The sequence below is a fragment of the Abrus precatorius genome, unplaced genomic scaffold (genome assembly GCF_003935025.1).
Source record: "Abrus precatorius isolate BTA unplaced genomic scaffold, Abrus_2018 Scaffold8, whole genome shotgun sequence".
NCBI classification, from domain to species: domain Eukaryota; kingdom Viridiplantae; phylum Streptophyta; class Magnoliopsida; order Fabales; family Fabaceae; genus Abrus; species Abrus precatorius.
In genome coordinates, this window is record NW_020874428.1 from 38,987,529 (window position 1) to 39,131,707 (window position 144,179).

At 31.6% G+C, this 144,179-nt stretch overlaps 7 protein-coding genes across 14 annotated transcripts; 3 read left to right on the forward strand and 4 right to left on the reverse strand.

The window, feature by feature from the left end:
- Nucleotides 1-235: 235 nt before the first annotated feature.
- Nucleotides 236-3,974, reverse strand: LOC113846668 (WPP domain-interacting protein 2-like). Its single transcript, XM_027475184.1, has 3 exons — nucleotides 3,817-3,974; nucleotides 2,543-3,596; nucleotides 236-1,289 (listed from the first exon to the last, which is right to left on the reverse strand). Exons 2-3 carry the CDS (start codon nucleotides 3,567-3,569, stop codon nucleotides 538-540), a joined length of 1,779 nt encoding a protein of 592 aa, XP_027330985.1. The 5' UTR covers nucleotides 3,570-3,596; nucleotides 3,817-3,974; the 3' UTR covers nucleotides 236-537.
- Nucleotides 3,975-7,905: 3,931 nt separating this feature from the next.
- LOC113847480 (molybdopterin synthase sulfur carrier subunit) lies at nucleotides 7,906-10,410 on the reverse strand. Its single transcript, XM_027476621.1, has 2 exons — nucleotides 10,325-10,410; nucleotides 7,906-8,537 (listed from the first exon to the last, which is right to left on the reverse strand). Exon 2 carries the CDS (start codon nucleotides 8,531-8,533, stop codon nucleotides 8,222-8,224), a length of 312 nt encoding a protein of 103 aa, XP_027332422.1. The 5' UTR covers nucleotides 8,534-8,537; nucleotides 10,325-10,410; the 3' UTR covers nucleotides 7,906-8,221.
- A 3,839-nt stretch (nucleotides 10,411-14,249) lies between these two features.
- LOC113874863 lies at nucleotides 14,250-17,246 on the forward strand. Its single transcript, XM_027513076.1, has one exon. It carries the CDS (start codon nucleotides 14,250-14,252, stop codon nucleotides 17,244-17,246), a length of 2,997 nt encoding a protein of 998 aa, XP_027368877.1.
- A 2,412-nt stretch (nucleotides 17,247-19,658) lies between these two features.
- On the reverse strand, nucleotides 19,659-35,699 carry LOC113846774 (uncharacterized protein At4g26450). 5 transcript variants are annotated; one of them, XR_003501723.1, is made up of 5 exons: nucleotides 33,454-35,660; nucleotides 33,097-33,286; nucleotides 32,869-32,917; nucleotides 32,546-32,666; nucleotides 28,715-28,717 (listed from the first exon to the last, which is right to left on the reverse strand). XR_003501723.1 is itself a non-coding variant. In XM_027475399.1 (4 exons), exons 1-4 carry the CDS (start codon nucleotides 35,310-35,312, stop codon nucleotides 20,664-20,666), a joined length of 2,154 nt encoding a protein of 717 aa, XP_027331200.1. In that variant the 5' UTR covers nucleotides 35,313-35,699; the 3' UTR covers nucleotides 19,659-20,663. The 5 variants fall into 5 exon arrangements, 4 of the variants coding, with proteins under 4 accessions (XP_027331200.1, XP_027331198.1, XP_027331201.1 ...); XM_027475399.1 differs by lacking the exons at nucleotides 28,715-28,717; nucleotides 32,546-32,666 and adding an exon at nucleotides 19,659-20,719 and having other exon boundaries at nucleotides 33,454-35,699; XM_027475397.1 differs by lacking the exons at nucleotides 28,715-28,717; nucleotides 32,546-32,666 and adding an exon at nucleotides 20,032-20,719 and having other exon boundaries at nucleotides 33,073-33,286; nucleotides 33,454-35,699.
- A 29,849-nt stretch (nucleotides 35,700-65,548) lies between these two features.
- Nucleotides 65,549-84,791, forward strand: LOC113846334 (chloride channel protein CLC-f). 4 transcript variants are annotated; one of them, XM_027474455.1, is made up of 9 exons: nucleotides 65,549-66,210; nucleotides 67,707-68,109; nucleotides 72,421-72,615; nucleotides 80,384-80,838; nucleotides 80,937-81,041; nucleotides 81,954-82,187; nucleotides 82,332-82,544; nucleotides 82,950-83,185; nucleotides 84,267-84,791. In XM_027474455.1, exons 1-9 carry the CDS (start codon nucleotides 65,860-65,862, stop codon nucleotides 84,346-84,348), a joined length of 2,274 nt encoding a protein of 757 aa, XP_027330256.1. In that variant the 5' UTR covers nucleotides 65,549-65,859; the 3' UTR covers nucleotides 84,349-84,791. The 4 variants fall into 4 exon arrangements, 2 of the variants coding, with proteins under 2 accessions (XP_027330256.1, XP_027330257.1); XR_003501666.1 differs by having other exon boundaries at nucleotides 65,594-66,210; nucleotides 82,332-82,548; nucleotides 84,267-84,665; XR_003501667.1 differs by having other exon boundaries at nucleotides 65,594-66,210; nucleotides 67,707-67,965; nucleotides 82,332-82,548; nucleotides 84,267-84,665.
- A 14,766-nt stretch (nucleotides 84,792-99,557) lies between these two features.
- On the forward strand, nucleotides 99,558-102,992 carry LOC113874864 (UDP-glycosyltransferase 88F3-like). Its single transcript, XM_027513077.1, has 2 exons — nucleotides 99,558-100,901; nucleotides 102,325-102,992. Exons 1-2 carry the CDS (start codon nucleotides 100,139-100,141, stop codon nucleotides 102,990-102,992), a joined length of 1,431 nt encoding a protein of 476 aa, XP_027368878.1. The 5' UTR covers nucleotides 99,558-100,138.
- A 1,139-nt stretch (nucleotides 102,993-104,131) lies between these two features.
- On the reverse strand, nucleotides 104,132-108,838 carry LOC113848532 (probable WRKY transcription factor 2). The gene is made up of 6 exons (XM_027478110.1): nucleotides 108,584-108,838; nucleotides 107,602-108,108; nucleotides 106,481-106,669; nucleotides 105,340-106,217; nucleotides 105,109-105,267; nucleotides 104,132-105,002 (listed from the first exon to the last, which is right to left on the reverse strand). Exons 2-6 carry the CDS (start codon nucleotides 108,058-108,060, stop codon nucleotides 104,438-104,440), a joined length of 2,250 nt encoding a protein of 749 aa, XP_027333911.1. The 5' UTR covers nucleotides 108,061-108,108; nucleotides 108,584-108,838; the 3' UTR covers nucleotides 104,132-104,437.
- Between the last annotated feature and the right edge of the window lie 35,341 nt (nucleotides 108,839-144,179).

Here is a 144,179-nt window from a genome sequence, read left to right on the forward strand (position 1 = left end):
AAAGTTATCATAATTTTAAAAAGAAAATAACCTCGTTTCCCAAGAAATGGAACAGTGGTTTTCCAGCATATAAATCCAAGGAAATGTGGACCATAAAATCCAACAAAACACACCATAAACTACCACCTTTGGTAAAACCAAAACTGATGCAATCATTTAGCTTGCACCTCTAACGAGACACAGTCAACCCTAAGAAGATTTGTGTTGGGAAAGCCCTCAAAACCATTGTTTAAGTAAAAAGCTAGGTTTTTATATAACAGGCAAGATAAACCCTAAGTACTTAAGTTCATATCTAAAACACCAAGTATTTTAAAACAGGCAAGACAAACACACATAAAAGAGCAACAACAACTGTTTTGCGAAGCCCAAATTACAAGGGGCTGTGCACAAAATTATATTAAAACAAAGAGAGCAAATGCACGCTCTCCCCCTACTCAGAGAAAGAAGGGTCAATTTGATATAACAACGAAATTTTACATTCAAAGATCAGCAAAGAAACTTTTGAGAATGCACAAAATGAACCTATTTTTGCAGACTTTATGTAGGTACAACCATTCCAGAATTGAGAGATAACTGTGACACGAAAAGCCAAAAGAACAAGATTAAAAACATGAACTGTATGAAAAGATAAAATGTCACCTTACATACTCTTTTCTGCAGCACAAAAGACTCCTCAACTACTAAACTATCATCACAATGTTTTTCCAACTCTTCTGCTTTGCTCTTCAGCACTGAGGCCTTACTCCCTGCATCTACAAGCTTGCTGAGAACCTGCTCTTGACTTTCAGACAATTTCCCTTGTTCCTCCAACAATGTCCGTTGGAAAACTGCCCCAGCCTTCAAGTTCTGCATTACCTTTGAGATGGCTAGGTATTCAACCTCAGCTTCAATCTTTAGCCTAAAAAGGCCCTCAAGCTCAGACTCAACCCTGTTACATTTTTCCTCCGATAAACCTATGGTGCCAGCAGATTCTTCTGCAGGAAACTTACTACAACTCAGGGATGTTTCAAGTTCAGCAATCCTGGAATCCTTCAGAGCAAGCACACCCTGTAATTCCTCCAACTTGCTTTCCAGAATATTTACATTTTGTGTCAAGCTCAATACCTGAGGATCCAAGGAACTTGAAGCAGTTTGTTTAATTTCTTCTGCACCAGACTGACCAGATAAGTTTGACTTATTTAGTCCAAGATCAAAATTAGTAATACCAGCAGATGCACTGATGCATTTTGCTGAGTCATCATCATCTGGTGAAATAGCTTCAACCCCAATCTCCCTGAATTTCTGGACTTCTGCAAGTGTACAAGTAGATTGGTTATCAATAATGGCACAAGCCTTATTTGATTCTTCAATAGAAGGCCAATTTACAGAAAAGAAGGAACTTCAGCATGCCAATAACAATTAAAAGCCAAAAATAGATCTGGTTTCTCAATAGTATGCAAATAAACTACTTTCAGCATCAAAAACAAAATCTAAATAACATTACTGTATGCAGGAAGATTAGCACAATCAACTCAATATAAAATATAAAACAAGTCACCCAACGAGTTCTTAGCCACAGATTATATTTTATAATTTCAGGTCCCATTCATTTAGCTATCTAAGTTCTTGCATTTCTCAATAAAAATGATATCCAATTGAAGATATATTCAATAATCTTCATAAAGAGATAATGAAATTCATTAAAAACACACCAAATACATTAACTATGATAGGCTAAAACTCGAGACACTTAAGCATAAGACAGCCCACCCTCAGGAAAAGGTCAATGCCAGCACGTATTGATATTTGGTCAAGGCAGTGAATGATATTAAAAATAAATAAATTTAGCCTGGTCAGGTGGACCTCTTCAATTAAATACAATCTCCACAGCAATTACACATCTATCTTAAACATTTACAACTAATAGGAAGGAACCAAATCAGTAAAAGAGAAAAAGAACATAAATTTTATATTGATTGACTGAATTTCCCAGGTTATTCGAGAGAACCTGGACTCTCCCTTGCAATATATTTGATTTTGGTCCTTACATTTTTTTTTTTTCTACATCTTTAAAAATTATTAGTTTTTGTTTCTCTCACTAATGTGGCTTTATGAAAAAGCTACACGTTGCAGCATCTAAGTCAATCACATCATTATTTTTAACAGTGACTAGAGACCAAAATCAATAATTTTTTAAATTGTAAGTATTAAAACAAAAGAAGAAAAAATTATAGGTACGAAAATCAAATTTCAGAGTATTTTGAGGGACTAAAAATATATTTAACTCAATAAAAAATCATAAGGTTTAAACAGTTACAGGGTTAAAACCAGACCAATATAGATTAGGTAAGTTCATGCATTAGTGTCTTCCATGTTAGCAGCTTTACCACACTTAAACTGAATCTTGGAGCAGAATCCAAAGGTCAAGAAACTATTAATAAGGTGATATATGCAACATAAATTTTCTTTAAACCAACAAATATACTAATCCCAGTAGCAATTTGGCATGCTGAATAAAGATTTACACAGAAATCACACTTATCAAAGAGTAGAAAGGACAAACCTTCTTCAAGTGCTTCCTGGACAGCCTGGAGGCTACTAACAGATTCAATTAATGGATCTTCAATGGCTGAAGATTGGTTGTTCACACTTTTTTCTTCTGTAACTTCCCAAGACAAATTTGTAGCTAAATTCTCTTGTAGATCTTCATCTTCAACAACATTTTCGTTGTCATAACTAGCTTCAGCTCCCTCAGTGAAATGTTCATTAGTGTGACTGTGAGCTTCACCACTGTTACCTCTGTCACAGACATTTGGCCTACTGCTATGTTTTCCATTACTAGTAACTGTAAAGACACCTTGCTTAAAGTTGGAGCTTCTTGAATCAGATTCCAGACTAGAAAAAGAATTTTCCTTCTCAATTTTGACTCTTTCACCTCCTCCAGGTTTCTTGCTGCTTTCAGTCCGACCCTTTGCCTGTTGAACCCGTTGAGTCGAGTTAGGCAAATGCTTTGAATTCACATTCCTACTCCGGCTTTTATCATGCCTTAACTTGGGCTCACTAGCAGCCGTAGAAGACTTGCTACTCCGATCCTCACTATTCTCAGAATCAGTCCCAACGACAAAACCAGATCCAAGTGCATATCTAGAATCCGAACTTGAACCGTGGATCAGTAAGCCATCAGAAAACATTACGCTCCCAAACATATTCGAAGATCCATCACTTTTCTCCTTAACATCACGCAGAAAAGGTTGGTTATCATTCATATTGGCATTGCCAGACAACCCCCTCTTCAACACTTTACTAGAATCAATACTCGAACTCGGATCCTTAACAACATTCCTCCTAATTCTCTTCCATTTCTTCAACCCAAACCCCTTTGTCGGTGTCCCTTTGGAATTCACACCTTCCCCACTACCCACCTCAACAACCGTTCCCTTTTCATCTGATTTCAACGTGTTGGCATCTGAATTTCCCTCGAAACCTAACCCAATTTTCTCGTTACCATAAGAACCATCATCCCTAGTCCCGTTTTCATTTCCATCATGATCCACTTCGTTCTCTTCCACGGATTCACTTCCCAAATCCATGATCACTTTCAATCCTTATCGCTAAATCTGGGCACAGAGATTAAAAATCAAACCAACTTTAAGTGCATGAAAATTAATTGCGGTCGAAGCAACAAATCAAATGAGAATCCATTAACTTCAAAAAAGGGACTCAAAAATATTTAAAATATAAAAATTAAAAAACGGTTATTTTTGGGAAACAAACGAATAAACGAACAATTAAAAAAAAAAGTAATGAGAAAGAGGATCTGTGATTTAGAGTAATTACCTTCATAAATGAAGCCCTTGCATTGGACATGGAAACCCTAAAATTTTGGATTTTGATGGATTTGCAGCTTTATAGGCGCAGAAGGGATCAAGCGAAGCGAATGGACATTGCAATTAACAAATATTTATATCCATATCATTACAATTACATTCAATTATTAATTTTCGTTCACTGAAATAGCCCAACACGTACTATCCTTTCCCCGTTTACTAAAACAAATATAATAAATAATAATTCATTAAAATTTTACAAAATATTTTATTAATTTTTTAAATGTAACCAAAATATACCAGTTAAATTCCTTGTCAAATAAATAAATTACCTGTATTTATTTGTTTGTAAACATTAAATAAGTTAAATATTATAAGAACTAATTAAAAAATACAAAAAGTTACACGTTATTTATTCATGTCTTTACACGTAATTTATCATAAATATGGAAAGATCTTTTGTCATTAAATTTAATTAAGAAGAGCCTTTTTTTTTATAAAGTAGTGAGTTTTGTTTTACATTCCTGTTAAGAGAGATAAATATATTTAATATTTAATTATTACTTTAAATAAAATCTTTATATATACACACATGAGAAGATATTTATTTTACACTTTTTTTTTTACATTATTAATAACTTAATATGTAATATTATTTTAATTAATTTTGTCAAAATTTATTAAAATTAAATAATGATAAATTTCTTTCATCTTTGCACGACTTCTTTTTTTATCAACTATGATTTTATACTTTAGAAGTATGCATTACATTAATTTATATATATATATATATATATATATATATATATATTTTTAAGTAGTATTAAATTAATCTAAATTATTTTTGTAGATATGATATACAAATTTTGATTTAATAATTAATTTTAGCATTAAATTACTTATTAATAAAAATATTTAATTAATTATAATTTTAGGATATCTCTTACTTTTATTTGTCTAAATAATATTATATATAGAAATTAAATATTTTTTAATACAATAAATTATAATTTTGTTAAATATTCATTATAATTGATCTAATCTTCATTAGTATATCATATTTTATTAATTTTATAATCTTTCAAAATTTTAAACTTTTAGGTATTTCAAGAACCCTAATTTTAATCATTAATTTTACTACTTCTCTCTCAAAAAGTGACATATGTGTGTTACTCTATTTTACTTTACTCAAATACGATTTATTTGTATTTTTTACTTGAACATGATTTTGCATTTAAGTGAATTTTGTCTCACTTAAATAAAAATGTGTAATATTTGTATAAGTAAAAAAAACTTTACTTAAATGAGAAAAAATTAACTTAATAATGTGTGCAGCTTACCTAAGAAAAATAGAAAAAAAACTTAAAATTATCTTGTTTTAGCACGTCTAAGCGAGAATAACTAATTTTAAATGAATTTGAAAAAAAAAATTAATAATTTGAATCTTATAATTTGTTCAATCTAAACATGATCACTCTAAACACATGAGGTTAGAAGTAAGACAATGTTTGTTATTTTGTAATAAATTATAATTATAATTTTTTTTTATTTTTAACACATAAAACTCATTAATAAAATGGAATAAATTATTTATCTAAAATGTTTCTTTATGTTTTAATGACATATTCAAAGTTTTTCAATTTTGCATGTTTTTTTTTATAATAATTACATTTTTTGTATTATTTACTTAAGTGAATAAAGTTAACTTAAGTAAATCTCAATTTGCTACATTTTAGTCAAGTTGACTTAAAAATTAATTATATTTGCTTAAACAGATTAATTTTTGTTTAAGTAAATGATAGGATCTCTACCTATTATTTTTTATTTCAAATTCACTTAAGATTAATTAAATTTATCTAACCTGACTGAAAATGAATATGAGTTTGTTTAAGCAAATTATAAGATTTAAAATCAACAATTTTTTATCCTAAATTTACTTAAAATTAATTAATTTTACTTGAATAACGCTTAACATAATATCATTTAAGTGAAAAAAAATCGCTTAAGTGAAATAATCTTAAACTTTCTTCTACACACAAATTTGACATATTGTCAAATAATTTTTTTATTTAAGTAAAATTAATTTTCATTTAAGTAAATATTGGGCATTTTTGTTTAAACGAAAACAACTATACGATCATGTTCGTATCAAAACTAAGAGGATTAATATCCACTTTACTCTCCCTCTAACTTCTGCTTTGCTTTTGCACTACCTCTCTACTCAGCCTCCCTTCATCTGCTCTACTCTACCCTTTTCTTCGTTTATCTCTGTGCTCCTCTGCCTCCCTTCATCTTTCGCTTCATGCTTTGTTCAAAACCCTCACAAACCAAATTTACACTTGCAACAACAATGCCACTGCATCACACTTACAAGGGATGAAACCAACACGAGATCTATATTCCTAGTAGCTGCAGCATCATCACCAACATCAATTTAGTTGTATTTGTGCCCGAATTCGACCAAACTTGTTGGATGCACAACTCTAAATATATGTACATTATACAAGTTACTAGACTATATTTTTATATAAAATAATGAGTTAGGTTTTGCATTCTTAAGAGAGACAATTATATTTTAAATAAAATTATCTTTATTTATATGTATACTTTATTTCTTAAAAATTTATTTATCAAAAAAATTATTTTAGTGATTTTTTTTGTGAATTAATATTTTATTGATTAATTAATTGCTGATTTGATGAAAAGTTAAAACAACGACAATTGGGAACGTGGGCCACATGGGAATGGTGGCCCACTGTCACATCATATCATGTGAAGCAGTGTATCTGGATCACAGATTCGTGATGTGCGTACTACATAATGTATTTCCATTAAAAAATTACTGCGATATTCAAAGAAGCATATTTTAAATAGTATATTTAAATTACATATTTTAATTCAATACATAAAATTTAATTTTAAAAATAATTAACTGATAGAAAAGAGAAATTTTTTACTGCAAAATATGTAAAAAGTTGAATTTTAAAAAATATTAGCATAAAAAATATGAAAGTGATTATGTAAGTTTTTTTTTTTTAATTCTAACGATAAAAATTATATGTTTTAAAAAGATATATAATAAAAAAAATTATTTTATATTAACAAAAGTTGGTTTGAGTGGCAAGCGGCTCAATATTACTTAAATAAAGTCTTGAATTCGAGTCTTTATATATGTAAAAAAAATTTCAATAATAAAATCATCTATTATATTCAGATACGCAACTCAAGTTGAATTCAGATTAAATCAAATGAGAAATTGAAAAAAAATTACTTTATTATTATGAATAATAAATATATTTTATTAAGAGTTAAGATTACAATTTTTTTTATAAAATTCAAAATTAATTAATTCAATAGTTAGTTCAGAGATTATTATTAAGTAGATCAATCTTATAAATTTTTATAAAAAAATATGTATTTTATTGAATATTTTATTTTAATGGATAATAGATTTTTAAAATATAAGTAAATATTAATTTTGAATAACATATATATAAATGTCTAAATTATATAAATTTTGATATATATAATCAATAAAATAATATAAGATAATTAATCAATTAATATTTTATAAAAATTATTAAGTGACGTAAGTGTTTGAAGTTTGACATTTAGTATCAACAAATTTCATTCTTTTATTAATTAAGATAAATAAATAAATTTATCTAAAATATTACCAAGTGTCAAATTTATTGTAGTATTTGTTCTCATTTATTAAAAATTTACTCTTATATGATGTATTGAATTTTGTAAATGCAATGAATAAATCTATCTATCTAGAATCTAACATGCACTAGAAGACTTGTGATTCAGTTCCCATTTTGTGTGGGGCCAATTTGGATATTATTTCTATCTTGGTTTTGCCACCCTCTATTCCTAAAAAACACCTTCCCTTCTAAAAATCATTACCATCACTTGTAAAATTATAATTTGTCCATTTCAGACAAGAGAACTTCCATTAAAAAAATCAGAGGGGAAAAAAAACAAAGAGCACATAGGCCGTAATGCTAAAATGAAGTGCTGCAGACAGTGGCAAATGAAAATTTTTCATTCACTAGAACAAAGAAAACTTCAGGTGTTCATTTAAAATAAATCCAGCATTAAAATGACTACATTTATTAAAATTCATAAATTACAATCATTCTCAGTGGTAGGGTAATTTCAGAGAGCTGGAGTTCTCAAAGGGTTCAACAAATTTTATTTTATTTTTTCAATTAACCTCAGGATGGAACATTTTATTAAAAACCTCAAGAGATCTCAACCTGCATGGTGAGAAAGGTTAACCTTTTGAGAAATTCACATAATAAAATTACCCTAAATGATACATAAACTGAACAGTATTTATTTAAATTGACAATTTTTTCAGAATAGTCGCAATAGAACAGAAGTAGTACTCTGCAGTAATATTAAGCTGTTCAACCACCACTTATTGGAGGTATAATGGCCAACTCATCTGTGTCTTTAACAATGGCTGACTCAGTTGTGTACTCCTCATTCAAAGCCAAAACCATGCACCCTCGTATTTCTTCCAAACTTGGAAAGTTGGTAAGAAGTTTTTTCAAACAGTCATGAGTAGTACTTCCAGATGACACCTCCAATGGCATCTCACTCAGGCCAGTAAGATCACGGGCTCTAGCAAAAAACAATACTTTTATCTTCACCATTGAACTTTCTTTCTTGCTGTGGCTGGCATCTGCATCCCAAATCTCTGTCTCTCCCTCCATCATAACCCTTCATACGATAAGTTGTTAAAGAGTAGAGACAAACCAGTGCATACAAGATCTGTTCCTACAAACTTACGAAAATTCAATCTCACTACATAAATCCATGTATAGAGCTTTTTCGCTGATAAATCTAAATCAGTTGAAAGAATTCAATCAAAATCGTCTCTGGCTGCTAAAGATATTAAAATGAAAAGATCCAAGTAGTCAAACTGAAAAAAATACATACAATGGATACTTCAGCAAGTGTCACAACAGTTGTTCGGGTATGTATTCGGAAAGATAGTAGATTCAGTGCTCTATCTATAGCGAAAGATAGAAACTTACACACTAAAATGGTTACCATCTAGTTACTGGTGCAAACAGTTAATTATTTCAGCAATATTTAATTCATTCCATAAAAGGAAACAAAGTACATGTATGATAGTGAAAAGCTCAACTTAGGAGTGAAAGTAAAACAGTTGTTCAGAGTCCAGAATAAGAGTTTTCAGAACTTTATTTTATTAGCAAACTGGTGTAAAATGGAGTGTAATGGAATAGCATTAAAGGGCAATCAAGTGTATGAGGTTCGACCTAGTGGAGTCTTGCAGGGTAAATATACGCAACCTTACCTCCATAAGGGGAGAGGCTAATTCTAGAATTTAAAGCCGTGACCTCTAGGCCACAGAGCAACAACCTTATTGTGGCATCAAGGCTCACCCTCTATAAAATGGAATGGAATTAAAATGTGAAGTTCGTATGGTTAAAACCATTATATGTTTAGCTTCCCAACAAGCCATATGGTGCATGATTTTCAACTCCCTAGCCCAAGCTAAGCATCAAACACTAAATGCTCTCAAACAGTTACAATGTGCAGGATTATACTCTAAAGAAAAACCTAGTAATGAATGGGAGAAGATCAGAAAAGTTTAAGAATGAAAATCCTATTTGTTAGGTTTTCAGAGAAATAAATATAATGGTGGGGCGTAAGAGTAAAACGAGTGCTGCCAAAAACAGTGGTTATGACAAAAATCCCGTAACTATTGGTAAAGAACTAAAAACATGGGATTTTCACAGCTGAAGGCCTTTTCTAACATAGAAAAGATCCCAAATCTGACATCCAGAGTCCCCTTAACGTAGCAAACACAGTAAAGTGTACCACGAAAAACAGAACACAGCATGCGAGTTTGACAAAATTATGCGCAAAATTAGAAACAACCTCACATTTTTATGTTGTTGAAAACCAGTTGTCTTGATGCTTAAGACAAACAACTCTCGATGCATAAAAATTCTCAGTCATGCAACTCAAGAACACTAATCAAAGCTCTCATAGTGAGATCCACAAAATCAATGTATAAAAGCCCCAAACATCTACCACTTCACACTCAACTTGCACTTTAACCCTAACCAACAATCAATCAAGAAATCCTAAAGTACCGTTTACATGTAATCATCCCCATATTCAGCTTCAATGAACTAAACACGATCAGATCCAAGCAAAACAAGCATAGAAATAGTATAACAACATTGACTGAACAAATTTCCCTCTCAGAAACATCAAATTTTAAGAACCAAATCAAAATTTTCTTCTGAGGCAGAAACAGAAACGGGAATTACCATTTATCAAACACCTTAAAGCAGTGCCTTTAACCCTACTCTCATAATAACAGTTATTTAGACCAAAATTTTCACAAATACAATCGTTTAAACGAAGCCCATTAACTAGAAAAATGTAGAATTGAGGAAAAACTGAACAAAGGTTTCAATCCGCAAGTGATCGTGCAAAATTTAATTTGCAACAAAAGATTTGAGACTTACAGTGATAGATTCCAGATGGAAGTGAAATTTTGGGTTTTAGTATTGCGAGAGTGAACTGAAAAGGTGCTAGGAATGATGTGTGTTTCAACTGTGATGGATAAGAATCAAATTGGGTGCTTTTCCCCCTGGTCAGCACAATTTCTTGCAAATTTAGAAAATTGGGGCAACTTTTATACACCAATATAAATGAAATTTTAAAGTTTTTAGTTATACGGAGAAAGCTGTATTACTCCTATATGATTTTTTAAAAAATTTAAAAGTAAAAAGTGTATTTGTAATATATGATTATATTTTTATAATAAATTTTTAAAAAAAATCATAAGTCAACACTCTTATGTTTAACTTTTATTTTTCTGATAAATCAAAAGTCATGTGAAAAATATGACTTTTCTAGATTCAATATTTATTTTTTTATAAAATAAAATAGTTAGAATTCAACTTTTTTTTATAAAATAAATAGTATATGGACAGTACAGTTTTCTTATAACATTTAATTTTAATATTTTATAAAATAAAATAATTGAAAATTAAATTAAACAATTAGATAGATCAACTACAAATAAGTTATTTATAGTGTAAAATAATCTATATATTAAATTGTTAAAAATAAATTAAAAATATTTAATACATTATATTTTTAAAAAAATAATTACGGTATTTTAAATTTTTTTTCTATTAAAAGAGAAATTATATTATTGTATTAATTGCAAAAGAGTTGGAAAGGGTAAAGTTTAAAAAGGGTAAATATGTAAAACAAAAGCATTCATGTGTGAGGCTCATTGATATCCAACTACAAGTGTAGCATGTGTTATGTTGCATGCAGTTCTGCTGCTACAATCACTTAACATACACCTATTTTAGTGTGTGATGTTCAATCCACTTTTTCTGTTGTGTTGTTGTATTGAGCTTTTCTGTTTTCATTTTGTACTTTTCAAATAATGTTGAATCGACCAAGTTTAATAATTAAATTTAACTTAATATTATTTTCATAAATAATTCTTAAAATTAAATTGTTGCATTTCATTTGCAAACATTAATTATTCTTTAACATTCAAATGGTAAGAATTTATTTTAAATGATATGGTTGAATTTAAGTAATTAATAATAATAAAATTTTAATAAAAAATATTTATTATATTTTTATATATTCAATATAGTGTAATAAATACTTTTTTATTATTATTTTTACGTGGTTAACCTCATCTCTAAAAAAAATTATTCAAAGTGACTGCTTTAATTTAAATTTTCAAATGCAATTTTTTAAGAAAACATATTCCTCTAAGATATATTTGAATTATTTTTTTAATTTAATTCAAATTAATTTTGTCAATTTTCACATAAAAATAATTTTAGTTTAAATAGTTGTAAAATAAATTATTTAACTAACATGTGTCTTGAGACATATATCGTTAACAATTCCCATAATTATATTATTATTTAATTATTAAAATTTTTACTACTCTTGTAATCCCTACTTTCTTGGTTAAAATTATTTGTGTTACTATTGTTGCCATTATAATTGATATTATTATCAAGTTATTCTTATTATTACTAACATAGTTACAATTGTAATTATATTTATTATTATTATTATTATTATTATTATTATTATTATTATTATTTTTAATAATTATAAAATTATTGTTATTATTATTGATATTAATATAATTTTTAATTATATTTTTTATTATTGACTAAAATTTATTAAAAATAAAAAAACTAATAAAAAAACAAGTTTCACATAAATTTTATAATTTTTAATAAATTTTAGTTAATAATTAAAAATGTATTAAAAAATTTTATTACTAGCTTTCTATATCTAAATTTTTATCGTCATTCTTATGTTAAATAAGTTTAATTTAAAAAAAAAAATTGTATTTTAAATTAAAATTTAATGTCAAAGTTTAAAAACTAAAATACATAAGAATTTATTATAAATTAGTTTTGTAATTTTCATTGTGTGTTAAACGGGTGTTAAAAGTTTTATAAAACATGAAAATGTATTATTTGAAAACACGTAAATCTAAACTGACTTATTAGTGTGTGGTCCATGTGGGACTAGTCTTTGGTTCAATTTCCGGTGCAAATAGTTTAAAATTGTGTCAGAAGAGATGCCCTTCCCAACTATTGTACGAAGTAAGAACCAAATAGTTTAAAATAAGAGTTTTGATTATTTTTAATTTTTTATTTTTATTATATTATTATAAAAAATATTTATCTCAATTTAAACATTTAATAATGATAATTTTTTGTTAAAAAATTATTTATTACATAAAAATAAAAACATTTTAATTCTAAATAAAAAACTTATTATTAATAATCTGAATTATAAAATTATTTACACTTACATATGTTTGTATTAAATTAAAAATATTTTTACTTATCATTACCTATAGGTTTAATTAAATTATTTTTATTAACTTATTAATGAGAAGAGTGCATAGTTATATGAATATTTAAATTCATTAATTTATTAAAATATTTATATAAATAAAAGAATAATTTTTTTATATTAATAAAAATTTAAAAAAATTTATATTTAATTTAAATTTTTATTTAACTTACATTTAACGGTCAGTAAAATATTAAATTATAATTCATTATATATAAGTTAAATAAAAAAAATAAAAATTTTGTATGAATTTTTAAACTTATACTATCTATCTCATATATATATATATATATATATATATAACTAGTAAAAAAATATAAAAAATATAAAAAAATGAGAGATAAATAAAAAATTACAAACTGAGTATAAATAAATAAAAAATAGAATCATAAATAGTTTGTTTTCATAATAAATAGCCTAAAGTACATTAAGTATGATTAATAGTTAATAAATAATATTCATCTCATTGTAAGCAGTAAAATAAAATGATGCCAAGTTCTCACTCGATTAATTAGGATCTTTTAAATTTTTTAAATATACGTATATGAATATATAATAAAATTTATATAATTTTATTTTAATTACTGACCAATCTTTGGTCCTTGTGCTATTGCCAACTTTGACTGAAAGATTTTCCAGTTACACTAGCTGAGAGAATGGAAAGCCAAGCACATAAGACAAAAAGAAAAGTGCACTGTAGTCTATTAAACTATTAATTTTGAAATACTAATGCTTGCTTTTCTTTTTCTTCGTTTTGGTAGAGGTACCATTCTTGTATTTAAGTGTTTATTTAATATTATATGTTCAATTCAAACTTTGGAGAACCAACCCCCACGTTAGATTCCCTGCAGAACTATATGGGAGAGAGAGAGAGTCCATTTTTTTATTCCTCTCTCTCAAAGGGTACCCTGCAGTTGAAGTTGAAGCAGATATAGAGATTAGAAGGGCTTTTACATTTTTGTTTTTCTTGCACCTTTCAGCCTAATATGGTAGAACAACGAGGTAATTTCAATGGTTTCAGAACAGAAGTATTAGTTCAGGTTGGCCTAGTTATGTGAGAGTTACATTTCTGATTTCTAACACTTAGTAGTAGCATGAGAAAAACTGGAAGCTGAAACTCATCTCACAACATTCACATTCAATCACACACTCTAGATGCTTCATAACTACACCACATAAGTACTGGTACTAGTGCATTTGGTGAAGTACAGTATATAGCTTCAGATACTAAAAGCCAAGTGATGAGTCTGTGCACCACATGCATGCTTCTTTGTGTCTGAGCTTTTAACTAAACATGGTCAGAGCCACACACATTATTCAGGTCTGTTGTTTCCTAGCAGCAAATAATGGTTCTTTGGAAGACCTACCTATGTTGTGTATGACCCACATAGACAATAGAGAAGAAGGCCATTGCTAATTATTGAGAAACAAATGGTGTAGAGTAACACATAATGTGTTCCTATAGTGAGATCTAGCCTAAAGGCCACTAGCACTGCACTTGTTAGCCATCATCTTTGAAGGGTTCTTTTATTCATGGACACTGAAAGAGAGGACAACAACCAGGGTATCAATGGAACACACAATGCAATCTCTACTGGCACACTGAAAAAAATTAAGATTGCCAGCAAGAGCAAACAAGGTGAGGAGAGTTTAGACAACTCAAACTTGCCTTCACCGAACATAAAGAACTCTATAGAATCATCACCTTATGGTTCTCCTCTTGTGTCTCCCCCTTCTTCAGCATTTGTTTCAGCACTGCAGTCTCCATATATATCTCCAAGGGCCATAATCCTAAACCCCCCTAATGGATCTTCTTTAGAAAATCAACCACCACTACCAACAACAGCAACAACAGCAACAACAACAACAACAACAACAACCCATTCTTCCACCCCAGAAGATGTTCCAAGCAGTTCCTACACTCCACCTTCTGATCAATATGAGTTCTCTGATGACACTGCTGATACAAGGCTCAAATTTGTGACATGTGTGCCTGAAGCAGCTCCTCCGCGCATCTCATTCTCATTTCCAGTCCCTAGAATTTCCTTTGCAAAAGGTCCTGTGTCTCCTGCATCCAATGCCAAACTCAGAAGCTGTGATGTTTACATTGGATTCCATGGCCAGAACCCGAACCTGGTGCGCTTCTGCAAGTGGCTTAAGTCTGAGCTTGAGCTTCAAGGTATTGATTGCATGCTCGCTGATAGAGCAAAGTATTCAGATAGTCAAAGCCATGAGATTGCTGATACAGTCATTTGCTCGGTGGCATTTGGATTGGTGGTTGTCACAAGTTCCAGCTTCCTCAACCATCTAAGCATGGAGGAGGTGAGATTCTTTGCACAAAAGAAGAACTTGATCCCTCTCTTATTTGACACAGGACCTGCTGAGACTATGGCTCTTCTTAACTGCAACTCAATTGACAAAGAATGTAAAGAGGCAATTGATGGACTAATGAAGTGCAATGAATTCAACCTAGAGGCTAATGATGGTAATTGGAGAAGTTGCATAGCAAAAGCTGCTGGTATTTTAAGAGCAAGACTTGGAAGGAAGACTGGGGAGCTGAAGGATAATATGCAAGAATTTGAGAGTTTACCTTTTCCAAGGAACACATGTTTTGTTGGAAGAGAGAAGGAGATTATGGAGATTGAAGGTCTTTTCTTTGGACGTGGGAATTGTATGGAACAACAAGTACAAGATCATTGTAGGCCATTCATCAAAGGAGAAGCCAGTGGCAGTGGACAATCTGAAGGCCTTGCAGATGAGGAAAGTGAACCTGTGATGGGCCGGTGTGGAAGGTATATTAGTCTAGAGATGGGAAGGAGCAAAGAACCAACTTTAGAGGCTTGGGTTGAACCAGTCATAGGAAACAATTCTTTGAAGAGGTTGAAGAATAAGAAGTCAAAGAGTGGAAACTATAGAAGCATGTGTAGCAGTGTGATTTGCATTAATGGGATTTCTGGGATTGGGAAGTCTGAGCTGGCACTGGAATTTGCTCACAGATATCACCAGAGGTACAAAATGGTCTTGTGGGTTGGTGGTGAAGCTAGGTATCTCAGGCAGAACTTATTGAACATGTCTCTCAATTTGGGAGTGGATGTTGGTGCTGATTCTGAGATGGAAAGGGGCCGGATACGGAGCTTTGAGGAGCAAGAATTTGAAGCATTCAAGAGGATCAAGAGGGAACTGTTTGGTGAGACACCTTACTTGCTGATAATTGATAATCTTGAGACTGAAGTGGAATGGTGGGAAGGGAAGGATCTATATGACTTGATACCAAGAAACACAGGAGGGACACATGTGATTATTACTACTAAGTTGTCCAAAGTAATGAACTATGATACTATTCAGCTTCCACCATTGCCATTACCTGATGCAATGATTCTGATAAGAGGAAGAAAAAGGAAAGAGTATCCAGCAGATGAGATAGATGTCCTTGAAAAATTCAATGAGAAACTTGGAAGGTTGAGCTTTGGTTTGTGGATGATTGGTTCATTGTTGTCTGAACTTGCAATTGGTCCTTCAGCTCTCTTTGAGGCCATAAACCAGATGTCACTTAAAGAAGATTCAAACTCTTGCTATATGAGCATTGCAGAAGAGCAATGGTGCAAGAGCAATCCTTTCCTCATGAAGACCCTCCTCTTCTGTTTGGAAACTTTGGAGAAAACTAAAGCTAAAGGGAACCTCCTGGCCATAAGAATGCTTCTTGTCAATGGTTGGTTTTCCCCTGCTCCCATTTCAGCCAGTTTATTAGTCAATGCAGCAAAGAGTATCCCTATGGTTGAAAACCGTCTCAAGAAGTGGTCCAAATGTCTGAGCCTAACATCTAGTTGTTTATCATCGCCAACATGGAAAAATGAAGAAGATTCAGCACTACTTCTTGTGAAGATGGGACTGGCTCGAAGGGCGAATCAACATGATGGATGTTGGCTTCATTTCCATCCTATAACACAAGCATTTGCTAAAAGAAAAGGTGGCTTGCAATATGCCAAGGCAGCAATTCAAGGAGTGAGAAAAATGGGCAGCCATGTGAACTCAGATCATTTGTGGGCATCAGCTTTCCTTGTGTTTGGGTTCAAATCTGAGCCACCACTAATGCAGCTGAAGGCAATTGACATGGTTTTGTACATCAAAAGAACTGCTCTCCCCCTAGCAATTCAAGCCTTCACCACTTTCTCAAGATGCAACTCAGCTTTGGAACTCTTAAAGGTGTGCACCAATGCATTGGAGGAAGTTGAGAAGTCCTTTGTCTCTCAAATCCAAGATTGGTCCAATGACTCAATTTGTTGGAAAAGAAGGTTGCAAAGAAGCCAAAAAGTGGATGAATATGTGTGGCAGGATGTAACATTGTTGAAGGCAACTCTACTAGAGACTAGAGCAAAGTTGCTAGCAAGAGGAGGGCTTCTAGACAGTGCCAAGGAACTGTGCAGAACATGCATCAGCATCAGAACTGTGATGCTTGGCCATAACCATGCCCTGACCTTGGCTGCTCAAGACACATTGGCAAGGTTGGTGAGAATGAGGAGTAAGATATGAGTATGTTTGTTTTGTGTCTTCTCCATCACAGTTAAACTACATAAAAGACAACAACTGTAGTGAAGGTGTAAATGTTAGGGTGGTAATGAACTAATGTTCCTTGCTTGCATCATCAACAAAAAGCATTACTGTGGCAATAATGTACTGCTTGTTAATGGCCTTTACTGTATGTTTGTGAAAATGATACTGTCAAATGAAGATCTACTAGTTACCTTCAGATATTGTTATAGCTTTTTTCGTTTTGCACTCAAATGCATATGAATCTATTGGTTGTAGCTTCTGCACGTTTACAAATTTTCTAATGTGTTTTTAAACACATTAGTCTTTGATTGAGTTTATGTTATTCTACTACAGTAATTAATCAATAAAAATTTCATTAATTCAATTTAGCTGAAGTATTGACATAACTACCAACTTTGTGTGGACATATCTACTATTTTTTAATTGCTCATCGGTTAAGGATTTTGAATGAAAATCTTTAAGATAAGGAATATTAGATGGACACAGTTTTTATTAATGACATATCATAATTGATTATGAGATTCACTAATTAAATTTAATTAAAATTATATTATTTTTGCTCTCCAACGTGATCGTATGATGTTATGCAATAACATGAGAGAATTCAAATCCGAAGATAAGTGGTAAACAAAATTATGTATACTGTAATTACATTTCCTCATTGTCTTTCATTTTCTTAATACAGCAAATATTAACTCTTTTTTTTTTCTTTCCTGGGACTGTGTCTTGCACCAAAGTTCTTTTGTTGGTTTGAGGCTTGTCATTTTTTTTTTCTTGTTCGTTGTGCATGAGCTAAAGTGAATACTTTGGACAAAACTTGAGCAATAGAATGAAACAAAATTAGATATGTAAATAAGGTGTATCCTACAGCAGGAGCGTATGACTTAAATGAGACATAGGTCAGATTATATCCTACAACAGGAGCATATGTCGACGCGGGTCAACTCTCAATAATCCATTAATTCTTTGAAGTGATTGAGTTTTTAAATTTTCATTTTTAAATAAAATTTTAAAACAATGTGTTAAGTTAAGATGGAGTTGAGTTTATTTTAACATAATTTTGAAGTGCTTTTGACTATACTTTTAAGATAAAAAAAAACTTAAGTTTTTAGTTTAGATATAAAAATAAATTGTTCAATTCTTTATATCTTAAAAGATTCATAATTTATTAACCTTCTCATTATCATTATTATTACTATTATCATAACCAACATTTATTATTGTCATAGTTATCACTACTAATGTCATTGGTGTTACTAATATGTTGCAATTACAATCATCTAATCATTATCTTTTTTATTATTATCACAATAATATAATTAAGGTTGTAGTTGTCACTACTATCATAATCATTATCATTTTTACCAACACTTTAAGATTATTATTATTATTATCATCATTATTATTAACAAAAGTTCATTATTACTTTCACTATCACTTTTATCACATGTATAAATAAAAAAAGGTAGGGAGAGATTAATATAAATTGAATTCAATATTTAATGTAAAAATTTGAAAACTAAAATCTACCAAAAAATATTAACATAAAATTATATTGAATTTTAAATTTTAAACTAATAATCATATTGAACAAGGCCTACATAAGTCAAGTTAAATCTTTTTAAAAATTATTCAAGGAAAAAAAAATCAAGCTTTAAGTCATTAAAAAAGTTTCTTAGACTTATTAGACTAACTTATCGAAAAAAATATAAATAATATAATAATTATTCTATTATTTTTTATTATACTCTTTTAAGATTATATATTTATTACTTTACTTACAGACTTAAATATACTAATAGACATATAGGTTTAATCCATTTACTTATTTAGAAATAGCTTTTAGGCTTATTTATAAACTTTACTATAAAAATAACTTGAAATAGACCTTCAAGCCATGTCAGATTTTTAAAAATAGCGTATATAAGATTAAAAAGGTTTGAGTCAAACCTTAAAATTTTAAAAATAGATCAGGTTTAGACTTTATAAACCCTAATTTAACTTAGCCTTGCCTATTTTTACTCTTAAACGAAAGAAATCCCACAAAGAATAAGAATAGTAGAGATTATTAATTTTCTTTAAAAAACAATTTTCTAAATTATAGATTATAAGTCATGGATGTTGATAGGATTGTGCGAAATGCTTGTAATAAATCGCTTCTACAAAATAAGTGAAGTATGGGCCCACATTATGATTTTCATTATATTACAACATAATTAATTCATTATATTATATTAATAAAATATTTTTCGGTGTCCTTTCACAAATTAGAAGAAATTCGTCGCCTTATATTTCTATCAGAGATAGATTGGTGCAAGCAAACCCTTTATGCCGCTACTTCCAAACATATTTCCATAATTTACCTTTCCATCCATCGAATCCCAAAAATTCAGAAAGCTACTGCATTACGTCATCGTAATAATGTTGCAACCTTACATGTTGACGTTTTATACAAATATCTAAATATGGATAGGGAACTAGAAACCTATAGTTCAAACAAAACACAGTTTTAAACGGTTTGAAGTTTAACAATTTGTTTCAGCATTGATTTTCAAAGCACCATAATACAAATTTCACAACTGCCTTATAAAAATTTAAGTAGACAACTTAGGCTTTACCAAAAAAATAAGAAACACCAAAAACAAGTTTTTGAGTATAAAGTTAAACAAATTAATTTGAATAAACTGCCTTAAACAAAATAGATGAGACCTTACAAAATAAACTAAATTTATTTTTTCTTTTTAATTCATTTTATTTTTTTTCCATATAAACATTTATTGACCAAGACTAAAATCCAATTTAAATAAACTTTTCAATAAGTACTTATAAAAGTAAAAAATTAAATAATAATAGAAAATAAACTCTTCTCATAACATATAAATTAACTTATATTTCTAATTTTTAAAAGCTACTCTCATTTATCTTGTCAAAAACTTAGAGGTAATACTTTTATCTTATGAAAAAAATTGAATTCATTGTTTATATTATTTTTCTTCTCTTTCAAATACTTACCCACAAGTTCACCCAGTCTAACTCTTAAGACTGAGGTTTTCAGTGAAGATCTCAACTACAATGCAAATTCAAAGCCATTCTGTCAAATAATGGCCAACCGCACAAGCGAACGAGTTACAATGGGATATTTTACAATTTTGTATCTTTCGACACAATTCTCCTCCAACAACTCTGGTAGTGATGTAGAGGCTTTAAAAAGAGATTACAGAATATTAGACAGGATAGAATTAAGCGTACATAATTCCTCTAACAGGAGACAACTTCTAAAATTGAAAAAAAAAAGCAGCATTTCACTTTTGTATAAAGCTAGTGACTAACAGAGGACCATACTAGTACCAAGCATACTACTACATGATGTCTCCTGAGAGGATTTGTGGCAACATATCAGAAGTGTTTCTGATAATCCTGTGATGGCGGTTGCTCCCATGGCCGCAAAAAGCCTACACAAAAATGCAATTAGTGTAGGAACATAGGAAATCTGTGAAACCCATATTTTATATCATTGTTTTATTATTCTACAAGCTCACAATTACATCACACAAAGGTTGCAATGTAATCAATTATGCTTCAACTCTGGGTTCTGATCATGCTGTAAGCAGCAATCCTAGATTCATACATCCACACACATCTACTCAGTTTTAATGCACCCAGATACCCCCACCTCCCTCACAGAGAATAGGCAGCAGAGATGTTTATATGATCCGCTTCTTATACAAAGTCTAAACATCCTTCCCAGTATAACTGTCGAAGTTATAAGGAAAAGAGAAAGAGAGAGAACGAGAATTCTCAGAATATTGTATGAGATTGATATTTTGATGTGTTAATGTCATACAAATTGCTTAGTTAATGGTTCTATATATTAGCAACTAGGTAAAGTACTAGTACAAGGTCAAGCATACTAATACTATAGAATTTCTAACCCTATGCTACTCAGCTACAAGTTAGCAATTAGGTTAAGTACTACCAGTAAAATGTCAAGCATAGTAATAAAATTTTTAACCCTAATCAAACAAGGAAACAACTCCTACAATTGCTCCTTAATTAGAGGAATAATTAACCCCACTCCCTCCCCCACCACCACAAATAGAGACACCCATAAGTCGTGCAGAAAACTCCCTTCTTTGAAAGTTGAAACCATAGTAGTCAATTCCTGATAGTGGGCAGAGCAGCCGACTTAAAAAATGCTATTGTATTCAATTTTTAAATATTCTTAATATAAATTAAGTCGCATGCAAATTTGGAACAAAACAAAGAAGGAAATAAATGATAAATGGTGAAGAAAAATAGAAAACAGAGTGTTCAGTCACCAAAAAATATTTGGATCACGTCAAAAACTTTGTCAAAGATAAAGGAGACAACCAAAAAACATCTGGTGAGTTGGAAGCTTCATCAAAGATGAAGATGACCAAAAACGTTTGGATCATGTCAAAACACGTCGCTAAAGATGAAGAAGACGATCAGAGATGAAAAAGATGAAAGAAGTTAGTTAAAAATGGTGACTCTTGATGTTGCACTAGGAGAAGCAAGAGAAACACAAAGGTTGGAAATTTAAGGGCTTGCCGGAGGAGAAGATATGAAAGTAAAAGGGGGCAAAATTCTATGATTGCCCCCCCCACCCCCCCTAAAAGTCTCCCAATGTTCAAAAAGGGAGGGGTAAAATAGAGATTTGACCTAGGAAATGAAATAGTAGCCGTGATTTGCCCTATTTGTGGCCACGATTCATAGCGCGACACCGCTACTTTGAAACGCCACATGATGACATCTTCATAGTGGCAACCTGCTGCTCCTTTGGACGCTATTGGCTACTATGGTTGAAACGCACCAATATAACTCCTATAACTCTCCAAATTATGCGTATTGATTCCCTATAAGGGGTTTTGGGGCACATGCAAGTAATGGTCAACAGGCACTAGTATGTACATTGTTAGTTCAAGGAATCATATTGGTGAGTTTTAAGGCAACTGGATTTTCTACACATGAACCATAATTAGAGGGTGTTTCTTTAATTTTAGCCTTAGTTCTAAAATGAAGACACTCTTAACATTCATAGTAAACCAAGTGTTTGTCTGGATTGGAATGTTTTTGGTAATTATATGAAAAAGGCTTAAAAAACACTATTCCCTATTGTCTGGTAAATTTAAAAAAATCACCCTATAAACTTTTAACTAATTTTTTTTACTAAAGAAAAAGCTTATTCAAGATAAGCAAAATTTTGGAGTTCATGATTAAAAGCTATCAGCTAATTTTCTAGTTAACTTTTCTTTTTCCATTTTATCATTAATAATTGTTTATTTTAAATACAAAACTAACTATTGCACAAACTTCATACCTATTTTTGTAATTAAAAGTGAATATTTTATACAATCCAAACAAATCTAGATTATTTTAAAATAACTTCTCATCTAACATATCCAAACATAAAACTTATTATATATAATCAATTATTGTAATAATTATCCCAATAATTGATTATAAATACAATCAAATATTAAGATAATCTATACTTTCAGCTTATCCAAATACACACACTAAAGCACACTATGCATGAAGCTTATTACAAATATATACATGAAATAATCCTAAAAAGATCGAGGCTTCATTAACCACACATGTTCCTCCTTTTCTTTCTTTTGTTTTTTTTCCCCTTTTGAGACCAAAACAAAGTCTCAACAGCAAAGCATTCAATGCTTCAACACATGCTATCATCATGTTGCCACATAAAAGTGAGCTAGTTTTAAATAACTCCATTTGTAAAACCAAGCACTTGGGTAAGTCCTTATTCTACATATAGAAGTCCTTTTGTTGGTGCTTCTTTTAAATATACGAGGATGATAATCACAATGTCCCAATGGTTGTCACATTGGGAAAAAACTGACTGTACAGCAAAGAAGATATCTGGACGTTTGATAGTGAGGTAGTTCAAATGCCCAACAAGTCTCCCATCCCACTTAGGGTTTAGCAATGGCTCCTCTTTCATGGCTAGAAGCTTTGGCATTTGGATCCATGCATGTGTATGCAGGTCAGCAGTTAGTCATTTCAGCATCCTCCAGGACATCTAGTCCATATTTTCTGTATGCGATTGCAACCAGTAATACTGAACCACTTCAATACCCAGAATCATGGGAAAAAAAAGTACTTCTCAGCTGGCAGATATCCTCCTTTCCACTATCTTAGATGACATTATAATTTATGACTACTACTATATTGTCCACATTGGCAACCAAATATATCCCTTGGCATTGTGATGAATGACAGTAGAAAATAGTGATCTTCCTCACTATAAACCATCCCAAACTGCTAACTATATCAAATCACCCAAACCAAGACACCAAAGACCATTTCAAAAACATAAAGAGAATAATGCACGCAGTGAACAAATCCAAACACCTTATAGTTATCATATAAACCTCTCTAGCAAGCTCACTGCTCACCTTGAAGAAATACATTTACAAATCCATGTCAGCCATAAAGAGAATATATGGACAAAAGCAATTTTAACCATAGGTTAGAAGGCGTCACTATAATCCAACCCATACAACTACGTCTAGTAATTAACAATCAACCTTGCTTTGTGCCAATCAATCTAGACCAAAGTAGTTAAAATCAGGATTTTACCTTGAATCATAAATGGGAGTAAGAATTGTAAACATATAGTAGGATTTATAAATTCATATTTTTAAGAAACTTGAGCCTAACTCACTTGCAAAAGTTAACCCATAGGAGGAGGACTACCCTATCCCTTATAAGGAATATACTGACTCTATTCCTAATCAAAGTGGAACAACTTAACACACCTCTTTCATGACTAAGACTGGACATCTGCATGGGTGGAATCCAACAAGACTGAATAAGCTCTAATATCATGTTAAGAAACTTGGACTTAACTCACTCCTAAAAACTAGCTCATAAATCACTAGCAACACTTCAATAAACCAGTACTCATAAATCATAATCCATATTCCACAAGAATGTCATGCACAAGCCATAAAAATGTAAAACTCAGAAATCAGAAACAGAGTACTGAGTAGAACAGAAAAGATGTGTGGATGATAAGGACAGCAGCACTAGACATAAACTCAGAGCAGTCATAGTGGATCACATCTCAGACAGCCACACTCAAACTCAGCAATTGCACACTGCTGGGTTAGTCGAAGACCAGGCATTCTGGTTCAAGAACTGCTAAACGTCATAGTAGTCAACCCTGAATAGCAGTGCGGAGCAGCTGATCCCAAAAACGCTATAGCAGGATAGCAGATATTGGATAGCGGGATGATTGCTATTCTGAAGTCATCGGAAAATGTGCAGGTTCTCCAAAAGTTTTGTCGGAAATAAAGATGACCAGAAAATGTCTAGGTCATGTCGAAAGCTTCGTTGGAGTTGAAGAAGACAACTAAACATCAAGATAATTGGTCACGTCGAAAGCTTCACTGGAGATGAAGATGACCAAAGAACATCTCTATCGCGTCAGAAGCCTCTTCAAAGATGAAGGAAACTAGAAGCAAGAGGATTCTGAAGAATGAAGGAGAACTAAGAGACTGTCCCCCTTAAAAATCACCCACCGTTCAAAATGGAGAGTAAAGTCAGGATTTGAGTGCAGATGAAATAGCGGCCATGATGGCCGCAATTTTCCCTATTTTTTGGCTGCAATTCGCAGCACAACAACCGCTACCCTTAAATGTGACATGATGACGTCTTCATAGTGGCACCTCGCCATTCAGGCGTGATAGGAGCCACTATTGACTACTATGTTTAGAGGTTGACAATGGTGTTATGGTTCAAAGTTGCTAGGGGCAGATTGAGTTTGATCAAGAAGAGAACACAAAGAGGAGTCACTGCATTAAGGCTCAAAGAAAGAGGCTTTTTAAGGGATTTTCAGAATCGAAATGAAATTGTGAATTCCCAAAATATAAGGGATTTTATGATTCAAATTAGGATTTTAACTACATGATCTGGACACTTGACCAACTTTAATTGCACATAAACAGAAACAACCAAATGTACTTTTGGCAAAAGATAAAAGAAACAGTCACCGAGTACCACTAGTATGCAAATCTTTCATCCAATCCATGATTGTTTTCACAATCCATGATGGCATAAAGTCTTATTTGTAATCTTTGGAATGGCAGTAAAGGATGAAAAGATGTACCAGAAGTATAGTAGGGTGAAGATGGAAATGGTGACACACAAAAATACATGCAATGCAGACGGGGAAAGGAGAAAATAATTTTTTTTGAAGGGAAACAAAAAGAATGGGGCCATAGATAGGATTGTGCAAAGTAAAGGCATTGGCAAAAGAGAATCAGCAAGCATTTCAAGAGGTCTGGTTCAAGAGGTCTAGCAAAAGGATTAGGATGTTAGCAACAGACTCTGTAAAAGAACCAATCACGTGAACATTTAGAACCCCATACACAAGAGACTGAAACAACAATAACAATAGCCTTATTCCAATAGATGAAATCAGCTTTATGGATTACATGACACATCATTGGACTTGATAAAAAATCAAATGCTTATAGATATTATTCATCATGAGATTTCTTTTAATAAATTCCTTTGAACTTCATGACCTCCTTCTACCCTGCATCATAAGGTTAAAAACCATACAATTTATTTCTCTCACCGATGTCCAATGACCTTTTTTTGCATATGTCCAAACCACCTTAAATTTATTGTCATCTTCACCTCAATAGGTACTGTCACACCAATATCTTCTCATATATAATCATTTCATATCTTGTTCTTTCTAGTGTAACAACAAATCCATCTTAATGTTCTCATTGCCCCTACTACTATTTTATCGTATTATCCCTTTAAAGCCTGACAATTCATTACCATAAAAAAAAGTTAGTTCTACAATAGTTCGATAAAACTTCCTCTTAAGTTTAGTAGGTACTTTGCAGTCACAAATAACTTCTAATCAAAGAGGAATGCATGGTAGAAAAAGACAAAAAGAAAGAGGATCCTTCTCAAAGAAGGAAACATATGCAAAAGTAACAATTTATGTCAAGAAAAACATCAATATCCTTTTCGTAGCCAAGAGTATCCCAAGATGATGCGTTTGGAGAGTTGGCTCAATTTTCATCATGCCTGAAGTCAAGAGCAAGAACAAAGCATGTGCGAGGTGCAAGTAAATCCACAAGGAGGAAGAAAATATAGATTGAGTGAAGAGAAGGGATAATTTAGTTTAGTAAAACATATAGAGCAAGCAATTAAGTAACGTATGATAAGAACTATATAACCACAAGGACATTATTGTGAAGGAATAAAATGTGAATTCTTTTAAATACACTATTTACAGTCAACAATGCCATTTAGCTAATGGCTGTGATCACATGAAGATTGGTGAAACATGACTTATGCAGAATGAAGTAGTAAACAAAGCAGAAAATTATTCTCAGACCATACCAAACAAATAAAAAATAGGTAACATCGGTTACATGGATCATACGATACCATTGAATTCGGTCAAAAACCAAATTTTCAGAGATATTATAAATCAAAAGTGTTCTTTTGATTAATCAAAAACATAAAAAATATATAGAAGTACAAAATTTATTGTGAAGTTTAAAAATGATTAAAATATAGGAAGCACCTCAAATATTTTTCCTTATGAGTTACCATTATGAAGACAAGGTGTAATGAGAATAATCATCAATGAATATCACAAAATTCTGAAATTTCAATATAGAAGCAACTCAATTAGAACTGCAAACATTAAAGCAAAACAGTTCAAAGGGGAAAGCAGCCTAACAATTAAGACAGTTTGAACATGTTGAATTTCTGTGGCAGTTTTCCAATTAACCAAAAACAACAGTGATGATTGTATGGTAGTCAAAATCACGTGCTCGCATGATGATTCTACAACCTGGAACACCATGCTATGCTGGCTTGCCAGATCAGAGTTTTATTGGATCGTGTAGAATTGTCCTGCAAGATTGTAGGATTGCTAGAAGTATGCTATTGGGCCATGTCCATTTTGACCCATTTTTGTGTTTTGACCCATGACCCGTTTTCTGACCCAGTTGCTTTGAGAAGGGCAAGAACTCTTAATTACACCTACCCATCACGAAAAAGATGCACTTGTGCTTTTGCTGCAAGCCCAAATCTTGTGCACCCACCCTGTTCTGTCGTTCACACAGAGCCTGAAACTGTGTTGTGCACTCCTTCATGTTTTTGTTCTTCTGTTGTTGCGGTTGTGTGCATTTTGTTCTGTGACTCTGCTGCAGCTGCCACTCTCTTCTGCAGTGCTTGTGTACTTTTTTCTATTTGTTTTGTTGCTCTGTGTGGTGCCTGTGCTATGCACCCTGTTCTGTTGTCAACTGCTATTGTTGTAATCCTTGTTTAGCTGTTGTGTTGTTTTATTTATCACCTTGTTAAATATAGATTATGAATTTATGTTTAAGTTTCATTAATGTCTTTCTTTTTTGTTATTTATGCTTATATGAATTATTTCAACATACATATATATTATGTGTGAGCATTGCCGGTTTTGGGTGGGTTTGGACACAAAAGTGCTAAACTGCAGCTAACTGACATCATAAAATTATGGACTGATTCCACCCATTTTAAAACTCGGATTACTCAGGTTTCAGTAAAACCGGGTTAGATGAGTTTTGGATGGGTAATTACGGGTATTGAACAATCACAAATGCACACCTTTTCATCGTGTTCAAAACAAGTAGATGCCTGGAACAATCAAACAAAAACACGCTTAAATCTACACCAAAATCTTTTGGTTCTTAGATGAAAATATGGGAGACAAGAAAGATGTCATCAAACAAGCACAAATAGAAGGAGAGGGATAGTGTTCTTAACACGAGAGTGTGAGATCTTTCTACACAAACTAAGACCAGCAAAAATGCAGATAGAAGAGGACAAAAAGAACAAACACAATATTTTGAAGATTGAGAGAAGTGCAGTAGTCATAATGTTCAAGGATTGAGAGAGATTAGAGAAGGGAAGAGAGAAAATAGGAAAAATGTAGCAAAGGGATGAAGAAGAAAGTAAAGATATGTGCAGCAGTACAGTGCAAGAGTGAATGAAGAGAGATGTGAAGATTGAAGGATAGGGATTTTCTTTCAAATCTTAATGGATTGGGCAGCGTAGGTCACTAGTATTATGAGCATTCTGTCCACAAACTAAACACTTTGGTTGGGTTGGGTACGGTTTCATAAGTCAATTAACAAATCTTAAATCCGAAACTGCCTCACCCTACCCATCCCAAAACGAAAAAATTCACTTAATTTATCAAGACCTGATCTATTCTATCTGTTGCACTGTTTTGAGCTTTCAATTTACATGGGTTGGGTCAGTCCAACAATTTGTGTTTTGATCACACGATTATACAATCTTTGACCTCCTCATGATTCTACATAGAATCTCAATTTTGACTACCATGGACAAGTGTGACCAAACCTGTTGACAGAATTGATGACTGCCTACATATCCATTAGCTACTATTCCCTACATGATTACTTTGGTTCCATAACTACTACAGGTAAAAATTGATTAATCAGCAAAAAGATGCACAAAATCAGGCACAGGAGAAGAAGAGACGTGTAACAAAAGGGGAAATCCTACATAAAGGTAAATGGCAGGATAGGCCAAATTTTAATGCTGAATTGGAAGTTTTGCTCATGAGAGAAGCATAAATAGCTTGTATTTTTTATCATGAGCTCTGATACTGTGTCACTGTCAACAGTAACAAGTAACAGCTCAGCAAGGTTTTTTACCCCAACAGCCTAAATTTAGCCCAAGTAAATAGACATAACAAGTCTGAATGACCAAGTTAAAGCATCAAGTATCATTAGCATAAAAGGTATTACTTTCCCCCGTAACTCATAACAAGTTTGATATGGGCAAAACATTGGGTTCAGCTTGAGATAATCCATAATAGGCCATGTAACTAATCATGAATTCTCTACCAAGAAGGATGATCACCAGCAAGAACATCAACAACTGTCTTTGCTTAGATATTCAGAGTACCCCACTCCTTCAAACCATAACTGAACACATGCTAATATAGGTGAGTTGGGTCAAGACTCGAGATTAACTTTATAACACTCTTCTAACCTTAATTTCTTGCACACCTTGTATTTCACCAACAAGATTCTTTATCCTTAGGCTATTCATTCATTAACAATCTCTTTTGCTACCTTCCTAATATCTTCAGCCATATGTCCCACATATTTGAACCTCATTGGGCTTCGCAACACCATTCCTCCAAAACTCTACATTGAAAGTTCCTATCTTGGCTTTCCTCCTTATTTGCTTTTTAATTCCTACATCTATGACCTAACTTTGTTGGGTAATCAAGCTCTGCCCAGGTATGGCTTCACAATCCATTCATAGTTTTCTGCCTGATTTCCTTATAAATACGAAACCAATTTGAGAGCATCCCAGCCCATTTTTGTGAGTGATAATGATAGAAATTGGACAAGAATATGAATGAAAGAGTATATTATTATTGAAGAACCCCAATCATGATCATGCTCCAATGCGGTGCAACACCAAGAATAGGAAGAATGTACAAAAATAAAATGGATTCACGGAATATTCGAGTGATCCAGGCCTCTCCCAAGTCCCTACTACAGTTCTGAATTCTTTTCCCTCTGGTTTACATCCCAGTTTATAAGTAATTCATAACAAATTCTATTATTATTCTGTTACTAGTTTCCCTCCCCAAATTAATACTAACTAAATACAGATTCTGTTATTCTGTCACTGCATATTAAGGCTTTTGTTACCCTAATTCTTTTCCTCCTACTTTAGACTGTCGTTATTGGAGGATGTCTATCAGATAAGATGCCCAACCCTCTCTTCCTAAACCAAGTGTTAGCTACTATATAGTCATAAACTGAATGAAAAATCCAGGATACGTTTATTTCTCGTAGATGGGAAAGAATTTCTCTTTTGTCCTACGAGAAAAGGAGGTAGCAGAAGTTGTCATTTGATAGTATAATGCAGCTTTATACAAAGGTAGAAGTATCGACTGGACCAAAAAAGACAAGATGACCAGGTCTGGACAGAATGTGACACAAAATTGTGTCATTCACACACCAACGTTGCGTGGTTGGGTAGGCTGGTTGGTCAAGGAGAAATATCTGAATGGTGGAGTCAATCACACTTCAATGGATAAAGGGCTGCAAGCGTGTGAGCTATATTTCACTACCAAAAATGCATAATTGGAGGAAAACACATCCAAGCAGGACCACTGGAAGGAACAAAGAAAAGCAAACAGGGTTTATCACCCCACCCGCATCTCCTAATAAAATGTAGGAAGATAAAGGGATCATAGAGAGAGAATCCATATATGGAAGTGTCTATGATAGCACACCATTAATAAAGCAAGTATATGTTAAAAGAATTAAAAGAGGGGTAGGGGGTCAGAACCCAACTAAATAAATTAGTTAGAGTTGGTTGGTAAAAGATTGTATATAAAAAGAAATATGACAAGATAGAAGGGGCAAGGAGGATGATCATTGTAAGGTTGGGGAGAGTCCAGGGTCTCTCAAATACCCTGTAAACAGTCTGTAACATCTGTCTGTTTCAGATGTCATAGAGATTGGAAAAGCAAAGCAAGCGTTTGATAGTCTCACAAAGCACAGAAAAGGAAAAAGGGGACAAATAAATGAAACAATGCCCAACCCTCTCTTCCTAAACCAAGTGTTAGCTACTATATAGTCATAAACTGAATGAAAAATCCAGGATACGTTTATTTCTCGTAGATGGGAAAGAATTTCTCTTTTGTCCTACGAGAAAAGGAGGTAGCAGAAGTTGTCATTTGATAGTATAATGCAGCTTTATACAAAGGTAGAAGTATCGACTGGACCAAAAAAGACAAGATGACCAGGTCTGGACAGAATGTGACACAAAATTGTGTCATTCACACACCAACGTTGCGTGGTTGGGTAGGCTGGTTGGTCAAGGAGAAATATCTGAATGGTGGAGTCAATCACACTTCAATGGATAAAGGGCTGCAAGCGTGTGAGCTATATTTCACTACCAAAAATGCATAATTGGAGGAAAACACATCCAAGCAGGACCACTGGAAGGAACAAAGAAAAGCAAACAGGGTTTATCACCCCACCCGCATCTCCTAATAAAATGTAGGAAGATAAAGGGATCATAGAGAGAGAATCCATATATGGAAGTGTCTATGATAGCACACCATTAATAAAGCAAGTATATGTTAAAAGAATTAAAAGAGGGGTAGGGGGTCAGAACCCAACTAAATAAATTAATTAGAGTTGGTTGGTAAAAGATTGTATATAAAAAGAAATATGACAAGATAGAAGGGGCAAGGAGGATGATCATTGTAAGGTTGGGGAGAGTCCAGGGTCTCTCAAATACCCTGTAAACAGTCTGTAACATCTGTCTGTTTCAGATGTCATAGAGATTGGAAAAGCAAAGCAAGCGTTTGATAGTCTCACAAAGCACAGAAAAGGAAAAAGGGGACAAATAAATGAAACAATGCCCAACCCTCTCTTCCTAAACCAAGTGTTAGCTACTATATAGTCATAAACTGAATGAAAAATCCAGGATACGTTTATTTCTCGTAGATGGGAAAGAATTTCTCTTTTGTCCTACGAGAAAAGGAGGTAGCAGAAGTTGTCATTTGATAGTATAATGCAGCTTTATACAAAGGTAGAAGTATCGACTGGACCAAAAAAGACAAGATGACCAGGTCTGGACAGAATGTGACACAAAATTGTGTCATTCACACACCAACGTTGCGTGGTTGGGTAGGCTGGTTGGTCAAGGAGAAATATCTGAATGGTGGAGTCAATCACACTTCAATGGATAAAGGGCTGCAAGCGTGTGAGCTATATTTCACTACCAAAAATGCATAATTGGAGGAAAACACATCCAAGCAGGACCACTGGAAGGAACAAAGAAAAGCAAACAGGGTTTATCACCCCACCCGCATCTCCTAATAAAATGTAGGAAGATAAAGGGATCATAGAGAGAGAATCCATATATGGAAGTGTCTATGATAGCACACCATTAATAAAGCAAGTATATGTTAAAAGAATTAAAAGAGGGGTAGGGGGTCAGAACCCAACTAAATAAATTAGTTAGAGTTGGTTGGTAAAAGATTGTATATAAAAAGAAATATGACAAGATAGAAGGGGCAAGGAGGATGATCATTGTAAGGTTGGGGAGAGTCCAGGGTCTCTCAAATACCCTGTAAACAGTCTGTAACATCTGTCTGTTTCAGATGTCATAGAGATTGGAAAAGCAAAGCAAGCGTTTGATAGTCTCACAAAGCACAGAAAAGGAAAAAGGGGACAAATAAATGAAACAATGCCATTTTGAACTTTTTTCAGGACCAAAAGCTAACTCAGGTGTGAAATCAAAAGTCTATCTGAGTTTGACCGACTTCACCTGAGTTTAGATGTGAGTTGGCACAATTACTAAACCTGAACTCGTAAACTTGTTTACGAGTTTACCTTAAAAGTCAACTACATTATTTGTGAAGTAACCTCCCCAATCTCACCCATAACTGAATCATTAAATATCAACTAACATGGATTGCAGGTATTTTTAACATATAAGAAAAGAAACCATTAAGAAAAATTGGGCATACTTAATTCTTCGAGTGACATATATATGGAATCATCCTCAGCAAGTGTCCCCTGAAACAAAAGAATGAAATTATGAGAAAATAAATTATGATTACTAATAAATATCTTAACAGGATAAAGAACCATTTCATTGTAGATTAAAACAACATGGAGCAAGCATCATGTCAGCAAAGGTAATATTAAAATGACAAGTATCAAAATATTACTTGATTTGAAGATAGCATTGATACCGTTCCATTGTGAAGGTTCATTTCATTGTGCACAGAATTTATGTTGCCGGGTACAGAAGAGCAGTTGGGGAAATCTGGCCCAAGCAACTCTGATATCATAAGCCCATATCCATCCTGGACATCATGCATGTCAGCAGCATTTTGAGCATGGTTGGAAAAACCTTCAAGGCCGGGGAACATAGTCTCCGTCCTATTATTTTAAAGACAATATATTAGTAAGAGAGCTGCAAGGTAAATGAAAAACATACTTTCTAAACAAGATCGATTAGGTCCTAACAAACACTAAACTTGAGAGATGGGAAGATAAAGTTTAACAAAACTGATAGAAAACAGGGAGCAAAAGTAGGAAAAGCATACTTTCTATCTATATTGTCCATTGGTTTTTCTTCTTGAATGGAATCATTTTCTAAATCAATTACTTCAATCTCTTTGCCACCTGCTGTATGAGTACTGAATTTGCCCGATACACTAGCATGACTCATGGTCAGATCTATATCAATTGGTACAGCTTTCTTTGTTTCAGAAACAGCAGGAGGAAAAATAAGAACTGGATGATCAACATGGTTCTCATGCACTTCAGATGCTTCAATGAGATTCAAATCACAAGTTCTAAATGAACTGGGCAATGATGGCTTCTCCTCTGAACATTGAAGAAAGGGTCTATCTCCACCTTCTGTGAACTGAGAACTGCTCATTAGGCTGCCCTGATCAGAAGTCAAAGTCACTTTGTCGATATGTGAAATTTCATCTTCACCTGGGCTCTCTTTCACTTCAATTGGTTCACTATGAAGAAAGTAGTCCCCGGTCTTAGGGACAAGGGAAGGCAGCCATTCTCTCAGTCTCTTGTTGTCCTCCCTCACATCATCATCTTCTGCAACACGTTTTTCACCCCGTTCCTCAGCCAAGGAACTGCAACTTCCATATTCCGATAATGCTGCACTAGCCTCTTGGTGCTTGTTATCATGCATATAACCTCCATCCTGACTAGATTGAGATCCAATAGACTGGACTTCCTCAGCTTTACATGCAGTATCTAATTCTTTCACATTCTCAGCAGCATGGATAGGCTCTACCTCGGCAATGTCCGGGTCAAGATGTACTATATCATAAGTTTTATCAACTAGTAAATCACCTGAGGAGGATTCTTTAACCGACTCATTTTCAGCCAAGACTTCAGGTTCTGGAAGATCCCCAATATCACGCGTACTTGCATCTCCATTGCTCCCAAGAACACGAGCCTTCAAATTCTTACGCACAAGCGAAGAGCGCATCCTTGTAGGCAACTTAACAAACTTGCATGACGAAAGCAAATCAATGACAGCCCCACCAGAGCTACTATTGTCCTGATCACTTGACTGAGCAGACAAATTCTTTGATACACTCAATTTCTCATCGTTATCATCATTGCCGTCGCCATCCTTCACCTCCTTAACTCCAGCACTCGCATTGTCCAAATCATTGGAACTCTTGGCAAATTCCATGTCCATGTCACACACATCCTTCCCTGCAGCCCCAAAAGCACTTTGTTTCAAGTCCACCAATTCACCGGACACCCTGTCCGTATCCATCTCGGTGGCATTCAAACCATCACCATCCTCGCTCCTCGGCACAAACTCATTCGAATTCAGCTTCTGCGAAACATCATCAACAACATCACCACTTCCACCAACTTGCTGGTGCTGCAGATCCTCATCTTGCTGTCTAACACTGACACCACCACCACCTCCGTCATCGTCGTCCTTCATCTCCGGCGTACCTCTAAATCGATCTCGATCAGACCACGACCCATTCCTTCTATAATCTCTACCCCAATCCAATCCATTATTCCTACTGAAACTCCCTCTTCTCCTTCCTTTCTGTCCAAACTCATCAAACCCCAATTTCCTCCTCCCAGACGGCCCCCCTTCCACCGCATTCCCGAGGCGCGCGAGCGCCGAGGTGCGGCCGCCCTCTGCCGGAATCTCCCCGGCACCAACGTGCTTCTTGAAACCGCCATTGTGATTGTTCCACTTCAACGAGAGAACGTTGGGCGGCAGCAGCCCCTGCGAGACCAAATACTCAGCGGCGAGGCGGCCGGCTTCGATGAAAATATCACCGCCGCCAACGCCACCACCACCGCCACCTCTACGGCCGAGATGGCCTCTCCCGAAACCGACATCACGGTGTCGATATTCGGAAGGGTAAAACCCTCTGGGACTGCGTTGTCGAGGGTGCATATGCTTTCCTTTTCGATTGATGAAACGAATCGTTTGAATTTCTAAGGCATAGAAGAAACAACGATGGATTAAGGGAAGAAAAGGTTGTTAGAAAGGGATCTAAGGGTTTTGGAGAAGTGGCAGTGAGAGGAGCAAAGTGTAGAATTAGGTGAAGGCGAAGGTGCTGTATGACAAACACAGGATTAGAGCATTGATATGCGTTTGTTGCAGCATAGCATTAATAAATGGGATCAATCAAACTGAATTGAATTGAACTGAAACTGAATTCAATAGAATAGAATACAAAGTCGTCTCGTCTTCTTCATTCCTCTCCACCACTACCCACATGCTCTCCTTTTCTTTCTTCGTTTGGGTTTGCCCAATGCCCTAGTCAATTTTATTGTTCCTGCGTTAATTAGTTACACGCTTTTATATATACCAAACCACGCTTTGTTAATTTTAGGCGTAATCAACCTATAATATGGATTATTTATTTTTTCATATTTTTAAAAACATATTAAATTTTTTTATCACATTCACATTTATTTTGTCTATGTTCAGCAGAAATTTATTTTTTAATTAAGTTTAGTATTTAACATAAATAAAGACAAAATTATGCTACGTGCATCTCATGAATTTCTTTTACTGACCCAACAAAACTCATAAAATTGTATCAATATAGTTACGTTATATGTCATATTTATCTCAACTTACGAAATTAGTTTAAAAAATATATATATAATTCTTAATTATCCAGAATTGTTTAAATTGTTAACAGTCACAATTTTTTTTTTTACATATAGCACATGAAACTCACGAAATAATCAATACAATTTCATACTTTTATTTTTATTCTATACAAAATTTAATTAAAAGATTAAAAAAAATTTATTTCAATAGTAGATGAAACGGGCACTCATATGATAAAAGACTTAAAATATAAAATGTTTTCAAAAAATATTATTTTAAAAATTTATTTTTTTAAATATTAAAAAATATGATTTTCATATCAATTTATTAATTTAATTTTGATCAGTTAATCTTCTTCAAAAAGATATTTGAAATTAAAATATTTAAAATATTTAAATTTAAAACTAAAAATCATATTAAAAAGAATCTTAACTAACGTGATATTTTAAATAATAAATAAAAACAAAAATTTATGAGTTTTAATATGATAATAATACAATTTTTTCAAAATAGAAATATACTTTTTAAAATGAAATTTATTATAAAAAATAAGTAATTGTTGTAAACTTAAAATGAATTATTAAATATCTTTGTATATTAAATTTTTATTTATTTTTAAAGTAATCATCTTATATATAATAAAAGTGATTAAATTGCACATGTTAAACTTTTTTAAAATTTTTTTGGCTTAATTGTATTTTTAGTCTCCTTATTTTTAAGTTTGTTCGATTTTAGATCTAAACTTTTAAATGCACGATTTTAGTCTTCTAATTTTTCTCATTAAGCAAATTTCATATTTCTATCAATTTGACATCAAAATTTTAACTATGTGATTAATGACAAACATGATTCATGTTGACGAATTAAATGATCTTAAATTGAATTGTATACAACAAAAAGATAGAATTAGGGTAAGAACAGGAATTAAAATAAGAAAAAAATAATAATAAAGCAAAAATAGAATAGAAATGAAAGATGGCGCTATAATCGCAAGATTTATAAGTCAAACAAATGATTATCACAAAAATCTTGATCTCTTGAAAAAAATTAAAGACAATTGGCTCACTCAAAAACTTAGAGTTACACACTCTCACAAAAATGTTTAATCTTAAATTGCATTCAAAATTAGTTAAAAGTATGTTTACAAAAGCTTATATATGTTAACTTTTATAAACTAACACAAACACAATCCTAATAGACTTCTTGTGCTAACAAGCCTAAATCCAAATAAACTAAATAAAATAATAAGTTTTTATCCTAAACAAAAACTCAAAGTAAGCAAGGACTAATATTAAAATAAATAAACTAGACATAGTAATTAAATTCTAATGAGACCCATCAGAGTTTAAGTTCTCTAAGCATATGTAATTAACCATCTTTGATTCTTTTAACTCCAAATTGGGTTTACTTTCAAATAAGATGATAAATATCTTCTCTAAGTTTTTCTTTATTCTCTTTGTCTTTACCCTTGCCATTGATTCTTGAAGCTCTTCCAACGTCTTTAAGCCTCTTTTTTTTTTTTGCAATGGACCTTCTTTAATTCTCATCAATAATAACATGGACCTTAACATTGTTAAGGTGTTTAATGGTAAAAAATTATTAGTTATTGAATTATTTTAAATATATTTATTTTATTTTAGTAAAATTACACGTATATAATGTGTTACAAAATTAGGGTTACAAATAGGACCCTTTCATTTGAAACCTAAGTCTAAGAAGACTTCAAACTAAGAAGACTAAGGAATAAATTCATTGAATGAATTAAGAGAATTATCGTGAGACATACATGTAATGAGACTAATGACTTCAATGAAGTAAGAAAGTTGATTTATTTAGAGAGTACACAAGAGACACAGGCATAATCTCAAGTTAAAAATCTAGGCACACAAAAGGAAAGTAGGTAGAAAATCCTTTGAGGCCAAGGATAGAGAGGTGCCAAAAATTACATGTTGAGGTATGTCATTTTTCACTTGCTTCACATGCGTTGGGAAAAGCCATGTATGTAGTCCCAACTCAAATAGTTTAGAATTTTTCAAATTTCGATGGTCTTTAGTGTATAATTTTGAGTAAATAATATGATTTCTATATAGTACCAATTTTAAAATAATTTTTCGTATCGTATTTTATAGGCCAAGTGAACATTGTGTCATTAAACTAAAGATCCATCATGGTGGATTGTTTATAGGTCATCCTTGCTCATCATATGTAGAAGGAAAAGTGGAAGCAACTATTTGAAAATGGAACTTAAATAAAATTTTGTATATTGAGTTGACAAAGGTTAATAAAAATAATTGGGCATTCCCTCTTCAAATGTTTATGGTACAACGATCCAAAATTTGCCCTTAATGATGGTTTGAGATAATTGAATTGAAGATGGTGAAGACTTTGTTGGTAAGTCAAGAGATGAATTGGACAATGATAGCAACAAATCATTGAATAATAGATTTTGATGACATTTGGGATTGGACACACAAGTTTGAAGAGAAACATTTGCAAGTAGAGCTCTTAAGTCATTAAGAAATGTTGATATTAGTGCAACATCTGCAAGTGGAGCTCTTAAGTCATTAAGAAATGTTGATGATTTTGATGACGAAAATGGTGATTCAAAAAACTTAGAAAATCCAAATAATAGTAAAGATGATGGTACAAGGAAAAAAATTCCTTGATTTAAGATGTTTGAATAGAGAAACTTGATTCAATTTGATCGAGATTGGTTAACTTTTACTTCAAATAAGCTAATAAAGATAAGTAAAGAGTATGCTATTGTGCATTAAAAATGTGTACCTAAAGAAAAATGACAAAAAAAAATTTGATGTTGGTGAAGTGTATGGAAGGTTTCGCTTTCTATTTAAGGATTTCATAGTTTATATTTCCTAAATACTTTCAAGTTGTTAGTTTTACTAACACTTATACTTGCCATAGGACCACCAAATAGGCAAGCAAAAACAAGTTTGCTTAGTAAAAAAATTCATATAAGGCATACCACAAATACGAAGATAGATGAGTTGATTGGTGAAATAAAGGAAATGTAGGAGATTAAATTGTCCAAATACCAAGCATACATGGCCAAGAGAAAAGGCATTGACATGATTGAAAAGGTTATATGCGTGCAATATAACAATTTGAGGGTCTATGCAAAAAAGCTAAAGAGAAGTAATCTAAATAGTACCATTAAATGTGAGGATGGAGAGAAATGGCCAATTTTTTAGAGGAATTATATTTGCTTTGAAGCATGTAAGACTGCATTTGCTTCTACATGTATGCTATTAATTGGCTTAGATAGATCTTTGTTAAATGGTGTATATGGTGGACAATTATTATCTTTTGTTGCAATTATTGAATATGAAACTAAAGATTCATGGACTTAGTTTTTGAAGTTGTTGTCAAAAGTTTTGAAGGCTATATAGGACAAAAAAAATATATGTAGTGTTTACATCTTATATGCATTGATATATCTTATGATTTAATTTGTTTATGCAAGTTTTAAATTTCAAATGCATTTAAACATTTTGGTTGAGAAATGGTGTCCTTATTGGGTTCTGGATGAGACATATGTTTTATTTGAAGTATCAAAGGACAATGATAAGTTTGTTGTAAATTTGGCTGAGTGGTTATGCTCCTATAGAAAGTAGACCTTAACTAGAATTCCTTACTATCATGTAGTGGTTTGCATGTGGAATTATAACTATGTGTTGTAACATCTAGATAAAGTTATGAATAAGACGTGATTTAATTTTTTTTTTTAGTTAGATAAATTTTGAAATGGATGATTGCATGATATATTTTGTTCTGGGAAGTTTGCATGGGATATATAAAAAAAATGTAGTACAAAATAATTATATAGTGATGTATTCCAAACCCTAGCTTAGAGGATTTATATTTTAAAGTAATTATAGCATGTATATGTGTTTACGGTGAAAAATGACAACTTTGTAAACAAATAATCCAAGAACAATCTGGGGACTGGATTAGGTCCTCTTTGAGTTCTTTTAGGTGTGTTGTTAACGTAACAGTAAAATTGGCGTTATAAAGTAGAGGACTAAACGGAAATAGCAACTAATAGTCAAACAAAATTTAATCAGAAGTATATGTTTTCACAGAGATGTGGTAAATAGGAACTAAATTGCAGAAAAGAAATAAGCAACAAACTGGAATTAAAATGCAGAAGGGTAAATGTGCAGGAATGTAAACGTACAACTCCTCACAACAGCGAATAATGGTCACCGTGAGTCTCCTTGTAGCTGGTGTCTGGCGCGGTGTCAGGTGCAAAAAGTCGTCCTCTCTAAAATGACGCTTTGGAGTATTTATAAGCAAGAGGACCACCATTGTTCTCCTCCTTTTGCGGGCATTTCTTAGTAACAACCTTCAACTGTTGATGCTCATTATCCACGATTACTTGTGATCGTGATGTTGGTTGGAGCTTCTTTTGTAACCACTATCGCTCACGATCTCCTTTGCCTAGTGGTAAATGTTGATGACTGTTGGTAATCGCTTTTGGGTTTTGCAATGACTTGATTATCAAGACTTTTGTTTTTCTATCTTTTTCGAGTATGTCTGGGAGAAATCTAAGAGACTCATTTAGTGTTATGGTCTTATAATAATTTCTCTTTGACTTCTCTTTTCGACTAATTCTGGGGTTTTGAGAGCTTGTCTTGGTCTCGTGGACTTAGAATGTTTTCTTTGCTCATTCCTGTTTTTTTGAGCAATTTTGGAGGGACTCTAGATCTCAATTAGGTTTGTGGACTTAGAATATTTTCTGACCACTTCTTATTTTTCGCGCAGTTTTGGGTGTCAAGGACTTGGAAACTCCTCGAAAAAGCCATTAGTTTTGTGGACTTAGAATATCTTCTTGTCAGTCCTATTTTTCGAGCAGTTTTAGAGAAAAATCAATGAGGTGACAAAAACCTCTAAAATAGCTCGAAATGTGTCCTTTTTGATGTGAAACTAAAAAGTCTTGGACAACTTTCCAATACTTCTTAATTTAGACCTATTTTTAGGTTCCTTCTTAACTTTCAAAATTTTGTCGAAATGTAGCTTCCTTCAACATGATTTTTAACTTAGAAAATTTTTTTTACCCCAAACAATATGTGATTGGAACTGAGTTTGGAGGTGTTGACCTCTGTCAAATTGTTTGATGATGTAAATGTATTTAAATGACATGTTATCATGATTCTGGATCTTTGTTTGAAAGTTGATGTATGTTTGTTATTCTCTGAAGGATGTGGAAATTTGATTTTGAAAATATATGATTTAAACTGAGTCTAAAAGTGTCTAACCTTCGGCATGATTGGTGATTTTATGACGAGAAATGAAAAAAGATAAAAGTTATACTATCACGAAAAGTGATAGAAACATGTATGAATAGTTATAGAGATACACTAAAAGTATAGAGTTCAAAGACAATTTTGAAGATATGAAGGAAATGAGGGTGGTGAATGTTGTTCGTAGTGGGTGCACATAAATTAATGAACGTGAAAACATCACAGGCCTCATACTCATTTCCTGACTAAACTTATGGCTATACCTTTTGTTAAAAGAGACCGTGTTGGCACACGTTATATCTATATTGCTAGAACTAACCAGCAATTATCCATACTTATGGAAGACCTCAAGGGATCACATAGACTAAGATGATGTGACTATAATATATGTATTGTAACATATTGATTGGTGTGATTATAATATGTGTTGTAATACATTGACAAGTGTGATTGTAATACACGTATTATGACATACTAATTAGTGTAAACATATATTAAATATTATGATCTTAGTGTATGTTTTAAAATATTGCTAATATGATTATCAGTGTTTGATTTATTGTGAATTCATTGAATCATTATTTTAGTTTGATCTTAGTAGTGAAGAGAAAACTCATTGGTACTTATATTTTTAGGAAATAGAGTAAGAACATTCTAAGAAGACTAGTTAGATTGATCCAGAATAAGATCATATTCTTCGAGTTTTAGTGTGAGAATAACCTGCTCATTATGATATAATATATTCTAGTTTTTTCTTCTTTTTGTAATTATTTAATTTAAATTCTAATGTATTTTGACCATAATTTGTAAATATTGCATTTATATATTTCAATAGTACAAATGAATTAATTGTTTTATGTTGTTCAAATTTCATTAGTAAGTTATATTATGACGAGAAATGTTTAAGTATGTTTTAAATTTTTTTATTTTAAATAATTATTAAATTTTTAAGGATTGACTGGTGAAAAATAAAAGTTTTAAACTTTTGTAAGTTTTCTCGTATTACAATTTAGAAAAGATGAATTAATAATCTAATTAAGATCTTAATTTTTTTTATAAATTATCATAAATGGTTTATAAAAATAGAAGCGTCACATGTGCCGAAGGACTATGTTGTTTCACATTACATGTTTAACTATAAGAACATACTCACTAATGTATTTAATTTGCTATAACTAGTTTACTAATTTTATCTTTTTGTTTGTCATGCCAAAAAAAACACCTTTTTGGCCACATACTTACAAATTATTATGTTATGTAATTGTTCAAAATTATGGCCTATAAATAATTATGAACCTATCAATCCACCAAAAATGAGGAAGGCACTAAGTACACCAAAAATGCAAAGGAAAAAAAAAAGAAATGATGAACCACGAAATTCCTATAAACTTTATAAGAAAAATGTGACAATAAAATACGCAGAATGTGAAAAGATGGGTCACAATGTTAGGACATATAAAGGGAAAATTATAACTAATAAATCAATACCTAAAGAGTGAAATAAGGTAGATTTCTACCATTTTTTTTTTCAATTTTAATGGATAAATATGATTCACTAGTGAGTTTTTGTTGATTGTATAGAATAATAATGCTAGAAAAAGAAAACAAGCATCACAAAGCGCAAGAAATGACAATCCTGGACCAGTTGTTGAAGCATCTACATACACATTCTTCCCTAAATGTAGCAACAACTAGTTTTGGAGTACTAGTAGAAGCATTTACTCAATCATCTCAAATGGGATCATCCATCTTAAAGTTATTTCTAAAGTGTATTAATGTTGGGAACAAAAAGCCAAACTAGTGTATGATACCTTTGAATTGCAAACCATAAGATGTATTTAGTAATTAAGGATTTTATAGGGATATTTTGTATTGATTAGCAAGGTCATGGTGTATGTTCTTTGTTTTACACCTAATGACAAAATACTAAATGTACGTTGATATTTTGGATTGAATTTTGATTCACATTATTAGACAAATGTTAGCTTTAATTCAATGAAATACAATCGAGAATTTTCTTTGTATTATTATATATTGTTTTATTGTAATAAAATATGTTTAGAATATCAATGCCTTTAAGACCTATATTCACATTATATATATTCTAATATGGCTTAATTATGTTTTTTTATCCCTATAAATATTGAGCATTTTGTGATAAGTTCTTATAAAATATTTTGTTAAGATTTAGTTCCTGAAATGTTAAGAAGTTATGATTTAATCTCTATCGCCAACTCCCCTCTATTATTGCCATGTGGCACCATATGACTTGTCATGTTATTTAATTATTTTATTTTTTTAATTAAAATTAATATTTGCAAATAAGTTCTTGAACACATTTTATTTAAATTGCAAATAAATCTATCTTCTTCCCCTTCCTCTCTCTGTTGCCTCGCCTTCTACATTTCTATTCACACCACCTTTTCCCTTAAAACGCAATCCCTTCTCTTTCCCACACCTTCATCCCCACTTGCTATTGTAAACCACAATCCATCTCCCTTTCCTCCCACCCCACCCTCACTTAACTCCAATTCTTACCCTCACACAATACTTATTATCAATAAATTGTACCTTTATGTTCATTAAGACTGTGTTGGGTTTAGCAAGACCTTTACATGTGTACAAGTTTAAGATCTTATCCACATCCGAGATTACCTACTCAAGAGGAAGAAAGGAAAGTTAAAGATTTACAATTTTGTATATGAAAAATATGTATATTTTTTTTATCTAAGATTGGGATTAGGATGTGGGGGGGAGGATTTAGGCAGTGGGAGGAGTGTGGAAGTTAGAGTTTGGGTTAGGATTAAGATGTGGGAAGGGATAATTGGAGAAAGGTGTAAAAGTTAGAGTTGGGATGGGTAATGAAGAAAGAGATAGGAGGATTGGGGGAGTTGGAGTTGGAATTAGGATGTAGGGAGGGATTTGGGTTAGGTAGCAGAAGGGATTTGGGGTGGGTAGTAGAGAAGGATTGGAATTAGGTAGCAGGAAGGGTGTGGGAGTTGGAGTTAAGATTAAGATGTGGGGAGGGTTTGGGGTTAGGTGACGAGAAGGGTGTGGAGGTTGGAGTTGGGATGGGTAGTGGAGAGGGAAATAGGAGGGATGCACGATAGGAGTAAGAGAAGGGTGAGAATGGAAAATAGATGCTGGAAGGGGTGGGTGAGGTGAGGTGAGGGAAGGGGAGGGAGTGAAAGTGGGAAAGAGGGAAAGGAGTGAGAGTGGAGGTTAGGGTGGGAGGTGGAGTGAGAAAGATAGAGGTCGGGGTGGGGTTGAGGGTTGGAGATGGAGAAATGTTGGGCTGCTGCTACTGAGAGGGAAGAGGTTGGGAAGAGAGATGAAGGTTTTTGTTGCAAATATATAAAATAAGTTTACGGACTTTTTTGTAAATATTTATTTTAAATAATAAAATATTATAAAATAATTGATGTGACATGTCACGTGACAGTGCTGAGTTAGCTTTTCGTTTGTCAGCTCAGCACTTAACAAATGGGAGTTGACAACATAGACTAAATCCTAACTTCTTAACATTTTAGGGACTAAATCCTAACAAAAAATTTTATAAAAACTTATCACAAAATACCTAATATTTATAGGGATGGAAAATTTAATTAAGCCTTCTAATATTAACCTAATACGTCTACAAATTGAAATTATTGTTTAGCTTATATAGTTATCACAAATTCAATATATAAAAAACTAATAACAATGATGACTAAAAATTTGTATTAAATTGGAGTTAGACAAAAAAACATTCCAATACATTTAATATGGGATACAAAATATTCCATTACACTTAGACTCATATACAAAGCATTCTATTAAATTGGAGACTACTACTTTTTCTTATTAAGATAACATATTTAGCAAAAAAGCTACACATTTTTTAATTACCCGCAGAACCATAAAATAACTTCTTAAACATTTAACCCTAACACTACCTTTTAGCTGTAACACCCCAAATTTTTCTCATTTCATAAATGATTTTGCATTATGTTAACCTCATTTAATTAAAAGTAAGTAGTATAAAGAGACTTGAGAACTAGAATTTTCATTAGTAAAATTTACCGAAATAAGTCCGACCGGTAAATAATCAAGTAATATAAAAAGAAAATAAAAACTTAAAAAAAATAAAAATTTATTTAATATTTTAGAATGTCTAAAATATTTTTTTTATGAATTATAAGAAATTTAGAAAGATACAAAAATAGAAAAAAATAAAATTGTAAAATTTAACTAAAATGACCAAAATACCTCTAGAAACACCTAGAATGGAGGCTTATTTTAGACAAGCAAATGAAGGAGATAAATTATGAAATTTTTATGATAGATGGCCCATGTGTAGAAGTTATGGACGTACAAGTATGGAGCCAAAAGAGCAAGTATAGAAATTACCCAAAAATCACCCAAGAAGAGGCCCAAAAACTAAGTGTATATGACCCTGATGGAGCCGAGTTGTGGCTCCAGAAGCTGGAGAAAATATTTGCTGTCATGGAATGCCCTAATATGTAGAAGGTTACATTGTCTATTTTTATGTTGGAAGGAGAGGCTGAGAACTGGTGGCATGGAACTCAACAACTGATAATGGTAGCATGGGAGGTAGTAACATGGGAAGCTTGTCAAAGGAAGTTTTCAGAAAAGTATTTTCCAGATAATGTCAGGAGGGCAAAAGAGACAGAGTTCATGTACCTTAGACAAGGAAATATGACTGTAGGTGAGTATGCTGCTAAATTTGAGGCATTGTTTAAGTATGCTACATATTATTAACATCACCCTAATGCTCAGTGGAAGTGTCAAAAATTTGAGGAAGGTTTGAGATATGAGTTGAGGAAGGGTTTGATTACCCAAGGGATAGTAAGTTTCCCTGAGATGGTAAATAAATGTGCAGTTTTGGAAAGTTTGGAAAACCAAAGGCTAAATCGTCTGAAAAATTTTGGCCCTGCAAGGAAGAAAAAGGATTCTGGCAAGAAAAAGCCTTATGCCCCTAAGCCTACATTCCATAAACCTGGTTATAAAGGGATTAGATCTAGTTCAGAAGCCAAGGAGGTTAAATGTTGGAAGTGTGGAAAATATCATTATGCTTCTGAATGCTCAAAGAAGGGTTCTGTTTGTTTTAACTGTGACAAATCAGGACATTATAGAAAGGATTTTCGTCTACTGAAAAGAGAGGTAGTTGTGAATAATGCATGGACAAACAGACCAAAGGTATCAGGAAGAGTATTCACAATGAGTAGGGAGGAAGCTACCTAGACTATATAGTCTGATGACCTTACACAAGGTAAGTGCATCATAAACGGATTTTCTCTTAATGCACTGTTTGATTCCGGTGCAACACATTCTTTTATTGCTATAAACTGTGTAAAAAGAATAGGACTAAAACCTATTATTCTTAATCATGACTTAGTGATATCTACCCCTACTTCTCAACCTGTACAAACTGCCCAAGTCTGTGTAAATTGGCCTGTATTTATTAATAATAAAAGATTCCTAATAAACCTGATTGGTTTGCCTTTAGCACAATTGGATTTAATTCTTGGAATGGACTGGCTTTCCTCCAATAAAATCCTTCTTGATTGTTCAACGAAAGCAGTTATTTCTAAAAATGATAACTTTATATTTTTGACTGCCAATCAAGTAGAAGCTTCTATTAAAGAGGGAGCTCAGATATACATGACGATTGCCTCCTTAAATGCAGAGATAACTTAAGAAGTCAGTGAAATACCTGTAGTGAGAGAATTCTCCACAATATTTCCAGAGGATATTAGCTTTTTACCACTTGAAAGAGAGATAGAATTTTCCATAGACTTGATTCCCAGAGCTGTACCTATTTCAATTGCACCTTATAGGATGGCTCCATCAGAATTTGCTGAACTGAAAAAGCAATTGGAGGAGTTGTTAGAGAAACAATTCATTAGACCTAGTGTATCACCATGGGGAGCCCCGATTTTGTTAGTTAAGAAAAAAGACGGTAGTATGAGACTTTGTGTAGATTATAGGCAATTGAACAAGGTAACAATTAAGAATAAGTATCCATTACTTAGAATTAATTATATGTTAGACCAACTTAGAGGAGCAAAAGTGTTTTCTAAGATTGACCTTAGATCAGGGTATCATCAGATCAGAGTTAAAGTAAAAGACATACCTAAGATAGCTTTTAGGACTAGATATGGACATTATGAGTATCTAGTAATGCCTTTTGGAGTGACAAATACACCTGCAATTTTTATGGATTATATGAATAGAATTTTTCACCCATATTTAGATCAGTTTGTGGTAGCATTCATAGATGATATATTGATATACTCTAGGACTGAGGCTGAACATGAAGAGAATTTGAGAATTGTACTTACTATTTTGCAAGAAAAGAAGTTGTATGCTAAGTTGTTTAAGTTTGAATTTTGGTTGAAGGAAGTAAAATTTTTAGGACATGTGATCTCAGAAGGAGGAGTTGTTGTTGATCCGTCGAAGGTAGAGACTGTTTTACAATGGGAAAGGCCCACAATAGTGACTGAAGTTAGGAGTTTTGTAGGATTAGCAAGTTATTATAGGAAATTCATTGAAGGATTTTCTAAGATAGCTATGCCATCGAGCCAACTCACCAAGAAAGGACAGGAATTTGTGTGGACCCTTGCTTGTGAGAATAGTTTTCAGACCCTTAAGGAAAAGTTAACCTCAGCGCCTGTATTAGTTTTACCTAACCCTGAGAAGACTTTTGAAATTTACTGTGATGCTTCTAAACAGGGAGTAGGTTGTGTGATCATGCAAGAAAGAAGAGTAGTGGCTTATGCATCAAGGAAATTGAGACCCCATGAGGCTAACTACCCTACCCATGATTTAGAACTAGCAGCCATGGTTTTTGCTTTGAAAATATGGAGACACTATTTGTATGGAGCAAAATTCATAGTGTATAGTGACCATAAGAGTTTGAAATATCTATTTGATCAAAAGGAATTGAACGTGAGGCAGAGAAGATGGATGGAATTTATAAAAGATTATGATTTTGAGTTACAATACCATCCAGGAAAGGCCAATGTTGTGGCAGATGCATTAAGTCATAAAACCTACACGTTGCTGCTTTAATGGTTAGAGAAGCAGAACTGCTAGAGAAGTATAGAGACTTAAGCTTGAATATCTTTTAGGTATTGAAAAACAAATGTTAGAAGGAAAGGTGCATGATTTTGAAAAAGGAAGGGACAGTCTCATAAAATTTAGAGGCAGAATTTGTGTGCCAAAAGATAGAGGCCTTAGACAATTGATTTTTGAAGAAGCTCACATGAGTAAATTAAGTATGCACCCAGGAACCACCAAAATGTATCAGGACTTAAAGAAACTTTTCTGGTGGAATGGAATGAAAAATGATGTAACTAGGTTTGTGTCTACTTGTTTAGTATGTATGTCAGAAGGCTAAGATAGAGCATCAAAAGTCTGCAGGATTTTTAACACCTTTAGACATACTTGAATGGAAGTGGGATAGTATTTTAATGGATTTCGTGGTTAGTTTACATAAGACTTAAGCTAGACATGACTCAATTTGGGTTATTATCGACATATTGACAAAATCTTCCCATTTTCTAGCTATAAACATTAGGTACTCCTTAGAGAAACTAACCCAAATTTATATCAAAAAGATTGTTAGATTGCATGGAATACCTTCAAGCATTGTATCTGACAGAGATCCCTGATTTACCTTAATATTCTAAAGAAGCCTTCATGAATCATTAGGAACTAAGTTGAGATTGAGTTCAACATATCACCCTCAAACTGATGGACAAACTGAGAGAACCATTCAATCCTTAGAGGATTTGTTAAACGCTTGTGTTTTAGAACACAAAGGGAATTGGGAGCAATATCTGCCATTAATTGAATTTACCTACAATAATAGTTATCATTCAAGCATAGGGATGACATCATATGAGGCTCTGTATGGAAGGAAATGTAGGACACCATTGTGTTGGTTAGAAACTGGAGAGAGTTTGCTCTTAGGAACTGAAATGATTAGGCAGACCATTGAACAAATCAAAATGAATCAAGAAAAGATGAGAGCAACACAAAGTAGGCAAAAGAGTTATGCTGATTAGAGGAGGAGATCTCTTGAATTTAAGGAGGGAGATCATGTTTTTCTGAAAGTCACACCTGTGACTGGGATTGGAAGGGCAATGAAATCGAAGAAGCTAACACCTAGATTTATAGGACCCTACCAAATTCTTCGTAGAATAGGCAATGTTGCTTATCAAATTGCTTTACCCCCATTTCTTTCAAATCTTCATGATTTATTTCATGTATCCCAACTAAAAAAGTACATTTCCGATCCTTCACACATAATAGAATCAGATATAGTACAAGTACGAGAAAATTTGACTTATGATGTGTAGCCTGTAAGTATAGAAGATCGCAGAATTAAGCAACTTCGTAGCAAGATTATTCCGTTAGTTAAATTTATATGGAATGAAAATAATGAAGGAGAAGCAACATGGGAACTCGAAGAACAGATGCAAGAGAAATACCCTCATTTGTTTCAATAAAAGGTTAGTATCAAATTTCGAGGACGAAATTTTTATTAGAGGGGTAAAATTGTAACACCCCAAATTTTTCTCATTTCATAAATGATTTTGTATTATGTTAACCTCATTTAATTAAAAGTAAGTAGTACAAAGAGACTTGATAACTAGAATTTTTATTAGTAAAATTTACCGGAACAAGTCCGATCGATAAATAATCAGGTAATATAAAAAGAAAATAAAAACCTAAAAGAATAAATATTTATTTAATATTTTAGAATATCTAAAATATTTTTTTTATGAATTATAAGAAATTTAGAAATATCTAAAAATAAAAAATAAATAAAATTGTAAAATTTAACTAAAATGACCAAAAGACCCCTAGAAACACATAGAATGGAAGCCCATTTTGGACAAGCAAATAAAGGAGATAAATTATGAAATTTTTATGATATATGGCCCATATGTAGAGGTTATGTACGTGCAAGTATGGAGCCAAAAGAGCAAGTATAGAAATTACCCAAAAATCACCCAAGAAGAGGCCCAAAAACCAAATGTATATATAAAAGAAAGTGGGCTAGGAATAGTAGTAAGGAGCCATGTGACCTATTAGAGTCATGTGAGACTAATCATGATTAAGGGATAAGGTCATTTATGGTTTAATCCCATCTGGATGAACATATTCCATAAGAACCAATGAAATCAAGCCAAAACAATAAGGTGAACATTTTTAGAAGATAAGGCTAATGATGAATGATTTGTGGACTAATACCCATCCAATGGATCTAATTAGAGCATGACCATAGCCATTGGATTTGAACTAAATAGGTTTCGAAAAGTAATTGGAATGGTTGAAATGAAACTAGGAAGGTTAAAATCTAACTAGAATTACAAAACTATCATGAAAGGGTAATTTTGGACATTTACAAATGTGCACATGGGTAGGTTTATAGAAAAAGTCAAAAAGGAACTAAAATTGAAAATCAAGACTTGTGAGAGAGTGGGTGGAACTGTGAGATGCATGGGGGTGGGCAAACATCAAGAGATTTTCTATATAAAGTCATGCATGAAGGAGAAAAAGACCCTTTATACTAATTATCATGCAACCCAAGAGTTCTTTACTTCTTCCTCATCTCAATTCTCTCTATACACATCCAAGTTCATTTTAAACACTTTACTTGAACTCCACAAGTTAGATCACCCAATACCCCACCATAAGGATCTTGAATCAAACCTTTAACCCCACCAAAAACACTAAGATACCCCATAAAATTCACCAAGCCCTCAACTTCCTTTCTGTATACTATTTGGCACTTGAGGAAGTAGGAGGCTAAGGAAGGAGACACTCACTTCCAAGAGGTGAATAAAGCAAAAGAAAAGAGGAGAAGGATCACTTAATGATCAAGGCAAGATCAACCCAAAAACACCAAGTAAGGGGAGGGTACTTTTCATAATCAAGGGAAATACCTTGTTTAAATAGTTTTGAGTCAAGGGGAGCCTTAAACCTTTTGGTTGTGATTGAAATTGTGTGTGTTGATGAATCTATGATTAAAATTTTGATTGAAACAAGTAAATGCATGGGAATCACTAAGAACCACAAAGTGTATTGTATTTGATCACTTTGCTTGTTATGTGGTTAGTTGTATGAAAATCTTGCATGTTTCATTTTGTGACTTATTTTATGATGATATCTAAGTTGGATTCATGATCTTCTTTTGGATTGAAATTATTTTGGAGTCAAAATGAATTTCTAAAGTATTTTAAAAATTTATGAAAGAAACTTCTAAAAGGAAATGGATTAAAAATGGAAAGTGACCATGATGAAGACCCTCGGACTTTTGGACATATTTGGACCTATGGACTACATGAAAAAATGATGAGAATAACCTTTGAAATAAATAAATAAATTTCAAAGATTGACTTGAATAGAAAAATAGAAAAATACCATAGACTTGAATCAAAAATACCTTAAAAATGCAAGACCCTTGTCCACATGTGTGGTAGGACTAAGAGAATGATTTAAACCATGTTTGGATATGAATTAATGACCTTGAACACATGGAAGACATATTGGATAATTTGATGCTTACCAAATTGGAGACAAGGACCTTTTTGTAATTAATATAAAATATAAAAATTAAAGTGTAAATAATGTAAAATATAAGAAAATCTTTGAAAGTATTTTTTTAGTATTTTATTTAGGAATATAGTTAAATTTAGATTATTTCTCCACTGGGTTTACTTTATTTGGATTTATATTTAATTAGTTGTGATTTTTATAGTTAAATTTTTATAAATGGTATTCCGGAGCAGTATATCTTGACTTATTTTTGTCTTACTGTGTGTTTGTAGAGTTATTTTATTGATGTTTTTTTATGAAAATATACTTAATGGAGGTATACTCACCGGTTTCACTTGATTTGGAATTGAAATAAAATAGTTATAAATTTTTGAATATTCGGTTATGTGTAAATGTTTTCCTAAGAACAATGTACTTTAAATCATTTTCGTCTTAGAATTAAAGTATGATTGTATTTTATTTATACTTTTTTATGAAATTATAATTTATAAGGAAAATATGTTCACTGAGTTTGATCAATTTGGAGTTAAAATGAATTATATATGATTTTCTCAAGGTGCTGTTGTATGAGAGTAACGTTTTGTGCATGTTACTGAGAAATTTCTTTTTGTTTTCAAATGTATAAGCGACATTATTTTATTATTATTTTTATATGAAAATAGAGACTATAAGAGAAATATTGTCACTGGTTTGATGAATTTTTGACTTAAAATAAAATAGTTATGACTTTTCTAATTAACTGATTCTGAGAAGTATGTTACTGTGAGTGACAGAGAATGTTTAGGACTTACTCTGGAATCTGGAAGCTGTAAATTTTTAATTATATTTTTCTGTGAAACTAGATAACCAAAGTGAAAGAATACCACTAATTTCATGAGTTTTGATGATGAATTGAATGGTTTATGATTTTTCCAATATGCTGTTGTTGAATTATGTCATTATGTGACATGAATTGAGATACTAAAGCACGAATTAATGTTTGTGAATATTTTGATTTTGAAAGTTTTTTTACATAAAAATAGACATTTTAAGGAGAATAAAATCACTTGTTTCATATGTTTTGGTTGAAAAATGAATTGATTACAAATTTTCTAATGTGCTGACTATTTAGTGAATTAATTTGAGAATAGCATAGATGAATTGAGGTTTAATGAATTTTCTAGAAGTTTTTGAATTTTGACTATAATATTATATTACATTAGACATTTAAAGGAAGAAAAACTTGGTGATTTCATGATGTTTGGACTTGTATTGAATTAGTTATGAATTTTATAAGTTAGTTCATGAAATCTGGAAAATTTTGATTATTAAACATGTCCATGTAATTGATTGTTCTCTTGAAATAGAAATGTTATAATGTACCTGTGGGACAATTAATGGCTATGATATGCTTTGTGATTATGATTGTAAAAGAGGTTGAATACGTCACGATACAGGCGAGGAGCAAATAGTGTTGGTCTGACTATAGAGGATAGGAGAGTGCCCAAGACTTACAACAGACCAAGTCTAGCTAACTTGTGTCGTAGGCAATGGGAACTTTGCTAGCATATCCTGACAGGTACTAGAGCATACCAAGATTGGTTTGAGTGTGGGCTGCTGGCAGTGATCATGAAGTGAGAATTGTCCACTTATGTTCTGTCTCTGGTGAAGGGAGATGTGCCTATGACACTAGTTGGATTGCAGACACAGAATTCCCAATCTCAACCTGAAATTAAAATGTTGGATAATTAATTAATTACTCCATGGAGGACTCACAAATAAAAGATACTAAATGATTATTGCTTGATGCTTGAATGTTGTTTTGTTCATTTAAGCAAATATATTATTTAGTGCTTGGTATTATTGATGTCTAAATGATGTTTTGTTCATTTAAACATGAGTATTGCCTATTAGGTTGTTTATGAATATTTGTACTCACCCCTATTTTTTTCTGTGATGTGTCCAAAATGTATATGGATGCATAATGAGTGAAGGTGCACCAATCATCCCTGCGTGTACCATGACCTTTTAGTATGGGGACTAGAGAGTGGAATTTCAATGACTCCAACCAGACTATTATATTTCAAGGCTTTATTATCTTAACTATATTTACTGTTAATAATCCTTACATTAGTCCTACTATTATACAAGGAGAAACTAGAGTGGAGGTACCTTTTCCTCTTTGCCACGCAGCTGCATACCTTGGCATTAATCTCGACCCTCCTCTAGAGGGGTTGGATGAATAAGGAATGAGTCAAGAGAAGAGGAGGAGTTTAGTTTATTTATGTATTATGTGTAGTATGCTATCCTAGACTATTATCCTTCCTTGTAATGTTTCATAGTTAAATATGGTGCTTGAGGATGTAACATCCTGTACTTCAATTTAAATAAAATGAGGTTTATTAAAGTATAATTAGAATAGATTTGGATAGAATTTATATATATATATATATATATATATATATATATATATATATAAAGTAAACAGTAAAGCTGCCTATGAACAGTGTCGATGAACAGTAAAACCGCGTATGAATAGTTAAATTGCCTATATACAGTGACTGATGATGTCACGTCTGTGTACAATACGCATGCATAGTATTTTCAGCGTGAACAATGTTTCTGGTAATGAACAGTAATTTTGGTGGTGAACAGTAAATTTAAAAAAATTTCTATAAAAAGGGGGTTTCACACGAAATTTTTATTTCTTTACTCCTATCTAAGGTTCTCAAAGGTTCTAAAGCTATATCTCACCATTTTCTCTCATACTAAACCCTCATAAACTTAGATTTCTCTTCAGATCTGTAATTCTACGTCAATTCTAAAGGATTTCAAATAAGTTTCTCTAAGTTTGAAGTTAGATTTACCGTTCGTTTCTCTTCTTCTTCTTCTTATAGATGTTCATGATGTTCTTAGGAGAAACTCTATTCTAGAGTTAAAATCTTCGGTTAAATCTTTGTAAAAGCTCTGTTTTGAGGTAAGGGGGCTTTACTTTATCATTTTGTTATGTTTATTACTTGTATTCTCATAGATCTTGTCATGTATTTGATTATATGTGGAATAATCCTTGTTTTACAAAAAATAATCGGTGAAATGTGAGAATAATTCGTTGTTTATGTGATTTTATGATGAATACATAGTGAAAATGTGATATTATATTCAAATAGTGCATGATAAGGTATATTGAGGATGTTTGATATGATTTTATAATTTTGTGATATGAAATATACAAAGAGATGGATGTTTCATGTTTGAATATATTGTGTTTCATATAAAAATGATGTGTATTGTAAATATGCCATGGTTTGATGTATATGATGAAAAGTATGTGGAAATATGATGAAAAATATGTGTGAACATGAGAAATAGCATATGTGAACATGTGAATATACTTGAAAGAGTATGAGATGGAAAAAGGATATGATGTAAATAGTTACAGAGATACACTGGGGGTGTGAAAGATGGAGACCTCGGCTACTATTGCATTGGGCCATCCGGCTACTATTTACATGGATGTGTAAGACCTCGGGATAGAGGCATCAGATAACTGTGGTCACAGGACATGGTAAGTGCGAATAAAAGTAAAAGAAATTGTGAATCTATGGAATATAATGTGTTGAGATGAGAACATGCTTTATATGACACAATGATATGTAATGCCATGATGTTTTCTTTAATCGTGATAAGATGTGTTTTATGGTGAATATGTGTTATCTATGAGTGGTAGGGTAGAGACTCACCCTTACAAAACATTTTCAGGAAACCATGACGAATAGTACTAGACTCACAGTGTATGGATGGATGAGAACTGCTATAGGACTTAGTTATTTTGAGCTATGTAATGGATATTTTCAGTTCTATAGCATTCTTTTGAAACAGTTGTAAAACTACTATTTCTTTTTGTTGCTGATGAAAATTTTAGGATATTTGTTTTTCTAAAGTACTTATGAATCAATGAAATTTTACTCTATGAATCTTATATCATTTCATTTTTTTTTCTTATTTGAGAGTTTTTGAAAGAAAATTTATTTTACCATTTAAATTTTTATGAAAATTTATCATATATTAAGGAAAGAAATATAAGGTGTTACAGAGGACATAAATATAATAAGCATGTTAATGTGTATACATTTGAAATTGAGTAGTTATTAAACATTTTAATTTATTCCTTATTCACCACAAGAAATGGAATGACATTGAGAAATACCTATTGAAAATAGGGACATCTCATTGGCCACCATAAAAGCAAGAATAAACATGAACAACCATGACATTTCAAGAGCTATCATTATAAAATTCTCCTTCTACATAGTGTCTACTTTCCTTAACAGTAATTTTATAATCTTCTTCTCTTGGGGATTTACCTGATTATCATGGTACTGAAAGAACTAACAACTATTTCTCTCCTCTACCTACAAGAGAAAATACAAATTAAAATGCACCATGTCTTGAACATAATAGGTCAAAAAAAAATTTCATTACCCAAAAACACCCACAATCATATGGACGTTGATCTGGATTATTGTTTGTCTTTGATTTCAACAAATGGGCTTTTACACTGCACATTTACACATCTTGGATCTCCTTAACTCTCACATTAGTACAGGAAAAAGTAGTTTCTAATATTTCACTTTCCCCTCTCCTATTTCCAACCATTAAAGATTTCAACCATCTTTTTCCTGCATTATGAAGCTATGTTTTTTTTTTTTAAGTTTCATTTCTTGAAAATGATATTGATAAAGAAGACAAAAAATTGTATACACATTCACAATAGTAAATAATAATTTATTTTATTAATATATATTACAATTAACATCATACGTCAGCATACACATTTGCCATGTAAGATCCTTATTAAACATATCAACAAACCCCATTAACAAATTCCATTATAACTTAATGAAGTAAACAATTATAAAAATGGGAGGACTAAAATTGCATGCTTAAAGTTTTGAAATTTAAAATTGAACAAATTTAAATGTTGAAGAACTAAAATAGCAAATCTAATATACACTAGTAAAAAGTGACACAATGGTTGAAAGTTTGTCCCTTGGAGTTAGAGGTTGTAGGATCAAATTCTAATTAGACAATTAGGAGGGAAACCAAGACCTAATGCACAAAACTCTTTTCTTCTCCTTTACAGTTTTTTCTTAGTCTAAAAAATCTTGCACCTTCTCCTCTCCAAGGCAAGGTTTTTGCACTTGTTTCTAAAGCCAAAAACCTTCCCAACTGTGAGCTAAATTGCACCAAAGGTAATTATTTTTTATCTTGCATGTCAAAAGGAACCCTTGTTCACTCTTTTGGTGGTTAATCAAGGGTAAAAACCCTTTTTCACCTTTTTTTTTTTTTTTTTACATTTTCACCAATCAGAGGCAAAGAGGTAAGACTTTTAAACTTCCTCCATAAGAAAGGATGCGACTTTCTACATAACAGCCACTATATGTGGCATTTTTGACCCTCTGAATGTATTTTTTTGCATCCAATAACTATATTTTTGGATTTTCTAGAAGAAGACCTTTCAAACGTACCCTGATTTGCTCAAAACAAACATCAGATCTTTAAGATATAGTGAAAACGATAAGACTCTCTAGTTTTGCGTTTTATGCATCATAGTAAAAAAAAAGAGATTGACTTTTTATTTTTGTGGTCTTCAAAATTCACATGTAAACATCTCAATGTATTCCTTACTTAAAACTCTATACTTATCCATGCATCAAAAAATAGATTTTTAAAAGATAGTTTAACCCATAGGATCTTAGATTTCTAACAAATTTTGTGGATCATGATTTGGACATTGTTTTTCGATTCGTTACACATGATTTTACAAACAATATGCAATTTGAAAACTTTTTTATTTTTTTGCATGATCGTACTTCTATTTTTTTTATCTTTTTTAAATAACTTCTTTTGGCCAAATTGGCCATAGTATTTTGATAAACTTGTTTTTGATTTATGAACACAATGAATCACAACACTCTAAATTTTAAGACCTAAAAAAAAGAGCTTATGGACCTACCTCACCCATAAAGGTAGGTTAGAGAAATGAGATATTTCAAATGAAAAGTAAGAAGATGAATAAATCAAAAAAGGTTATCTCTTAACCCTGAAGCCTAGAACACACATATTAAGAGACCTATGATGCTTGATTATATTGTGATTCTTTAAGTCTCTACTAGAGACTTTGTACACTTTTGAAGTGTGGTTGTGAGAGCCTTTTGGTAGTGATGATTCTCGGTCCTTGGTTGAAAGTAACCTATATACTTGATTTTTAAATATATGTTGAATTGTGAAACTTATAGATTTGTGAAGTGGAGCTAATGATTTAAAAGTTTGATGAAAACCAAAGAGTTATTTTAATTGAGTACTTTCTTAAGATACTTGATATAGATAAGTAGTTGTGTTTGATGCATTCAAACAAGTTGTATTGCGTGTTGTGTTCTGTTTTTTTAATATATGATTTAACACATGAATTTGCTTATGTAAGAACATGCATATAGGCATGTGCAAACTAAGTGAGCACCATTTGTGGATTTGTGCCCTTTGAAAGTGGAAATGTATGATAAAACACTAAAGAAAAATTAATATGTAAGTATATGCATTATAAGGAGTTTGGCCAAGTTTCAATATAGACTTTGAATTCATAAGTGAATCTAATGGCTAAAGGTAAACTTTTGTGAAAACTTGCATTTTTCTTTCTTTTTGGAAAGTAAATTAGTAGAGTAATTGTAACTAGATAATGGTTGAAATGTTTTTAAAAGAAAGGTGCACTAGTGAGTTTGGAATTGATAGAAAAAGTGAAAAGAGGTACTAGTATATGCACTTGCCAATTCTCTAACATGATTCTGAATAGTTAGTAAAAGGATGTGAAATCCTAAGTTAGGTGGCGCCTATGTGCATGATTGAAGGAGTGAAACTCTAAGATAATCATGACTATTCAAAAGGCAAATGTGTGTGAACCCTGCTCCCTTATAAAGGAAGTCACAAGGTTATTTTATAATTATTGTTAGTGAAGGATAGGGAGGACCTCAATGTCTAGGGAATTTAATGGAGTTGAGTGACTTCCTAATAGTCCCATGAGTGAGCTTAGGCCTAAACCTCTCTAGCTGGAAGTCTCCTTGCAATGCTCTTTCTATTTTGACTTTCTCTTGAGGCTTATTATATTGGTTGAGTTAAATCAATCAATGAAAGTTCGAGTCTCCACCATATATGTGAAATATAGACTAACTAGTGAAATTTCTAACAACTTTCAAATAATAAGATTGTTCTAGATTGAGGTCACGTGAGCATCAAAATATAATTTTGCCAAACAAAAAATTATTATTTGCATTAACCATATAACATCCCTATTTTTATATTAAGTAAAATTACATTGTTATGATAAATATGCATATGAGAAAATGTTAAGAGAGTTTTGAAATGTTTGAACTATAAGGTTCTCGCTGTAGCAAGAATGTGTCGCTATAGCAAAAATAAGGCGGTGAAATTGAAAAATTCTAGAGTTTTCTCGCTTTAGCGAGAAAGGTGGATAAAATTGTCTCACTTACAGCGAGAAGGGTCTCACTGTAGCGAGGATCCCTTGCTGCAGCGAAAAGTGTAGAAAATAAAATGCAATTTTGTCTGATATTTCACTGTAGCGAGAAAGTGCCTCGCTGTAGCGATAGTCTCTCGTTGTAGCGAGAAATGACTCGCTGTAGCGAGGAATGTTACGAGTAACCTCTCGCTGTAGCAAGAATGTCACGATTTTAAGGGTATTTAAGAGTTTTCATGCATGAAAAACTCATTTCTAAATCTATTGCACGTCCCACTTTTGTTTTCTCTGATCACTCTCTACATTTTCTCAGATAAAACCTCTCCAAATATTGATTATTCTCCAAATCAAAGGTTATATGTTTGTTCTAAGTGATCCTAAGTAGAAGTGCCATTTTAGGACATTCTTCATCATCAAAGGTTATACGTTTGTTCTATTTTATCATTATGTGTCATAGGTTATATGTTGAGCTCAAGAGAACATGTTTATATAGTATTTTTATGATATATGCGTGAATAATAAGTAAAAATGAAAGATTATTGATAAGAATGTTTGATGTTTTGGTTGACTGATTTTACTGTATAAATATGAAATATATGATGAGAAAGCATGATATTATGATTAAATAAGTTTTGATGATATTTGATGAATGTACTGAATGTGATATGACTTTATTGTTGAGAAATATTTGAATATGATGAATGAGTCATCGATGATTTATTAAATAATGTGATTATTGAGACCATGCGTTAGCGATATGAGATTGGTCAGGAAGTGCTATTAAGCACAATCTTATAATGGAATTGAGAAATGAATATGAGAGTTGAATGGATTAGTATAATTAGTTACAGAGATAAACTGAGGGTATAAAGTCCAGAGACGATAAGGAAATCTTAGATAAATGTAGAATGGTGAGCGACATTCACGATTGTGCACATATTATTGTTGAGTAAGAATGCGCTATATGGCCTCACTTGTTTTCTGACTAGACTCCTGACTATGCTTTTACTAAGAGGCTCGTGATTGTATACGTTGTGTTCGTATTGCATGAGCTAACCGACAACTAATTACATGATTGAGTAAGGCCTCGAGAATTGTTGGAGGCATCAAATGACTGTGATCAAAATGCACTGAAAGTGCATATCTAGAAATGGAATGATAAGGATATAATGAACACGAGTGAATTTATATGTTAGGATGAGAAAAATTGATATGTGGTATGAAATGATAATTATTAAATATTTACAATTTACTGTAATAAGTGATATAATGGATTTGCGTTATGTTTGAAAGGTAGAAAAGTTTCTTACCCTTACACTATTTTGCAAGTAGTAAAAATAATGACGCGTCCCGTAATGATTGATATAGTAGATGTTAATGCTAGTATTAGATTAAATTATGCTTTTAGAGAGTATAAATGTGTAGTACATTTATATTTTAGAGTACATTTTAAGGAGAATCAGGAATTAAGATTAGAAGTAGTCTATAATTATGCAGTTCCTTTTGATTTCTCCACCAATAGTCAAATTCATTAGTCTCTTAGTTTTTATCTATACCATGAAATAGAAAGGTCCTCTCGGATAATAAATAATGCATTTACTTATCATGATCATGATTTGCTAGGAAGGCCTAATAGCTACACATTTGAGAAATTTCCTAGTATAGAAATGGTGGCGGACTCTGATGACGCCTATTTGGAGAGGATGATGAATTAACTGCTAAGGACTTGATGGAAATTGAGAGTTGATATGATATAGATGAATAGTTTCAGATCCTCAGTATGAGGAATCTGTATGAACTGCTATAAATTTTAAACTATTTTTTGAAATGATATGTAAATGTAATATATTATGTTGTAACTAAAATCTTTCAGCATGATCTTTGGTGATTGAGTTTATGTATACTTGATTATTCTTTGTATGATATGAAATATAACTGTCATAATATACGATTTCGGCTAAGTCCAGAGGTGTTCGACCTTTGGCAAATTGATTGATGAATTGATTATATATGAATGACATATTAATATGATTATGCATCTTAGTTTGGAGGTCGAGTATGATTAAAAATGGTGAAATTGTATTATGATGAGAATGTGATGAAAAAAGGAATATTATGGATAAAAAATGATGAAGGAATTAATATGAATAGTTATAGAGATATACTGGAGGTATGGAATATGAGGCAGATAGTGGTAATCTGGGAGAAATGTAGGGTGGTGAAAGATATTCGCTTAAGTGTACACAATTTATTTGAGAGCGAATGCATAACATGGCCTCACACTTATTTCCTGACTAACACCTCTACATATACCTTTGCTAAGCGGCGCTATATATTGTATACGTTATATCCATATGTAAAGGTTAATCGGCAACTATTCACCTATTTATGTAAGACCTCATGAAATGTTAAAGGCAACTAATAATTGTGATCACAATGCACAAGGATGTGCTTATTTGAGAGAGAAACTTATTAATTAGGTGACTTAAGTATGTGTATTTTGATTTGTGTGAATACCAATTTTTTTTCCTTCCAGGGATTGCCTCCAAAATTTTTGAAAATAGATATATATAAAAATAAGCTTGTTTTACATAAAAAATAGAAAATTTTGAAAAAAGAGATTTGTCCCCAGAAATGAAAATTTTGCAGTGTGCAGATTAAAGCCCAGCACCCACAGTGAACTTTAAAGCTTAAGAAGGAAAAACATGAAAATTTGGGTCCTCATATGAAACCCTAAACGAACCAATATAAAAGAGAAGGAGATTGGGAAGTAGCAAAATTTTTAAGAAAATTGAGAGATCTAAGAAAAACAACTAGTGTTCGGAGAAGGAAGTAGAAATTTTTAGAAGGAACAACCCAAATCTTCATAAATTTTTTTTTTTTTAGAAAAAGAGAGCGGCAAAATTTGTAGATAAGGTAACAAATTCCTTTGAGAGATCTTGTAAAGAGAAAAAATATAGAGAAGAAACAAAAAATCAGCGCTGTTTGGCCACCACAAGAGTCATTGTGGTCACTCCTTAGCAATATCCCGTCAGATTCATTCTCATTTTAGGTATTCCTTTGCTCCCACCCTCACTGTTGAACGTTTCTTAAATGATAAAAGAAAATGATACATGGACAAAGGCAACAAAGTCACGAATGATGGGAAACGAAAATGTCCTGGCACTTATTACTTTTTTTTATTTTTTTATTTTTATGTTATTTAAATATTAATATTTTTATTCACCGTGTGATATGAATGGATTGGACAAGTCCCTGCACTACTCTGCAGTACATAATGCCTAAGGGTCTAAAGCTAAAAGTTAAAAGCTAATAGCCTTAATTACAAATCAACTTTTTTTACTCCTTTTATTTGAATATGAAATTTCATGTTTTATGGTTTCGTAAGTCATAATCTTGGTTATTTTAATTTCATTTATTAATTAATTTAAAAAATAATAATGGTAACATAATAATTAAATTAGATTTAGACACCATTCAAGACTTGATTTATACAATCACATTAGATTATCACTATACCTTGCATGTTATTTATTTATATTGTTCTTTAATATGATCATCTTTTATTGTATTGGATAAGTTTTAGATGTTGATGTAATTTAATTTCATGTTCTATATTCTCTTATTTTATGGCTTACAAATTATATTTTTAATTTATTAAATAAATGCATAATATATAAGTGTATTAATTTATAACATTAACGTGTAGCTTCTCTATCGTTGTGTGTTGTAAATTGATAAAGTCTACGTGTACCTACGTTACCGAGGCTTTAGACAATCTTAATTTATCATATGTTATCTTTAATTAATTAGAAAGATTGTCTTAATAATCAATCAAAATGCGTTTCCCTATAATCACCATTTTTACTAATCAATAAATTTAAATCTAAATTATTTTACTAACGAAATAATTTATAATGCTAATGTGTAGCGATTCTACCTTTATGCGTTATAAATTGTTAAAAACCTATGTATCCTCTGATTTTTTTTAAAACATTTTTTTTTCGCTGTACCGTTGCGACCGCCTGGTTGCGACAATTTGTTGATATAATTATTGTTTGGTTGGTATTGTGATATTGAAAACTGCATATTTTTTATTGATGAAGAAGAAACTCATCCTTACTAATATTTTCAAGAAACGAGGATGACCAATCCTTAGACACTCGTTTGGTTGTCTAAATTGATAATTAGTAGTAGACTTAATTATATGTTTAAGAAATGGCAGCGACTCTGTTATTGTAAATTTGTTATAAATAGTAATGATAACTCTGGTGTTGTATTTTCTTTGGAAATGATTGTAGGATATAATATCCCTTTTAAGTATCCTATTAGTGGTAGGATCTACCACACCCTTTGTTTGTACATGTACAAAGGTTTGGTCAGGATACCATATGCAGTGAATTATGTTTATACTTTCTTGGATCATGATTATTATGAAAGACCAACCTGGTTTAACTCAGAACAGGTGACTGACACTTAGGTTGTGGCTGACACTAGAGACCTTGAGGGGGATGAGAAGCTAACTCTGGAGGAGCTAGCTAAGAAAGAGGGCTGACACAAGTGATAAAGATTAGGTCATAGTCTCAATATTTTGGATAGGAGTGATCTGCTTATTAGAACTTAGTATATTTTGATTTTGTAAATTTCTAAATTAAGTCTTAATGTATTTTTTTATCAGTGTTTGTAAATATTAACCTCTGTATTTAAATGATAATATATGCTCTTATTTTACTATTGTACTGATGTAAATTTATTTAGCAAGTTATGATTATTTCTTTTATCGCTTTATATGCTTTTATATTTTTATGAATTAAATAATGAAAGAAAAGTTTTAAATTTTGTCAAGTTCATATATTATGAATAAAAAGAAATTCAATTTTTTTTTATATATAACTTATTTTACAAATTTCATAAAGAAATTAAGGACTTTACATTTTTTACTTTTAGGAATGGTGTCGAGGCTTCTAATTTTAAGCTGGAGGCCCACATGGTCAAAATTAGAGATGAGAACATGAATAAGACAGTTAGAATGTCAAGTTCCAGCCTCATTAACAATTACTCTATCAATTCTCTTTTTTAAGCTATCTCTGCTCCAGGTAAAAAGGGTTGTCCTTATAGCATAGGTCTACTAATTCACACTTCTTAAGACATTCAGTGAATTTTTTTTGAGTATAAAGGGTTAGTAGGTCTGCGCCCAACTTTTTTAGAGTCAAATAAAGTAAAGTTAAAGTCTCCAACTAATAACCAAAGATTGTGAACAAAAGAGTTAAGCTTAATCATATCATGCTAACACTCAGTTTGTCTAATATGGGGATTGACATAAATGAAAGAGATGATTCATTCATTCTTTCCAAAATTATTGACTATTAAGTAGATAACATTCTTAGAATTAGAAAGAATTGAAATCTTAATTTTATTAGTATTTTAGAGACAACAAATCTTCCAAAAGTACTTAATAATATCTACTTTAATAGAGATATAAATTAATTCTTTTTATAATCATGTCAGCTTTATTTAAACTAATTTTTAGTTCAAAATGGTTACAAAGTCTAAATTATATATAGTAATTAGGTGTATTATCTTAGAAAAAGATTTATTCCCAACTCTCTTATAATTCTAGAAAAAATAGTTTATTAATCCTAAAAATAATTATAGAAATGCATCCTTGGAATGCTGTGTTGACTAGATTAGGTTCATCTGATAAGATTTATAAGAAACAAATAATTGAGGTTGGTCTATTATTATAATAAATAATTATTTTTATTTAATATGTTTATTTGAAAATCATATTTTTATTATTATCATTGCTTTTATAATTATTTATTATTTTTAATCTTAAATCATCTTCAAGTAAATATAATTATATTTTATTAGTATAAAAATATTTATTAAATATTAAATTAATAAAAAAATATTTAAAATTTATAAATAAATTAACGAGCAAAACTATCGCTGAAATGATAATAATTTTACCCCAATTAATCAACTAATGGGGTATTAATTCAATCTCAATTTAATCACAGCTGAATAACAAATAACCATATCAATAACTAATCCAATCTTACAATTACAAATATTGATCGTTAATCATCAGTGAATGTAAGCAAGAACATCAACGGTGGGAGTAACAAACCCTACTGATTGATAAGAGGTCACATTCAAACTATTGCAAATTGAGAAAATGCACGCACCAAATATTTGGGGGTTTTGGCCGTAAATTAAAGAAAAAAATAGTGCAAATTGGAAACACGTTTTCTGCGTTTGCATCTGTGAACACAGAGAAAGCGCAGTGAAGAAGTAAAAAGCGAGAGCGATGTTTTGATTTGATTGGAGAGAAGAAGAAAGAAGGAAGTGATTTTGGAAACGCGCTTTTACGTTGTTTTTATGTTGCTTTCGTTGGCCGCATGCAACTGTGAAACCACCTCGAGATCCATAGCAAACATCGTTCACTTACTCACCCAAAATGAATTAAAAAAATAAAAAAGAGAGCGAAAAATGATTTTGGAAATTCAAGCGATTTGAAGGGTTTAAACTTCCAATGTCGGAGAGCGATCAGCGTCGTCTTCTTGGGTCGTCGGAGGATGACGTGGAAGCTCGAGGGTCGGAACACGTGGCAATCAACGGCAACAACAACAACAGCACCCACAACAACAATAGAGGGTTCAAGGATTTGTTAAGGTTGTCGGGTCAGCGACACAGTTTCAAGCGCGTTGACAAAGATGAAGATAGAAGGAATGCGAATCGCGATCGCGATTCGCATTCGCACGTGGATCTCGATTCTTCCGTTGATGTTCTTGGCGATGGTGCGCCTCCTGAGTGGGCCTTGCTCCTCATTGGTTGCCTCATCGGCCTCACCACTGGTCTCTTCGTTGCTCTCTTCAATAAAGGGGTACCCTAATTTTATTTTATTTTGTGGTTGTTCTTTCGATAATTACCTTTTTTATGAGATGCTTGTTATAATATAATGATTTTTGGACTTGTTTGATCTGTATCTTATGCAAGTTGTGTGTCATGGATGCTGCAAGGAGTTTGTTGTGTATGAAATGTGTGAGTGTTGATCTCAATGGACAGAGGATAAGAAACAAACCATTGTATAGGGATAGGAGATATGGGTAGTGTTAGCAATAATATACTCTTAAGTCTCAACTATCTGGATTTTGTTTAAATTGTGTGTAATGTTATGAATTTAATTGGGTGGCATGTGTTCATGTTGTCTGTTATGTTGTTTTTAGCTGGACTTGGGTAGAACTCTTGAAGAACATAAGAAAAATCTCTAATGTTAATACTTAGAAGTAAGTATTTTGATACTGTCTCAAATATTCGAATGGGGGGCTGGTTTTGGAATTAGATAACCCAACATTTATGTTGTAGTCATCCGGTCTGGTCTGGAGTGTTGTATAAGATCAAAGTGTAAGGCTTTGTTTGGGAGTTTTATTTAAAAAGGAGGGGAAGGCGTAGGAGAATATTGGAAGCCCTCCAAAACCTCTCTCACTGTAATTTTAAGTTGTCTCAATTTGGGGGAGGGGGTGTTTATAGAAAAATTAACATCCAAACAAGGAAGAGGTTTGGTCCCTCTTCCCCCTCCCTTTCCTTGCCCCTCAAATCCTTTCCTTCCCTTCCCTCTCCCTCCAAAGAGGTTTTGGAGGGCTTCCAAAATTCTCCTACTCCTTCCCATCCAAACAAGTTTTCTTTTTTCTACTAATCATGTGTTGCAGCTATGTCATTGGTAAGTCTTTTTGTAGCTGTTTTCTTTCTTATTATCACCATTGTTCTACTTGTGACATTTGGCTCTCATTTTTTTTAATGTTGTGTTGAATGAGTGGAAATACTAGACAAGACAGGATTATGAATGGATGCATTAGCAAGAGTTGGGATCACACCTATTGTAGAAAATCATGTAGAGTCTCGCCTTAGGTGGTTTGTACGTGCGTGAAGAAGACCTGTAGAAGCCCCAAGAAGCAGAGTAGATCAGATGGAGGGTAGCCCAGTAGTTAGAGGCAGAGACTGAAAAACTATAGGAGAAACAATTAAGGAGGATATAGAAGTCAATAATTTGTCTCTGGACATGATTTTTGATAAAACTTTATGATGTTGTTTGATCTATGTACCCCCAGTAAGTGGGAAAAGATGTGCTTGTTATTGTTATTGTTGTAGTTTTTTAAATGTTGCCATGTGAGAGTTTGGGCATTTATAAATTATGCTTCATGGTTGCCAAGCAATCTTTGATACCTGTCTTTTGTCTGTTTCTTTGTCATACATTGACCACTAAAAATCATTTGGTTTGTGCTATCTGGTTATGCATATTCTATTTTTAGACTAGAATTGTTACCGAAACCTATTAAGGAAGATGATTTATCTGACATATACTGAAATGTGCTCAACTAGGTGCATATTATACATGAATGGGTATGGGCTGGTACCCCAAACGAGGGTGCTGCATGGCTTCGTCTTCAGAGATTGGGTGATACATGGCATCGAATCCTTTTGATACCTGTCACTGGGGGAGTTATTGTAGGCATGATGTGTGGTTTACTGGAAATATTGGACCAAATAAAGCAGTCCACTTCCACTCAAACACAAGGTTTTGATTTGCTTGCAGGAATCTTCCCAACAATAAAGGCTATCCAGGCTGCAGTCACTTTAGGTACTGGCTGTTCATTGGGTCCTGAAGGTCCTAGTGTTGATATTGGGAAGTCATGTGCCAATGGATTCTCACTAATGATGGAACACAATAGGGAGAGAAAAATAGCACTTGTTGCAGCTGGTGCTGCAGCCGGCATTTCTTCAGGTAGGTAGCCAGGCAATATTGTCAAAGTCACTTTTTAAAACTCATTTTGATGTTTTTTTAATTGTATTTTGGTTTTTTGAACCTCCTTGAAAGTTTGTAATGATGATTTAACCAATGAAAAATTACTAAAAAATAAAAAAATTCTTTATTGGCTCACCATGTGCCTGCCAAAATCTCACATCGACTACAAATACGTTTTTTCATTTTCAGATCGGTCTCAATGTTCCCCTGTTTTTGAAAGAGGTCTGCTTTTTTTCCCTAATTTTAATTCCAGAGAGGTGTCCCCTAATTCTCCTGAAAGTGTTCTGATATTTAATTCCTTTTTCCCCCCTGAATTTCTTCCCGCATTCTCATGTCTCATCATTCCCTCAACCACAACCACCAGCTCAGCAGATCACCTTAGCCTCAATCAGTTATGCTCTCAATTACCTATTGCAAAAGGTGCAGGATCAGACAAGCAAATAAATTGCTCTTTTCAGCTGATCTATTTTATCTTTCTTTCATTCTTGTGACCTTTCTTTGGCCCTAAGAGGATACTTGATCCTCCTGTTCCCATTCCTGTCTTGAATTAATCTTTTATAAAAAAAAAATGATAGAAACTTGGTAACAAAGTTGAGTGAAAGAATCTTTATTGCAAGAAGTCCCTCCATGAAAAGACTAATTAACTGTATCTATCTTTCCCTATTTACTGTTAACTACCTCATCCTCATATTCTGTTATAACAGAATATTACAATTGTTATTGTTATTGTTAATACTTCCTTGTATAGAGAGCTTTGATACCAGTTGTTACACTGATATCATTCAAGAATGTAATAATAGACTGACTTTTATTGAATGGAAGCTAGAAATCAGGTTAGGACTCAATTTGAGTTTCTCTGATGAACAATACACTGAAAGAATACAATTCCAGAGCATTTTGAGAGCCTCTGGTCTCTCTCCTACAGACTAGTAACTTCTGTTTTTCACCTTATTCAGTTACCCACTCTCTATACAAATAGTAAACCTCCTAACTAACTATGACAATGACTGCTAGCAAATCTAACAACCCTTAACTGATATTAGATTGGGCTTCACTATCTTCTGGCCCATTCCCCTTCTAATGTGGACCTGCTTTATTATAGGTCTGTTATTAATAGAACTGCTATCACATGCACTCTTAGTGAGAGGTCTATTAGAAGATGCTATTGTTGCAGCTAAAATTAATGATGTTACACACATAATACAAGATGGGTGCTTAAAATGGAAAAATGAATTATGGGTTATTTGTAACTACAAAGTACCTAACAAGCTCAAAGGAAAGTTCAATCAAACTACTATATAACTTGCTATCATAGAATTGTTAAACTTTAAAGAGATAACAAGAAAAAAAATTAGAGTAGTATAAATGAGAATATTATTTAGGATAGATGTGTGGTTACACTCGACTGGACAAGATATGTAATGATTGTATATGAGGAGATATTTAACTAAATTGTTAAAGTGGTTTGGATGTGTGAAGAGGGCCACCAGAAGCACCACGGAGTAGAGTAGGTTGCATGGCTTTTAAGCCTTGCGAAAAGGGGAAGTGGCATGCTAATAAGAACTTGGAGGAAATTATTAAAAGGAATCTTATAATAAACAATTTCTTTTGTGAATTTAGATTTTGACTGAATCTAATGACGTTTGTTAACAATATGTTTTTGAAACTGTTGTTGTTTTCTGTTATTTCAGTTTATTAGATTAGTATCATAGTTAATAAGTGATTTCGATATCTTAGAAATAATTTAGTTTGTTATTAAATCTTTCGATTACGTAATTAGTTTATGTTTCTTTGACTTATTATAAATGTATTGTTGCTATTAAATAAAAGCTGAGTTCTTTCACCATTCATTCTTCTTACAATTCTGTGCATTTCCTTTCTTTATTTTATTTTACTTTTTTACCATAAAACCAACAAAGTGGTATCAAAAGCTATCTTTTTACGGACATGTGAAAATGGATTCTGAATTAAATTTCTTACAAGTTGCTCTTCTTGTCTTTGATGGAGAAATTTATGATTTTTGGACTATCAAAATGGAGACTTACCTTGAGGCTGCACGATCCTACCATAGCCCAAATAAAAAGTTATTAGGAGAGAAAAACACGAAAGCTAAAAGCAAAATCATGTCTTTTTGTTAGTGTTTCAATACTTATCTTCACCGAGATCATGACTTTAAAAATAACAAAGGCAATTTGGGATTATCTTAAGAAAGAATATGTTGAGAATGAAAGAATTCGAGGCATACAAGTGTTAAATTTGATGAGAGAATTTGAATTCCAAAGAATGAAAGAGTTTGTGACAATCAAAGTATACTCAAACAGACTGGTTGACATATTCAATATGGTAAGATTATTAGATACTAATTTTCCTGATTCTAAAATTGTAAAAAAAATTCTTGTAATAGTGCCTGAAAGATTTGATGCTAGAATCACCATCTTAGAGAATACCAAATATTTGTCCAAAACTCTTAAATGCCTTACAAGCACAAAAGCAAAGGCATGCAATGACACAAGGTACCATTGAGGGAGCCTTACATATCACACACAATGAAAGTGCAAGATACAAAAAGAAGAAATCTTATCCTTCATGTCATCATTGTGAAAAAAATGGTCATCCTTCTTTCAAATGTTGGAGAATGTTAGATACACAATGCAGTAAATACAACCAAATAGGACATGAAGGTGTTATAGTTAAAAAATAAAAACTAACACCAAGATGAAGCGGCTAAGATTGCTGATCAGGAGGGAAAAGATCATTTATTTGTTGTTACTTGTCTCTCAGACTTTAAAGCAAATGAAGGTTGGCTAATTGATAGTGGTTGCACTAACCACATGACTAATAATAAGAAACTCTTTAGAGATTTGATACCGACTAACATCATTAAAGTCAACATAGGTAATGATAATTTCATCCCAGTCAAAAGAAAGGGAACAATTGCAATAGCAAACTATACAAGCACGATGTTAATTCATGACTTTCTTTGGGTTCCTAAAATTGATCAAAATTTGTTAAGTGTTGGTTAATTAATTGAAAAAAATTATTTTTGAAGATAAACATTATTTGATTAAAGATGAAGTTGGACAAGATATTTTCAAAGTAAAAATAAAATGAAAATTTTTTACTTTGAATCTATCAAAGGAGGAGCAAATAACTTTTTCATGCAAAGAAAATACCACAACATTTCATCCTAATATCTTGAGTGCTGAAATTAAATTTTCTAGTTTCATCCATGGTGCAAATGAAAGACATCTCAAGGTTGCAAAGAGAGTGGTTAAATATTTCAAAGACACTTGTAATTCAAGCATCAACTTCAAGTAAAGTGAAAAATTCAAGTTGATTTATTTTTCTAACAGTAATCGAAATGACTCAGTTAATTACTTCTCTTTTCTATGGAAAAAAAAGATTTTATTTAATTCTAATTTGAAGTAGAAAAAGAACACAAAATTCTTGTTGACAACAAATTCACTTTTTGTTAGTAAATTTAAATTGTAGAAAAATAGAATTTGTAGTTTAAAAATATACTTTTGAAACTGCTGTTAATTGTTTTCTGTTATTTCAGTTTATTAGATTAGTATCATAATCAATAAGTGATTTCGATATTTTAGAAATAATTTAGTTTGTTATCAAATCTTTCAATTACGTAATTAGTTTATGTTTCTTTAACTTATTATAAATGTATTGTTGCTATTGAATAAAAGTTGAGTTCTTTTTCCATTCATTCTTCTCACAGTTCTGTGCATTTCCTTTTCTTTATTTTATTTTACTTTACTTTTTTACCATAAAACCAACAGCGTTGTATAATTTATGTCGTCAATCTTACCTAGTTGGATAAGGACATCTATTGCTGTTGTTGCAGCTGGTGTGGTCCTAATAAGATGTTATCTTGCAAGAAATGAATTCTTTTTGCTAAAACATTTGTAGTCCTATGAAATTTAATCTTGCTGCCAGGTCACTAGAAATAAGTTGAACTGACCATAAAATTTATAGTGAGCGGTAAGTTTACAAGCATACACTTTAGAAGCTTCTTTATTGTTATTTTTTTATAGAGAGCTTTGGAGTAAATAGAAAGTTGGTATATAGTGTGTTCTAATGTTAGTTCTTTGTGGAGATTGATTCTGTGGACAGTTTTCTTCTATCTTGTGGCACTTTGCTTTGCTAGAGTTAAATCAATCTTGTGTTTCCTTGCTGATCTTGGTTCAGTTAAGAGTATGAATTTCTTTTGCGGTATTTGGATTATGTTTTGGATTTTGAAATGATGGTTGTTTTAACTTTCAATTTCCCTTTCTTCAGGCTTCAATGCACCTGTTGCTGGTTGTTTCTTTGCTATTGAAACTGTGCTGAGGCCTCTTCGTGCAGAGAACTCTCCCCCATTTACAACCGCCATGATTATATTGGCTTCTGTTATCTCATCAACTGTATCAAATGTTTTACAGGGCATCCAATCAGCTTTTACAATGCCTGAGTATGATTTGAAATCTGCTGCTGGTATTTTTCTTTAACCTTGCTGTGTTTATTATATATGGTTTTGGTTTGTCATCATATTTGTACTAGTAAATTACCATCTTTTTTGTCTGCCAAATTAAAAAGGAATACTCTACTTTTTCTACTGAATTTATTTTTTATCATATTGATGAGGTAATGACACATTATTCTAGGAGGATTTTGTTGTAAGTACTGCATTTATGAAAATTACTTGACTTCCTAAGAATTCTGCATCTTTGAGTATCCAATATGATTTTATTCTCAAAAAAGTGATTTCTGAAATTTGGTGACTCAATAACTTTATAGATGTTGATAAAAAAAGGATTAAATTATATATTTAGTTTCTATAGTTGACATTTGTTTACGAAATTAGTCCTTATATTTAAAAAAGTTACATTTTAGTTCCTGTACAAGTACTTTGTATGCTTTTAATCCTTGTCATTATAACATTGTTAACAGCCTGGACCAAAATGTAAATGACAAGGACTAAAAATAAGCATTTTTTAAGTCTAGAGACTACTTCATAAACGAGTGTTAACTACAAGGATTAAATGTATATTTTAACCAAAAAAAAAAACCAAGATTTTTGATGGGTTTATCTAGAAAAAATTAAAATGAGGCACTAAATAAAAAAATCGTGAATTTTTAAAAAACTGAAAACTTGTATATTTAAGTTAAAGATCATTATTTATAGTTCAAGATCATATACATATTTATTGATATAGAACTTACTAATTTGGTGAATACATATATCATTGAAAAAAAATCATAATTATGTTTAAGACTTAAAAGTGTTTGGTTTCTATAACAATTTAAACTTAGTTCTTATAAATTTTGTTACGACATAATTCCTACTTTTTTACAAAATATTATTTTTAGTCCTTTTAGCTAATGCAATTCAATAAAAAATTGACACTTGATAGTATGTTAATGGACCACATTAACTAGAAAGACTAAAAATAATAATTTGTAAAAAAATAAGAAATATATCTAATAAAATATTATATAGGGATTAAGTTCAAATTGTGTAACTTTTGTAGGGACTAAAAAGTTAATTAAGCCTTATGGTTAATAAAATATTGAAAAAACTCTTAACAAAACTTTTTTTATGGTTGAAAAATAGATTAGATATGTCTAGATATTTTTTTGTGGAGATAAAAAATACTATAAAGATCAACTACTGTTTACTTATATTATGATAGAAAAATTACAAATTCACTCATACAATAAAGTTGATCATTTAAAGTTTTGAGTAATAGTATAATTTCACATCTCAAATATTGTAAATATTTTATTTCTTAAAAAAATGTATTTTTCAAAGATTTTATAGCAATTGATATGTCATATAAAAGGTATATTAGATATAAATTAAGAATTTTACATATTAAAAAATTATAATAAAAATGTTAACATTGATATGTTATTCATTCCTTTAACACTAGGATAAAAGGTAAAACTATAAAGTTCAGTAAAATTCTTTATTAGTCAAGAATTTAGTGTTATTTAAATAAAATTAAGCTATGATACAGGTCTCTTTTCAACTTAGTTTGATGGCATGTATTATTTTAAAATTATAATTGGTTAAATATACATTTGGTTTTTGTATTTCTATGTTTATAAATTAGTCCTTATACTTAGGAAAAAACTTACGTTTTAATCTCTATACGAGTATTTTGTTATATTTTAGTCCCTTCCATCATTAACATTGTTATAAGGGTAGAGACAAAAATGAAATAGAGCATCCGCATAGGGACTGAAATGTAAATTTTTTAATTATAAAGACTAATTTGTAAATAAGTGTTAACTGTAGAAACTAAACATATAATTTAATAAAACAAAATTATTGTATATTCAGTTAAAAAATATGGCTGATTTATAAATACAGCCATATAATCATCCACACGATAAATCAGCCACACTTGGTAGACCCACAAAACAGGGGCGGCTCCTTTCATTGAAATGGGGTGGCCCTGAATATTTTTTAGATTGCTTAGTTTATATATATATATATATAGCTGTCATTGTACTTACCCTTGGTATGGTAACAGAGAAGAAAATGAGTGGATTTTTGTATTATTTGGTACAAGAAGAGAAAAAGAAGGAAAATGAAGAGAAAGAAACATTTAGTTTCTCTCCTTGTTTGGTTGGATAAAAGTGGGAAGAGAGTGAATGAATTTTTCTTTAAAGGATGAAAATGGCCGTTTCAAACAGTATAAAAAGCTAGAAACAACCCCAAAACAAAAAGGATTATGAAGGGGGAAATGTGTGGGTTAGTGTTGAACTTTATGAATGAACCCAGTTCAAGTCTTAAATTATGGGAAGAATCTTTTGAGGCATTTGAACTTGGTTATAACTTCGTCTAAAATGCCCAAGACAATTGAACTTGTGCACATCTTGCTTAAATTCTCCTCATTTCTCTCAGCTTTAATCAATGTGGGACTTATTTATTTTCTAACACTGTCTCTTAACTCAACTAAGTTAATTTAATTTTATTGTGATTTGCCTTCAATCTTTAGCTTGAGCTTGTACATCAAGTTGGAACTTCAAAGACCACATTTTTATCTTCATTTTTCACATGGGCATGTGCTCCTTCTTAAGCATCAGAGACCTATAAGTCTACTATATTTTATGCCCAAGTCTTTCTCATCAAACTTTTTTTCCTTTTTTTTTTTGTCAATTTCTTATCTTCAATTCATATTTTTGGTTTCTTCTATTGGGCTTTAGGTCATGGGCCACAGGTCTTTCTTGGATCATTAATTAGCCACCAGGTCATAAGGACTCTTATACCATGTTAAATTTATTTAACATGTCTGATCCAAGTTTACACTATAGAGAGTGATTGGTCTTTTTAATATGAGAAATGGGCTTAAGGTTACAATTTTGTCCAAATTGTCTAACATAATTGAACCTGGGCACCTTTCTTGCTTATATTTCTTTTCTTTTCTCATTTTCACTAATTTAAGACTTTTTTGTTTTGCAAAATACTTCCCTCCAAGTCCAACTAGGCAAGGTTAGTCCAGTTATGACTTGTGTTTAATTTAATGTTCAGTCTGAGCTGAAACTTTAAAGCTTAAGAGGCCACAAGTCTATCTTTATGTGTTGCTTGGGCTTATGCTCCATATTCTCGGAGGCCTACAAGTCTCCAACATTTTATGTTGAAGTCTTCTTCATTGAGTCTTTTTCTTCCTTTGAAGTTAAGGGAAGTTAGAAATTGAAAAAGTTTCATATTAGTTGAAAATGGGAAAAGTAAATCGAATATAAGCAAAAGGTAAACAAGTCCAATTGCCTTAGACATTTTGGACAAAGGTATAACTTTAAGCCCAAATCTCATACTAAAAGATCAATCACTCCTTAAATTACAAAATTCATATAGTCTCACAACTCATTGATAATCTAAGGAAAAGATCTGTGACCCAAGACTTGAAGCTTAATGAAAAAAGAAGAAACAATATTTGAATTGAAAAAATAGAAGGAAAAAGGGCTTTGTGAGGGAAATATAGACATAAAATGTTGCAGACTTGTAAGCTTCTGAGAATTAAGAAGGAGGAGCATAAGCCCAAGTAATAAATGAAAGTAGACTTGTGGCCTTGGATATTTAAACTTGAAGTAATTTCAAGTTGAAGATTGAAGGTAAGTCACAACTGGACTAAACTACTGCAATTGAACATAAGGGGGAGTGTTGGAAAACAAAGAAGTCTCATATTGGGTAAAAATGAGAAAAGTAATGCAAATATACGCAAGAGATGCACATGTGAAATTGTCTCGGGCATTTTGAACAAAGTTGTAATGTAAAGCCAAATCCCATATTAAAAAGATCATTAACTCTCCCTATAGTGTAAACTTGGATCAGCATGTTTACAAAATTGAACACCCTAGCTTTCTTTTCTCACTTTTCAATTTGAGTAGGAAAAGAAAGGACTTCCATATGTTTCTTCTATCTGCCCAATTTGTCTTTGCTACCGAACAAGGAAGTTTTTTTTTATCACCCTTATTTCTCTTCTCTAAGGTGGATGAGTGGACACATGAAAAAGGACATGACACAAAATCATAATATACAGAATATTGGAGTAGCACCTATAGTGAGAAAGATGATTGTAAATCGTCTAAGGTGGTTTAGTCATCTGTAAAAAAGATCTTTATAGGAGTCAGTAAAAAGAGTGAATTGCGTAACTCTTAGTTTGGTAAAGAAGGGTCAAGGAAAACTTTAAAGAACTTTAGACGAAGTTATTAAAAGAGACCTTTTGATTAACCAGATTTATGAAAATTTGGTTTATTTCTTTTCTCTCTCTAAATCCTTTCCGCATATTTTCATCCATACCAAAGAATGGGTTGTAGTACCCCTTAAAATCTAGTTATTTTCTTCTAAGTGTCACATCTTTGTGTGTCTCCCTCAATTTTTATCTATTTGTCCCCTTTGAAAAAGAAAAGGTTAGGTTAGCTTCACTTGTCCTTTGGTGAAAATTTCTTACAGTTGGCTACGTTTAACTTGGCTCTGCTGCCCCATTTTCCAAGTTAACCTTTTCAGCAGTATTTTCTTTCTCCCAAGTGCCATTGTCTTATGTAGCCTCCACATTCTATGCGTCTACACTACAACAACTTGCTAGTGTTGTTCACTTTTTTGATGTGTGAGGGTGCATCTAACCATTGTTCAGGATGCTACTTGTGTCATTTGACACACCTTACTGTCCTTCAATTTGGCCCTCCCTTCCACAGTAGTTCCTTGAGTTGTGACCAACACACTTGAAGCTGTTCTATTAAGATGTCCCATATCGTTTTAGGAATATAGTCAAAATCCTCCTTATAAGGCTTGAGCAAATTTTCTTCTTTTGAGCTAGTTTTTGAGAGTAAGTTAGGTCCAATTTTGTAATATAGTATTTGTGCCTATTCAGTTTTGACTGTTGGACTACCTAAAAATGTCCAGTCTTGTTGGACCACTAGCAAATGTCTACTCCTACAAAACTTACTGGATGTTCAATCTTAGGCATGAATGGGTGTTAAGATGTCTCACATTGGTTAAGAATAGAGTCAAAATACTTTTTTTAAGGCTTGAGCAAACCTCTTCTTGTGAACTAGCCTTTGGAAGTAAGTTAGATGTAGTTTTCTAATATATTCATCTTCCTTGAGTGTCCCTTAACCTGCACTCAAGGACACTACAAAACTAGAGGCCCTTGTTTTCATTAGCTATGCTATTGTTTCTCTCATAATTGACAAATTGGATGTAGCTGATGAGAGAGAAAGGTACAAGAGAACATGTGAATGAATTTGTGTGTTTGAAATACACAGTTGAGCAAATATTTATATTATGTGTCTTGTAAATTGGGATAAATTCTACCCTATTTACAATATTACTATGATCACATAATTCTAACTCTTGTAAGTTGAAGTATATAAATCATATGCACCAAACTTATCGTGTATATGACTAATTCAGGGACCTCTCAATCAGTGTTGTTAAATGGCAGCCATGGCAGCGCCATGGCGGAATTTGGTGGCGGTTTTTGACCCCGCCGTTACAGCATTACCGTTTTTTGGCGTTTTTCAATAGCGGCACCATGGCGGCCATTACGCACATGGCGGTAACGGCGGCCACAGCGGAAAATGTAGAAAAATAGCATTTTTGTGGGAAAAATTGAGTTGGGCCATTGACTAGACCTGCTCCAAAAAGAAAATCTGTGAGCCCAAACCCTAAATCACATATTTTCTTCCTTTCTTCATCGCTGTTGTGCCGCTGTGGAGCGGCGATCTGCCACGTGATGCTTGCTGTGAAGTATTTTTTCGCAGAAGTAAAGCCCTAATTGTAGTGTCTTGGTGTGGGTGTGCACTTTTGAATTGTAATGGAGAAAGATAGCAAAATTCCAATCTTGCCCTTGCTTTATGTATTTTAGGGTTTTTTAAGGGCAAAATAGACTTTTTTCACTTAAAATTTTTACCTTTTCTTCTTAAGTGGTAAATTTTCTGAAGGATAAAATATTTAGGGTTCTCTCTGCACTGCTTTTCTTCCTTCTTCTCTAAAGCCAACTTCTTCATCTCCTTCACCATTTTTGCCAGACAAGACATCCTTTCCGGCTGTTTTCTGGCAACTGTGAGTGGAAGGCCCTGTTTTCCGACGTCCATTTTCTATTTTGTTTCTTTGGGCTCTGTCCCTCTTAGTTTTTCACTCTCCTATTTTTATTTTTTTTCAGTTCTGTTTTTCCTTACTCTCCCATTTTTTTTTCGTTTTTCCTTATTATTTTGTTTTCTTGATTCTATTTTTCTGTTTTCACTTCCAAGTTTCCTTCTCTATATTTATTTTAATTCTCTACTTTTCTATTATAACTTCAGCTTTTTATTCCCTCTTTCTTAGTTTTTCCCTCTCCTATTTTTTTTCTCAGTTATGTTTTTCCCTCTCCCATTCTGTTTTACTCTCCCATTTTTTTCTTTTTTCCTTATTATTTTGTTTTCTTGATTCTATTTTTCTGTTTTCACTTCCAAGTTTCCTTCTCCATACTTATTTTAATTCTCTACTTTTCTGTTATAACTTCAGTTTTTTTTTCACTATTGTACAACCATTTTATTCCTTTTTTCTCAAAACCTTCCTTCTTTTATATGTAGTTAGTTTTTTAGTTTTATATCACATTTTTCAATATATATATATATATATGACTGCCATTATTCCGCCATAATTTTGTGGCAGTTTTTTTGCTTTCCGCCATGACCTGCCATCCGCCATTGATAACATTGCTCTCAATGACTTGGTGAAAACATTCGCTAGTTGATCATTGAATTCAATGACTTGGTGAAAACATTCGCTAGTTGATCATTGAATTGACAAATTGATGTCTTTTGATAAGATATTCTCTTTTAACATATTGTTGGATATTTAGATGCTAATTGGTTAGATTCTCCTACTAATAGACAATTCTTCTCCTAGATGTTATGTGCTCACAGAAATTAGGAAGGTAACTGAATATCTTGGAAAAGTAAGAAGTAGAATATAGGTGCAGGATCAAGCACTGAAGCAAAATACTGAGCCTCAACATCCACCACTAGGCAACTTTTTGGCTAAAGCATCTTCCTCTGGTGCTTCGACTCAAGTAGATCATGCAAATGCCACTTGTTTGTGTTTAAAATGTGATAACCAAGCTGCATTGGATATTGCTTCATGTCTCTTTTCCGCGAGAGGATACATTGAGTTAGATTGTACTTTATCAATGAAAAGATCTAATCTGGAGGTGTCACCACCAGTATTGTGTACTCAAATGAGCAACTAGTGATGAATGTTTTCCCCAAAACTCTGAGAGGTCCTCAAATAACTTCATAACATGCTTGACATATATATCACTATGCCTCAGCCTGAAGTGGAGTTTTAGTGTCTATTATGTCTTTGTCAATGCATCATGTAACTATAGTAATTAAAAGAATTCTATTCTATTGTATTTTTTCATACTTATTATATAAATATTGAGTGTATGGCATTGTTTAGACACACAGCTTTCATCAAGTGCGTCTTTCTCTCTACACAAAATGGAATGATTTATTTTATTTTTGCCCCAATGTCTTCTAAAAAGTTCTAGTCAAAGCCTAAATCCCCTGTTAATCATAGAGAGTAAGTCTGAAACTTTTTTTCCTCTGCTCCAATGATCTGTTTTAATAAAGGCATAAGAGTTAGTCATTAGTACATAATTTCTATTGTAAACCAGTATTAATCTACCCATTATTCATTTTGGTTCTCTATATAAGAAAACCAACCATGATTCACATGTCTGATATTTCATCATGACGTTGCTTGCAGAGCTACCTTTATACCTGATATTGGGAATGCTTTGTGGTGTTATAAGTGTAGCCATGACCCGTTTGGTTGCTTGGTTCACCCAATTGTTTAAGATTATTCAGGAGAAATTTGGCATTCCTACTGTGGTCTGCCCTGCTTTAGGTGGTTTAGGAGCTGGGATTATTGCTCTTAAATATCCTGGAATATTGTATTGGGGTTTCACAAATGTGGAAGAAATTCTACGTACTGGAAAAAGTGCTTCAGCTCCTGGAATATGGCTTCTGACTCAATTGGTAGGTGCTAAGGTTATTGCGACAACTCTTTGCAAAGGATCTGGGCTAGTAGGTGGTCTTTATGCACCAAGTTTAATGATTGGTGCTGCAGCTGGTGCTGTATTTGGAGGCTTTTCTGCCAAAATTATCAATTCAGCAATTCCTGGAAATGCCGCTGTAGCTCAACCCCCTGCATATGCTCTGGTAAGCTGACTTTACTGTAAAATATGTAGGATGTCACTGCTGACGACAATGCTGATTTGGTTGATGAAGATTCAAATAAGTTAATTTAACGGATGCAGGTTGGAATGGCTGCTACATTAGCATCTGTTTGTTCTGTTCCTTTGACTTCAGTTCTTCTTCTGTTTGAGCTGACAAAAGATTATAGGATACTGCTTCCTCTCATGGTAATCCTTCAATAAATTCTCTTACAAAAAGAAGTTTGCACATTTTGTAGCATGTGTAGTTTTCCACTCTTCTGCTAGTTCCTATGACTAACAAAATGAGTCAATTGTATTGTAAATATCTTTCTTTTTCATCTGCTGAATTATAAAATATGACCGGTATTCTCAGACATGATTCTATTGTCTCATTGATGGCTATTCATATATCTTGTATTACACCAGGCAGGGGGAATTCTTTCTCTATGACACCATGGATTTGTTGTGTTTTGATCTGAAGTTGAATGTAAATGGACCATATTTTCTCTTCTAATGATCTCTGTGTTTCTTAAACTTCACATGGTTGGACATGGGTACCATATATCTTTGGTCTTTGAAGTGCTTTAACTTTTAATGCAGTTTTGAATTTATAAATTCATTAAAATACTCCCTCTGTTTCAAAATATCTATTGCTTTAGAAAGTTTGTTTTGTTTGAATTTATCCATTGTTTTAGAAAATCAAGGTAGTAATTTCTTTTTCCCAATTTTATCCTTGTTTGGTATCTCCACTAAATGAAATGAGAGGGAGCATTACTGGAGTGATGATGTTTTGAACAGTTTAGCAGAGGGTAATTTAGTCAAATGCAGCTACATTGATCAAGGCTATTTAATAGATTTTTTTAATTCTTGTGCAATTATCTTAAACAGCAGATATTTTAAAACAGAGGGAATACTTTTGTTTCAACTACTCTGGCATTGAAAAGCATGTAGTATTTTCTAGCAACAAGAACTTGTCGCTTGAACTTTGAACCTCAACCTTCTTGTTTTATTCAGGTTTCCGATCTCCCCTATCTTGTAAATTGTGCATCGTTCTATTGTAGTGAAAATTGCTAATATTTAATATTTTCACATTTTTGTAATTGTGAACCTTGTGCTCAGGGAGCTGTTGGATTGGCAATATGGGTTCCCTCGGTGACAAACCTGGGGAAGGAGAGTGACAATCCTGATACAAGTAACTCAGTAAGAGGATATTCTTCAATTTCTCGTGCTGAAGGTGTTGATGAAGATAACTGGAGACAAGCCAATGATGGGAATGGTTTAGAACTCTGCATTGTTGGAGATGGCGCTGATCTTGAAGCAATTGATAAAGATCTGCTTCTGGAAAACCTTCAGGTTGAGAAAAAATTTTCTATATTACCTTCTGATCGTTGACATCACCTTCTTTTGTTATTAAGACTGAAGCAGCTCATTGATTTCCGATCTTGTTTTTATCTGTTAACTCCGTTAACATGACCATATTATTATTGGTTTTGTCAGGTTTCTCAGGCCATGTCAAAACAGTATCCTCAGATTTCGTCATCTGTAACCCTGAAAGATGCAATAAAATGCATGCATGACAGCCAGCAGAATTGTGTGCTGGTTGTTGATAATGAAGATTTTCTAGAAGGAATATTAACATATGGTGACATTAGAAGGTGTCTGTCCCAAAAGTCTAATGATACTACTAAGAGTGACTCAGAGATTCCGAATGTATGTAGAAAATGCCCCTGCTGTTTATACATTCAAGAGTCGTGTCTGTTTTCAAATTGTTTTAGAAATAGCTGTTTTTTATGACACAAAAAAAAAAAAAAAAAGAAAGAAAGAAAGAAAGAACAACTATTGGCAAAAACTGTTTTCTGAATAATGTTCAACAACAACTGAGCTGAATCAACTGTTTTCAATATTTTGATTCGGTCAGAACAAAGTTGCTAGTATCTTTTTTTTCAGTTAAAATAATGCTTTGATGAATGGATTTTTAACTGGCACCATTGGAAAAATACATTATTGAAATTTATGCTTGTAACTTCATGCTATACTGCTAGGATAGAATTGTCACTAATATACTCTTGAAAATCTTATTTGTACTGTCTTTAATTCTAATTGAATATTCGACAGGCCAACACATGCCTTGTTTCCTCTGTTTGTACTCGAGGGATGAAATATCGTGGACGAGAGCGTGGACTTTTAACCTGTTATCCAAATACTACTTTAGCTATGGCCAAAGAATTGATGGAGGCGAGGGGCATTAAGCAATTACCGGTGGTTAAACGTGGTGGTGGAGATCACAGTAGAGATAGGAAGCGGAGAATTGTTGGTCTTCTTCATTATGACACACTATGGCAATGTCTCAGGTTTTTCTTGGAATCTAATGTTTGTTTATGATACAATATCTGCTTCCCTTACCCAGAACCAAATCTAGGTTTCTCTTTTTAGCTTATAAAATACCTTTGGCTATGCATTTTGGATCCTTACTGTTATCTCAATGACTAATTTCCTCTTCCAACAAACTAAATATTTTTTTATTTAAAGATTTAATTAGTTGAGCAAATGGAAATGCTCCATATTTATGTTTGTCAACAACTTGTTAAGGTTGAAGTTTAATCTTATTTGAAAAATCTGTTTTTCAAATATCTAAATATGAACTTTTTGATTTTTGTACATCTGGAGAACTTAAATTTCTCCCCCATCCCCCTAGTTTGTAATGTAATTGATAGAACTTCCTCTTGTTATTAGAATTAAGCAAATTACAGGATGATCCCGGAGTATAAGTAGCGAAAAGAAAACAATAGCAAGCAATCAACACAAATGATGATCCTATCCTGTGACAGCAGCCACCTTGATTACCCCCAAAAATCCCCCTCCTTATCTCCTCCTTTCAGCCCCTCTAATATCCATTCCCGGGCTAGATTCCCCGTATCTTTCTCCTCTCCCTTTTCTTGACACGTATGCAGTTTGTTAAGGCCTTGCTTAACCGTTTTCATTCCAGCATTTTCTGTTTTGCCCTTCCTCTGATATGTCTTCAGTGGAGGCCCTTTTTGTCCAGGCCCATCAGTAATTCACTCTTTTTAAATCTTCTGCATTTAACCAAGGTTGGATGGTTGGTTGTCTTTTGTATTTCCTTTGGTGGGATAGATAAGAAATAGATCATTTTATGGTTTACAGCCTTTTCTGCCCTTCCACTAATTGTTAAAGTAAATCACAATTTCATATATTTTCCAAGCCATGTGTGCATGTGATTATGTATAGGAACACATTTATTTAAGTCATTTTGTCCCAGCTATTTGGAGGATGAGTAATAAATACTCATTCCGTCACATTTACTTTCTAAGCTTTGATCTCATCACTCACTTTCTGAGGAAAATGTTTAAGAACTACTGTAGCCATGTAATTCTCGTCTCCTTTTATGACCTTAATATATATGTTTATGTGCAGGAAAGAGATTAGTAACCGGCAATCAGACTATCAAAATAAGACAGAAAACAATTTGGCTGTGATAACTACAAATGGGCATTAACTTGGGTCAACATTTTTGGTTGCGATTACCAAAGAAATAGTGAGATTATAGCCACAAGCTCTGCGGTTGCCTTTCAAAATTGAGACCATATGATATAAATTCATGTATATTTTAGTGCCATAAAAGTGGTTATTCGATAAGGAAGAAATTGTTTCCAATCTCCAAAAGCTAAGAATCAACACTTCTAAATCATAACCTGATATTCTTTGCATAAATTAGGACACTGCAGTTTGTAAAGTAACTCTATAAGAAGCAAAAGCCTACGGAATACAATGGAAAATGAAACGGTTTTAAAACCTTGAACTTTGTTCCTTTTGTAAATTGAATTCTTCCCACCCATCGTAGGGGCGAGGATATTGAGTTTTGTTGGAGACAGCAAAAAGGAAAACGTTGTGCTTCGGATTTATTTTTTTTAATTTTTCCGAAAATATTGTTACTCAGTGGTAAATTATTATATTTATATGACACTTGTATAACATTGATAGTTGTCCCTTTCCTCCTATATAATGAACATCTTCTCATGAAACAGTTTTTAACTTCATATGCTTTCAACATGCAAAATAATAATAATAATAATAATAATAATAAATACATTCAACATAAGTGAAGGTCAAATGCTCTTGAGACAAATCTGATCTTAAATAAATAATAAAAAGAAGGTTTAGAGATTGTTTGAAGACACTCCAAACGAATAAGATAATCATTAACTGCAATTTTTAAATAAGATGAACTTTAGTTTCAATTCCAAAGAGACTCCAAACGAAGGTTTCTCAAAGGAAAGAGGAGTCTCAGCAGCATATTTTAACACACGTTAAGGGAGTGTATTAGATTAGGATTTTAAAGGACTTTTTTAGTTGAAAAAAGTTTTGTGAATTTTAAAAGACTTTGCGGGATTTTTATGACTTTTAAGATTTGCACGATTCTGCAAGATTTTGTAAGACTTTTAAGTCAGGATTTTAATAGATTCTTTGGGACTTTGTAAATTTTGCAGAATTTTAGATATAAAGAGTTCAAGATTTTTTTTATACATTCAAATTTAAAAAGAGTTAAAGACAAAAATAATAAAAAATAATAATGTTTGGATAAATAATAATAATAATTCTCCATAGTATCATATCCTTCTAAATAGCATTTATCCACATTTTCATAGCTATAGTAGTCTTTCAAGCATTAGTATCTTCTTTCTCTTACTCTTGGGCAATGTTTGGATAAATAATAATAATAATTCTCCATAATATCATGTCCTTCTAAATAGCATTTATCCACATTTTCATAGCTATACTAGTCTTTCAAGCATTAGTATCTTCTTGCTCTTACTCTTGAGTTTGAATAATAGGCTCAAAATTATGATATTCATTAACTGATAATGTTGAAGATGAAGATTTGTCTATCAGTACAATTGAAAATTCATCAGAACAACATTTATTGTGAAGAAAGTTATGTAAGTGTACATGTTAACACAAATTCTACTTGTGTCTTAAATAAAAATGGAAGTACTGACTTAAAAATTATGAACCTTGATTTAAAAATACAAAATATTCTCTCGATCACATTCTTTAAAGGCGCATGATGAAGATTGAACAATTCTTTTTCATTTTCATGGTTATTACCATAACGTGCAAAGTCTTGTAGATAATATCTTACACTTTGAAATGAAACTAAAAATTGGCGTCGGTTCGGAAATCTACAATTCACCAAGAAATATTTACCTAATTACATATGCAATATATAATAATAATAATAATAATAATAATAATAATAATAATAATATATTATGTTCTTATCCAAGCATCAATATAATCCCAGTAATTATATTCTACTGGGTCAAATGGTTGGGGAAATTTTTTTATAAAAATTTAATTTTTTTTCCAAATTTCTTTGGCGTAAGGACATTAAGGATTTGTATTGTGGAGTGAGTGATAATAGAAGGATCTTTTTTATCTTTATAATGTTTAATAAAAACAGAATTTGAATCTATTAAAATAAATTCATAGAATTGTCTGGTTTTGTTCATGACATAAGGTCTAAATTGAAAACCAGGAGAAAAAACTTTGGTGATGGCTTTGTAAGGGTTTTTATCCCAAAACTCAGGTTCCATTTGTATAACAGAAGAAAATTTTTCTTTTGCCATATAATGGTTAGTGTTTGAGGCTTTTTGTTTGTCTTTTTGGAGGCTAATAATTTTCTTTATTTTATCAGGAAGATAGTCTTTTGAGACTGGCTGGAAGACTGGATTATAGTGTTTAGGCTTGCTAAATCTATTTCCATGTCGTCTTCTTAAGCAATATTTGCCTAAGACTTTTTTGGTAAACTGCTCAAGCTTCCTTGTTGAATAGCTAAAAGAATATTAATAGGAAAAGTATAGTCTGCTTTAGATTGTTTAGCAATTTTGGTTTGAGATTGTGAAGAATCAACCTTGTTGGATGAGTCTTTTTTAGGAATCGCAGATTGTTGAGTAGATGACTCTACAATCTGGATGGCTTTCTGGGTAAATGACCTAGTCGGAATAGATGACTCCGAAGAACAAGAGTCTGCAGAGGTAGACTTTGATTTTGATTTATTAAGAGTCAAGGCTAGCCTAACTCTTCCTCTGGAAGTTCTACCACCCCTGGAGGGGGTTGTTGCCTTTTTGGGCATCTCACTTATCCTGTAAATATTCATGGGTAAGGTAATCAGGAAGGGAATTTGAAGTGCCTTTGAGATATCCTATATCAAAATAAAAAATACTTAAAATTGTTTGTCATCTTGCAAAGATTTGTTTTGAGGCAAGATTTTTAACATCTTTTTGTAAAATTTCTTTAGCAGACTTGCAGTCTACTCTAATAAAAAACTTTTGGTTTAATAAATCAGATTGAAATTTTGAAACACATAAAACAATTGCTAAAACTTCTTTTTTACCAGTTGAATAATTCTGTTGTGCAGAATTCTAATGTTTTGAAGTATATGCAATGATATGTTCATGGGAATCAATTTTTTGTTTGAGAATGCCACCATAACCTATATCAGAAGCATCAGTTTCGATAATTTTGAAAGCTTGAGAAATAAGAAGATAAAGACAATTTATATTTCTGACTCTGTTCTTAATATCTCTAACAACATTGGTATGGACGTCTGTCTAGGAAGGATGATTCTTTTTAAGCCTATCATGTAAAGGCTTTATAATATTGTTAAGATGAGGAATAAAGTCACCTACATAATTGAGACATCCTAAAAACCTCTAAAGTTGGGTTTTATTAAGGGTTCTATCATGATATTAGCAAATTCAATGGATCTGCTAATAGGAATAATAGTTCCATGGTAGATATTGTGACCAAGAAATCTGGTATTAGTTTGAAAGAGATTGATTTTAGATTTGGAAACAGCAAGTCCATTTTGTTTGACAACATTTATAAAAACATTTATATGCTTGAAATACTGATCAATGGAATGGGAAAAGATTAAAACATCATCAATATAGACAATGACAAATTTGGAATAATGATTGAAGATATCGTTCATGATCTTCTGAAATTTAGAAGGAGCATTTTTAAGACCAAAGGGCATTACATTCCCTTCATATTACCCAAAAGGAACGGTAAAAACAGTTTTGTAGATGTCTTCTTCACAAATTTAGATTTGCCAAAATTCAGATTTTATGTCAAATTTAGAAAAAATCTTAGCAAAATTAAGCCTGTTAAGAAGATCTTTTTTGTTGGGAATAAGATACCTAATCCACTGAAGAGCTTGGTTAAGTGATTTATAATTTATGACTAACCTGGAAGTACCTCTTTCTAATTCTACTTGTCTATTAACATAAAAGGCAGAGGAATACCAAGGGCTTTTACTTCTTCTTATGAGTTTTTTGTCTAAGAGATCTTTAATCTCTTTCTGATAGTATTGGAAGAGCTCCTCATTCATCTGAATGGGTCTTGCTTTAGTAGGGATTTGACTTTCTTTAAAGTCTGGCTCATAAGGAAGACTAACAATATGTTTTTTTCTATTCCAAAATGCGTTTGGTAAATCAGAGTAGATAGAAGATTGAATATTATCTAAAAGAGATTGAATCTTCTTCTGAAGTGATGAATTTTTCAAATGTTTATCAATATTAGCAAAAGAAACTTCTTCTTTCAGAAAATTGATTTGATTAATCTTATTTTGGATAAAATTAATATTTTTGGTAAATGGTTTGCTTGAAAATTTAAAGGTTATCTGTTTACCTAAATGATAAGTAGAAATACCTTCTTTTGAAATTTGAAACGGAAAAGGGCTTTAATAAAATGAGTTCCTAGGATAACTTCATTCTTCAAATTTTTAACAAGAAAAAAGTTTGTTTCAACTTTAAAACCTTGGTTTTCAATAATAACTTTAGATAATTTGTAATTAATCTTAAGCTTTGAACCACTCACAGTACTGAGTTTTTCAAAAGTTTTCTCAAAGTATTTAGTAGGAATTAATCCTTCTAAAATATAATTTGAATCAACACCAATATCAAAGAGTGCTAAAGTATCAAGAACAAAATCATCAATAATGATTCTAATGTTAACGTAAAATTTTTGAATCCTGACCTTGTTGATCAGATTCATGAAAATTTCTTCTTGTTCACTAGAATCTTTTTTTCTCAAAATCATTCTTTTGAAAAAAAAATTCTTCTACAACTTCAGAATCATCATCATCATCTTCAAGTTGTGAAAGAATGATTTGATGAATTTGTTGTTGATTTTTAATTTCACAAATCTCTTTCTTGAGATTATTAATCTCAATTTGGAGATCTTGGATAGTAGTTGGTTTGATACTAGAACTGCTTTCTAGTCTTTTGAAAATATTTGTAATATCAAATTTATTAACACTAAATATTTCTTTAGGTTTTTGTTTTATTTCTAAAACATCTTTAAATTTGCTAAGAAATTCTTTTCTTTCTTGTTGATCAGAAATATAATTAATTGCTTCAAAAATAAGATTTTGTTTTTTTGTTAAAACATTGATTTCAGGAGTTTCACCACTATCAGAGGAAGAAACTTGATCATCCTGTTAGATCTTATTAATATCTTCATTGGTATCCTTAGCAGAATCCTCATCAGAAGATTCAATAAGAAGATTATTAATATGATCTTCAACCGAAGGATCAAGATTAAAATTACTAATCTTTTTCTTGAGCCTACAGTATTTAATGATATGACCAGGTTTGCCGCAGTTATAACAAGTTACACCTGTTCTGAGTTTCCTAGGAATATTGTTGGGGATGACATCTTCCCCATGCTTCTTTGTAGGTTTCCTATTATACTTTCTTTTGTAAGGTTTTTTGTGGTTTTCAACAGTCTCTTTCTTATGAGTCTATTTTTTCTTTTTAATGGAGCAAGAAGGGAGATCAAATTGCTCGTAGAAGGATCCTAACTCTTTTTTATTCAAGGCTCTTTCCTTAGCCAATTGTTTATGAAGTTTGTCTTATTGACAAACCTTTATAGCATTTTTTTATAACAATAGCACTAAGCTGACCATAGCTAAAGCTATCATAAGGAATGTCTCCATTAGTAGAAAATTTTTGGAGCTTACTTCTAATAAGATCTCCAAAAGATTTGGATAGTCCATCAATGAATTTTTCTTTCCAGAAGGGTTGATTACAATCTTCTCTGGTGTATACCCTAGACATGAAAGTATCCTTGCAAATTTGGTATTCACCTAAGGAAGCACACCTAAGATTGGACAATAATTCACCGGATCTTTCTTTCCATAAAGAATGATCTCCTAGAAAATGTTGAGCAATGCAGTATAATAGGGTATATCCTACATCAGGAAGTTGTTAATCATTATTGACAATAGTTTTTCCTTTGTCATCAATTTTTACTGCAGAGAGGATATTTTCTCTATCAGTTTCAGTGAGATAATTATCCCACCAACTCTTGAGTTGGTCAGTAAATCCAGCCATTAAGATGTAAACAATGGTTTTTTCATCGTAATTGTTATTTGTAAAATAACCCATAGCTACAACAGACATGTGTTGGAGTTTAAAAATGATATTATACTCAGACATACCATCAATATTCCAAATATAAATTTCATTGGAATTGAAACTTTGAATTGGATGATTATGACTATCTTTTAAAACTAAATCGGGAGTAGTAGCTCTATTGTAATAAAGCTTAGAAGAATTTTTCCAGTTTTTACTGTTAGTATAAACTAGATTAACTGCTAAAACAAAATCTGTTTCAGAACATTGTTCTGAATCAACTTTAGAGATAACATTAACAGTTTTGGTAAGAGATCTAGTTTTTATTCTGGCACTAGACTCTTCAGAAGTTTGAGGGGTATCGGGGACGGTAGTGAGCATACTTGTGATTTTACTTATTAGCTCATTTTGATTATCTTCTAAAGCTTTGGATTTTTCTTTCTGCCTAAGCTCCAAGATTTTCTGTTTGGCTTTAGCTTTAATTTTGAAAGGTTTGAAGAACGGTTTCTCTAAATGAATTTGAAAAGAGGAAGTTATTTCCTGTTCTTTAGGTTTAGCAAGTTTATCAGAGATTTTATCTCCTAAAATCTATAGATACTTATTGGTGTAATTGGTATGTTCCATAAGGCCTTGGATATCACTGGGAGTAATAGACTCATCAGGATTTTTTGTTTTCAAAGGAGTAGTAGTAACAGGGTTACCGCCTTTATCTTTTAAGTTTGGCAACTGATATTGAGTTGAAGGAGGCAGGTCACTCTGAACAATTTGACTATCTTTGATATGCTAAGATATAACATTAGCAGAGGAAGTACTAATAACATCCTCTTGCCAGGGATAATCAATATTATTTTGAATGGTGTAAGCATGAAACCAATAAAAAAATAAGATATTTTGTTTAACTTTTTTGAGAAATTTGTAAAGTTTTTCTTAGATATCATATCTATTTTTACCCATATAATTTTGGAAGAATCACTCTCTTTGAGGTTTCCAATCCTCAAAGTAGAAATCTTTCCTAAGGGTTTCCTTATCTATAATGAATTTATGATACAATATCATAAGACTCATTAAGGGAGGAATAGGTTGGAGATCGGATACTCTGATTTTCTTCTTCCTTATCAGTGGTTTGGTAAACTGTTCTAGGAATTCTAGAAGATGTATCTAAACCTTGTAGATTTATGGAAGGATCATGATTTATATATTTGGAAATTTCAGATCTAAAATGCGATCTGGAAGAGAATGATCTCCTTGTAGAAACAAAATCAGAATGTCTACTATTGTAGGCATAAATTCTCAAGGAAAATAAATTTCTTCTATTAAAGGTTATTTCAACTTTTTCAGAATTATCCTAAGAAATGTCTTGAATTTGAGGAGCAGGTCTAGGGACACAAGGTGTAGCCTTATCCAAAACCCATTTCTCTAGGAGAGAAACTTCATTCCATTTTATGACTTTAAGAAGAAAAACATTAGCCTTTGTCATATCAGTGATAAACAAAGTAGTTTCACCTCTCTGAGGTTTGAGAAGGACCTTAGAAGCACAAGAGTTCATGCCTTGTACTGAATCCTATTATGGCTGCGGGAATAGATCCCTCTTTCATGTTTAAACCATGAAAACAAATATTGAGAAATAGAAAGTCAAGAATATGTTCATCTAAAAGACTCACAGTTTTGTTTGGGAAACAGCTGAAATAAATCGGTCCTTGGCCAAGACTGGTTTCTACTGTTCCTATTAGAGAATCGTCAAAGTTATTACGACGAGCATCTCTAAGACACATTAAGATGGCAGCATCTATACTTATGTCTATGAGAGGTTTGATGGCTACCTGAACACATCCTATGTGTAAGCACTTGTATTTGCGTTTGTGTTTATTAATGGAGGATTTGGATAGGAGATAAAATTCTTCTCCTAAATCTTTACCTAAAGGGATATTGTTTTCAACAGTCTTAATAATGTAATCAAAACTGTTTTTCTTAGAGTGTTCTTCAGGAACATATAATAATAATAATAATAATAATATATTATTATTATTATTATTATTATTATTTTAAAAAAAACATTTATCTTGAGCCACTTTAAGTCCACTCCTTCTTGTTATTGCATCATTTAGTAGCTAAGAATCATGAGTCGAACCCTCCCACCCACTAAGAACATACATGAATTCCAAATCAAAATTACAAGCAGCTAATATATTTTGTGATATCTTTTCATGATGATTATGATAACTGCTTATATCTTGCCTCCTTACCATTACTAAAATATGTGTCTCATCAATAGCTCCAATGTAATCCTAAAATTTAGCATAAATAACACTTCATCGTATGAACAATATAAATATAGTAGTGCCAAATTTAATTATAATTACTTTTAACGTGTGTTATAAAAAAATTACTACTTAAAAGTTGAAATTTTAAACATTTTTTGTATTATATATATAAGAAACAAACTTAACTAAATAGAGCAAGTTAATGGCATTATCATTTATGTTTTCACCAAATAGGAGAATGGAATGAGAATAATAGTACAATATTGTATATGAGCAGTAGTGCAATATTATTAGCAGGGAAAAAATAAAGAAGACAAGAATATAGAAAAAAAAAAAGAGATGAAAAACTCAACTAGAAATTCTTGAAGCACTTGAAAAGTCACTTCAAACAATCCTCCAAAATCTGATGGGTTTGGATGAGATTGTTTTATTAATTTGGTATTTATAGATACTACTAAAATCTTTCAAAATCTCTATAATACAACGATATTTTAAAATCCTTATTTTTTTAATACTAATAAATTATTTTTAAGTTGTAAAAAGTCTTAAATAAATACCAATAAATTTTAATGAACTCTTTAAAAAATCTTAAAAATTCAAATTGAATACCACTAAATTATTTTTAAGTGACATAAAATCTCGATTAAATACCAACAAACTTTTTTACTTAAAAAAAGTCTTTTAAAATCTTATAAAATTCTAAACCAATACATCCTCCTACATTACTAATTAAAATTATTAAAATATGAGAAATAATCATTAAAGTAAGAGTTAACAAAAATAAAATTTATATAATTTTTATATTTTTCAATAACAAATTAGAGAATGTATTATTAACACACACACATATATATATATATGGATAAAAGACCTTCTTATATAAGTCTAAAAACTCTTACATCTAGTTAAGTAATTAAGTCTTTCATTTAATAGTCAGTAAAATAATAAATTATAATTCATTAGATATAAGTTAAATGAAAAGTTTAGATCGAGTATAAGAATTTTTAAATTTACACTAATGTGATAAGATCATATATATATATATATATATATATATATTTAACAAATAGGAATATTATAAAAATAAATGTCTAGATTAAAGAATAAAAGAAATTAAAACCTTCAATTATATAGGGTTTGTTTGATCATTGTTTGAAAATAAATTTTAATTTTTGAAAAATTGGAGAAATTTGTGTTTAATGATGCATTATTTGACAACTATGCTTAAAGGTGGAGGAAATGATTGTTTCATAAATATCTTTAAATCTCTTGCATTGGATGTGTATCAATTTGTAGCGGTGCTTTACAATACGAGTTGGGAAAGGTTTAATTTGATCTCTATTCAACTAAAATTTTCAATAAAGTTATTTGCTTGATCTAAATGCGACCTGATTGAATGAATAATATACGAGATAACATCAAATTAACGATAATATACATTTTGAAATAAATAATATTAATATAAACATAGTATCATGTTATTAATTAAGGTTATGTTTAATTATTAGCTAGAAAGTACATTACCGGAGAGAAAATGTGAAGGTATTTTTTAATAATAGTTATTAAAAATTAATTAAATAAATATAAAACTGAAACTGTATAAATCATAAAATAAAAAAGAAATGTGAAAGAAAGGCACACAAAAATATTCAACTTGCGTTGATTGCGTTATTATCGGGGAAGCGCTCAAATAAGAGCATCGAATGCTGCGCGAAGGGCTCCACCACGCGAACGATTGTGTGTTGTGTTTGGTTAGGATTTCATTGACACGTTCTCACTTTCCAGTTTGAGTCACTTTTTGTTTACATCTCTTCGTTTTATTCGGTTCAGGCTGTGACCTGTGATCCAACTCAATATTCTATTCCTACCCACACTTCCTTCGCCGCAGTGCCACCATCAACCATAGCATATTTGAAATTATCTTTTTTATTTAAATATTGTAATTTAAAATTTAAATTTCCTATTTATTATTTTTTAAACTATTTTTCGTCTAGGTAAATGGAAAAACTTTCACCGATCACGAAAATTTTAATTTTAATTTTTTAAATAATTTTCGTGATGATAAAAAATGCTAGATTACACCTTTGGAGATATGTGATGATAAAAATATTAATTGCATAATAAATGAATATTAACGATAAACTGATAAAATTGTTAGAATTATATGTTGATGTTGCTATCGGTGAAATCTCATTAATTTTGTCTTAGATGGTGGAATTAAATTTATCACTTTTACTACAAAATGATAAAAGCCTTGTGAACAATTACTACCAAGATAAATTTGATATTTACAAATTGCTTTATTAATAAATTTGTTTGTTAGAATTAAAAGTTGTGAATTTGTTGCAATAAAGAAATTAGGAGTGATCATGATGAAGAATATGAAGACTAAAATCAAAATAATTATAGTGATGGGATGATTAAAGAGAAATTCTATTACACACTACTTTTGACATTGATACAGGGGGCAAATTTGCTTTCAACTTAAATATACAACAATAAGAAATAAGAGGAGGTATTGTGAATGATTGTTTAAAATTTATTTATTTTATTTAATTATGTTAGTAGCAATGAGGATGATTTTTTTTACTATAATATGTAAGATTTAGTGAAGTTTCTTTTTGGAATGTAACCCCACACTATAAGTATATTAATTGGAAATATCATGATCAAGAGATGACTGAAAAAGATTTTATTTGTTGACTTGTTATTTAATGCTAAAGAAGATGTGAAAAATGCATAAAAATATTACGTGGTAAAAACTTATCAAAGTTATTTTGTAACTAAGTCTAAAGCAACATGTTTGTAAATGAAGTGCTTGAACTATAGTTCTGGTTGTCCATGGAAATTAAAGGCTTCACTGTTAAAAAATTCAAACAAGTTGTTCCAACACTCACCAAATTTATTAATTTTCCTAAATATAAACACAAACTAAATTAAAATATTAAAAATAAACAAATTTACTAAGCTTTGTTGCAATAGTTGTTGTAGCATTCACCAACAGCGTAATTTTTTACCTACACTAGTTAATAGATTACAAAGATATATATATATATATATATATATATATATGTATATTAATATGATAAAAAAATTTAAAATAATATGTAGAAATACATATAAAATGATTAATACTTCATATTACTTAAAAATTGAGAAAAATTCACCAAATTACTCTCTGAGCATCAATCACTTTTAGAGAAAATAAATTAGAGGAGAGTGATGAATTGAATTTTTATGTATACATTTTTCTTCATATTTAGTATATTAACCTTCTTTTGTGCATAAGAGAATTTATTTATACCATTTTTGTTTTTCAAGTCTTGGTTAGATTCTAATTCAATTATTTCAGCATAGTACATATTCTGACACTATTTAGTATTTGAGTTATAAATTGAGCTATAGACTTTGTTTTAATATGATTCTTGTTTTGTAGGAAAGTTAAGATATTAACCTACAACTCTTATGAAGAAATAAAAGGCTGAATTCTAACGTCTAGAGCAAAAAATTGGCCTATACTAGAAGGGAAAGGAGGCAAACATGGATCCTAACCAACGTGCGTTGGACTGTATCTCAGTCCAAAAATATCCAATTGGACTCATTTTAGTGGCATTTAAAATCTACATCCAGGACTTTAATTCATATTCAGATCATGAAGTCAAAAGAATGGAAATTCTTGGTTGAAATAAAGGAGCAAGTTACGAATTTATTCTATGATTTTTTTTTGGATAGATTTAGATTCAGTTTAAAGTTTCCTCCTTTTTTCATCTTCTTCCCTATTCTCAAAATTTTGAATTCAAGGATTAAGAAGCACAACAATTTTGAGAATCAGTTTACAACATTTGTTCTCAATTTGAGTTCTTTTCTCTTATCTCTAATCTATTTAATTTCATGAATTGAAGATATTCTTTCTAGTTCTAAATAAGAAGTAATTAATTCATCATTATTCATTTGAAGTGTCTAAATCAATTTTAGGAAATTAGGGTTAATTAAGTACTGTAGAAGATTAATACGTTTTGATTAAATTCTAATTTTTTTTAATTTTAATTAATTTTGTGTTAATCAAATGCACGAAGATTTTTGTGTGATCACTTATTTTGAATTGAGGTTTCATTCAAATTCAATTTTTAACCCCTTAGATTAGAATATTAATAATTTTTTTGATTCAATGATTAAGTGTTCTTACTTTCCTTTTGATTCTTGAATTAGATGTTTAATTAATTGATTATCTTCTCTCAATTTGTTTTCATTTTATTGATTTTGTTGAATTCTCTCATTCTAAAATTGTTTTGATGATCCTTGAGAGACAACTCTGATTGCTTACTTTGTGCTATAGTAATTAGATTTTTATTATTTTGACTCGTGTACTATTAGATATTAGGAAGGAAGGCTACAGTGGGAGAAAGAAGAAAAAGAGGGAATACGGGAAGGGAAAAAGGGCATGACAGTTATTGTTTGGCCTCACATGTGTTAGCCAACAATAAAGATATTTTCACCATAGCCAGATCAATAAAGGTATTTGTGACTTATGTGCTTCCTGTGACAAAATATAACCAGATCTTACCACGTGTCGAAACTTGATTTTATTTTCATAAAACTTGTGGCAAAACTAATGAATGTTTGACGCATGACAACGTCATATTAGTTTCATGTTCTTTGTAGTGAAAATTATTTTAAAAAATTAAAATGTTTCACTAAACAAAACTTTTGTCATGTAACTAGATTCACTTCATAAAGAGAAATAGTACGAAAAAATTAATAAATAAAAAATTTATTTTTTAAATTACAATATTTAAATAAAAAAGCCTTTGAAATACACTCACATATATAAATATATTTTTTTAAAATATTATTATTTATTAACTAAATTTTATTGAAAATATGATAGAAAATTATTTAATCAAAGTAAATTTTTTAACTAAAGTGTATTAAAAAATGAGTTAGAAAATAATTTTTTAAGTATTAAGACATCTTTAAATAATTTCTGATATTGTATGTGATATTATAAATTAAAAAATTAATATACCAATAGTATTAAATGCTATAATTTTTAATAAAAAATTATTATTCTTTATAATTTTAAATAAATTAAAAATTATTAATATAAAAATATACAAGTTTAATATTCAATGGGTAAATCATCAATTCAAATATACAGAAATAGTTTGGTCAAAAATCAGTCGAGAATAAAGAGATAAAAAAATATGAAAAATGATAAATAATTTTGATTAATAAATACTTTAATAGTTTTATAATCTATTTGATATTATTGATTTCTTTTTTATTTTTCTTTTTATATTGCATTACACAAAATTGATAATTTAAATTTTTTTATACATTTATTTAATTATAAATTATTGTATCAATAAAAGTAATTAATTTTTCTAATACAAAATTTAAAAATATATTAATTAATAGTATTTTTTTTATATTGATATACTTTTATATATATATATATATATATATATATATATATATATATATAAAATCAAACTCTATTAATACTAGGAATCAAACTTGAAAATTTACATTATTTGATAACTTTGCATAAAAATGAGAGATTAATTAATCTAATAGTTAAATTATTTTATATTATATTCATGATGATGTATATCAAATTTTATATAATTTAAATATTTATAAATATATTATGTAAACTTTGATATTTATTTATATTTTAAAATATATTATACATTAAAATAAAGTAATAGAATGAAGTATATGTTCATTTTGTTTTTATATGAAATTTTATAAAATTGATATACTTGATAAAATATAATTGACTGCTATCAAACATTTAAAAACTCTTGTTATCATTGGAATAGATATCAAACTTGGAGATCTAACCTATTTGAGCATATCAAATCTCAAATCTACTGCTATTACCATCAAAGTTGACATTGGACTACCAAAATCCAATATCATTGAGATGGATCATACCTTAGATAGAGCCATTAAAGCCTCATCTTATTAACTAGTATGAATTAACATACTTAATCCTCAACTAATAAGGTGTTTACCACTTAACTCTTAGGTAAGTAAGGTTTCTCAAGACGACTTATTTCAAATGACATTAGTCGACAAATAACATCAGCATATGAACAACTTCAATCAAGCCTTATCTCACTATGTGAGATCGACTACATGGATCACATGACGCTATTGAGCTTAGTCAAAAATTAAACTTTCAGAAATCTAATTTGTGAAAAGAGAGATCTTTTAATAATTTCGTCTAATGTTCTTTTAGGTCTCCTTCAACCCTCTCTACTAGACTAAGAGTCATGCAATTCACTCTCCTTAGTGGCACCTACAAAGATCTTCTTTATACACGTTTAAACTAGTTTAAACGACTTTCAATTATCTTTTTTTAGTATAAGTGCTACTCCTAAGTGCTACTCTAATATTCTCTTGTATACTATCATTTTTATGCCAAGTTCTTTTTTATGTGTCTACTCATCCATCTTAACATTCTCATTTTTCTCACTCATTTCTTATGTTATTCCTTTAAGGTCAAATATTCACTATCATATAAGCTAGTTGGTCGTATTATGGCACAATAAAACCTTTTTTCAGCTTGATAGGTATTTCATGGTCATAAATAAATAACTCTTGATGTCTTTCTCCACTTTAACTATCCAACTTGTATTATGTGAGTAACATCTTCACCATTTCCTTATCATTTTGTACAATCTCTACTACGTACTTGAAATTAAAAATTTGTGATATAATATTATTTTGAATTTTAACTTTCAACACATAATCCTCATCTTATTTTTCACTAAACCTATTATGCATATACTTTGTCTTATTATACTCGAGCAAAAACCCTTATATCCTCAAGTCTCCATCTATAACTCAACTTTAGTATAAACTATTACGACGTATTTAACCTGCATACACTTATATTTAAATATGTCATATATTTAAATCCAGGTTTATATAATTCAACCCATTTGAATCACGAGCTTATTTAAAACGGTATAGAACAAGATAAGTTACAGTGCGTAGCTATAGTTTTAAAAATGAATGATACACAAAAATAAAATCATATCATTATTTATTTTATTTATTAAAGCAATGCATACTAAAGTTTTAGTATATACAAGACCAATTTTGTGTTTTTATACTTTTATATGAGTCGCTGTGAACCTAACAGCTAATACCTAACATTCAAAAAAGAAAAACCAATTCCTAAACCTGCGACCCCGTATAGACAGACACAACGCCTTTGCTGTACCGTCCCATTTCACATTCAACTTAAAAATTAAGCACCAAAAAACAGGAGTATTGTGGAATCATATCTCCTCTTTCTTTTCTTTCACTCATCTAAGATCTGAGCATCAACCAATCATTTCTCTACATAATCACACAACAACAAAACCATATCATTATTTATTTCATTACTTAAAAACACATAAAATGATTACAAACTATTTTATCCTTTAATTCCTTTGCATAAATGATTATAAAGCCAACTGCTACAAGAATATTGCAGCTAAACCCACCACTACATAGACTCATAAACCAAACAAAAAAACCCAAAACAAAAACAAATCCCCCTTTGACTCCTCATTTCTCAATCACTCACTAAACCAATCAAGCAAAGATGCAGAAAGAAGAAAGAATAGTGCTATACCCAGCACCGGGTATAGGGCACATAATCTCCATGGTTGAACTCGCCAAACACCTTAATAACCGTTACTCCATCACCATCCTTCTCTTCACCGGCTTCCGCGACCACCCTTCCATCGACTCCTACATCCACCGCATCTCCACCACCTACTCCTCCATCACCTTCCACCGTCTCCCGCAGATCCCATTCTCCACCTCCCCAACCACCACCGTAAGCTCCGCCGCCATAGCCTTCGACTTCGTGAAACGAAACGCCCCCAATGTCACCACAACCCTAACCCTAATTTCTCAATCCTCAACCATCAAATCCTTCATCATCGACCTATTTTGCACTTCCGCATTAGAACCCGCTTCTTCCATGGGAATCCCCGTCTACTACTTCTTCACTTCCGGTGCTGCCGTTCTCGCTCTCTTCTCCTACTTCCCCATAATTCACGAACGATACGCAACGTCGTTTAAGGATATGTTTGGCGTGGAGTTGCGCGTGCCGGGAAACGCGCCGTTGAAGGCGGTGAACATGCCCGAGCCCATGCTGGTGAGAGATGACCCTTCTTATTGGGACATGCTGTGGTTCTGCAAGCACCTTCCGAAAGCGCGTGGGATTATAGTGAACACTTTTGGGGAGCTTGAGCCTTTGGCGGTTAAGGCAATAACAGAGGGCGCGTGCTTCCCTCACCCAACACGCGCTCCGCCCGTTTACTATATTGGACCTCTCATCGCTGAACCGCAGCAATCAGGTAACCATTGGTTATAAATATTATATATAATATTTAAGTTTTTAAAATTTTTACTTTTTTAAGCCTTTTAGAAACATAAAAATATATGATTTTAGTTATTGAACTAAAGACTAAAATTGAATACATTTTTTTAATAGAAGTTAAAATTAAAAATAGTGATATTTTTAAATTAATTAATTGATTAAGCCTTTTTTTATAATTTTTTTAAACTTGTGGCTTCTTTAAAAATTTGGCATATATATTTTTAAAATATAACATTTAATGTTACTAAAATATTAGTTTTTTTAATATTATATAATTTTTAATAAAAATTATTATATATAAATTATTATTGTTTATTTTTTATATACATGTTAAAAATGTTTTTATATTTATTATTAAAAATATTAAATTTTTTTCACAAAGTAATTTTTTTTCAAAACGATAAATAATTAGAGATATTTCTATTGTATATTTTATTCTTTTGAAATAAACAAATAAGAATTTATTTATTATTAATTGTATTTTACAAAATATTTAATTATAAATCAATTACTTTATTTTACAAGAGTTCAATTAATTTTACGAGCTCTCAAGATTTTCTCTGTCGGAGTTCAATAGGGAAGAAACGAGACATGAGTTACCTTCGTGTTACTTGTAACGTGAAAAATGGTTGATAAGTATTGTGAGATTCATTTATCCGGGTTTCTCTCATTGAAAATTCACATTTTATTTTGTGAATTGTTGGTTAAGTCTTGATAATTAAAAATAATAACAATATTTCGAGACAAAATTTTGGTTTTAATTGGAGAATGACCCAAATGGTAATAATATATTGTATCTAAAATTTGTACCATCTATACATATTACTAAAATTTTTCACTAAAAGTGTGGTATTTTTATTTTGTATTTCAATTTTTAAAATCTTTCACTAAAAATGCCCCATGATGTTTCCTAATTTTTATTTTCAAATATATGTTAATTTATTAATTCATTTATTTTTGTGAACTTTTTATTTATTTATATATATATATATATATTTCCTAACCTTTTATCTTTCTAATCTTTTAATTTTTTTATTAAATATTTAACCTAATAAAATAATTATCTAAAATTATTAATAATTTGAAATAATAATATCAAATAGTTATAAAGTTGCACATCGTTAAGATACAAAATTTAGTTATGATATAACCTTAGACCTTATAGAAATGACCTAAAATCTCACTAGTAGCTCAAAAGTAATAGTTTATGATCTAGACTGCATCTTTACAAAATAATTATAATACAAGCGAATTATGCAATTAGGCCCTGGGGTATATGTTAGTGCTCAGATTGAATTTACACGTACAATTGAATTGATAAATGATCCAAACGTGTTGCATATATGAAACAAAATGCACGATATATAACACGATGAAACTAAATAAACCACATATCTCAGGTGCAGCAAAAGAGAATGAAAAATGCTTGTCATGGGTGGATGCACAACCAAGTAGAAGCGTGGTGTATCTGTGTTTTGGAAGCCGTGGATCGTTCTCAATGTCACAGGTGAATGAGATAGCGAGAGGGTTAGAGAGGAGTGGACACAGGTTCTTGTGGGTTCTAAAAACGCCAACGCAAGACAAGGGAAGAAACCAAGTTGACCACACAACAGAGGAATTCGACGTTAGTTCGGTGTTGCCACGTGGCTTCATGGAGAGAACAAAGGGTAGGGGACTAGTGGTGAAGTCGTGGGCCCCACAGGTGGAAGTGCTGAGTCGTGACTCGGTGGGCGGGTTCGTGACTCACTGCGGGTGGAACTCGGTCTTGGAAGGGGTGGTTGCGGGGGTGCCAATGGTTGCGTGGCCTTTGTATGCGGAGCAGCACGTGAATAGGCACGTGATGGTGGAGGAGATGAGGGTGGCCATTGCTGTGGAGCAGAGAGAAGGGGATGGGCTTGTGAGTGCTGTGGAAGTGGAGACTAAGGTGAGGGTGTTGATGGAGAGGGAAGAGCTTAGGGTTAGAAGTTTGAAGGTGAAAGAAATGGCTTTGGAAGCTGTTGGAGAATTTGGGTCATCCACTCGGGCACTTGCCAACTTGGTTCATTCAATGAATTGCATCAAAGATTGAGTTAAATATGTTTGGATCTAAAATACTCTCATATTAGTCTAAATTTAAATTTTTTTAAAAATAATTTAAATTTTTATTTAACTTATATTTAATGGTTATTAAAGTTATTTATGAAAATATAAATTTATTATTATTTAATTGTTTTTTTATATATTTAAAGATGTTAAAATATGATTCCGTTGAATTCAGTGTTTTTTTTAATTTTTTCTTTTATCTTAACCCACTTATATATATTTCATATTTACTTGAAATACTTGCATATTTTTTTAAAATTCTAAATATTTTTATTTTAAATATTAATTAACCCTAAACCCTAAACCCTAAAGATTGACACATTGAGAGTGGGTTTATTTTTTATTTTGGTAAAGTTAATCTGAATGAAATGTTAACAAAATTATTAGGATAATATTGATATTAAAAATGTAATTTGCTTTTGGGAATATTCTTTTTAAAATGTATTTAGAATGGCTAATTTTGTTTTTAGAATGACTTTAGAAGTGTGAATATAGATGTTATATGAGCCTCATGCCTAAATTACCTATCCCAAAATTAATTTTATTAATTGCAGAACTTTGAGAATGAAAAAAATTAACAAAACAAATTAACTACTGTTCAACGTGGCTAAGTGCTTGGTTGCTCTGCGTCTCAACTCTGTCTTCGAAGAATAAAAAACTTTTTCACTCTTGAGAAAGTGCCTCGTAAAGTTCACAAACTCCATTTCGCCCGTAAGACAGACCCTTATATGTCCCAAACTTGATTTTTGTTAGCAAGCACAAATGGGGTAAAAAGTTTATATAAGTTGAATGAAAAAGGCAAGGAAAAAAAATAAATTAGGTAGCAAGTTATTGGCTTTGGCAATTTGAAATTGAACTTCAATTAAAATTAATAAGATAAATCATATTCCAATATATAAAAATAAATATTTATATCCCCACTTCATGTGTCTAGGTACAATTAATCTCAATTATTTTTATCTTTCTTTTACGGGTCCAACCATATCAATAACAGAATCCAAAGCAGCAGTAATAATAGACATCTTTCTCGCCTTCAGACAAATGAGGGAACTAGGACAAGCAATATCTTTTATCTTGTCATAATAAAAGATATTGCTTAACACAATGAAATCATATCATAAAGTGACTTGATCAATGTTGAATCTAATATAGCAAAATTTCTATGATGAATAATTCATAATTAAAACACAATCTATCATAGCCACTGATTCCTCATGCAGTTGATTAATGTTGTGCTACATGGATGCCTTGAATGCAATAAAACAGCAGAACAAACTACATACACCTTTGACATGTGATTAAGAATGTCATACATTACAATGACTGGAGAAGCCCACCTATGTATGCCTAGGCATCACATATGTATATATGTATATAATAAAATGTATACATTAGTTTTTTTTTTTTAAAGAATAAGGGAATAATATAATTTTACATATGAGGTCCAAGAGGCATGCGGCTCATGATTTCCTGATATACTGATGAGCCACTGGGCAGGTTAAGGCCACGTTCAGGAATAGGCTCCACATTTGGTTCTCCCTTTGGTAACATGAAACTTAAATCATTTGCGGGGCGCTGTTGCGCCAAGAATGGATGAACAGGCAAGACAGGAAGCTTTGCTTGCGCAGGGCCCAACCCTGACATTGCCAGATTCGACAGCATCTGTTGGTTCATACCAAAGGAGAAGCCGTGGGAAGGTCCAAGCTGCTGCCTTCCAGGTAGGTTGAATGAGCCAAGGGAAGGCCTCTCCAGCCTTCCCATGCCATTGTGAACTTGTGATGGTTCAGGTCTATGAACATGGGTCTGAAGAACTCCTGAAGCTTGGCCAGAAATGGCATTAGAGGCGTTGGCATTGACGTGACTGCTAGCACGAGCAGCAGGAACATCATGGTTGTGTTTTCCCTCATAAGTAGTGATCACAGATTTAAGGTCATGTGAAGCTCTCTCCACGTGCTTCCTTACTGTGCAGCCTGCATTTGTGCACTTGTAGTAACTCCTGTAACAAAACAGTTACATTCAGCTTTGTAACATAAATAATGTATTTTTTTCTATATGACTTCTGTGCATGCACAAATCAGATCAAGAGGAGGAGAAAGACCCACCTTGGGTTGGGATTTCCTTTGACAACTTTCTGTCCATATTTCCGCCACCGGTAACCATCATCAAGGATATCTACTTCGCTAGTAGTCTGTACAACAACTCTAGGCTCACGAATAGCCCTAGTAGCTCCACTCAACTCTGTTGCATATGATTCCAGTTTCCTGAGAAAAAAATGGTTGGTTTCAATACGTAGGACAAAGATTACTTTGGGGGAAAAACATAATGGCAACTACCTTCTCTTAGACTCTGATTCATCACCTTCCCCATCATATCCTAATGATACACTACCATGAGTGCCTTGATCGTCTTCATCTTCTTCATTAGAAAAAGTAGATGAGCCATCCACTGCCTCTCCCGAATCAAAGTGAGCACCATTTTGAGTCTGCAAATTGGTGGACTGGTTGTAGTATTCAGGACCAACAGATGCTGATGATGTTGCTTCAAGGTTGTCATGCTTCCAATTAGCAGCCCCAGCTATGTTTCCCTTTTGTACATTGGCCCAGCCCAGGTCACCATCCTCACCACTCTGTGGTTCAACATATTCAGGATTGTCCACTTGCATGTCACTATGAAGGTTAACTGAACCTATGCCTGACCGACGATTTGGAGGAGGTTTAGGATGGCTGTGAGCTCCCTTGTAAATGATCTCTGTTATGTGGCCCTCATGAGATCGTTCTACTTTCTTCTTAACCTGACAATGTGGATGTGTACACTTGTAGTAACTCCGTGGGTACTCACTACCCTTAACTTGCTTTTGGCCATATTTTCTCCAGTTATATCCATCTTCAGATGGTGCACCGCCAATACCACCAGCCATTGCGTCTCCATTGCCTCTTTGATCTCCTTCTTCATCTGCTTGCTCTTCAAGTGGTGTGGAATGTTCAATGTTACCACCAACTGTGTCAAAAGCCCTTTGCTCAGCTGAGAACATTTTAATTCCATTATCTTTTTGAGGTGGTGATTCGACAAAGTCAGCCTGAAGATGGAGGCCACTTTTGTTCTCAGTTTGAACTTTGACAGCATCAACACTTTGAGATTGAAAAGAATTTTCTGACTGAGCTGAAACCTCAATACCAGGAAGGGATTGTTGATGAAGTGTAGCTGGATTTATCTGCAAACAGAAGGCAGACTAAATGACCAAAAAGAGAATATAGATCTACATATCATTGCAAAGACAGTCATCAACTCACTATGAATCCCATACTAGGTGCATCAGAAGATATCAAACTTGAATCATTAACATTATCTATTATTGCATAACGCTTGATGACTATTTGCAAATGGCATGTCATGTTGACTGGAAGAGTAAATTTTCATGGAAAAAAGCGTATCCAAAGTTCTGGTGGTAAAAAAGGTTTACTGGAATGTGCTTACTTTCTTTCCAGGGCCATGATAAAAAGAAGAGCCTGAATCTGTTGCAGGCTTGAAAGCAAAGGATGATGCGTAGATATCATCAAAGCTGTTATCTTTACATTTTTCTGGAGCATCAGATGATAACTCTGAGTTCCGCATGTTGCCATTGGGCATGAACAGGAATTTTCCAGTTGTTGGAGATGGCTGTGCCTGAAATTAGAGAAATACATTAGTCATAACTCAATAATAGACAAAACAATGTCCCATGTATCAGTTTCATACAAAAGCAGATGGACGACTGTTGGTGCCACAGGAGAAAGTAAAAGGAAAAGTGATAACTTAACACTTTAAAATTTTCTTTTGGCATCATGTGTTAAGAGCATAAAAAGTGCCTCATTGTAAGGCATGCAAAGCAGCACAAATCTCAGTGGTTTACAGTTTCCAAGTTAGACAATGTGAGTAGCACTACCAAATGAAAATCAAATTGAATTTTAAGCACAGACGCAGACCAAGACAATGAGGTCCTACTCCTACCAGTTATTTCGAAGTTGAAGTACATACAGTTCAGATATCATTATATACTCTGTCACAATGCACTACCTATTGTTACAAAAGTATATTGAAAAGAAAAATCCACAATGAGATATGACATTTTCTTTACCTATTCTAGAGGATAGTTCATAACTACGGTGATAGAAAAGGGCTACCATATTAACCAAACAGAATACCTCTGATGAAATTTGAAGAGTTCTAGGAAAAGACAAAATGGAAAAATCAGGAAAGTACAAGTATGAAAGTTCCAGAAGTGAAATCAGACAAGATAACCGGAAAACTTGATATCACTTAATAAAACCCTCATTCAAATTGAAGAAATAACATCCATTCAATCCTCAGATTATCCAAATTACAACATTAAACATACAAAAAGAATTAAATGGATCTTGTTTGTCTACCCTATCAGACATCCACATTATGAGCAATAATGATATGTGCTTTGTAGTGCGTCACACTACCAACTGCATCTAGGATCTATCCTATATCCCTTCCTTCTATTATTACCCCTTTTTCTTGGGTTTGAGAGAAGAAAAAACAAATTCAATAAACAAATAACCAAGCCAGAACACAAATGCGCCAGAGCTCACCAGTGAATTTGCAAGGAACACCGGAGAATCTAAAAGTGTAGTAGGACTGAGACCAGGGGGTATGGTTAAGTAAGGAGACTGAATGTCTGAATTAAGCGAAAGATCAGTAGATCTAATGCTTTCGGTATTCAACCTTGGAGCATTAAACCCGGCTCTAGCAGCCATCCTTTCAACAAGACCACCCCGAGAACTCGATTTCTGCTCGGTCTGAAAATTCATGTCGCTCAATTGGGCACCAGAATCACCATCATGCGTCCCATCTTTCATGTCTCCTTTCCCTGCTTCACTACGTGCGTGAGCCCCCAGAAATGGATCCTCAGTTCTACCACTTCCAGGGTGTTCTGAGATCGATCTTGTTACATTATCTTCATCTAGCATTCTAGAAAAAAGGGTCCTTGGACTTGGGCTAGGAAGACCCCAATCCCCAGTAAGGGCAACATTATCATCAATCCCAGCCATTCTCAGACCTCACTTTATGAACACCAATACTGTAAATGACCAAATTTTCTGAGGAAAAAAAGAGACTATGAATAATGCAAAAAACACAGAAATCAATTAACACAATAAAATGCCAACCAAAGAGGAAAAAGAACTCAGCTCAAAAAAAAAAAAAAAAACAAAAAAGGAAAATCATTTCGCTATGCAATTGCTTAATCTACCGATAAAACAAAACAAAGCGCCAACATGAGTCATCGTCTTAGAAAGTTAGACCATAAAAATTTGAAAAATTTATACCCCTCTTTTACCTTTTGACGAAGTTACAAAATTATCAATTTTTTTTTTTTTTTGGTTTTTGACACAAAAAATAATAATAGAAAAAGCAAAATTGGAACAAAAAAGAAACTAAATATCGAACATGAAAAAAAACCCAATTCCCCGAATGCAACGAACATTGTTGCAAAAACGTTTGAATCCTCTTGGGAACGAGATAAGAACAAAGAAAAGAAATAAAAAAACAAGAAAAAATGTCTGACGAGCTTACCTAACACGGTTGAGAAGATTCAGGAAGAAGAATCACCACCACAATCACCACAACAACAACGGTTGAACCAGAAGCGGATCCAAGAACCCGAACCCGACCCAACCAGCTATTTGGGTCTTTCTTCTGATAATGGAATTTGATCCAGAGTTTTTGTTTTCTTACCTTGTTTTTGCTGTTGTTTTGTTATGGGTATAGAAATAATTGTCCCAAAATATACCAATGAAATGATTGTGTTGATGAAGAAGGAAAGAGAATAGTTACAAAAAGAACTTAATTTTTATATATAAAATAATAATAATTAAATTATGAGGTAATTTAAAAATTAATAAATTATTAACACTGTTGTTAAAGCAAAAGGGATGAAAGACTTGTGGGGGAAGGTGCAAGAGAAAAGAGAGATGATTGTGAGATGGTGGTGGACCTCAAAAATCAAAGGAATCTTTGACACATACTCACCTCTCCAAAGACATTTTTCATTCCGTTTTCATCAATTTTTTCTAATTTATTTTTAACTTTTAATTAATATTCTTTTCATTCTTTTATTTTTGGTATTAAAACTTTATATAGAAATTTAGGAAAAAATTTAATGTCCTATTTTTTACAAAAATTATTATATTAATTTTTGTTATACTTATTTATCTTTTATTTATAAATTATTTTTTATTTTGAACTAAGGGTATAATTAATAAAAATTAATTAATATCATCTTAAATTTTAAAAATAAAAGAAAAGAAAATGAAATTGTAAAGAGCCATTGTGTAGTAACAGGACAAATCATGGTTATTTGTCACCATTTTTTAAAAAATGTAATAAAAATGATAATGTAAATTGTAGTGGTTGTTCCCATTCTAACTTCAGGGTTGGAGCCATTTTTTGTCAACTTACAGTTTTGTGTTAATCAATTGAGTCTTATGTATACATGTTGATGACTTGATCTTCGCATATAACGGTAGACTTTGGTTGTATATGCTATTTTCTTGGCACTGAGGTACTAAAATAAGATTTTGAGTAGATTCTAAATGTAAGAATGCACATTCTTATCTATATAAACTTGAAGCTGGAAAAGTATTTATATGGAAAGAAAATAGATGCAACGGTCTGTAAGTAAAATGTGAAAAATTGATGTATCTAATTTAGTCAAGCCAAATACAAATGCATGTTATTAGGTAATCCAAAAGAATTACAGTCTACGGAAAAAATATATATGTCAACCCATTTGGACGAGGAACTGAATCTGGATAGAAAGGTGACAATGTTAGGTTGCTAAATAATTCTGTTTTACATAGAAAAAGCAAATATAAATATGTCATCTTCCATTTTTTTTTATCATATTCTTTATGTTATCTACTGCAAAATTGAGGAGCAGATTACGTGACAAAATTTATCAACACAATCATGCTTGAAAAGTTTCAAAACATGACCAGAGTTTGTTAAAAGAGGGAGGAAGCTTTATGTGACCCTGACAACGAGTAAACTAGCTGATATTTCGTGTAGGGCTTGTTTGACGGAGGAAAATGTTAAGAAATTTTAAAATTTATTTAGTATTTTATTTTAGTTTTGAATAAGTTTAAGTATGCTTGATTTGTACTTGTTGCAATTATTATTTTATCTTCTTCTTTTAAGTAATAATAATTACTTCAAAATGTTATAATGTCTGTAATTAAGATATTTCAACGAATCTATATGTTTTTATGTATATTTTAATATTATATATCGAAAAATTAAATGTATCTAGTACATAAATGTTAGAATTTATTTTAAGTTAGGCTATATTTTATATAAATAAGTCTCACCTATTTAATAATTTTAAAATCTAAATTTAATTTATTATTTGACTTTTTATTAAAATTAAACTAACTTTTTTAAAAGTTTAATTTTATTTATTAATCTTTTTAATAGTCTACTTTGTATTAAGATCTTTAATATATTATTAATTATTTTTTGTAAACAGACTATTAAATTATTTAAATAGGTATATTTTTATAAATGTATAAGGCTCATATCTAAATAAGTTATGAAAAAATGATTTAACACCTCGAATATGTATATAAAAATTACATATTTTGTGGCAAATAAATGGTCGAAGATATTTTCTCTCTCTAAGAAAAATTTTCTTGTTTCGAGAGAGTTCTTTCACTTTTTTTGATTAGGGTCTCTCAACCTTAGGTTCTTTTCTCTCAGCTAGTAGCCATTGCGAGATATTGATAAAAAATTTTATTGGATCTGTGACTTGGAGGCTGAAGGAAGATATGGAGTATGGAGATTGCAAAAGAAGAGGTGTAGTCCAAAGAAGAAGTGGATTTAATGATCAAAGCAAAAAGAAAGTAAAAACGGAATCTGAGAGCACCATGGACGTGGTGGATCCGCTGACACAAGAGAAGGATTGCGAAAAGGGTGTTTCTAACCAGGAGCTTTCTTTCTCTAAATCTTCGCTATGCATGCCGTATAAGGAAAAAGTTTTGGCTGGTAAGGACACAAATCTAGAATTTAATGATAAAAAAATAATAAAATCAGTATTAGAAGACTTTCATATTCCTTTTGATTGTGATGAACCTGCTATAGAGGGAAATGAGGTTCAGAACCTCTGCCCTGAAATAAAAGTTTCACTAGAGGACTATGAACTTTAGTGTAATCCTTGGAAATATACTTTGATTGTAAAACTATTAGGCAAGAATATTAGTTTTAATTTCCTGAATCAGAAGCTGTCTAATCTATGGGGTAAAAATGGGAGCCTCAAAATCCTGGACCTCAATAATGATTTCTATTTGGTAAAATTTGAAAGTTTGGAGGATTATAAACATGCCCTCTTTAAGGGCTCCTGGCTAAATTTTGATCATTATTTTCTTGTTCAGCGTTGGAGACCTTTATTTAGATCTCAAGACTACTGTCTTAGGAAGATTGTTATTTAGATTAGGGTCCCTTACCTACCTCTAGAACTTTATAATGAGAAATTTCTCTGGCAGGTTGGGTCTTGCCTAAGAACTATGTTAAAAATAGATCCTCATACCTCTTTACTTGTGAGAGGGAAATTTGACAGGATATGTGTTGAAATAGATCTTAACGGAAAGTTAGTCCCCTCCTTCAAAGCTCTAGGGCAAGAATTTAGAGTTGAGTATGAGGGTTTGCATTTGATCTGTTTTCATTGTGAAAAATATGGGCACAAGGTAGATTCCTGTAAAGAAAATTTTAAGCAAGCTCAAGAAAATATAGAACATGACCCTTTACTTAATAATCCTAATATAAGAAAGGAGTCTGATCCCAATGACATGGAGAGCCTCTCTAGGGATAGTATTCAAGATAGACAAGAGGACAGTAACAGTGAAAGTTAAATAGATTTGTCCCTTGGATGCTGGCTAAAAAACTAATCAGAAAAAAGTCCAGACAATTCAAGTCCATGAGTGATTCTATTAATTCTGGTAGAGGTAAGGAATCCTCCATAGGTTCTAGGTTTGGAATTTTGGATAGTTCTCATTATTTCTAAAATCAGGAAATAGGCAATGATAATCAGAATATGGAAACCATTATTTGTGAGACTAATTCTGAAATCAGAGTATGTTGGTTTCTAGTGAACCCAAGCATAACAATAAGTTCCCTATAATACCAAACTCCCAACCTAGCTCTAAAAAGTTACCTAAATTAAAATTAAAAAATAGGGCAGGCAATCATAGTGGTGAACCTAGTGCTGGTTTAGTGAATAAAATTCACACTATTTATGATACTCCTCTGGAGAAAAGGGTTAATGATAATCAAGAAGATACCTTTCAGTTAATGAGAATAATGCAAAAAGATTTAGAAAGTCAGGCCAACATGGGGAAGTCCATTCAGGACCTCTTAGGAATGAATCTTATTCAGGCTTGGAGTCCTCAGCTAGGAGAACCTCTTGATATTGTCTCTTCCATGAATAGTGTAATAAAAACCAGGCCAAATAGTGAGTTACAGTCTGATTCAGTGAAAACTATGTCTCTGGATAGCAGTCTAGTGAAGGACCAGTATCTTAAAGATGCATTCTAATTAATCCACTTTCCATATTCATGAACTGTCTTTTCTGGAACTGTAGGGGGCTGACAATAAAACCTTTTCTAGGTTAGTAAATGACTTAATTAAAATTCATAATCTTGACTTGATTGCTTTATTTGAACCTAGAGTTAGTTTGGACAGGGCTGACAAAATTATTAACAACTTAAAATTAAATGGCTCAACTAAAGTAGATGCAATAGGATTTTTTAGGAGGATCTGGGTTTGCTGGAATACTAAGAAAGTTAAAACTTATGTGTTATTAAAAACTAAGTATGTTGTGCACCTTAAAATTAGCAGTCTTGGTCAACCTAATTTGATCTTATCGTCAATTGATGCTAGCCCCCAAGAGAGGACTAGAATTGATTGTTGGAATGAACTTATAGATTTTAGTAAATCTATTCAAAGCCCTTGGTGCCTTGCTGGGGAGTTCAACTCAGTTCTTTATGACTGGGAAAAGAGGGGTGGTAGTTCTGTTAGTCAACAACAAAGGAAGAGTTTTGCTGATTGCTTAAATAGGTGTGACTTGTATGATTTGGGTTACAAAGGTAACCTTTTCACATGGCAAAGAGGTAACCTAAAAGAAAGGCTTGATAGGGTGGTTACAAATTATGAGTGGAGAGTCTATTTCCCTAATAGTTTAGTTACTCATATTCCAATTTTAAAATTTGATCGTGTTGAACTTTGGCTCAAAAGAAGAACAAATAAGCAACTTCCTACTCCAGTAAAGCCTTTCAAATTCCTAGCTCCCTGGATCTCCCATCCAAATTTTCCTAACCAGGTTAAAAATTCTTGGTTTCTTTATAATTCTTGGAATGATAACATCAACAGATTAAAATATAATATTTCTCATTGGAATAAAACTACTTTTGGTAATATTTTTTATAGAAAGAAGCGTATTTTGAGTAGAATAAATGACATCTCTTATAAGTTAGGTTCTATGGATAATCCTTTCTTATGTAATCTCAAGAAATCCCTTTGGAAAGAGTACTAACAGATTCTGGACCTTGAGGAATCCTATTGGTTCCATCATTACATATCTAAATGGCTTAGCTTAGGAGATAGAAACACAATTTTTTTTTATAAAGCTGCTATTTTTAGAAGAAATAAAAATTTAATTGAAGCTTTAAAAGATGAAAATGGAAATTGGGAGTATAATCCTCAAAACTGAAATTCATAATTCTTGACTATTTTAAAAAGTTTTATTTTGATCTCTCTCTGTATAATTCTACTATCTCCACTGCTACTTCCTTTTTTTCCTTTGAGAGAGTGTGATAGGCTTAGTTTATCATCCCCAATCTTTATAAATGAGGTTAAGGCCTCTCTTTTTTCCATTGGTAACTTTAAGTCTCCTGGACCAAATGATATCCATGCTCTATTTTATAAAAATAAGTGGAATTTCCTTGCTCCTTTCATTTTTAATTTTGTCCTGGATGTTTCAGAACCCTGCAAAAATGGCTGAAGTCAATAAAACCCACATTAGCCTCATTCCTAAGATGGATAACCCTGAATATATTAGTAACTTCAGACCTATATCCCTATGTAATGTTAGCTATAAAGTTATTACTAAAATTATAGCTAATAAGTTGCGAGTCATTCTTCCCCATATTGTATCAACAAACCAAACTAGCTTTATTCCTGGAAGGCAGGGTATTGACAATGCTCTCATATTATAAGAATTAAATCATTCCTTCACTACCCTTAAAAACAAAAATAATTACATGATTATTAAACTTGACCTTGAGAAAGCTTATGACAAACTATGGTGGAATTTCATTATCCAAACTCTTCAGGAAGTTGGTCTGCCCTCTGACCTTATTAATTTGATATTTCACTGTATCTCTTCCTCTACCATGGCCATTAATTGGAATAATGACCTGATTAAGGAATTCGCTCCCTCTAGGGGAATTCGCTAAGGGGATCCTTTTTCTCCTTATATTTTTGTAATGTGCATGAAAAAATTAGCCCATTTAATTAAGAATAAAGTAATTAATAATGATTGGTGTCCTTTCTCCTTTACAAACCATGGTCCTAGTGTGTCCTACCTTTTCTTTGCAAATGACATTATCCTAGCATCCAAAGCTAATTATCATTAAGCGAACCTTATTAAGGAGATTTTATCTGATTTTGGTACTTCCTCTGGCCTAAGAATAAATAATGAAAAATCCTCTATTTTCTTCTCTAAAAATACTGATTCCTCAATTAGTAAAGCTCTTTCTGATTGCTTAGGCATTAAGCCATGTAAACAGATAGGGACTTACCTTGGTATTCCTATTGTCTCGAATAAACCTACCAGAAACCAGTTTTCCTTCTTGATTGATAAAGTTAGGAAAAAAATTATCTCTTTGGAAAATAAAGTCATTATCTATAGCGGGTAGGGTGACTCTTGCTCAATCGTGTATTATGAGCATCGCATCTTATAACATGCAAGCCCTTTGCATTCCTAGTGTTGTTTGTCATAAGATTAATAGTGTTTGTAAAAAATTTATTTGGGGTTCCCTAAATGGTAGGAAGTGACATCTTATAGGGTAGGAGAAGATCTGTACTCCTAAAAATGAAGGGGGTTTGGGATTTAGAGATTTGAACACTCTTAATAAAGCCTACATGATGAAACTCTGTTGGAGGCTAATTAATTCTCCTTCTGACCTTTGGGCCCAAGTGCTCACCCAAAAGTATAAATTTAAGCCTAAGAGTGATTCTCATATTAGGAATAATATCACTATATCATCCCACCTTTGGAAGGGAATGATGGCTGTCTGGCCTCATTTCTCTAAAGGTATAGGTTGGGTTGTTAGAGATGGCATGTCAATTAAATTCTGGACAGATAATTGGGTCCCTAATTTCTGCAATCTTTCTAGATTTGCAACTTCTTCCGTCTCAGCTCTGGATCTGGATCTTCTAGTGACTTTCTTTACAGTTAATGGGGAATGGGATTAGTGCAGAATCTCTTATGTGCTCCCTCACCAAATCTTCCAGTCTATTAATTCAATTAGTCCTCCATCTGAAGATGCTGACCAGGACTGTGTGTATTGGCTTTTGACCAGCAATGGGCTCTTTTCCAATGAATCTACTTACTTATTGCTGAACCAAATTAGGCAGAATATTAAGACTAATAATTCTTTATTTAAATCTGTCTGGAGATGGGAGGACCCTCCCAAAATTGCATTTTTTTTTTTTGAAAAACTGCTCATGGGAAATTATTAACCAATAAAGAAAGATTCAAAAGGAAAATGTCAGACTCTCCTTTATGTAGTAGGTGTGGGGTTAATCAAGAATCTATAATTCATATTTTAAGGGATTGTTTTTATACTAGAGATGTGTGGAGTCATTGTATTTTCGTTGAGCATTGGGCAAATTTTTTCAGTTCTAGGTTGTCTAGCTGGTTAATAAATAATCTCTCTTCTTCTAATCATAATAGATTTTAAAATTGGAAGTCTATTTTTGGTATTGTGATTTAGTACTTATCGAAGGATAGAAATGATTTGATTTTTAATAAAAAGTCTGCCAAACCTGATAATGTTGTTGTAAAAGCCTTGTTTGATGCAGATTATTATGCTTTGTGTTGCAGGAAAAATATTCCCTCTATCCTAATCAGTTAAGGTATAATTGTGCTGTGAGATGGACTCCTCCTCCCGCTAATCAACTAAAATTAAATGTTGATGGAGCTAGTTCTAGAGTTGCGGGAATTGCTGCCTGTGGGGGGTTGATCAGGGATGCCCAGGGAAGATGTATTACGGGTTTCTACAGTAAAATTGATTTTTGCTCACCCGTGGCTGCTGAGCTTCAGAGTTTATTTTTTGGCATCTAACTAGTGGCTCAACTTAATCCACCCATTATTTGGATAGAATCTGATTCAAAGGCTTCTATTAGAAATACTTTGAAAGCTATTTGATCTGTGAGGTTGTCTTATATTTGCAGAGAAGCGAATTCTTGTGTTGATTCTCTAGCCAAACTAGGTTTAGAGTTGCGTTCTCTCTTTTATCATTTTTCTGATCCCCCTTATCCATGCTCCCTTTTCTGAGTTTGGATTCTTGTGGGACTGGTTTTCCTAGACCTATAGTGTAGTTTTGTGTGTGTTGGGTGTGTTACCCCATTTTTTAGCAAAAAAAATAAAAATTACATATTTTTATTTCATCAAAATATGTAAATGTAGATTAGAGTTATGTGTATAAGATAAAACAAACAATAGTAATGTAATTAACTCTAGTACATAGAACTTTTTCTCTCTCAGAAGATATAGTATGAACACTTTTCAACTCCAATAAAAAAAATTAGAGTTTATACTTAAATATTTTATTTATTTAAAAATTTAATTTATTTAATATAGTATCATATTATAATTTGAATATAAATTATTTAATATTTTATTATAAATATTAGTAAGTGTGTTCCTAACATCCTTTTATTTTAATTTAAATAACTCAAATAGTTGAAATATAACATTTGAAATTTAAAAATAATATTATAATTAATATTAAAATTAATTATTATTATTATTTTAAAGTTACAAAATTAATCTCCATACTTTTTAATTATATATATATAAGATTAATTTGATTTAACAACAAATGTTAATTGCATTTACTAATCAAAATTAAATAAACATTTAGCCTCTTGAGTATCATGATTTTTTTGCAGTATGATTATACTGTAATAAAAAATTTTAGAAAATAAAAATTTATTCTATTTATCAAGTATTTATTAAAATTCATGCATAAAAATTTTCAACTATTTGATTTGATTAGAAAAACATAACAATGTTATATTGATGTAATTAAAAAATAAATAAATGATAAATTATGATAGTAAAAAAAATTAAATTAAGAGAACACTTTATAACTATTACAGAGTTTAAAAATACAATTAATGAGCACAGTTTCAGGAACAAATTTAGTTGAGAAGAGAGTATTGCCTTTTTCTTTTTTTACAAAATCTATTCTCTACTAATAATTATGTTGCTGGAAAAGATAAAAACAAAATTAAAAGACCAAGTCAGATGTGACAATAAAAATTTGTGACAAATTAAAAATTCTCCCTAATATAGTTAGTAGATAAAATTAAAATACATACATGGTTAATAAAGAATAGTAAATAAATTTATTTTCTTAACAAATTTTTTTATTAGTTTAAAAAATTATTATGTTTTCTAAATAGAACCATTTTTATTTTATCTGAGAATTATATTTCATTATAAAAACCAGAGAAAAAAAATCTAATTTCTTTACTAATTTTATTTTTAATTTTTTTTATAATATCAAAAACATTTATTACATATTCATACATTACAATAATAGAAAAAAATTACATAAAAATAAAATTAAATATATAAATTTTTAATAATATTCAATGTATTTTAAAAATTGTTATTGTGAACATGTTTTTCCAAGACTATTAATTCGTTCATTAAATTCATGTTATTTTGTATTCTTAAATCTAAATAAAGCTATATATACTTTAAAGTGATTATTAGGCAAACAAGTGAAGAAGTAATATAAATTATTAAATATCAAAATATTTAATAATAATAATTTTTTATAAATATTTATTCAAGAAATCTAAATAAAAATAATAAAACATGTTAGAAAGTGTTTTACTTTTTAATGAGAATAATATTTAAATTTAGAGATAAATTTTGCAAAATAATTTTTAGAAGAGAATTATTTTATCTCAATTTTTTTTTTATTTGAGTTGTATATTTACTAACACAGTTAACGTGACAAATTTTATGCGATGATTTTTGGATTATAAAAATTTTCTTAAATTATTTTTATATATTCAAAATTTATAAAATTTAGGTAGAGATAAATTTATTTCAAATATTTTCACTGGAAACTAGTATGTATATTTATGGATAAAATTAAAAAATTAAAAAATTAAAAATAATTTTTCACGTTAGATTTCTTTTCCAACAATAAGATTATGTACATAAATATTTTTTAAAAAATTACAAATTCTATCATATATAATATATGTACAGAAATTATCTAACTTCGTGTATGTTTGAGTATACATTGGAAGCATATTTCAGTCTGAGTTTAGTCTTGTATTAAAAAGAAAAAGAAATTCTCAAATCAGAGTTAAACAAAATATATTTACAATAAAACGCCAATTCAAAATTTGACTTTAACACAAGAGTTTGAATTTGACTCTTTGGTTAAAAATAATGTGTAAAAGAAGTTAAATAAAATTGTTTTGTCAAAATATTAGGATATATCAAATTTTATTAAAAACTTATAATAATAATTGTGGTGACTTTGGTTTAAGTTAAAAGTTCACATTTATTATTAAAAATTATATGATTGTTGAATATATTAAAAGCTTCGAAACATATTAGAATGAATCAGTGTTGAAAATGAAGTTGGAGATTAAGGTGCAACAGAAGTGCTTCTGATCGAGTAAACAGGAAATGTCTAAAAATATTAATGTTCAAAAACAGAAAATTTTTCTAAGTTAATTGATAAGATTGGTCTTTAAATAAAGAAAATTTTAATAATTAAATATAAATTTTCTTGAAAAAAGAGAAATTTGATATTATTTTTTAAAAATTATTATTTGAATTAATAAAATTATACATTTTTCACTAAAACTGATATGGTTTGAAAAGATAAATTTCAATTTATTTTTAATAGAAATGGTTAAGATCTCATCTTGAATAGAAAATTGTATATATTATAAGGAGTTTTTGGATAAGGATAAAAGAGTGTGAAAATTAGTAAAAAAAAAAAAGTATTTTGATATACTTTCTTGACACTTGAAGTTGAAAGTATAAACATTTTTAGGTAATTTAACAAGTTATAATGAAACTCAAGTCCAAATTGAGGACTGAAGTTACAAAGGTGAAGATATAAGGAAAACATGTTGAAAATATCAAAATAAAATTAGAAGTGTTACGAATAGTTACTAGCGAGCATCGTAAGCTGAAGATCAAGATACATGGCAGAAATCATAGGCAATAAACATTAGCAATTAGATCTAAAATTCAATGTTAGAATGTTTTTGAATTTATTTGTATACTGATAACAAAATTTACAGTAAATAAATTGGCACGCTAAATGGGACCTAATTAGTGTGTTGTTATCTTGATGTATGTTGATGCTATTTTTAATGTATGTTGTTGCATAGCGATATAGTGTCATGACTAGTAATAATGATAGAAGTAGAAGTAATAATTTACGTAATAGTAATTTAAGAAGTTCAAACGAAGATAATAATAATAATAATAATAATAATAATAATAATAATAATAATAATCTACAAAATAAAAATGATGGTGTTAGTACCGTTGTAGATTTAGTGTTAAATGTGACGCTACCAACAAAACCTCGTCATGGTAGCCAATTGAATGTCACTTTACTTAATCCCAACATAGGTTCCAGTCAAAGATTTAACCAAGATCCACCTTATGGTCTGCTACTTGGATTTTTCCTGCCAGTTTTAGGAACTCACTAAATGACTTATATAAATCCAATAATAACAACTGTGTCACCTAAAAACCAAATCATTCCACCCAGAATAACTTTAAATGGCGAAACATATAGAATCTTATTAAGTGCATTAGGAATCTCGAGTAAGGATTTAATCCTTATTAATTCTTTATCAAATATTATCTTACAATCTTTGAGACAATAAATAGATGAAAGTAACCACAAAATAGTCAATATGTTAATTCATTAATTAACTATAGTAAATAACTCGATAATTGAAACAACCAATACCGGTTATCAAGCATTGGTTGTGCAAATGTGTCGAATTGCTAATGGCGAGAATTGAATTTCACACAAAATCTTAACTAAAATGGTGTAGTTGTAGACCAAAATGGTACGAGACATATTGAAAATAATCCTCAACTTGACCAACCTTTGATTATCGCTTGAAATCAAAATGTTGATAAAGTGTTAGAGCGCTTAATTAGAATCGTAATGATCATAAAATCATAACCCTCAAAATATTACTAATGTTGTTGAGCAAGTATTAAGTCAACAGGACTTTGATATAGGGTATGTTAATAAACCTTATTTTGTTTCTATACTTTTTGAAATGATCTTATAAGTCGAATTACTTCGGAGATGTAAAGTCCCAAAGTTTTCTAAATTTGCGGAACAATATGAAGAATCTATTGTTGAACACATATCGAAATATTTGATAGAATACAAGAATTTAGTTAGAAATGAAGATTTAAAGTTAAAGGATTTTCCTAGTTCTTTAACAAAAGATGCTATAAAAATAGAGAAAAAAATTGAAATATATAAGTTAAAAATATTAAATCTCATTTATGAGAAATTAATATTTTTGGGGGCTTCTATTTGGTAAAAGAAAATTTTCCTGAGTTATAATAAGCGTTGTCTTTAAACAAGAAAGTTTTTAATGGTTAAATACATTTTTTCTAAAAAAAAAAAAGAGAGATTTGATATTATTTCTTGAGAAATTGTCACTCACATTTTCAACTGAAGTTGATATGGTCATAAGGTGTTATTTTTGATGAATTTTATGAAAAAGGAAAGATAAAGATGTTTAAGTCAAAACAATTTTGATTTGTTTTTAGCATAAATTGTTAGAAATTTGATTTTGAATTGAAAGATGTATATTTTGAGGAGTTTTTGGACAAGGATAAAGGAGTGCCTAAATTAGTTAAAAATATATATTTCAATATATTTCGTGACACTTCAAATTGAAAGTATAAACATTTCAAAATGATTTAGCAAGTCATAATACAACTCCAGGATCAACAAAATTAGTTGGAAAGGTGGAATTCTACATGATTTCTTAGAAATTTGTCAAAAGTTATTTCATTTTGAAAAAAATTAGTATTTCAAGAGTGCAAATCCAAAGTGACCAATATATTTAAGATAAAGGAAAACAAGTTAAAAATATCATAATAAATTTAGAAGTGGTTACTAACCATCAGCAGTTATTAACGGTTATCGTCAACTAAAGATCAAGACATATAGTAGAAATAGTGAACAATAAATAGAAGTAATTACAAATAACGCTTGAAGAAGTTGGAAGAGGAATTCGCATTTAAAAAAATATATTTAAAAAATTATTTATAAATAGGATTCATTTTAAGGAGTTATAACTTTTATAGAATACTAACAACTTTTATAAAAAAACACTAGAGCTCATCAATCTCTACAAATTTTACACCAATCATTGTTAAAGTTGTATGGTTATACTTCTGTAATTTACATTTCATCAAGTTAGCTTTAACATTTTTATGGTTCATCTACATTCTTTTACTTTTTTTTGTTCTTTATTTTATGCCTTTAAAGACGTTATATTAAACTACACTGAGAAAACACTTAAAGGGGTCGGATATATGTAAAATTCAATTCAAGAACATTATTACGGTGATAACAAAATTCATCGTAAACAATTACTTAAGCTTAAATCAAAAGATTAAAATGTAAATATTTATTAGTTAGCCATTCTTCTCTGATTATATAAAATAATTTAAATATAATACAATCCTGCTTTTCAACTCCAACTTGTCGTTGAATCAATTTCAAATTTCAGTAACACGATTACGTTAAAACTTAATAGAAGGAGTCACGTCATTCTTAACTATTTTAGTTGACTCAGACTCAAATAAGATATGAGTTAAATCTAAAAAATGCTAAACGTTTTATCAATTTTTCCAATATCGTATTAGTAGAATAACTCTTATCTACTGTGATTATTTTGTAATATAAATGCCAGTTGAACTAAAAAGATGTTTCCCTTTTATATACATGTATAAACATGACTAGTTTAAGCATTCCAATAAACTTAAATTCTGCGATGAGTTTGGATTTGGATATGCATTCATACACCCTTCAATCCAATAAACTTGAAAGTTAAAATTCTTCTCTGAATTTTCTCTGTTTTACTTGTTTCACATGCCTGCTCAAGTTGCAGTGAGCTGTGTCAACACAGAGTAGATTACCCCCTTTTTTTCTTTTTACAATTTAATATATTTATTAAGTGATATAGATAAAAAATTATGGAGTATTATTTTTTAAAATATATTTTTAATTTATTGAGTTAACTTGTAAATCAATTAATCAAATTAATAGATTAAACTAAGGTGATATATTTTTTATTCATTATTAGTATGAGTTGATCTGACTTCATTAGCTCAATCAACTCGAACTAAATCAATTTAAGTGAGTCAAATTAGGACCTACCTGAACAATGATTAAAATTCTGCTGCAACAAAATAATAATAAATCCTCTCAAATTATGTTAGAATGTGCTTAACCTCCGTTGAAAACTACACGGATTACTAACCCATCTTGACCAATTTTGTTTAAAAGGACAAGTGTATGAAACAAAAAACAAAAAACATAGTAAAATGTCGGAGCAATCAATGATTAAATCATATGTAACAGTAACTCATAAACGACAGCATTTTCAAAATTCCAAAAGACTCGTAGGACAGGAGGAACATACATTGTATTGATCAACGAGTCTTGAAATTGTAGTCTAATGTCTACAAAAAAAAATGATAAATAATAAATAACAAAGGACAAACAGACGAACCTCTTTGAAACAAATATATTTATTATTTAGAAGAGGAAAGCTAATATTTGAATGTTGACTCGCCAAGTTCTAACTTTTAATTCGATTTCTTGTCTTTTTAGTATTGTTAAATTGTTAAACGGAAAATATTATTTTTTCTCAAAAGTTTGTTATTTAATACGATTTTATTTCTCGTAAAGTTCTAAAAAAATAAGAGTGCCTATGTAAGAAATTGTAACAGAATTAATTGCAATTAAATAATAAACAGAATTAATAGTTATTTAATTTTTTAATTTAGTTTTTCATTTTAATTTTAATTATTAAACATGAGTCAAATATATTTTTATTTAATAATTATATTTAACTCTATTAATTACTATCTTTATTTTTTTCTTAGTCCATTTTTCTCATTAATTGATATAATTAAATAATATAAATGAAAAAAATTATTTAATTGATATTTAAACATTAAAACTAAACAAAAAAAAAATAAAAAATTAAACGATCAAACTAAAAAAAATAAGATTAAAATATTAATTTTATCTAAATAATAAAAATATAAAAATGCAAAATGTGTTCTGTAGCAAGTAGCAACGTACAAACTGCAGGAGGACAAGAAAAAGAAGGGGATAAAGATTGACGAGAATCAACGCTACTCTGTCGACTGCGGTCTTGTGGATCTCCAAGAACGGAGGAATTGTGCCCAATAATAGAGTTGCTTAAAGAAACAAAGTATTCTATTTCAATTATTTTTTTTATATTTCGATTCTTTCAAGTCTTGATATCAACAGTTTCAGATATGCGTCCTTCGTTTTAAATGTTTTTTTTAACAGTGGTAGCTCCATTTTGCTCAAGACAAATTAGTTATTTATTATATTTTAAATTTTCTATAGGCTTTGCTACAAATATTTCCTTTGAATCTTTATAAAAAGTCCCCTTAAAATTTCAAAATCTCTACATAATTTTTTTGCATATTTTTCATAAAAAATTTAAATAAATTTCAATCTATTTATAATTTTTTAAAATTTTTCTTGCATTTATTTCAGCAAAATTCTTAGAAACTTTTAAATTGATTAGAATTTTTTCAGTGAATTATACAACAGTGAAATCTTTGAAAAATATAGAATTTTTTCTATAAAAAATTCATATAAAGTAAAATTCACAGAATAATTCACACACACATACACACAAAAATCCTCCAAAAGAATCATATGAAAGATATCGTCCAAAAATTTAAAAAACAAAAAGTTATGTTTGTCTAATAACGGAAAATACTAGATCCAATGGAAGATATAAGACTAGGAAGTCAGCAAGATGTTAGGCTCACATCAATATCAATCGTCATTCATTTACATTTACAAGTAAACTTGATTCTATTATAATATTAAAATAACGTTAAATATTATGTGTTTAGTTATTAAATATCATAATATAATAACTTGAACGATATAATAAGATTTTATGATAACTCAATATTTATATTTATTATTTACTAAATTTTAGTAGTATAATATATATGCAATAAATGTATGAATTTCTATATTATTCTATTTATAAATTCAAAAATATTATGAATAAAATATTCTATCTTATCTTAAATTTAGTATGCATTAAAAAAATTGTATTCAAATTTTTGTTCATAAAATATTCTAAACTGACAAGTTAAATGAATTTTAATAACATTTTAAATTTTATGATAATTTTTATCATTTTTTTATTTTGCATATTTAATTATAAAAAGTATATTTTACTTATTAAAAATAGTAAATAAAATATTCACAAAATAATAATACTGGATTATAGATTTAATTTGTATATACTTGTAAATACAAATTATACGATACCGTTTTTAGAATTTTTTCGTGAGAGAAAAAAATTTAGAAGTGATTCTTTTTTTCATAAATTTAATTATAAAATTTATTCATATAAATTGAATTAAGTTTACTTTAATAAATTATATACAAATTTTATAATACAAATTTAAAAAATTATAAATTATTTTTATAATTATTTATGTTAAATATGCAACTGGCCAATACGTCAAGTGTAAATATTAAATAAATTTTTATGTATAAAATATAAGTGCATTTCATATTATTTGTCTTCCTCAATTTGTTCACTTTTATATAGTATATTTTTTCCAGTTATATCATGTGTTGCAAACCCTCTTCAACCTTAGCACATTAGGTTTCAATTAGAAACTACAATAAAGAGATTTTGTGAACTTAGCAAGGCGAATAGCTTCCACCCTTGGTTCTCATTTGCATTTTCTGTAAGTTATTTATCTCTGTTCATGTACCGATTGTATCGTCATTTTTTAAATTCTTTAGTTTCTCTCATTGGTGATTTATTGAGAGGCAATGAATGTTAAGTTTTGATGCTATTCATTGAGATTTGCAATGACTTAAGTAAAGGTTCATGCCTAATTAGAAAATCTACATATTGAAGAACACTTTTTAATGTTTTTTGGTTCTCATGTTTTTCTTTGAATGAATTATATCTTTTTGTTATTTTCACTTAGTGTTTGATAGATAAAAAATTGTTCGTAGACAAATATACCCATCAAAAAGTAATAAAAGATTTTACGTTAAGTTTTCAAATTATTGTTTCATAGATATTGTTTCCAAGTACTAAGAAAGTGTTGATTTAATTATTTGAATTTAAGAGATGCATTAGAAAGTAAATAAGCTTATTAAATAAATTGAAAAAAAAAGTGAAGAGACACACTTTTGATTACTAATTGGAAGGAAGCCTATGGCTTATGGATTCGCCTTTATACGTCTTTATTTTTCTTCTAACTTAATTCTAATTCCGATTTTATTGTGATTGTCAATTACTTAAATTTTTTTATCAATACCTAATGGTCATGTAATGTTGATAGTTTTTTCTTCAAATTGTACCCTCAATGATCATGCAAGGTAAAACTTTAAGAAAGCGTGAGGCACATGTGAACTTGTTAATTAAATAATAATTGGAAGAGAAGAGTAAAGCTTGGTCCACCTAATTCTTATATCGTTTTATTCTATAAGTTTATTAACCACATGTAGTATGATTGTCTACTATGTAATTAATTATAACATGCTAGAAGTGAGGAATTCCTAACATACAAATATACGCACTAGAATAAAAACTAATCATAGACAAAAATTAAAATTATTATCAAATAAAAAGATCACACAAATTCATGCAAAAGATTTATCATAGCCCTAATTATGAGTTTAGTTACTCATCATAAAATAAAAAATCAAGAAAATTGTAATAAACTCCATAAACATGAAAGAAGAATTTAAACTAGAAGAATTCCCCAAGGGAGGGGGATGAACAAATTTCTCGTTCTTTAAACACGTTCCTGATCGCTTGCTCAGACTTTGAAGAAGCTTTCTTTGTCCTTGCTAGTAATCCTTGCTCTTTATGACTCCAAGCATTTTCAAAGAGTGTGTTTAAAAGTCAAAGTGCCCTTATCATTGCCTTTGAGGTCCCTTAAATAAAAGTTGAGATCCACTAAAGATAACATTGTTGCCTTCAAGAAGTCCTTTTGATAAGGTTAATATCTCTACCGAAGGAGATTATATCTGTTTAGAGTTTAAATTTTAAATTCTTCCTTCACAGATAAGAAAATAAACTTCTCTTTTGGTTGTAACAGAAGAAAAGTTAGTTAGTAACTACTAACAAATAACATATAATAAAATATGGAGTAGTTAGTAACTACTAACAAACAACATTTCAGTGGCAGAAGATGAGTTTTACACACGTTCCTTAAGCACTAAGCAAAGGAGACAAACTTAAGAAAATGGCGAAATCAAGACTGAAAGTTGAGCCCAAAGGCATTGGGAGGAGAAAAAGTGGCGGGGAAGCCTTTTTTTGAGTCCTACAAGTCTCCACCTCGCTTGAGCGAGAGGATAGTTGGGATAACTCTATCCAATCTCGCCTGGGAAAGTCTTAACTTGCCTGAATAAGAATGCTTTGAAGTCTCCTGGTCTAGAATGCTTAGTTGAGCCCAAAGGAATCATGCAGAGAAAAAGCAGAGGGGAATCCTTTCTTTGAGTTCTATGAGTCACTATCAAGGAGGTTGGACGATGGAAAATGAGTTTTGTGCATGTTTCATAATCGCTAAGCGAAATGGAACAAAAATGGGAAAGTGGTCATGTAATATTAATATTCTTTTCTCTAAATTAACTTCCACAATGGTCATGGAAAATATTAATTAAAAAAAGCATAAAGTATCTATGAATGTGTTAATTTAATAACAATTGGAAGAGAAAGATTCATCAATAATTTTCACTCCTAAAGAGCTCCCAAAGTCATCACAAGTCGGCTAAAGAAAGTATCTAAGTCCAAAGGTCCCTAAAAACAAAGTGTTGTCAAGAGAAAATGATGTCTCTTCAAATGTGTGAGGCATTAGTTGTGTTTTGAGGCGATTCTTGATTCATTTTGAAGCTCTTTTCTGGAGCTTCGGTCTAATGCCTGATTTTGCAGAAAATAGATCTTGAAATTGAAAGATATGACCTTTGCCAGTACTCTATCACATCTCAGTTGCTATTGTAGAGTCAATCATCTATCATGTAGTTGTTGACATTCAGACCCTCCCCAAAATCCCGATTGTTGATTTTTCTCCCACTTTGTTCCTAGCTTACACAATGTAGTGTTTGGGTTTTTTTATTTACTTTGGTAAGCGCGTCAAGTTTTCCCTTTTGCTGTGTTTTGGTGATAGTTTTTTCATCCAAGGTTTTCAATAAACACGTTGTGTGCAGTAGCAAAGGGTAAAACATTATTAACAAGGTTTTCAACAATATGTTATGTGTTATCTCCTGTTTTGAATTAACCTTTGTTATTCTAACATATTCCCGTTGGATATGCTATTCTAACTGTTGGGCATATTTTAACTTTAATAATAAGTCTGAGTCTTAAGAGTCACTTGATCAATTGGATTTTTATAACATTATTTCCTCTTATTTCTAGCTCATTAATCCTCTTTTGTGCCTAATTGGTTGAATTGGATCATTTTATGATGTTTGAATTTTATTTGGGCTTTATTTAATTTTTTTCAGTATTTGGCAAATTCTGATACTGTTTTGGTTTCTGGACCATATCTTGAGTTATAGAACTCCTTTCATTGTGATTCTTGATTTATAAGAAAGCTAAGAGAAAGGTGCACAATTCCTATGTCAGAAACCAATTTTGATGATAGGAAGCTGAAATTGAGCCTAGAAAAAGTCAGAACGCTGCAGTCGCGGATCCTGAGCAAGGTGCAGTATTTGAGCCATATCTCAGTCCACAGACATCCGATTAAGCCCATTCCAGTGGCGTTTTGAAGCTAACATCTAAGGCTACAATTGTCCTTCAGGCCATGAACCGAAAAGAGGCCGTTTTTTATAGCCGAAAAAAATAACAAAGTGACGAAGGGAATTTTTGAATTTTGAATTTGGAATTTTAATTTTTTTGGCTCCTCTCTTCTCTTTTCCTCTCTTCTCTGTTTCATTTTTTTCTCTCCCCTTTTACGACTTGTTTCCCTCCATCCATGGAGGCTTATATTTCCATCTAATTCAAGGATTAAAAGAAACGTGACACTCTTGAGGATTGATCTCACATTGGCATAAATTCAATAACAATTTTGGTTTCATCTATTCCTTATTTTCTCCTTTTGCTAATTATATTTTCGAATTGAAGTTGTTCTTTTGGATTGATGATTATGCATCTGGTTGATTACGTATTATTCGATTAATATATGTAATTGAGTTTTAAGGAACATGAATTGGATTTTCAGGTTTGAAAACTACGATTAACGGCATTGGTAAATTAAATTAGCACAATTCAATTAGGTTCTAGAGTTTTCTGAATTTTAATTAATTATGTGCTAATCGAATGCATGAAGGTTTTCATGTGAATGCTGAGTTCGAATTGAGGTTTCATTTGGATTCATTGTTAATTACCGAATTGTTTGTTGATGTACTCTCTTAAAAATCTGGTGATAGAGTAGTCATTTTTTTTCTTCTTAATTCTTGGATTGGAATTTCAATTTTTGTTCACTCTTCATTCTAATTATAATTAAGTGCGTTTTTGGTTTCTCTTATAAACAAACCCCTCATTTTATATACTCTCTAAATAGATTAATTTGACCTTGTGATTTTTTGATAAATGACCTTAGTTGCTTACCTCATACTATAGTAATTAGGTTTATTTTGACCCGTGTGCGACCACGTGTCAAATTTTAACTTTAATAATAAGTCTGAGTCTTAAGAGTCACTTCCAAGATGTTCGGTGATGGAAGATGAGTTTTGCACACGTTCCTTGATCGCTAAGCAAAAGAGGAAGAAATAGAAAAGTAGCAAGACTAAAACTAGAAGTTGAGACCAAAGCTACACTTTTCAAGCCTTCCACCAGAAAAATTTCTTGAGATCCTCATATATTTTGGTGGTTCCTAGGTGCATACTTAATTTACTCCTATTAGCTTCTTCAAAAATCAACATGGTTGTGCTTATCAGTATGCACAACTGTGCATAATCTTAAAGCATGAGCGTGCTTGAAGGGAAGTAAGGGCATGCTTCACTTTGAATTCCATCATTTTAATGCTCAAAACATCTTGATAATTCATTCAGTCCTTAGCATGTTAATCTGCGATAATTAAGAATATAATCAGTGTAAAACATTCAAATAAAACATAAATTCATGAAAATATTCTTTAAGGACATGTTGTAATATGGACTAATAAATATATAAAGTAATTTGTGTAGTGTTCTAGATCTACGCAAAGTGGTTAGGGATATTGTAAAAAATGAGTGTTTATTTTTATTTTATTTTATTAAATTCTTGGTTCAGTTTAGAATTTATAATATTTTACATGAAGTGTGCTTGATATAATTGACAATTTTGCTCATAATTCATAGTCAATTCACATGCATTGGTGAGTCTTTTGTCTTCTTATTTAGAAATTTCATTTGAAATACTTGTTTATTTATTCTCATATGATGCTTCATATTTTGTTAACATTTTCTTTTTACAATTTGCAGTTTTTGTCTAAGTTTAACTTAAGCTATGTTTTCTTGTCATAGTTTTGTTCTTTGAGTATGTTGTGTTCATACTTCTTGTTTATAGTCATTTATATGCTATTAGTTTAACTACACTACTTGAAAAGTAGAAACAAAAGAAATATTACAATTTCAATATCCTAGAAAATACTAATATTTATATCTATCATGTATGATCAATATTTATCTAAAGAACTACTTAGTGAAAGGCATTTAAACAATACATTAATTTCATCAAAAGAAAATCAAGTGAATCAGGGACTCAATCATTTTTATAACTGAGCCAATCATTTTTATGATTCAAAGACATTGAGAAGATTTAAAGGCTAAAACACTAGCTATTTGAAGACACTTAACAACTTCAAAAATAAAAGACAGATAACAAAACTTAGAAGAAGAAAAACCAAATCAGCTCAACCTTACAATAAAACTAATGACTGCAAAAATAAATGAGAAACAAAGTAATAGATGATAAAACTAATACAACACAACAATGAGTATTAAAGATCAAACTTGTGTGATGAATTGATCAAGGATAACTATAATAAGAGTTTATCTCTTTGAAAGGTTGTACAAACTAGGGAATTAATAAAAATTGAAAATAATTCCAAATACAGCGATTCATATATGCATTTTGAAGCCCTGAATGTGTAGAATCTAATGCAATTGAAATCAGCTAAAAATGATATATGTAGAAAAGGTTATAGTCAAAAGAGTAGTCAGAGGTCAAAATAATTGAAAACACGAAATTAAAGCATTTAGTTGTAACAAGCCCAATTTATTCAAATAACTACAAAATGATAAAAACTCTAAAAATAAAGTATATGAAAAGTGTTTATTAATCAAAATAAAACTATAAATATAAACCTAAAATATGTCACATCAAATTCCTCTACACTTGAGATTTTGCCTTCCGAGGCAAATCACAAAATCAAACCATAAGAGACCTAAAACAAATTAGGCTATGTACAAAGCCCATCAAGTTCAAATATCATGGCTAGAATGGAAATCAATTCTCATACTTCAAATTGCCAAATGAACTTATTAAATCAAGTTAATGAACCATAAGAGATAGAATCCTCACACGATATACTCTCAATCACTCAAGGGTATAAGGTAAAATCTGTCACTCAAAATGCACAACATGAAACATGATCATCCATAAGCTTACCTATTGCTTACTTCTCTACTAGAATTCATACATACACACAAAAATCAAGAGGACTTTTCTAGGTTATAAAGGGACATAGTGAAGGTGAAAAAATTACAAAGGTAATCAAGTTAAAACCAAAGAGGATATAAGAATAATGGAGAATGAATCCAAGGAAAGTAAGCATGAAAGTAAATCCCCTAAAAAAAAATATAATGTAATACAATCCAAAAACAATCATCTTTTACTTTTACTAGCCATCCAATGCTCATTTTCCTTTTTATTGCTTATTTTTTCTTTTTTTTTCTTTATTTTTTTTAAGGAGCTGATTTTTCTTTTCTCTTGCATTTTCTAAGGTAATCTGGTAACAACCTCCAAAGGCTATACTTGATCTTAACTTTGGCTTAATGTTTGTTAGTGAATTTTGAAGGAAATTTTTTTCTCCTCTTCTTTCTTTCTTTTTCATTCTTTTCCCTTTATCGTAACTGCCGTCAGTGGTGGTTATTAATGATCCTTCTCAAATGTTCTTGATTTCTAATGTTTGATATAATTCTTATTCTGATGAGCTACATTTCAAGACTATGCCTGAAACCTTATTCTATTTTTATTTATATGTTTATTTCATTTTGTGGGTTCTTTTAATCTGTGTGGAGATTTTTGTCTGGAGAATCTTGTGTTGCCTTAACCTTTTCATGTTGATTCAGTATTTGGCTTGTTATTAATTTTTGTGATATTAATATGCAAAATGCCCTTTTATCCCTTACCTTTATTAGTAAATTTCAAACAACCTTTTTAGATAAATGATAAAGGCACAGCTTCCATTCATCCACCTCAGATTGTGCCTTGACAATTGTCCTAACCACTCTATCTATTTAATCCCTGTGGAGAAGTCCAAAAGAATAAAGAATTTTTCCCTTAAAATGCCTTAAGATTTTCATGCAACCTGCACCTTTTGGAATGCCCTTACAAAGAAAGTCGCCCCAATATTTTTTATTATTTCAATGCTGCATGGTTCAGCCACTTATAAGCCATGCTAGACTTGCCCTTTCCTATTCCTAAGGCCCATTGGTTGCTTTGTTGGCCATTACTTATGGCTGTCCACATTCCCAATGTTATTCACGTGGAAATTCCAAGAGGGTGAGATTTATGGTGTGCCCTTTCACTAACCAAAGCCATTATGGCTAGTTACTTGTTTGAAACTTCCCATTTAAAATGGCTATTAATGCTAATTATCTTGCATCTATGTGCCTCTTCGTGTAACTGCACCTTAATGATTATATTCTAATCTCTCTCCATTCTCATTGGGCAACTTTTCAAATGCCACTCAAAAGTCACACACACATAAATGAAATATGGCACTGCATGAGTGGCCTTGGGAAGCCATAAGGTCAGAACTTAATGGAAAGAGGGAGATGAAAGGACTCAAGAAAAATGGGATAGTGGAAGATTGACCTTTTGTCTTCTCACATCACCCCTATATATATATAAGGGAGGTTAAATTTTTGAGCACTTCTTTTTTCCTTTCTTTGTTTCAAGGGAGAATTGAATGTGCTGGAGTTGAACTAAGAGAAGAGAGGCGTGAGCTTCAAACTTCCGAGCGGTGTTTCATTCACGATGATCATTGACCAAGGGACCTGCGCCTTTAGATTTTTTTGCTGAGCAACTGAGGATCCACACCTTGAACACTCAACTCCAAGAGCAAGAGAAATATCTGCACTTCTTTCTTTCTTCTTTTTTTCGTGAACCTGAACTAGGTTAAGGGGAGTCCTATTGTGTCTAAGTCATTGTGATGTTTTGGTGCCTTGTATGCATGTACATCTAGCTTGTGTTATTGCTAAAACCTCGTCAGTGAAATGCGTGACTTTCTTTTAAAATCTTAATATCCCACTTGATGAAAGTGCGTAAATAACGTGATTTACCTGTTGCATGTTAAGGATCAAAGGAAAACTTGATGTGCATGTCTCTATTTCCTTGTTTCCTGACCTCTCATTTTCTTGTGTGTTTTGGTATACTGAGATTATGATAAATGTTGCTTGATAAATCAAAAGACTTGCTTTTTATTCAACGAAAGTGGTCCCTAGATAATCTGTTTTTGAAATGAAACTTTCAGATTTTAAGATTTGTATTTTGTGTTACTTAAGGGAGAAATATTCTTGCATGCATGATTGTTTGTGTGAGCAGTATGACTTATTTGTTTCACCCAGATGTTTCATTGTTAGTGTAAATTAGAATAAGGACTCTATTGAGTACTCACAATAGGAGATTTATTGGTTTGATTGTGGATGAAATTTACCTTGTCCCTACTGTAAATGATTAAGTGTACCTTCCATTGATATTCGTGTGAAATAAAAATGTGCTAGATATGTAGTGAATAAAAAGGAACGATATTGTAAATCTCTATCCCTTGTTCTGTAAAATTTCTTGTTGACCAGAAAAGTACGTGAGCATGTACATGGGCATATACTTGGCCGTGTAGATCTCTGCCCCATGTTTTGTAAAAATTCCTTTTGACCAGAAAAGTACATGAGCATGTACATGGGCATGTACTTGACCGTGTGGATCTCTATTTTTGCACTTTCTGAAATTCTGCTAACCTGAGAAGTACACACGCAGATACATGGTCACGTATCTGACCACGTATCTTGCTGGTTTTACAAAAATGCTCATAAAAGGTTGTAAGTTTTTATTTTATTCATTACCTATCAACTAATTCTCATCAATTCATACAAACCAAGGTTCTCTTGATTAATGGTATATGGTGTTTTGGTTTTTCTTCCCTTGCACATTTCAGAATTTTAACGAAAATCAAATAAGTAGTTTTAGTTTTGTCTTAGAAGCATACTAAGGGATATATGTATATATTTTCTATGTCGCATTGATTTTGACTAATGTATTATTATTATTATTATTATTTTGGAACAAAACTGAGACTTGCCTATGAAGTAGGAACAGCTATGCTTCGCAAATTATGTTGTAAATTATTTTGAAATTTGAATTGTCTATTTCCAAATTCACTATTGCACTAAGTTATAACTTACTCAATTTTGAGAAATTCTGATTTATTATAGGTTTGTGCAACTTACTGAGTGGAATGGATGGTTTATATTTGTGATGTTAGAGATTTCTTATAATTGAGAATCTGAATGTATTTTATTGTTCTTTGTATTTTGATGGACTATAATTATGGACTGTTTTGTTGGTTACATCCGGGTTTTGAATGTTGATTTCTTTGATTTTAGTATCCTCTTTTAGGAATGACTAGAAAAGAGTGTGTATAATAAATTAATTTATGTTATAAGTAAAGACACATTAATTAGTTAAAATGGAAACTTTAGAAATAATTAGAATTATTAGAGGAGAAGAACCTAAATTGTTAAAGGAACACTAGTATTAGTATTATTTTTTATAGGAATCCCCTTGCTGGAATTCTGGAAGAGGACCTTTCTTGGATAAAAAAATGCACAAGGGTTGGAGAACGTCATTTACGAATTCGGAACTATATCTCAAGTTATAGAACTTGAAATTGAACAAGAGAAAAACGAGGTGAATCCTCACATTTTGGGAAGCAATTTTGACTCAAGAATCATTGAAAAAGGATTTGTAGAATGGAAGTTATGAACAAGAGTTGTTTTGGACAAAAATTGGGAAATTTAGGGTTTTAAGGGAAACGTGGTGGTGATAATGGGTGGCGCCACTTTTAGGGAGAAAGATAAGCCACAAAGACGCCACAAGGGAGGTGGAAAGCCCTTGATAAGTCTCAAACTTGGTTCAGCCAAGAACTCGGGAGAATTACTCTCACACAAAGTTTTGTTTGATAATTTAAATCTGCTTTCATTGATGTAAATGTGAATATATATAAGGGCTGCCACTTAGCAGTCACAAAACCCTCAAAGTTATTATGGGCCAGCTAGCCCATTAAAACATAATGAAAATAAAAAAATAACAATAACTAGAATTTATTGGGCTAAATTCATATGCCCATATGGTAGCCCACTTAAACTTATGACAAACTTTATTTAGTAGCATACAATGCTTTTAAAACCCTAAAAATAAAATAAAAATACTAGCAGCCCTTCTTGCATTAAGGTTCTTCAATTGGAACAATGCAATGAACCAATTTAGGCTCTAAGTCCTCCAATTTAGGGGCAACTTCAAGAATTGTTGCTACCACTTGGTTTAGAGTCTCCTTAGCCTTCTTAGTTCTTGCTCTAGTCATAGGTCCCCCAAGTCCTTCAAGTGCGTTGTTCCTCTTGTCCTTAACCATGTCCTCATTAGTGTTGGTTCTAGGTGTTAAAATAAGTGAAAAAGGAAGCAAAAACGCTGGTTTGGTGGTGGTTGGACAGAATTTCAGAAACGATGATATCTTGAGTTATAGAACTCCAATTGAGGTGATTCCAAAACGAGGTGAAAGTTCTCGTTCTGAACTTCAATTTAGGCTCAAGAATCACTTAATTATATCATGTGTTGTATAATTCTATGATATTGATGGTGGCAAGGACAAGAAATTATTTAGTGAGCTATGTGCAGTAATTTCACTTTTGGGTGAAAAAGGATTTGAAGATTCCAATTTGGATGGGTGCTTGAAACTGGTATTAATTGGATGATGGAGGACTTAACAAATTGATTTTGCATGTAATTTCAAACTTGAATTATTTAGGAACATGCGATTGAATGTTTGGTTGTACTTATGAGATTGCATTTTTCTAGCACTTATTTCTATGGTCATTCCTAAAATAATTCCAAAGTTCTTGTATCTTCTAAGGTTAGGTCATTTTATTGTTTTACACCTTTGACTTGAAATGAGCTAAGATCAGAAGAAATAGGACAATTAGGCTTAAAAGGGCTTAAACAATGGAAATAATGCAAGGTTGACTTTTTGGTTAGTAGTTTGCAAAAAAGAAATGATGCCTCTATCATGTTAATGCAAGCATATGGAAATATAGTCTCAAAAAAGCTCAAGGAAAGTTCGAGTGTCATACAACCATGAGTGCAATCACACAATGAAGGAAAGTAAAATGACATAATATTGTCATCTATATGGCTCAAAATCTCACAAGATATATATTCTATCACAAATAATCAAACACACAAGATATCAAAGTCTATCTATCAAACCGAAGAACGATTCAATCAATCCATCAAAGCCATGAAATAGTCACTTAATTAAACTAAGTACACACCAAAAATATAGTACTCCCCCCACTTGAAATTAACATTATCCTCAATGGAAAATATAATAAGCATAAGGACAATTCAAACAATCCAATAAGTGAGAGAGAGGTAAGAAAACTCCCTATAAATAAAAGTAAGTGGCCAATTCAAAAGTGGCTTCCTCTTGTTAATGTTTCCCTAAGCCCTCATGAAAACTTTGATCTGATGCCCATTAACCTTGAAGTTTCTTTGCGATCCCATATCCTAAAGTTTAACAACACCATAAGGAAAAACGTTAATAACAAGAAAGGGACCATCCTACCTAGATCTGAATTTATCAGGCATCAACTTAAGTTTAGAATTATATAAAAGGACTTTGTCACCAATGTAGAACTCTTTACACCCTATTAGCTTATCATGTAAAGCCTTGGTGCGCTCTTTATAGATGTTGGAGTTCTCATATGCTTCTCTACGAATCTCCTCCAACTTTTGTAATTGAAGAGCCAACTACCTCCATATCTAGGTTATATTGCTTGATCGCTCATAATGCCTTATGCTCCACTTCTATTGGTAGATGACATGCCTTGTCAAAAATAACCCGATAAGGAGACATTCTTATGGGTGTTTTGTAGGCAGTTCTATAAGCCACAGAGCTTCCTCCAAGCATATACTCCAATCATTTCTGTTGGGTTGGAGTCTTTTCCAAGATTTGCTTTATTTTTTTATTGGAGATCCCCGCTTGTCCGTTAGTCTGAGGGTGGTATTGTGTGGAAACTTTATGCATAACTGCAAACTTCCAAAGTAAGGCAGCCATTGTACGACTGCAAAAGTGTGATCCCTGGTCACTGATTAATGCTCTGGGAATTCCAAACCTACATAAAATATATGACTTTACAAAATCTACAACAACGCGAGCATCATCAGTACGGGTGGCCTTTGCCTCCACCCACTTAGAGACATAGTCCACTGCTAACAAAATATAAGTATAGCCAAATGAAACAGGAAAGGGACCCATAAAATCTATGCCCCATACATCAAACACATCACAGAAAAGGAGAGGTAGTTGGGGCATCTCATTCTGGCGCAAGATGTTCCCAGTCCTTTGGCATCGCTCACATGTCTTACAAAAGTTATGTGCATCCCAAAACATGGAAGGGCAATGTAGTCCAAAATTTAAAATCTTTCGGGCTGTATGTTGAGGTCCAAAGTGTCCACCACAAGCTAAGAAATGGAAAAATCTAAGCACAGACTGGAACTCAGGGTCGGACACACATCGTCTAATAATCTTATCACTACATATCTTCCATAAGTATGGATAATCCTAAATGTAGTATTTAGAATCACTCTTCAGCTTGACAGCTTGAGCTTTGGAAAAGTATGTAGGAATCTCCTTGACAGCCAAATAATTCACCAAGTCTGCATACTAAGGATCATGCTTTTTAATGTGGTAAAGCTGCTCATCTGGAAAGGTGTCTCTAATAAGGAGATCCTCCAGTGACTGCTGAATTCTGTTCAAATGGTCTGCCACTAAGTTTTCTGCACCACTTCTATCTATGATCTTAATGTCAAACTCTTACAAAAGAAGCATCTAGCAAATTAGTCATGATTTAAAATTTGACTTCTTAAGCAAGTACCTCAAAGCTGTATGATCAGAGAAAACAATTACTTTAGAGCCAAGTAAATATGAACGAAATTTATCTAAAGCAAAAACAATGGCGAAAAGTTCCTTTTTCTGTGGTGCTGTAGTTTGCTTATGCTTTATCCAATGTTCAAGAAGCATAGGCTATGACATGGGGTTGCTTCTCTACTTTTTGAGCAATGACAACACCAACTGCAAAGTTTGAAGCATCACACATAAGGTCGAACAGAATCTCCCAACTTGGATGCTAAATGATTAGAGTAGAAGTGAGGCGCCTCTTCAGCTTATCAAAAGAGTCATTGTAGGTCTGATCAAAGATGAAATCAGTATCTTTTTGCAAAAGGGTAGATAGTGGGGACGCGATAACGCCTATAGAAACTTGCATGGTCAAGAAAAGAGCGCACTTCTTTCACAGAAGTAGGGTAAGGTAAAGAAACAATTACATCAATCTTGGCTCTATCAGTCTCAATACCCCTATTTGACACTACATGCCCTAGTACAATTCCTTTAGTCCCCATAAAATGACATTTCTCATAATTTTAAACCAAATTGAACTGTATGCACCTATCTAATACTCTAGAAAAGCTATCTAAACATGCATCCAACGAAGACCCATAAATAGTAAAGTCGTCCATGAATACTTCAAGTGAGGTCTCTAGGAAGTCTACAAAAATTCTCATCACACACCTCTGAAAAGTGCCAGGTGCATTACACAGTTCAAATGACACCTATTTGTAAGCAAAGGTACCAAAAGGACAAGTGAAGAGTCTTATGTTGATCCTCTGGGGCTATGTGTATTTGAAAGTAACCAAAAAATTCATCTAGAAAGCAGTAATGAGATTTTCCTGCTATACGCTCCAAGACCTGATCAATAAAAGGCAGGGGAAAATGGTCCTTTAGTGGCCTGATTTAGCCTCCTATAATCAATACAGACTCGTTACCTATTCTGAATTCTGGTCGGAATCAGCTCATCAAACTGGTTCTTTGTGATTGTTATGCCAGTCTTCTTAGGTACAACATAGATTGGACTTACCCACTCGCTATCAGAGATCAGGTATATCATGCCAGCAACTAACAGTTTGCCAACTTCTTTCTTCACCACCTCCGGGAGGGTGGGATTTAGCCTTTTTCGAGGCTGTCTCATAGGTTTTACATCTTCATCTAGCAGAATTCTGTGCATACAAGTGGATGGACTAATTCCTGGAATGTCTGCCCAAGTCCACCAAATTGCTTGCTTGTAGGCTACTAAAGTTTGCAACAACTTCCCTTCTTGTGCAGCATCCAAATCTACTGAAATGAGCACTGACAACTTGTTATTAGCCTCTAAACATGCATACTTGAAATGCTTGGGCAGAGGCTTCAGTTCGAGTGTAGGTGGTTACATAATAAAGGGAAGTGACCTGGTGAAGAAGTCTAATACTGCAGCATGTATCTGAGCAGGTTCAACAGTATGTGTACTTATCGTAATCAAGCTAGAATTTTCCAAACCTACTGCTGCATCACATGAAACATAATCAGTTGTTAAATATGCATCTATTTCAACACAAAGTTTACAGAAATCCCCTACATTGCATAGGGACACTAACTCAATAACACAAATACAATAACGAATAATGCAACATAATCATATCCCCTAACTTACAAGAATCTACAACGGTAACAACAAATATTGTAACAACTAAAACCAACAGAATAAAGAGTAGGCATATAGTTATTTAATGTGAAAATTTCCCTCCATGTGAGATGTAAAAATCACGAGTCATTTAGATCAAAGAAATAACACCACTATGATTAAATAAGGGTATAAGAGAAATAAGTGTACAAACCGTGCTTACAACTAATCAATCAACTTTAGCAACAAAGTATAAAAAATAAGAACCAAGTAGATAAAAATACCTAGAAAATAAAGCTATTGTGCAAACATTTTTAATCACACCACATACCTCTTTTCAATGATCTAACTATCTGAAATGAAGAATCACCACACCCTAAAGATTTTACTAAATTTTTAACTCAATTCAACGGTGAATAACTTTGCAAATATAGATTTATCAAGATTGCTTCGAGTTTGTGCGAGGAATGGATTTCTCTCTTCTTATTGCATAAAGGTGGTTGCTCTCACACTGATGACATCTTTCTCTTTTAACTCTAAAGGTTCATCTTCACTTTTATAAGTAAGACAAAGTGAGCTTGCTTATTTTGGGTCTTTCTTCACATTGGATGAAAGCCTAATACCCCATAAAACTTAGGTATAAACCTTATAGTCTAGTAAAGGCTAATGGCCACTTAGGTGACATTTAGGTTGTATCAAATGTATCTTGTTCCTTTGTAGTGACAATCACAAATAGCTCCCTTAAGTTTTATATTCTCAACTATCCTCTAACATGAAGATGTGGTATTATAGTGCAATTTATAAGAGTTTAGTAAAATCATCATGTGAACAACTTTGATAACATTTAATAAACATAAGGAAACAACATTAGAAGTATTCAGAGGGAACTTATATATTGGTTTAGCTCAAAATTTTGTCACTATATTAAATGAAAGTCACCTTATTGATATAAACACTATATTAAATACTAGAATATTAATAATAATAATAATAATATTGTAGAATTTTAACAATAATTCAATCATCTATTACTTATATAAAATAGATTGATCATGATACCCACTTGAACTAATTACTTCTTGAGTTGGTAAAAAGTACTTAATAATTTGTTAAGTGATAAGTAAAATAATACATTCATAGTTACCGGGTAATGCTCATTAGATATAGTTGATGAGGCATTTAAAAAATATGTTTAAATTCACATGAAGAAAAAGCATGTTCTTTTATAACAAAAACTGTAAGGATTTTTTTTAGATTTAAAATAAAAATAAAACTTTAAAAATATCATGTTTTTTTAAAAAAAATGTCTTTTTTTTGTAATACATAAGTCATACTAATGGCAAAGAAATTTTAATTTGTACATAAGTCTTGTTAGCTTGGAGTGACTTACAGTTGAGCACAAGGTGTATTTAACATTTAAGATGGTTGTGCTCAATTATATGTTGTCCCAAGCTGGCATGACTTATGTTATTTCCACATGTCATACTTGTCTTGTGCAACTTGTGGGATAGCACAAGGCATGCTACTAATGAGCATAGTCATGCTTAACCTTAAATAAAATATAAATCATTCTAGGCTAAAACAACTTATGATATAAATTAAATCGTTTAAACATTGTGTATCTTATGCAATACTAATATTTAAATATTAAGTAATTATAAATTTTTGGCCTCGAATAGACTTTATTGATTGCAAAAATGATTTGGTTTTCTTAGAATTGACATACAATTATTATATACTAGTTCATTACTAGGGTGAAGTTACCAATAATATAGAGAGAGTTACTTTCACTAGTGTTTGACTAATTAGTATTGTTGTTTGTTCAACCATAATTTTTTACAATTGCATTGAAAATGATGTGACTATAATGTTCAATTTACAAGCCTAATTTCTAAATATTTGCATGATGGAGATATTCATCTCTCTGCAAGAACGTCAATTCAACTCTAGAGGTTATAATCCCCTTAAATTAGTTGTTGACACATCTTGCTTCCCAACCTAATAATGTTGGCATAAACAACTTTGAACGAGCAAGAGAAAGTGTTAATGATGTGTTGGCAAATCTAAGTTTTGCACAACTTTCTCAACCTTGGATGTTGACCCTATTAACAATTTTGATTTTTTAAATTTTATGGAGCACAAAGAAGATGTGGAAGAAGAGCAATTTGATGGTCCTATACACAAAGATAGTGATGAAGGATCGGACAAAGAGGTAAATAATATTAGTCAGACACAACCATTGATGTAAACTCCTTGCTGTAGTCACAATCTCAATGATATTCTAGTCACAATTCATCATTGAATTTGGATGTAATGAAGTTGAGCAGTGTTGACGGGTTGTTAGATGAAGTAAGTGGGAGCTACTAATAGTTTTAGTTTGGATGGACAAATAGAGTTAAAAATCAAACAATTGTTTAGGGTCAAAGAAGTTGGGTTATTGGCAATAAAGAGTTACAATATAAAAAAATTAGATGAGTATAAAGTTTTGCAATAGATGAAATTGAAGTATTCGTATTACTTATTGCAAAAAATCATAAATGTGGAAAGTGCAAAGTATAATGGACCATATACATATGTATTTGATTTGGCTCTTGACGGCCATCAACAATGGTATAATGAAGTTATATATGCTAGCATATTGTTAATGGCACAATCAAATCTCACAGTATCTATTAAAGTATTGCATGGGGTTGTGGTGTTGTTTAAATTCAAGCCAAAGTATATGAAAGTATGGTATTGTGAGTTTTTGAGATGACTTATTGGACAACAGTTTTACATCAAGTACAATAGTCCATCTATTAAAGTATTGATAATGAAGCAATATTTATGACAATTAGGATGCTTTCTATTATGAGTTTTTTAGATGACTTATTGGATAACAGTTTTACATCAAGCACAATAGTCCATCTTTTCACTCAATCGTACTATATGGGTAATGATGTTAATCATAATTGTGTGATGTTTCACTATTTATTTTAGAGATTCCCTCAATTCATAGTAGCGTTCAAATTATATAACCCTTTATTTCAATTAATAGCACACATTTTTATGACAAGTGTGGTGGAACACTATTGATGGCCATTGCCAAGATAGTAACTCTAACATATTTCCTGTTGCATTTGCTCTAGTTGAGGGAGAAACTAGGGAAGGATGGTATTTTTTCTTGAGCAAGCTTTAACGGCATGTCACTCCATAAGAAGGAATTCTTGTACTTTGTGCATGAGTCTATAAAAATTGCTTTGAATGCAAGGTAGTGGATGACATCCCCTAATGGAAAATCATGCATATTGCATTGATCATATTTGCTCAAAATTTTCACTTCAATTCAAGAGAAAAGATGCAAAGAGAATACTTGTGAAAGTGGTGTACTCAAAGACTCGATGAAACATTTTGTATTATTATGGCCTGTTGGTGGGAATCAAAATTCAAAAATGGGTGAATGGCTTGACTGAATATTGCATGCATAATGGATGTACTATGCAAATGATAGTCATAAGTTTGGCCAAATGACAACAAATTTGTCTGAGTGTATGAATGTTGTTATGAAAGGCATATGTAACTTTCTAGCTATAACTATTATGAAGTTTACTTATTTTCATCTTGCGGAGTTATTTGTGAAGAAGTGTATAGAGGCAGAAACTTAAATTGCAGCAAGTAGATTGTGGTTTGAAACTTTTTTGGAAGCAATAGACTATAACAATGAACACTTGAGCTACATAGACATTGTCCCTCCATTTTTCTAAGAAAAATTTGGAGTTCATAGTTAGTGAGCTTCATATAAGAAAAATTTTAGGGTGAACATAGCAAAATGATTTTGCAATTGTGGTTACTACTAGGTATTGCACTTAAAGCTTGTAGAAAAGCACAAGTTAATTACGCTTCTTATACCAATGAAATACACAATCTACACCACATATTAAATGTCTATAAAATGAAGTTTAAAGCGATTGAAAATTAAGATAGTTGACTTACATAATATGCTTCAGTGTTTTGACTAGATAAAGTTGTATATGGATGGCATCTACGAGGACCTTGATCAGCTAGAACTCTTGGCAACAAATTAGAAAGTGACTAGAAAAGTCTAATAGTTATATTTTGCAATTGTTAAACCTACTATTTGTCACACTCTAGTATCTTTAGAAGCAAGAACCACCTCCTTCAAAATACTATCCTGCATTTTATTTTTATTATGATTTTTAATTTTCATTTTATTTTGGTACTAAACTTTCATATGGTTTCTTAGTATTTATTATTAATAATTTGTTTCTTTTTAATGTCTCTTAATTTTAAAGTACAATTAATTGACATTCGATTAATTTAGTAAAATTTTATTTTGGTTTTTTTCTATTTTGAATCACTCAAGAAAATAATATAGTAAGTTAGCACATCATAAATAAATAAAAAAATTCAATTAATACAGAAATAATCATTTCACATTACATATCATAAATAAATTGGAAACAAGTTAATTTTTTTGGGGAAGGTGCTGGGGTTGATGAAAATAGTAC

What these genes read in the sequence shown, in the direction of transcription:
- LOC113846774 (XM_027475397.1), bottom strand. Translation starts at nt 35,312, where the DNA reads ATGCACCCTCGACAACGCAGTCCCAGAGGGTTTTACCCTTCCGAATAT. An exon ending in CAATGCTATCTTCAAATCAA is followed by an intron (nt 32,918 to 33,072) that starts GTAATATTTTGA and finishes CTTTTGTTTCAG; the next exon opens with GGGACACTTGCTGAGGATGA. An exon ending in TATGTCACTCGAAGAATTAA is followed by an intron (nt 20,720 to 32,868) that starts GTATGCCCAATT and finishes ATTTTTGTGTAG; the next exon opens with GCTTTTTGCGGCCATGGGAG.
- LOC113874863 (XM_027513076.1), top strand. Translation starts at nt 14,250, where the DNA reads ATGGACACTGAAAGAGAGGACAACAACCAGGGTATCAATGGAACACAC.
- LOC113847480 (XM_027476621.1), bottom strand. Translation starts at nt 8,533, where the DNA reads ATGATGGAGGGAGAGACAGAGATTTGGGATGCAGATGCCAGCCACAGC.
- LOC113848532 (XM_027478110.1), bottom strand. Translation starts at nt 108,060, where the DNA reads ATGGCTGGGATTGATGATAATGTTGCCCTTACTGGGGATTGGGGTCTT. An exon ending in ATCATGGCCCTGGAAAGAAA is followed by an intron (nt 106,218 to 106,480) that starts GTAAGCACATTC and finishes TTCTGTTTGCAG; the next exon opens with ATAAATCCAGCTACACTTCA. An exon ending in GAATCAGAGTCTAAGAGAAG is followed by an intron (nt 105,268 to 105,339) that starts GTAGTTGCCATT and finishes TTTTTTTCTCAG; the next exon opens with GAAACTGGAATCATATGCAA.
- LOC113874864 (XM_027513077.1), top strand. Translation starts at nt 100,139, where the DNA reads ATGCAGAAAGAAGAAAGAATAGTGCTATACCCAGCACCGGGTATAGGG. An exon ending in CGCTGAACCGCAGCAATCAG is followed by an intron (nt 100,902 to 102,324) that starts GTAACCATTGGT and finishes CACATATCTCAG; the next exon opens with GTGCAGCAAAAGAGAATGAA.
- LOC113846334 (XM_027474455.1), top strand. Translation starts at nt 65,860, where the DNA reads ATGTCGGAGAGCGATCAGCGTCGTCTTCTTGGGTCGTCGGAGGATGAC. An exon ending in TGATTTGAAATCTGCTGCTG is followed by an intron (nt 72,616 to 80,383) that starts GTATTTTTCTTT and finishes CGTTGCTTGCAG; the next exon opens with AGCTACCTTTATACCTGATA. An exon ending in GTGACTCAGAGATTCCGAAT is followed by an intron (nt 82,545 to 82,949) that starts GTATGTAGAAAA and finishes AATATTCGACAG; the next exon opens with GCCAACACATGCCTTGTTTC.
- LOC113846668 (XM_027475184.1), bottom strand. Translation starts at nt 3,569, where the DNA reads ATGGATTTGGGAAGTGAATCCGTGGAAGAGAACGAAGTGGATCATGAT. An exon ending in CCAGGAAGCACTTGAAGAAG is followed by an intron (nt 1,290 to 2,542) that starts GTTTGTCCTTTC and finishes GTACACTTGCAG; the next exon opens with AAGTCCAGAAATTCAGGGAG.